Genomic DNA, 109,874 nt, shown 5'->3' on the forward strand with positions numbered 1-109,874 from the left:
GAGGGTAGGAAAATACTGATATGTGCACGTGGACGTGAATCCATAGTTATATGACTGGACAGATTAAGAATTGTTTTCAGGAGCATGAAGAAATCGTTAAATTTACATCCAAAAAGACAAATCAACAGATGAAAAGGCCATGACTACTTCACAAACTGATGTGAGAGTGCATTGCACCATGGTAACACAGGCTCATTTTAAATGACCAAATAATTACTACCAAGTTCAAATAATATATTTTCCTTAGCACAGTCAAACCTTATGTTTAAAGACTACTGACGGGCTATTAAATTCTTCATTTAAAATACATGATTAATTATTTAAAACAAATTGGTTTGGTTTAGGGAAAGTCAGGCATCAAATACAATAGTTGTCACTTTTTTCAAAAACTGTGGATAACATATATGGCACTGACATGAAATAGAAAATACCTTATTGAAAAGTTTAAGGTTTCAGTTGATGCTGTGGTATAGTGGCTAAAGGGCTTGTTTGTGTGGCTCTCCAGAGTGGTGTTGCTCTCTTAATTGCTCTCTAAGGGGAATGAAGTTAATGACCTGTTGACCTCTCATAACATAATTGCTGTTATTCCTTGGGAAGAGCAACACTAGAATCCTCTGAAGAGCTCATTAATAAAGTTAAACTCTTATCCAACATTGGTCTCAACAGGTAAAAAGTTACTGTTTGTGTTTTGACAGCTATCCCATGAGGCCAACAGACCTTGACCACTGGATCATAATTAGCTGGCTCTAACCATTTTCCCTGAGGCCTACTGTTTTCCAGCAAGGGACCCAATGGAGGTCATGCTGGAAATTTGTAATTATGGCACTTGTATTTCATCATTGTGACTGTAAGTTCCTAAACTTTAATTTCACAAAGATGTCACATACACACAAGCACACACATCTTTGACACATTTACTATGTACTTTCATTTCACAGAAGAACAATAGTTTGCGGTCAGGTGATTTACTTTCAGAATAAAAATATTACTTGTTAAATTATTTGACCTAAATAAATTATCTCATAATTGCCAGTTAAAATATAAAACTTGGGTTAAATGCCCGCACATTCAAGGTGTGTACACTGTGTGTACAGACTGTAAGCAATCACTTCCAGTACATAGGGTTAAAGCTGAAAACTGGTTCAAAAAGCACTCCACTGAAAAATGAAAATGAAACAGGTGCAGATTGAAATGAATACTACAAGTCTGACCCCTTATCACTGATTTCTGTTACCTGCTGAAAATAAAGCTCAGGCTGGACTGAGGTCAGCATATATTCATTTTTTTACATCATGCTGCCGTTGTGTTAGCATGTGTTAGGATGCCTGGGTCGTTGACCCAGGGTTATGAGTTTATATATTATTTATCATTTCTATGCTTTGGTTTCTTTGTTAGAGTTATTTCTTATGGTTTGACTCTGTGTAATCCTTAGTTGCTGTCTCCCCTGTCCGCTATATCCCCGTGTCCAGTCAGTGTCTGTGTCTGCCCTGGTCCCACGTCTCTGGTCCCTCTGTTGTAGTGCCTGCATGTGAGTCTGTGTCTTTTGTTCAGTCTGTGTTATGTGTTTCCTGTTTTACTTTGAAGGTCTCTGTCTTATCTCAGTGTGTTCATTTTACGCTCCCTTGTCTCGTCAGTTGTGATTTCCCCCAGCTGTGCTCTCCTTCTGTGTCTCATTCCCCTCGTTACTTCCCAGTGTATTTAAACCCTGTGTTTCTCTGAGTCAGTGTCATGTCGTCCCTCATGCTGTGTGGATCTCCCTGTGAGTTTTGTTTATGAGTTTCCAGTTTAATTTAGTTTGCTTTTTATGACTTTCCCCTGCCAGAAAATAAAGCTGAGGTTTTTTTGTGTTTAAACCTCATGCCTGAGTGCCTGCATTTTGGGTCCAACTCCTGCCTGCCACACAGCGACTCATGACAGCATGTTGTCTTTGCAGATACTTAGTAAAGTGCAAATTGACCAAAATAACTACTGACTACATAAAAATCAATCCACATACGACTCTTAGGCCTATCTCTAGTGACCCCGAGGGACTTTGACAAAAAAAAAACAACTAGAAGAATGTGAATACTCTTCTTCTACTGGAACAAGAAGGCATAAGAGATGAGAACAGGCTGCTGTTGAAATGCTACTACGCAAGTAACCCCAGTGCAAAGGGTTACATGAAGAGGATGTAGAACCTATGAAATCTTCAATACCCAAAGGAGCACTACAGACAATCCCTAAGCTGACCATCACTGAACCCAACCAGCTGATCTACAGCATGAGAAGACTAGATCAAGGTGGCACAGAGGGAAGTTAGCCAATTATCAGAGTTGCAGAAAGCTGTGATGAAAAAGGTGCCTAAGAAGTACAGAAAGCTGCCCAACTGTGAGAGACAGAATGTGAAAAAAAATCCATGAATTCACATGGTAGGATTTATAAAGAATTTATTCGTAAATCAGGGTGGAAAATAAGTATTTGGTCACCTCAAACAAGGAAAATCTCTGGCTCTCACAGACCTGTAACGTCTTCTGTAAGAAGCTTTTCTGTCCCCCACTCGTTACCTGTATGAATGGCACCTGTTTGAACTCATCATCTGTATAAAAGACACCTGTCCACAGCCTCAAACAGTCAGACTCCAAACTCGCCAAAGAGCTTTCGAAGGACACCAGGAAAAGTATTGTAGACCTGCACCAGACTGGGAAGAGTGAATCTACAATAGGCAAGCAGCTTGGTGTGAAAAAAATCAACTGTGGGAGCAATCATCAGAAAATGGAAGACATACAAGACCACTGATAATCTCCCTCGATCTGGGGCTCCACGCAAGATCTCATCCCGTGGGGTCAAAATGATCATGAGAACGGTGAGCAAAGATCCCAGAACCACACGGGGGGGACCTGGTGAATGACCTGCAGAGAGCTGGGACCAAAGTAACAAAGGTCACCATCAGTAACACACTACAACGGCAGGGAATCAAATCCCGCAGTGCCAGACGTGTTCCGCTGCTGAAGCCAGTGCATGTCCAGGCCCGTCTGAAGTTTGCCAGAGAGCACATGGATGATACAGCAGAGGATTGGGAGAATGTCATGTGGTCAGATGAAACCAAAGTAGAACTTTTTGGTATAAACTCAACTCGTCGTGTTTGGAGGAAGAAGAATACTGAGTTGCATCCCAAGAACACCATACCTACTGTGAAGCATGGGGGTGGAAACATCATGCTATGGGGCTGTTTTTCTGCCAAGGGGACAGGACGACTGATCCGTGTTAAGGACAGAATGAATGGGGCCATGTATCGTGAGATTTTGAGCCAAAACCTCCTTCCATCAGTGAGAACTTTGAAGATGAAACGAGGCTGGGTCTTCCAACATGACAATGATCCAAAACACACCGCCCGGGCAACAAAGGAGTGGCTCTGTAAGAAGCATTTGAAAGTCCTGGAGTGGCCTAGCCAGTCTCCAGACCTCAACCCCATAGAAAATCTGTGGCGGGAGTTGAAAGTCCGTGTTGCTCGGCGACAGCCCCAAAACATCACTGCTCTCGAGAAGATCTGCATGGAGGAATGGGCCAAAATACCAGCTACTGTGTGTGCAAACCTGGTAAAGACCTATAGTAAACGTTTGACCTCTGTTATTGCCAACAAAGGTTATGTTACAAAGTATTGAGTTGTATTTTTGTTATTGACCAAATACTTATTTTCCACCCTGATTTACGAATAAATTCTTTACAAATCCTACCATGTGGATTCATGGATTTTTTTTTTTTTTTCACATTCTGTCTCTCACAGTTGAAGTGTACCTCTGGTGCAAATTACTGACCTCTGTCATCATTTTAGGTGGGGGAACTTGCACAATCGGTGGCTGACTAAATACTTTTTTGCCCCACTGTACGTGCTGTTCGGCGTCCTGCATTTGAGTCCTGTCACATTTTGAAGCGGCCTCGGCCGTGACAGGGGCTGCATTTCAGTCAGTGGTGATGGGGCTCTTGCCCATTCCCTCTTGGAATTAGGAATCTAGAAAAGTATCAGAGGATTTTGATCCCAAATACACAGTCAATGTAGTAAAAGCATACATGGATAGAAAAACAAACAAACAATGAAATCAGTCATGGACTGGGCCTAATAATTATTGAAGTGTTGTGGGATCATCTTCACAGAAAACAGAACAAAAGACAGCTAACATCCAAAGAAGAGCTTTGAATGTCTATCAAGAAGCCTGGAGAAGTATTCCTGCTACTACTTTGAATACTTTAAAAAATACTTAGCTCAGACTGTGTTGAAGAATAAATGTGATCATAAAACAGAGCTCGTTAGAATTTTCTGAACAAAATCTAAAGAAATGAGGGGGTTACTCTAGACTAGTACTGCAACTGGTCCTTAATCATTTGTCATAGGAACACTTTTCAAACAACAATGCGACAACTTTGTTTAAAAATGAATGTATCTAATTTATCAAACTGTTGTTTGGTTTCCTTGTGCAATAAGGTTACAGTAATAATAAAATGACACAAAAATTTTTTTCTAAAAGAGACTTTTTTCTCAATAAATGTTCATTTTCTTTCTTAGAGAAAATCGTTAAGTTGGACCCTGCAAAAATATTGTGGACTAAAAACATGATGAGCTTGTTTTTTATTTCATCATGGTAGAAAAGATAGATATAGAAATATAGAATTCCTAAAATATATTAAATTCAAACATTTGAACTGTCAGCAAATCACACGGCAGCAATGTAGAAGGAGGAGTCTTCTCCAACATCCTGCCTTAAATTTTGTAGCTTTCTAAAGCAAGTGCACTTACAGTAAAGGTGCCAATATTATAGTTAATGATGTTTTTACATATCAAGATAGCAAAATGAATACGTCTAGTATAGTTGTGTTTTCTCTGACTGGTTTCAGTGCAACTGTGAACTACAGAGTCACACTTTTCTCTCTCACTTTGCTGTGTTATTTTCTCATTTTGATGGTAAACATATCTCTTATTTTAACTATAATATCAGATCAAAACCTACATGAACCCATGTATATATTTTTGTGTTCCTTGTGTATTAATGGACTTTATGGGACTGCTGGGTTTTTTCCCAGATTTGCCTTTGATCTGTTGTCTGACACACATCTAATCTCATATGTTGGATGCCTTTTGCAAGTGTTTGTTATATATTCAAATGCAAAGGTTGACTACTCTACTTTAGTCCTAATGGCTTATGACAGATATTTGGCCATATGTAGACCACTGGAGTATCACTCTGTAATGTCTGTACGAAGGACTGTGGTGTTAGTCACTCTGTCCTGGCTTGTTCCTCTCTGCTTTGAGACTCTCGTCATAAGCTTAACGTCAACACTTAAATTATGTGGCTCCAACATAAACAAGCTTTACTGTGAGAACTGGTCAATTGTCAAACTTGCTTGTGGTTCAACAAAAGTGAATGACATTGTCGGGCTGATTTTCATCACCTTTTATTGTTGTCATGTTGTCTGCATTGCATGTTCATATGTGCAGCTTGTTAATGTAGCTTTAAAATCTCGAGCAGGTAGGAAAAAGTTCACACAGACTTGTGCGCCACATTTATTTTGTCTGCTGAATGTCACGACTGCTTTGCTTTTTGATCTCATGTTCTCGAGGTATGGATCAGCATCTCTGCCACAGCATTTAAAGAACTTCATGGCCATTGAATTCCTCATCATCCCTCCTATTTTAAATCCAGTTTGTTACGGTTGGGTCCTGACTAAAATTCGAAGGCGAATGATATTTTTGTGTAGGCTAGCATATCAAAGATTCGGTGTAAAAAGCCAATAGTATTAAAAGATTGACACTGATATTCAGATAAAAAAGGAAAGTATGATACATGTTACTAGTATGATAACATTTAACGATGGATGAATGATTGATTTGATTAATGGCCACATAATGTCTCATGTTTCCATTTCATTATAATTAGAGTTCTAAAAGTTCAGTATGGAGTTATGTGATGTAAAAGTATCAAATGTAAATTTATGTAAAGCCATGTCTTATTTTTAGCTATGATTTGAGCATTGTGATGAGAGACAGATGCTTAATTTCTTGGATTCTGGTGAATTCTTAAGCACTACTTTATTATGTGTCAATGTAAAGTACAATATGCACATAATTATTCTTATTTTTATCTAAAAGTAAAGCAATTATTCTCAACTTTTCTCATTTAATATAATTCCTGCAGAGTCAGAACACATACACACATTCTGTTTGGACACGAAAGGTGTGACAAGTTGATTCCGTTTGATATCGGGGGGAGGATAACCTGCCTAAATGTGCATGTGTCATCTATTCATGAATTCATTTATTAAATGCTGGACATTAGCTCACATGTGCATCAGCAACATTTGTTCAAAAGATATCTGTCTGTGTACAAAGAATCAAGCACATCTCAGCTACCGTACTTTCTCAGCTACAGTCACACTGTAAAAAACTGTGGCTGGAGACAGTGACACAACCAAAACAATGTACAAATAGTTTGTAATGTCTCCACTTTTTAAGTGGTCGGCTTGAACAGTCGTAACAATAGGGACCAGGTCCGAAACCAATACCGGTCAGTTTCCGTCTTTAAAGCACTTTGATGAATAAAGGCGGTGATAAAATGAGGATTAAACAGCAAAAACAGAGAGTCTGCTATTGGTTTCACATTTAACATATCAAGATGGCATTTGTGATAAAGATATATGTTGCCTTTCTTGAAAATCCGTTGCTAACTGCATCAGATATGTAGTACTATAGGGCCGGACTCACAATGTTGGACAACACAGAATTCACACATCACACAACTCTTTTGGACACAACAGGGTCAAATCTAAACAAGGACCATTTATAATTTGTAGATTTATAACCAAACAGATGCAAATAGTTTATTTTAGCTTTCTACTGACAACAGCATGAATCTGTCACTGAAAGGGCATGGGTAATGTAGTCACAAAAAAGGCAGATTACAGTACTTTTGCTTTTTCTCAGTCTCTCTGAATCTCAGGTGGAGGTTTGCAGGAGAAAAATTGCCGAGTAATAATCAAGCTCCCTCGTGCTCCTGAAAACGGCTCATGTGCTCCTTCTGCTAATGTTGCTTTTCTCTCTGCCTTGAAGTCACCTTGGTAGTTATCTGAAGACTTCCTAACATGTTCAGTACCTTAAGAATCTCCTGGATTCATGGAACATTCCTAACATTGCAACCTCCCCACTGCTGCCTTCATGTAAAATTTGGATGCAGCTTCTGGGTCTGAATAGTTAAGTGCTTTAAATCGGCATTATTTTTAATAATGGCCACCAGGAGGTGATACCTGTGGTTGCAAAAAGACATTTACATGCATGTGGGGAAAAAAGCTCCTCAGACTTGACTCTAAACACTTCCCTGCTTAGCTTAGAGTCTTAGTCATTGATTTTTGGGTCATGTTGAATAAAATTAAATAAACTTTGTATATCCCCTGTTTCAGAAAGAAGGGATATTTGGGCTATTCTCAGTCAGAGTCAGGCCTGTTCCTATCTTATCACATCTGGTTTCAAAACCAAGGTAGTGATTGGACTGGTGATGGGGGAAATGTTAATCCCAAGGCTTTAAAATGGGACTGACGAATGGTAAATGTTAGCTGTATCCATCTTTTATTCTGCTTGTTGACACTGGTATTTTAAAATTTTAAAATTTTAAAATTTCTTCATAACTAAAAAATGTTTTCATGTAGCCATTTTGTCACATCTCATTAGTGCTTTCTAAGTAAATTGCAGCCAGTTTTAGTTAGAGATGGCACGATACCACTTTTTTATGTCCGATACCGATATCATGAATTTGGATATCTGCCGATACCGATATGAATCCGATATAGTGTTTTTTAATCAACAAAACTGTTTTTTTTAAATATCTTGCTGCATTTTGTATAAGTTCATACTCAAGTTTAAAACAACAACTACACTAAAGCTATTCTGTTATACCTGTATGCAAAAAAAAAAAAAATTTCATAGTTCAGCAATACTGATCAATCTAATAAACTTAAACCTACACCATCCTCCCTATTCTGGTATTTTAAAGAGTACTTAGCGTAAATATTAAGCAACCTAACTAATAGGGTTCCAACTCCCAGCAACAACAAAAATAAATAAATAAAAAATAGGGAACCACCCCTCACACTCCACCTCATGATGCTTAATCAACGTAATCAACCTTAATTTGATGCAGTGTGAAAAAAAAAGCACAGAAATCAATTATTTTTCAAGAAATATTAAATAGATTCAACATCTTTCTTCAACAAAATTGCAGACTGCACAGATGGTACCTTCCCAAAGGAAAAAGTACTATAGCTTACTAGGGTATATATATTAGACTTAATAGTCACTATATACAGTAATTGACTTCTATTCATTTTACATCAAATTAAAACTTTGGGTGTAAGATTCGGATAATTATTTATTAAAAGCTAGACATTTTAAATGAGAATAAGAAAGAAAAGTATGTCTTTGTGCCCCCTTTTCCCTGTTCATGACCTATCGGCCCCCCTGGCTAAACTTTGCTAGATCCACCCCTGCACAGTTACCAGCCGTCAGCTACGTAGAAAAAGATCCTCGAGTAGAAAGTAATAATAAATAAATTCTAACAGCTGATCAAGCTTAAACGTGCTGCTGTTGTTCAGCCGCTGGTTTCCTCTTTCTGGTGCAAAGTGGGCCAAAAACAAACCAGAGAGACGGACTCGCGACAGAAAAGCCGATCAGCTGATCATTAAGCAGTTTCATGATTGAAGTAGCAGCCAGAAGAGGCAGTCGCTCCATATATCGTTTGGTAAGCTTAACGCAGGAATGCTTTACAAACATTCAGAGATGGACTTACACACTCGCTTTACTTCTCTCGGGGATAACTTTGTCGGAGATGAAATGCCGGGTTGCTAGCGAAGCTCCACATGCTATCCAGACCACCGACACGTCCCGCATGCCACAGCCGCTCTATCACGTGATGCATACTGCTCCGACGTGCTAACGTTCTGAGGTGAGTTACGGCGTGTTGCAAGTTTTGTGAGGTGCTTTCGTGATATTTAATGGATCGGATTACATTTTTTATTTTTCTCCGATATCCGATCCAGTAATTTAGGTCAGTATCGGACCGATACCGATACGTAATATCGGATCGGTCCATCTCTAGTTTTAGTACAGTGGGAGTGAACGCTGGTCTGTAGGTAGGCCCTAGTGTGGCGGTAGCTGGTGAAATGAAACTGTACTCCTAAGGTTGTCTATTTAATGTTTTTTCTCTTTGCTGGTCTCAACGTTTCGCTCATATAATACACAAAACCTATTTAAAAGATTAATTTGTTATATTGTATTCAGTGGTAACGACTAGGTTATGTATTTGAGGCCATTATTCTTTGACAATGGGACTGTGTGTGCAGTCTAAGTCCATTGCAACTAACATGGTGGTAAGTAGACAAGTAGAGGCTGCCCACCTAGTCAGAAGTTGTTTTTTGTGTTGATTTCGCAATAACTCAATAAAATCCTAAATATCTACATTTTTGTTGCTCTTTAGTTTCTTTATCAGGGAAACCTCACCTGTCCTTTCTTTGATTTTTGGCCCAGTTTATTCTGTACTAGAGAAAGGTTACATGAGACTGGGATGCATTTTTTTCATTCCTCCATTAAGGAGATATTTCTCCATTAAATACTATTACCTCTCTCTTGCTTCCTCAAAGGAAAACACTTTAAGGTCTTGTAATTAGTCAGTGACAAACATTTGTCTATTTCAGTGTTACTGGCTGTTTACAAGCTGAGAATATTTTCATTTATGAAATAAACTCTAGTAAACATTATTTTTGACTGTTATTTTCAGTAGAGATGATTCTTGTACACACTGTCCTGAGGTTTATTTCAATAAAAATAAATTTACAAATAAGAAAATATTTTTATTTGTTCCTTGGTGTTAATATTACTGGACTTGTAGCAGAGAGTTTGGCCCACAGCTACATCAGCCTGGAGACTGCTGCTCCCTAAGCATCACACACACTTAATGTCCTGGGGATAAAAGAGTGCCCTGGACTAATGGTCATTAGTCCAGTAATCATCATGTTTACTTGATAATCTTTTATTATATTATTATTGTCTGTTAGTAATAGCATGCTAATCCCGTTTGCAGGGAGTTGTCTCAAAAGAAAGGTCTCCAGAGAAGTTTTTTTTCTTTCAACAAAAACACACAACTCAGTCATGCATGATGTTTGCTTTACTTTTATTACATACTTGCATTACATACCATTTTAATAGTACAATCATTTAAAATAATTCACCAAAACAAAGAATATTGTAACCATAAATATACATTAATTAGTGTGAAAATGTATCTTTCAACATATTCATAAACGCTTATAAGCTCTGAATTGATACATTAAAAATATACAGGAGTGAGCACTGTTTTGTGGAGGCCACAAATCGACCAGATGGAGTTTGCCATTTTGCAAAATAACATTTTATGTATATGGCTAAAAACCGGCCGCATATGTAGTAGACTAAAGATGGAGCAGATGTCATAGGTTCCTGAGGTGTGATTTTATTTCATGCTTGCACCTTCAGACCTAAGATGTGGAGGATCATACCTATGTTTGAGAAGGGTTCCCTTTCACCAAAGTAGCAAAAACATGCAGGAAACATGCCACACTACAGTCATCTTAATAAAATGTCATCTTCGTCTTCTTTACCTCATTCGTCATCTCATGAATGGAATCAGGGCTCTGACACACAAAAATGTGAATAAATGTGCTACTTTATTTCTGATATTGTCATTATTATTGATTCTTAGCCAATTAAACATGCGACCCTTCAGAATTCTGGCAACAAGCCAGATAAACAAAAATAACTGGGCTTTACTTGAGTGAGCAAAAGGTGTCCCACAGGGTTCTATTTTGGGATCTGCTTTATTTTCTGTTTTATACATGATTTGAGTAAAAGCTTTCTAGAAAAAATAAATCTTTATGCTGATGACACTGTCATATAAACATTTGCACCTTCTGTAGAGCAAGCAGTGAATGCATTTCACTTATTACAATCCATTTTTCTGCATTTAAAATTGGTTTTAAATGTTCATAAAACAGAATTTATCGTGTTCTCGAAAGCTCACCCACGGATGTTTGATGATCTTAGCGTTGGTACAGATGTTGGCAAAACCATTGAAATGGTACATGCCTACAAATATTTGGGTATAAAGTTTGATGACAAGTTTCTCTCTAATGTACACATTGCTAGTCTTATTATGAAAATTAAAGGGAAAAATGTTTTTTACTTTAGAAATAAATCTTTTTACCCTTTTGCCTGTAATTGATTATGGTGACACACTGTATGTTTCCTCTTCAGTTCTAAGTAGTCTATAATGCATCACTATGTTTTATCATAAAGTCTCTGTCATGGTCCCTGTGCCTGCCCAGCCGGCCTCACAAGTGTAGCCTTGTGAGGCCGGCTGGGCAGGCACAGGGACCATGACAGTCTCTGACTTACCACTGCGTTCTTTATAATTTGGTGGGTTAGCCATCACTGACCATTCGAAGAAAACAGCACTGGTATTTTTCTTCATAAAGCTGTTTTAGGTAATCTTACAGTCTCCCTGTCCCACTACCAAAAGTTACCAGCTATACTCTTCGAAAGGGTTGCTTCCTGATGTACCTAGAGTTCTGACAGATATGTCAAACATTCTATGCACCTTAGACAAGGAATATAGAGAAAAATCTAAATTTACTTTAATTATTATGCTTTAAAAAATGTAAAAGCATAATAAGGAATAAAGTGAAGGAGACTTATTGATGTTTACTTTAAGAAGCCACTCTGTGTTCTAATGTTTTACATCAGCAGGCCCAACCCCGTACCGGTCCATGAGTTTGGTACTGTGTCGCAAGAGTTCAGGCTCGAGTGTGTTAGGATGCCTGGGTCGTTGACCCAGGGTTTTGAGTTTATATATTATCTATCATTTCTATGCTTTGGTTTCTTTGTTAGAGTTATGTTTTGTCTCTGTGTAATCCTTAGTTGCTGTCTCCCCTGTCCGCTATATCCCCGTGTCCAGTCAGTGTCTGTGTCTGCCCTGGTCCCACGTCTCTGTTCCCTCTGTTGTAGTGCCTGCATGTGAGTCTGTGTCTTTTGTTCAGTCTGTGTTATGTGTTTCCCGTTTTACTTTGAAAGTCCATGTCTGATGTTAATGTATCTGATTTTGCTTCCCCTTGTCTCGTTAGGCCTGATTTGCCCCAGCTGTGTTTCCCTCCTGTTACCCTTGCTCCCTCTGTGTATTTAAGCCCTGTGTTTCCTTGTGTCTGTGTTGCAATCTACCTATATCGTCACCTATTTTTGATGAGCCAGTTTTCAGTGAGCCTGCTCCTTTGCCTTCCTGTGCTCCTCCACCCAGGGAAGCTGCAGTCCAGCCATCTCCTGCACCTGTATCAGTTCCTCGGGTGAGGGGGGCTAGGGCCCAGTTTGTCCCTGCTCCGGTTTCCAGGTCAGCTGACCCTCCGCTCCTGCTGGAGGGTCCTGCAGCGCCGTCGCCTGCAGCGCCACCACCTGCGGCTCCCACGCCATCGCCTGCAGCGCCACCCTCGTCTGGTCCAGCCTCCGAGTCTGCGCCCTCGTCTGGTCTAGCCTCCGAGTCTGCGCCCTCGTCTGGTCCAGCCTCCGAGTCTTCAGCTTCGTCTGGTCCAACCTCCGTGTCTTCGCCTTCGGCGTCGCCTGGCCCAGCTTCCGTGTCTACGCCTTTGGCGTCGCCTGGTCCTGCCTCACTCCGTCTAGCTTCGTCTGCGCCTGAGGTCTCTATGCCGTCTGGTCCTGCACGTCCTGTCCGGCCACTTTCCAGGCCGATGACACAGGAAACACCAGTGTGAATTTCATAGTTTTCAGGGTTTTTAAATCTGTTTTTAGTGTTATTTTTTCTATCGTTTTTATCATTAACTCGGTGTCCCTGGGTCTTTTCCCATGTGTTATGAATAAATCTTCTCGTTTTGGTACCTGTACTGGTTTTATTTTGTTGTATTTATCCGTGACACCTTAAAGGCCAGTCCGTGAAAATAACGTTGTGGATAAACTTGTCTGCTGGGAATAAAAAAAAGTTGGGGACCGCTGTTTTATATTGTTTTTTGTTTTGTTTTTTAAAACTGTTTGTTGTGGTTTTATACTTATACTTGTAGTATTTTTTAGATGTTTTGTATGGCTGCTAACTTGACCACGTCTGGCTTATAAAAGAGAAGTTGGGCAATAAAGTCTCATGATCAGTACTATTCCAAGTAATCCAAGTGTTTGGAGTGGAACTGGGGTGAGCTTAGTGCAGGCTTTTTGATAACAAAATTTGCTAGCACCACAGTGCTTTTTATTTAAACCAGGAGTCATTTTACATTATTGACCACATACAACATAATTCCATCTTAAGTGAGCAGAATCAGTTCTTATTTCTCAATAACCTATAAAAACCACAAAATTGTTCCTCTTTTATAAAGCTATAAAACATAAATTACACATTTACACAAACTACACTAGGACTTCCTCTTAACACATTTAAGCAGCTTGTCTGCTCCCTTTTTCATAAGGGAGATAAGAAAAGGTGTCCTGCCCACAGTTGTAGGTCCACATATTTGATTTAGCAGATGTTTATGCTGGATGTCTTTTCTGATGAAAACTCTACACAACAGAACCACTAAACAAAGGGCCCAAATCATTTTGCATATTATTGCATTTTTTTAATTTACAATTTGGACTGGATCCCAACTTTATTTTTAAACACAGTATAGATTATACCATTCAAAAGATTCTGCAGAAAACCAACCAATCCATCCATCCATTTTCTGCTGCTTAACCTGTTAAAGCTGTACTGTGTTGTGTTGATTTTATGAATTTAGAATGCATGATTTAAAAAAAAGTCAGATATATCTGTTAAAGAAGAATGCCATTTTCTATTGCCATTATTGTCATTGGCCCTCAAGTACACTCCCACTTTATTGCTCCTCCTCTGTGCTGCAGCTATAAATGTTAGCAGATTCTTTGGTCTCATTCAGTTGGGATGAAAGGAGCTAATTTCTGAGCTTTGGTCTTGTAAAGTATAAAACTACTCTTTGTTCTTTGCTTACTGATGCGCGCATTGTGTAACAGGTATAACAGCTGTTGAGAAGGAACATATCATAATGAGGTAGCATGCATGTCTAAAACAGATTTGAACAGAATAATAGAAACTTTGCTAAACCATCGGGATTGGGTACTCTTATTCATATCGAAAAGAATCAGAATCAAAATACTTTCATAATCCCTAAGGAAATTGGACCATTCATATCATTATTACTGATCAAACTTGTTCACTGTGCAAATTATGCAGAAAATGGGAAACTCAAGTGAGACTGTATCATTTGTGCTGGCTGCTTATGGAAATGTTGGAGCTTTAAAATACATGTATTTTAGTATAATATTGTTCTGGTATGTCTCTATATGTGTGGCCAACACAGTCCTTATTGTGGTCATACATGTGGACAGAAGACTGCATGAGCCAATGTATATACTGCTTAGCAATTTATGTATGAACGAAATAAATGGCAGCACATCGATGTATCCTCTTTTGCTCTCACAGATGTTTTCAGACAGCCATGAAGTGACTGTGCCGTGGTGTTTTCTCCAGATGTGTTGTATGTACACAACTGCTTCTGCTGAGTTTTGCAGTTTAGCAGCAATGGCCTATGACAGATATATCTCAATCTGTCATCCATTACGCTATAATGTGATTATGAACACAGAGAGAGTGTTTATTCTAATTCTACTTGTATGGGTTTATTCTTTTCTTATTTTTATATTCTCATTTTCATTCATCTTCAGTTTGACGTTCTGTGGAAATGTTGTTAATAATGTGTATTGTGACCACAAATTAATAATTCGACTTTCATGTTCAGTTTCAGTCCACAGCTTTATATCTGACATATTCTTTCTGTTACTGAGTATTTTCATACCATTCAGTCTCATTTCAGTCTCTTACATGAAGATTTTGGCAGTTTGTCGAAAAACATCCACAGAAAACAAGCAGAAAGCCGTGACTACTTGCACCCCTCAGATCGTCTCTGTGTCAAACCTGTTTGTCGGGTGTATTTTTCACGCTATCGATTCCAGTGTTTTAGCTGCTCATGTGCCAGGTGAAGTCCGTATAATTTTATCTATATATCTCCTTATTTGTCAACCAATGCTCACCCCAACCTCAATGTCTTTGTTTAAAAAGAGACTGTTTTAGAGCATCTGTGGTGGAATAGCATTCATCAAACATATTATGGTTTGTACACATGAAGAAAATAAAATCTGATTATGTCATGTATTTACCTTTATAAAAGGCCCATTTCATTAATTCAGTTCATTTTGTTTTGTTTTGTAAAAGCTACTGTGCAACCTCTAATTTCCACTGAATTCCTGACATAATCTGCAATGGTTGATGTTACCCTCAGACAGGAAACCAAAATTTTGTTTATTACATTGTCCTTAGAATAGTTTTAGGTGCTTCTCTGCTTCAACAAAAATTATTCAAGCAATCATATAGTTATCAGGAAGTTTCAGCAGTAAATGCTGAGTTGCTCATTTGAATCAGTGAATCTGTGTTGACCCCATGCTCTACCATAAAATTATACCAACTTACAGGAAATGAGTACAAGAATTTCTTACTGGAGGAAAGAATGTGATTGTACTGTTTGGGTCATCCCCTCAGAAATGTAACCAGAGAGAAGAAGATCAAATCAGGAATAAAATAACTACATCATTTTAAACTCACTCATCAAATAGGAATTAAGAAGTGTTAATCTGAGTATTGTTAAATCTGAGTATTAATGAGTGAGACATTTAGTGGATTCATTTGTATCTGATTGCTGATGGGGTCTGTATACAGAAATCATTACACTGGTTCAGTTAATCAGAATCAGAACACTTTCTTAATCCCAGGAGAATTTATGCGGTCACAGTTGCTCCAAGACAATACGAACAGTAACTAACTAAACTAAATGAAATGATACGATATAATACAAGTTACAAAATAACAAAGTCACAAAATAGCTCAATAAATACAAATAGCTCTAATTATAAATATCCTGGTATAGTAGACAAAACTACATATATGTGGCGGACACTGAGTTGCCCCTATTACTATATTGACTTTGCAATTTTCTCTGTAAACGATGTGATATTAAGGGTGTGCGACTATCGTAGTGTGTAGTGTGTTGCAGATCAGTTTGAGTCTGTTATATCTGCAACCCTCAACCTTCTGCCCCATCATGCAACAGCATAGAGAATTGTTCTGAAATATTCAGTGTAAACATAAGTGTACTTCCATGTCTGTGCTTCCTTGCCCTCCCTAACACTAAGGCAAAGAATGGCTCCACCTGGGGAGAGCAATTGGCACAAATCCATAGTCTCCTTCTCTCTGGATATTCTTTTTATAATGAAACGAGTAAAAATGAAATGAAAGCAGGGAAGCTGCTGCTGTGTGTGGATGAACAGCAACCCTGAGTATAAATAAAAGATGCTGAAATGCAGAAAAATGTCATCAGGTCTGCCATGGTCATTTACAAATACCAATTAGTGTCTCCGATAGGACATGAATTGTCTGGCATTTTGGCTAAACTAAACTCCTACTGGGAGAGTTCATTGCTGAAATTGGCACAATCAGTGACAGCTTCTTGGGGTACGATTATGAAGAAAAGTCTGGCTGATTTGAACCCGAGGGGTATTCTGTTCTTGGACTCCTTTGCAAACTACAGCTTGTCTATAACAAACATAATGCTTAAAAATAAGGGTATTCATAGATGAGCATGGCACCAGGACACATTAGGCCATAGGTTGATGATCAATTTTGTAATAGTTTCACCAAATTTGCAGCTGGATGTTCTACACTCTGGAGAACAACATGATACAAGATAATTAACAAGACCGACGAGTGTCAACCACCTCCTCTACATGGATGACATCAAGCTGTATGGCAGGAATTATCCATACCACTAGGATCAACATGAACGATATCAGAATGTTGTTTCGACTTGGAAAGTGTAGTTGATTTTTTTTATATGAAAAGTTGAGAATGTGGAAATTCAAATCCAATTTTGGACCACTTAAGAAACATTTGAATTTCCCTTGAGAAGAATAAAAAGGTTATTATGCTCTACAATTCTGAAAACCTGTGGAATTTATGGTAGTTAAAACAAACAAAAAACTCTGCCAAAGAGGAAGAATGCCATTGTCTCTAACTCTGTCTGGACCTCAAATTTAGCCGCGCCCACCTCATTCTCCTCCTCAGTGCTGCAGCCATAAATACTAGCAAAAGAGGTTGTCTTGTTTAGTTGGGAGAAGAAGCTGAACTTATTGTTATGTATTCTTAGCATGTGAAGAATCTCTGGAATTGAATCTTGTAAAAGTATAAACCTGTTTGCTTTTTGTTTTGTGATTCCTGATGTTTGATTATTATTAGTTTGTCTTGTTCATTGTGTGACATTATGCAGAAAATAGGAAACTCAAGTGAGAGTGTATCATTTGTGCTGGCTGCTTATGGAAATGTTGGAGCTTTCAAATACCCATATTTTATCATAATATTGTTTTGGTATGTCTCTATATGTGTGGCCAACACAGTCCTTATTGTGGTTATACATGTGGACAGAAGACTGCATGAGCCAATGTATATTCTGCTCAGCAACTTATGTGTGAACGAAATAAATGCCAGCACATCACTGTATCCTCTTTTGCTCTCACAGATGTTTTCAGACAGTCATGAAGTGACCTTGCCGTGGTGTTTTCTCCAGATGTGTTGTATGTACATAAGTGCTCCTGCTGAGTTTTGCAGTTTAGCAGCCATGGCCTATGACAGATATATCTCAATCTGTCATCCATTACGTTATAATGTTATTATGAACACAGAGAAAGTGTTTATGTTAATTCTGGTTGTGTGGATGTATTCATTTCTTAGTTTTATATTCTCATTTTCATTCATCTTCAGGTTGATGTTTTGTGGAAATATTGTAAACAATGTGTATTGTGACCACAAATTAATAATTCGACTTTCATGTTCAGTTTCAGTCCACAGCTTTATATCTGACATATTCTTTGTGTTATTGAGTATTTTCATACCATTCAGTCTCATTTCAGTTTCTTACATGAAGATTTTGGCAGTTTGTCGAAAAACATCCACAGAAAACAAGCAGAAAGCCGTGACTACTTGCACCCCTCAGATCGTCTCTGTGTCAAACCTGTTTGTCGGGTGTATTTTTCACTCTACTGATTTCAGCCTTTTAGCTGCTCATGTGCCAGGTGAAGTCAATATCATTTTATCTATATATCTCCTCATTTGCCAGCCAATGCTCACCCCATTTATGTATGGATTTAATTTGCCAAAGATAAGGCAATCACGTACAATGCTTCTGTTTAAGAGAAAATCAATATCTTTGTTCAGCAAGAGAGTGCTTTAGAGCATCTGTGCTCTGTTGCAGAATAAAAGTCAGCAATCTTCTTCTGTTTTGTAGACATAAAGAAAGTGTCATGTCATGTATTTAGGTTTATAAAATGCTCATTAATCCTTTTTTTAAAAAAATGTATATATTTTAATTTGTTTTGCAAAAGCTACTCTGGAACCTCATATTTTCTTTTGTCTCCTGAGCTCTAAGTGAAAGGTTAATGGTAATAGCTCAGGAAAAAAATATTAAATATTTGAGTATGATGACAATGATCGTTTTAAAATAAAAATGCAGTTTGAATAAACCTTCAGGTTCATGGCAGCTTAATCATCTATTGCAGGGTGTTGCCCTCAGACAGGGAACAACATCACTGTCCCTAGAATTGTTGTTGTATGTTTTTAGGTGCTTCTCTGCTACAGCAAAACTTTAAGTGATCATAACTAATTATGATCAGACAGGTGAAAGGTGATGATCAAGGTGACTAGATCATTTAAATAAGGCAGTTAAAGGTCATATATATTTGACACATTTGGGTAAGCAATAGTATGTGTATATAAATGATGATGACTGTACATGTGTGGGTCTGGGTGTCAGGAAGTCGGAGAGGACTTTATGAAGGGAGAAGTAAGGCACAAGGACAAAATGGTTCTTTAAATCTTAAATGACAGAAATGTAACGAGAGAAAAGGTTAAATCAGAAAGAAAAGAATTACAATATTTTAATCTCCCTTACCAGATGGTAAATAAAAAGCCTTTATAACTGATTTAACTATTGCTGAATTTGACTATTAATGACTGAGGCATTTACTTGACTATCTGATTTATGGTGGTGGCTACATATACATCAATCATTACACTGGGTCAGTTAAACATAGCTCTTTCGCGGAGCAGGTTGACCTACTGTGATTGGACCTACCTGCGGAGGGCAATTGGCACAAACATAACAATCTCCTGCTCTCTGGATTTTCTTTTTCTGATGAAATCCTATAAAATTTCACACCGAATTAAACAACAGTTAGTGCGTCTGAAAGCACAGGAATTGTCTGCCAATTTGGCTAAACTAAAATAAAATAAAATTCAAAGGATGGCCGGAGGGCAGAGGGACCCTGTACTGTTTTGCCCTCCAACTTCTTCTTCTTCAACTTAATGTATATTGTAGGTGTAGCTCGGATGGGGATTTGGGAGTAGATACTCGTAATTCCCATGGACGTAAACGCCACAGTAACATAAGGTGTTCACAGTTAATATTATGTGATGTAACTGTACCCTGAATGTAATTTGCCTTGTAATATGTCACAAGGTAAATATAGGTAATTAGCGCAATGAAACTGTTATGTTAATCATAAAGTATTATTTTATGGTATGTAACTCTGAAGAGAGTTAAAGTATTGTTCAGAGTTTTAACCCTTTAGAGCCGATCGGAGCGGGAACGCTCTGTTATGCGTAACTATTTTTAAATCCCGGTAGCACTGCAACCACGTAAGCTAGCGCAAAAATTTTTTTTGCATATGAAACCGGAGGAGTTGTACTTACATATTGTGCCATCAGCTTGTCCTAGGTCACGGTTTCCTTCCACATAAAGCTTTGCAAAAACTGCATAAAAAGCGCTTGCAGGAACAAAAACATAATATTCCAGAAACACGCTTTACCGGTCCGATCAGCTGTTCAAAACACTTCCTACGTTGGAATAGACGTCAGCGCGAACTTTTGCATTTCCGCCATTACCTGGCCGAAACCGGAAGTGACGTCATTTTCGCGGAAATGTAGTCTTTTTTGCGATCAGGGCCTCAGGGCCTATACTGCTCTTTTTAAAAGTTATCTTTGACTTTATGACTTTCTGTGTCGTTTCTGGGATGCTTAGGACTCATATTGCACTGCTGGAAATAGTTTATTTTGATGCATATGCTGCCTTTTTGCAAATTTGCAGTATAATATTTATTTTCGTTTTTCCTGCAGTGTATAAAAATTGGTGTATTTCAAAAATAAAACTATGAAGACACTCAAAATAAATTTCCTGTGGTGGGAAACTATTTTGTGCAACTTTTTTGTATTTACAGTTTTGAGGGATAAGCCTCTTAAATTTCTCTAACTACAAATATATGTTAAAAAATCAAAAACGATTTTCAATTTTTTTGTAGTTTATTGCACTTTTTTGCAATTTATGTAATTACTATGCACTTAATGAATACATATTATTAAAATCTGGGCTATAATGGTTGTATTGATGTATAGCAACTTGAAATGCTCCCAAAAATGGCTCCACAGCAAGCATGTAAAAATATAATATAAGCTCTGGCGGACTTGGTTCTATGGTAGGTCTTAAAGGGTTAATTTTCTGGAGGCCCGTGAAGGTAGCAAAAAACGGGACCTGTGTATCTGTTGTAATGGAGGAAGAGAGGAGAACGGCATGGAGAGATGCACGAGGTTAGCTGAACCAAAGTGAGAGACTCAGCTAGTTTTACTGAGGTTACCTAGCACAAAAGAGTGTATGACTAGAAAGCTAACCGTGTGAGAGCTTCGCAACAGAGTGTGGGTGAAGTGACTTTTTGTTTCAACGGTCGCACCACCGTGTAAAACTGTGTTTCCAGCTACGACTGCCGAGGCTAAAGGCTAGCCCGGACTGCTTGGCTGCGCCACGGAGGCAGCCGCTATGGACTGTCGGAGAGCTGGACAGTGACTGGCTAACGCGCTGTAGCAGAGACAGCAACCGGTCCGCAGGGAGAGCAGAGAGTGGATTTAGTTTGGGACTGGTGAACAGAAACCTACCGAGCAACTGAACTGTAAGTTGGACTTTCGTGCTCTTACTGGGGAGAAGAGGATTTTTCTCCATCGTTCGCCGTGAGCAGCAAACAGGCCTGCAACAAGTGTGAATGTGAGTGTGTGTGGGGCCCATGTGTGAATATTGTGTATTTAGTGGATTTATGTAGCATATTTTTGAGTGTATATTGGTGAGTCACTTACCAAGAGGTGATAACATAATTTGTGTTGTTTAACATAATTTCAAAGGTATGTCTGTGAAGGTTCTCAGTCATCCAGGTCATTGTAGTCAAAGGAGCTTGCAAAGAAAGGCGTCTGGACTTCTTTAAGTTACTTGAAGACGTTTCACCTCTCATCCGAGTAGCTTCTTCAGTTCTTTTTTTTTTTTTTTTTTTCCTTTCTTAAATGACATCAGAAACAGCAGTATGCGACATTACGTGATGGCAGAGCTTCAGTTCATCCTTTGTCATTTTTTTTTTTTTTTTTTTTTTAATAAATAGGACAGGGGGAATGAATGAGAGAGAGAGGGGGAGAGAAAGAAAGAAAACCAAAGGGGAGAAGAGACGGTGAGAAGGGGGGGGGGAAGAGAGAGGAAAAAAAAAAAAAACTCCTGGGTCACCTGTATGGAGAAAAAAAACAAACAAACAAACAAAAACAAACAGAGGAGACAGCAAACAACAAAGAGCAACATAATAATAGAGAAAACAAAGCACCATCACAATAAACTAGCTAGTCATAGATATCAGTATTTACTAAGTAATAAACGATATTGTGCAGCACGCAAGATAGACAGCGCACAGTGTGCTTTGAGGCAGCAGCCAAGAAAGCTTTAGTCCGCGTCTGTGAATACCCATGTGTGCATACCTGTGTGGATCAGCATGCTTGCATTCCAAAGGTTTCTCCATGTAATGATCTGCTAGGGAGTGTGGGGGGGGCCACAGCCCCGTCCTCCAGGGTGTGAAGCGGGTATGGAGGAGATCAAAACTCCAGACATCCAGAGGCCCCCAGAACACAAGAGACCATGGAAGACCAACAGAGGGGCAGCCGCGCCACTGTCCCAGTAAGAGCTGAGGAGAGTCCCAGATGAGGGCTCGCCCAGCAGCCGCGGAGCAGAAGTCAGGGGGAGTTGCAGTGACGCGCCCGTGAGCTCCGCCGGCCCCCAGCTGCGCCTGAGTGACCGAGCCCTAGGCCGAGAGGCCGGGGGCACCCCACCTCCAAAGGGGCCCGAGCGAGCCCCAGGCCCCAGGCCCCGACAAGCGGCCGCCAAGGAGTGAGCCGGTGTGCACCCGGACGCCCACCCCCAGACGCAAAGAACCACCAACACACCGACACCTGAGGGAGTCCGCCACCGGCAGGGGAAGTGGTGGTGGGTGGAGATAGGCCTCCAAACCTTGGAGGGCCTGAGGTGTCCCCAGAGAGGTGGCGTCTGATACCCAACCTGACATATAGACACAGACATACAGGCACACACAGACACAAACATCCATTCCCACCCTCATGCTCTCATATGCACTCACTCCACACTCAACCAACGTGGAGACAGACATAAAGAGACGCTGTACACACAATCACACTCCCCAAGCGTACTCTACAAACCGGGTCTAGGTACCCTTGCCCCTGGAGGGGGGAATTGCACCCAGACCCAGGTGGTGTTACCCTTTTCCCTGCGGTGGGGAGAGGCAGACCACCCCGACTCCGCAGCAGCAGGGAGGCCCCACACCCCAGACCGCAGTCGGACGGCCAACTCCTCCTACTAGCCCTCCCGCTCCAGCAGGCCGCAGAGAATGGGGGTGGGAGAAGACTCCAAACCTCCCTCCACCCGCTCATTGTAGTGTTGATGCATATGTGTTCTAAGGTGCAATTAAAACCCAGGAGGGCATGGAGCTACCTGCCAAGGAGCAGCAGGTAAGCGCATAGTCCCTCCTGCTAACCCTCAATGACTAAGTGTATTTAAAATTGAGAGGTGGGCAACGACGTCAGGGGTGAGGTATACACCCTGATGGTGATTTGGACTCCGTGATTGTGCCCACCCCCAAGATCCTATATGTATGTGTAATGAGAGTGTGAATAATGTGAATGTCTAAGTTGTGGGATAAAATTGAGGCAGAGGCAGCCAGAAGGGGACAGGGGGGGGGTAGCCTCCTCTGCACCCTGGTGACATACCCCCACTCCAAGGCCCTGCATGTGTGGGTGGTTGTGGAGGAGCGGGAAGAGGGAGGCAGCTGGAGATGGGGAGGGAAGGAAGGGAGGGGCAGGTAACCCCTCCCTGGGGCCAGCTCCCCCGCTGACCCCAGTAGGCACTCCCACCCTCCGCGACCCGCCAGGGAAGGGGGGCCCAGGCCCATCAGACCGGGGCCCAGTGCAGTAGCGCCCCCCGGCTCCACAGAGCCCTGGACAGTCCACCCAACCCCACCACAGAGAAAACTGCACCCACCCCACCAACCACACATCTTCCAGACTACATAAGACGGTAAACGCCCAGGCTGAGATCTTCCTCCACCTCTCCTGTATCTCCCCCTCCTGCAGAGAGTTCCTGAGAGAAGAAAGCTCCTGCAAGATGTGACCATCCCCCCCACCAGTTGAAGAGCCCCCCAGGCGGCTCGATGCACCGGCGGCACCCTGCTCCAGGGCCGGGCCCCCATGCACCCACCCGCCCACAACCCCGGCAACACACCAACCAGGACCCGAGCCCCCGAGGCCCGGCCCGGGCCCCAGCCCAGAGACGGAGCGCCCCCAAAACCTCACGCCCATCCCGGACCCACCCAGGGGCAGCCAGGTTGCCAGGTCAGTAACCCACGTCCGTCAGCACAGACCCTCCCCTAGCCCCGCTGCACGCAGCCGCGAGGAAACAGTCACCTGAGAGCCAACAGAGCCCTCAACCGGACGTGACCGCTACCCCGGGTTGAGCCCCCCAAGGAAGATGCCTCCGGGGAACCCCCCGACGCCCTAAGCCTGTCCCTACCCCCTCACCAATCACAACAGTGAAGGCGGGACCAAACTATGACCCCCCACCCCCACTAGGTGATGGAGCTGATAAAAGGGGCCCAGAGCAATTGATCTAATGTGGTGGCAGAGGCTGTGTCAAGACTAATGTAATCTAATAGATAATTTCTATATTGGTTAGAATTAAGATTATTTTTATTTTTCCAGTTCATGAGGACTGTTTTCTTGGCTATGCATAGGGCAGTGAAGATCATATGGGCTATATTCTTTTCTGAAGTGACATTATCTAAGCTGCCCAACAAACACACTAAGGGGGAGGTTGGAATGTTACATTTCAGACATTTTGATAAGTCTTCGCATATCTCGCGCCAAAACTTTTGCACTGGTGGACAGAACCAAAGAGCGTGGATGTAATTGTCTGGTGTATTGCCTTGACAGTGTGAGCAGTTGTTGGAAGATGTAAAGCCCATCTTGAACATCCGATGACCTGTATAGTGCACTCTATGAAGTATTTTGTATTGTATTAATTGCAGACTGGGATTTTTAATTAATTTAAAAGTTTTTAAGCAAATCTGAGACCAGAAGTTTTGGTCTAGGTTGACTGATAAATCTGCTTCCCACTTTGCAGTAGGAAGGGATATTGATTCATCTAATTTAGAAAGTGTTCTGTATATTTTAGATAATAATTTGGGGGATTTAAGAGTAAGAAAATGTGCCGCACTTAGTGGTGTTTGTAATTCAACTTGACTGAGGTTAAATTTCTTTTTTACTATGGATTTAATTTGTTGATATTCTAAAAACCTTGTCTTGTTGATCCCATATTGTTCAACTAGTCTGTCAAATGGAATAAATTCTGTTCCCTCTAATATATGTTCTAAGTATTTAATTCCTTTACAACTCCATTCTGGGAAATTAATCATATTATTGTTTTGTAATATGTCAGGGTTATTCCAGATAGGTGTACGTTTGCATGGGATTAATGAAGACTCCGTTATTTTTAGAAACTCCCACCATGCTGTTAGAGAAAAGCTGATGTTGATACTTTTAAAGCATTCATGTCTTTTGATGTTTGAGCTAATAAATGGTAGGTCTGAAATCTCTAGATCCTTGCATAGTGCCTGTTCAACATCTAGCCAGGGCTCAACTAAGAAGGTATGTTTTAACCATTCTGAGATGAATTGAAGCCTGTTGGCTAAGAAGTATTGGTGAAAATTAGGCAGATCTAATCCTCCTCTATCCTTGGTTCTTTGTAGCGTTTTTAAGCTAATACGCGGGGGTTTATCTTTCCAAAGGAATTTGGAAATATATGAATCCAGAGATCTGAACCAATCTTGTGATGGTTTGTTAGGGATCATCAAAAATAAGTAATTTATTTTTGGCAAGATCATCATTTTTATAGTGGCGACCCTTCCCATGAGTGATATGGGTAAAGATTTCCATCTAGTCAGATCGCCTTCTACTTTCTTTAGAAGTGGGATGTGGTTTAGTTTAGTTAAGTCTGAAAGCTTAGGAGAGATATTAATACCTAAATATTTAATATTTCCGGATTGCAGTGGGGCAGAGGAAGAATTATGGAAGGAGCAGTTAATGGGGAGAACTGTAGATTTTGGCCAGTTAATTGAATAATCTGAAACTCTTGAAAACCAGTTTATTAAAGTAATTACCTCAGAGAGGTTGGTTTGTGTGTTTTGCAGAAAAAGCAACACATCATCCGCATAGAGACTGATTTTATGTTCTATGTTCTTACATTTTATGCCCTTAATTGTTGTAGCCTGTCTAAATGCTGCTGCTAGAGGTTCGATAAAAATTGCAAAAAGTGAGGGGGAGAGTGGGCATCCCTGTCTGGTGCCCCTCAGGAGACAGAAGCTGGAGGATGTCTGGTCATTTGTTCTGATACGAGCCGTTGGGGAATTGTATAATATTCTTATCCAGTTTATGAAAGAGTTTCCAAAACCAAATTTGTGTAAAGTTGCGAATAAAAATTTCCAATTAACTCTGTCAAATGCTTTTTCTGCATCTAGAGATAATATTATGGCTTCGATGTTTTTATCGTATGAGTAGTCTATTAAATTAAGTAATCTACGAGTGTTTGTTGAGGAGTGCCGACCTTTTATGAAACCAGTTTGGTCAGGATGAATTAAGAGGGGGGTCATTTTCTCTAATCTCTTTGAGAGAGCTTTGCAGATTATTTTAAGGTCTACATTTAAAAGAGAAATTGGACGATAGCTTGAGGGAAATAAAGGATCTTTGCCTGGTTTTAGCAGGAGACTAATGTTGGCAGAATTCATATTTGGTGGTAGTCTGCCCTTTTCCTCGATTTCCTGCAACATGCTGTGGAATACTGGTGCCAAAATTGTCCAGAATTCTTTGTAGAATTCTGCAGGGAAGCCGTCTGGACCTGGAGCCTTATTATTGGGCATACTTATCAGAGCTATAAACCTAGTGGGAGTAACCCCCCACAGAGGGACAAAAGTACCCCCTGATGATCCTCTAATCGCCTGAGACAAGGTGTGAAACTGGGTGTGGGCCCCATGCTGTACAGTGCAGCGAGGAATGCCCAGACCTCTACATTGGAGAGACCAAACAGCCACTTCACAAGCGCATGGCACAACATAGAAGAGCCACCTCCACAGGACAAGACTCAGCTGTCCATCTGCATCTTGAGGATAAAGGACACTCTTTCGAGGATACCAATGTTCACATTTTGGACAGAGAGGACAGATGGTTTGAAAGAGTGAAAGAATGTCCACTATGTCCACTGTGAGCGACCATCTTTGAACAGAGGCAGGGGTTTACGACACCAACTCTCTGCCATCTATAATCCAGTTTTGAGATCCCTTCCCAGACGCCTTAACGCCCACTCACATCCTGGGCCATCTGATCTCAGGAATTCGCATGATAAGGTGGGGCCAGGTTTCACAATGAACTCACCCGAAACTCTGGCTGATTGGGGCCCACACCCAGTTTCACACCTTGTCTCAGGCGATTAGAGGATCATCAGGGGGTCCTTTTGTCCCTCTGTGGGGGGTTACTCCCACTAGGTTTATATCTGGGACTCTCCACCATTTGACCTTAGAACTGAAGAAGCTTCTCGGATGAGAGGTGAAACGTCTTCAAGTAACTTAAAGAAGTCCAGACGCCTTTCTTTGCAAGCTCCTTTGACAATAATTTTAAAGGGAAATATTTCATTTACACAGCATGTTTCATTTGTTTATGGAGCTGGATATCATTTGAGTTGAGTTAAGAAAAGGGTGTTTTATACATTACTTTTCCTGCCCTTACATTCAGTAAACTGTTGGTTTGTGTTAAAGAGTTGTCTGGGGTTGATTCTTTTACTACTGGTTAAGTCTAACTTGCAGGCAAAGGTTTACTGATAGTTTCCCTGATTCCTGTCTATACCAGAACCATTTGTTGGTATCTAGGCTGTAACGAACCTAACACCCCACCTAGGGGGTCCAAACTGAGGTAAGTGGATTTAGACTCAGTATCACGGGTGGGGAGCTACATATATTTAAAATAAATATAGTTGACCAAAGCGCTTTACACATTCAGCCAACAATAAAGCAATGTTAAGGAACAATAGAAACAATCAAATACACTAAAATAAAATATCGATAATCGATACACGGCCACAGCAACCCGTCCTTTTTCCCCCACACAGAAGAAGCCCGCAGCAATGGGGGAGGAAGACGGTCTGACTGTTCCTGCTGCCAGCCATTCCTGGATGTAGTTCGCCATGGATTCTCTCGGGATGGGACAGGTTATACAGTCTACTAGAGGGCAGTGGGGCTCCCGGAAGTAAGTCAAGGGCGCAATCGTATGGTCGGTGAGCGAGCCTTATCTTTATTAAACACTTGCTGTAAATCATGATACTCTAGAGCAGACCTTTCCAAAGTGTGGGGCCCGCCCCATTGCTGGGGGGACGCGGTATGAAAAGGGGGGAAAAAAACCCCCCAAAAAAACGCTTGGACACTGCTAGCACGGGGCGGCCACAGAAACGCAAAGCAGGAGATGAAGCATAGCTGAATATGTTTCCAAACCAACTTCATTCTAAGCCAAGGCTAGAAAATATGGTGAAACATATCTTCCCTTTGGTTTCACCTGCACAAGTGCCAAGGTAGGTCTCCTCAGCAGAATTGGATTTCCCTGCGTCGGGAGCACGCGCTGGGATGTTCAAATCACGGGGTCCGTGGAAACTGTGCACAGGAGAAAGTGGGGTTACACAGAGATCACAGCTAGTTCACAGAGCTTAAAGATACAAGGCTGAGGATCACTGATGTGTCTAGCACAATCATCCAGCGATGAGGCTGTCTGCGTCCCGGTCTTAAGAGTCCAACCCATAATTAGAGTCTGATGAGATGCAGGTGTGTGTGTGCCAAGGGCGGGAGCCTGCAGTGAGCTCCGCCCTGGTCGGGAGGAGAGAGGAGAATGTACACAAAAACACATGTGGCCTTGTGGAGCCGGCTGGGTAGACACGGGGACCATGACACTTTACTGGCGCGGTTTGATGAGTAATGAAAGCAAACACTTAATTATTCAAAGTAGATGCGGTGATGGGTGGTTCAAGCGGTGTAAGCGATAACTCTTACTTTCCTGACAGTTTCTCATCCATTAGATTCTGTTCAGCTACAGAGTCCACCAGCACGCAGCATGTAAAAGTCTTGTTGTTGGTCACCAGGGATACGGGTGGGCAGCACGGGTGGGCCGGGCAAGCAGCAATGCGGTGACCAGGCTTCCCACAGTATAAGCAGTCCCCAGCCCGAAAACGGCATTCCCTTTCTTCCGGTGAGAGCCGGGAGCGACCGATTTGTATATGTTCTGGCAGGGGAGGCGATGGAGAACGAGTGCTTGCAGCCGCGGGTTGAGCCGATGAAACGTGAAACTCCGGCCATAATACGGGCCTCGATGGCTTGAGCCGCCGCTCGGCATCCCTCTCCCGCAGGCGTCTATCAATCCTGCGGGCGAGGGATGCCAGCTCCTCAAAGGTTTTTGTTTCCTCGTGGAATGCAAGCTGGTCTCTCATCTGATCGTTCAGCAAGAGTAAAAAAATTCTGCGGAGGGCCAAATCGGGCCAACCCACGGCAACCTCCATGGTCCGAACCTCTACTATATACTCAGCTACACTGCCCCGCCCCTGACCGAATGCCAATAATTTCTGTGCCGCATCATCCTCAGAGATCAGAGGAGAGAAGGTCGCCTTGAACTCCTCCAGAAAGTCATTGTAATGGCAAAGATGAATTGGATGAGAAGTTAAATAAGCCTCAGCCCATGGTAATGCCTGTCCCCGCAGCAGCCCAACAAAATGGGAAATCTTAGCAGCATCTGTGGGGAAGGCATTCGCCGCACAGCTAAAAAATAGGGAGCATTGCAAAAGAACCCCCCACACAGGTCCAGCTCCCCGTGGAAGGGTTCCAGCAGCGGAGAAGATATGCCGCGGTACGTAGGTTCGGGTTGTTTGGCACGCAGTTCTTCCTGAGTGTGTATTGGTCCTGGAGTGACTGGAGCAGCTGATCATGCCGACCAAGTATAGCGCCCTGCTTGTTAATAGTGGAGCGTATTGGATCTGCTGGGTCCATCCTGGCCAGTCTGTACTGTCAAAAACCATACAGTGGGGCAAAAAAGTATTTAGTCAGCCACCGATTGTGCAAGTTCCCCCACCTAAAATGATGACAGAGGTCAGTAATTTGCACCAGAGGTACACTTCAACTGTGAGAGACAGAATGTGAAAAAAAAAAAATCCATGAATCCACATGGTAGGATTTGTAAAGAATTTATTCGTAAATCAGGGTGGCAAATAAGTATTTGGTCAATAACAAAAATACAACTCAATACTTTGTAACATAACCTTTGTTGGCAATAACAGAGGTCAAACGTTTACTATAGGTCTTTACCAGGTTTGCACACACAGTAGCTGGTATTTTGGCCCATTCCTCCATGCAGATCTTCTCGAGAGCAGTGATGTTTTGGGGCTGTCGCCAAGCAACACGGACTTTCAACTCCCGCCACAGATTTTCTATGGGGTTGAGGTCTGGAGACTGGCTAGGCCACTCCAGGACTTTCAAATGCTTCTTACGGAGCCACTCCTTTGTTGCCCGGGCGGTGTGTTTTGGATCATTGTCATGTTGGAAGACCCAGCCTCGTTTCATCTTCAAAGTTCTCACTGATGGAAGGAGGTTTTGGCTCAAAATCTCACGATACATGGCCCCATTCATTCTGTCCTTAACACGGATCAGTCGTCCTGTCCCCTTGGCAGAAAAACAGCCCCATAGCATGATGTTTCCACCCCCATGCTTCACAGTAGGTATGGTGTTCTTGGGATGCAACTCAGTATTCTTCTTCCTCCAAACACGATGAGTTGAGTTTATACCAAAAAGTTCTACTTTGGTTTCATCTGACCACATGACATTCTCCCAATCCTCTGCTGTATCATCCATGTGCTCTCTGGCAAACTTCAGACGGGCCTGGACATGCACTGGCTTCAGCAGCGGAACACGTCTGGCACTGCGGGATTTGATTCCCTGCCGTTGTAGTGTGTTACTGATGGTGACCTTTGTTACTTTGGTCCCAGCTCTCTGCAGGTCATTCACCAGGTCCCCCCGTGTGGTTCTGGGATCTTTGCTCACCGTTCTCATGATCATTTTGACCCCACGGGGTGAGATCTTGCGTGGAGCCCCAGATCGAGGGAGATTATCAGTGGTCTTGTATGTCTTCCATTTTCTGATGATTGCTCCCACAGTTGATTTTTTCACACCAAGCTGCTTGCCTATTGTAGATTCACTCTTCCCAGTCTGGTGCAGGTCTACAATACTTTTCCTGGTGTCCTTCGAAAGCTCTTTGGTCTTGGCCATGGCGGAGTTTGGAGTCTGACTGTTTGAGGCTGTGGACAGGTGTCTTTTAAATCAAATCAAATCAAATCAAATCACTTTTATTGTCACGTCACATGTGCAGGTACATTGGTACAGCACATGTGAGTGAAATTCTTGTGTGCGAGCTTCACAAGCAACAGAGTTGTGCAAAATACAATAATGTAAACAAGCAAAATACAAGAATGGCTACATCTGAAACTAATAAATATATGTACAATATATAATAGTATATGCATTTCTGGATGTGTATACTAAATATTTTTCTACGTGTGTGTGTGTGTGTGTGTGTGTGTGTGTGTGTGTGTACACATATTTTACAAATTAAATAGAGTAAACAATAAATAAAATATATAAAAATATACAGAGTTGAGACATGTGCAAAACAGTGGCATTACTGTACAGTATGGAGTGCATAATGTTAAAGTTCCAGTAGTGAAGGTGAGGTGTCTATGACGTGTTCAGCAGTCTGATGGCCTGGTGGAAGAAGCTGTCTCTCAGTCTGCTGGTACGGGACCGGATGCTGCTGAACCTCCTTCCTGATGGAAGTAGTCTGAACAGTTTATGGCTGGGGTGACTGGAGTCCTTGATGATCCTCCCCGCTTTCCTCAGGCACCGCTTCCTGTAGATGTCTTGGAGGGAAGGAAGCTCACCTCCAATTATCCTTTCAGAGCACCGCACTACTCGCTGGAGAGCTTTGCAGTTGTAGGTGGTGCTGTTGCCATACCAGGTGGTGATGCATCCAGTGAGGATGCTCTCAATGGCACAGTGATAGAAGGTCCTGAGGATGCGGGGGCTCATGCCGAATCTTTTCAGTCTCCTGAGAAAGAAGAGGCGCTGCTGCGCCTTCTTCACTGTTTTGTTTGTGTGTACTGACCACGTAAGATCCTCAGCCAGATGTACACCAAGGAACCGGAAGCTGCTCACTCTCTCCACAGCAGCGCCGTTGATGGTGATGGGGGTGTGTACTTCTCTGCACCTCCGGAAGTCCACTATCAACTCCTTTGTCTTTGCGACGTTGAGGGTGAGATGGTTGTCTTGACACCAGTGGGTCAGGGCGCTGACCTCCTCCCTGTAAGCCGTCTCATCACCATTGGTGATAAGACCCACCAGTGTAGTGTCGTCCGCAAACTTCACAATGATGTTGGAGTTGTTAGTGGCTGTGCAGTCGTAGGTGTAGAGTGAATATAGGAGAGGGCTCAGTACACACCCCTGTGGAGCACCAGTGTTCAGTGTGATGGGGGATGAGGTGATGCTGCCCAGTCTGACCACTTGGCGTCTGTCAGACAGGAAGCTAAGGATCCAGCTGCAGAGGGAGCTACTCAGTCCTAGATTTTATGCAGATGATGAGTTCAAACAGGTGCCATTCATACAGGTAACGAGTGGGGGACAGAAAAGCTTCTTACAGAAGACGTTACAGGTCTGTGAGAGCCAGAGATTTTCCTTGTTTGAGGTGACCAAATACTTATTTTCCACCCTAATTTACGAATAAATTCTTTACAAATCCTACCATGTGGATTCATGGATTTTTTTTTCACATTCTGTCTCTCACAGTTGAAGTGTACCTCTGGTGCAAATTACTGACCTCTGTCATCATTTTAAGTGGGGGAACTTGCACAATCGGCCCCATTCATTCTGTCCTTAACACGGATCAGTCGTCCTGTCCCCTTGGCAGAAAAACAGCCCCATAGCATGATGTTTCCACCCCCATGCTTCACAGTAGGTATGGTGTTCGTGGGATGCAACTCAGTATTCTTCGTCCTCCAAACACGACGAGTTGAGTTTATACCAAAAAGTTCTACTTTGGTTTCATCTGACCACATGACATTCTCCCAATCCTCTGCTGTATCATCCATGTGCTCTCTGGCAAACTTCAGACGGGCCTGGACATGCACTGGCTTCAGCAGCGGAACACGTCTGGCACTGCGGGATTTGATTCCCTGCCGTTGTAGTGTGTTACTGATGGTGACCTTTGTTACTTTGGTGCCAGGTCTCTGCAGGTCACCAGGTCCCCCCGTGTGGTTCTGGGATCTTTGCTCACTGTTCTCATGATCATTTTGACCCCACGGGATGAGATCTTGCGTGGAGCCCCAGATCGTGGGAGATTATCAGTGGTCTTGTATGTCTTCCATTTTCTGATGATTGCTCCCACAGTTGATTTTTTTCACACCAAGCTGCTTGCCTATTGTAGATTCACTCTTCCCAGTCTGGTGCAGGTCTACAATACTTTTCCTGGTGTCCTTCGAAAGCTCTTTGGTCTTGGCCATGGCGGAGTTTGGAGTCTGACTGTTTGAGGCTGTGGACAGGTGTCTTTTATACAGATGATGAGTTCAAACAGGTGCCATTCATACAGGTAACGAGTGGGAGACAGAAAAGCTTCTTACAGAAGACGTTACAGGTCTGTGAGAGCCAGAGATTTTCCATGTTTGAGGTGACCAAATACTTATTTTCCACCCTAATTTCCGAATAAATTCTTTACAAATCCTACCATGTGAATTCATGGATTTTTTTTTTTTCACATTCTGTCTCTCACAGTTGAAGTGTACCTCTGGTGCAAATTACTGACCTCTGTCATCATTTTAAGTGGGGGAACATGAACAATCGGTGGCTGACTAAATACTTTTTTGCCCCACTGTAGTTCTAGCACGCAAGCTGGACCCAGAAGCAAACACAATATGCCGGGATGCATGCTGAATAACTTTATTTCTCAAACTAACGGTGACCCGGAACGATCAAAGGAAAACATCCAGTGTTAATATTAGAACCAAGGGACCGAGAGATAACAACTCGGGAACGCCGTGATTGGGACCGTGGGAGGATGCAAAAGAGAAGGGAAGAGAGTTACTGGGGAGCAGGGAGATAACAGCATACAACGGGGTAGAGCTATTTATCTTACAATCAGGGCTGGGCCGTGGGAACCGGAGGGGTGAGGGTCCGCGGGAGAGGGCTCCAGGAAGGCGGAGGAGATGATGACCGGTGGCTAATCTGAACTCCAGGCGAGCAGGAGGACGGGCAGGTGTAGGCTCAAACACGCCGAACAATAACCTTGGCACACAGTAGAAGGATTAACATAGTTCAAAAGAAACCTGAGATTCCACATCCACCTTCATGTGAGGGCCAAGTTGAATGGTGACTAACGGACTGGCGTGAAGCAGCCGGCCGTGCGGGGTTAAATGGTCCTCCTGATGATTGCCTGGAATGGGATGCAGGTGTGGAGACAACAGCCACACCCGTAGGCGTGGGCATCCCATCCGCTCCTCAGGCACCAGGCCGTGGACCATGACACTCTTACTGTATTGACTTTGCAATTTTCTCTGAAAACGATGTGATATTTGCAAACTACAGCTTGTCTATAACAAACATAATGCTTAAAAATAAGGGTATTCATAGATGAGCATGGCACCAGGACACATTAGGCCATAGGTTGATGATCGATTTTGTAATAGTTTCACCAAATTTGCAGCTGGATGTTCTACACTCTGGAGAACAAGATGATAAAAGATAATTAACAAGACCGACGACGGAATGGAGCAAGTGGCAACCACCTCCTCTACATGGATGACATCAAGCTGTATGGCAGGAATTATCCATACCACTAGGATCAACATGAACGATATCAGAATGTTGTTTCGACTTGGAAAGTGTAGTTGATTTTTTTTATATGAAAAGTTGAGAATGTGGAAATTCAAATCCAATTTTGGACCACTTAAGAAACATTTGAATTTCCCTTGAGAAGAATAAAAAGGTTATTATCCTCTACAATTCTGAAAACCTGTGGAATTTATGGTAGTTAAAACAAACAAAAAACTCTGCCAAAGAGGAAGAATGCCATTGTCTCTAACTCTGTCTGGACCTCAAATTTAGCCGCGCCCACCTCATTCTCCTCCTCAGTGCTGCAGCCATAAATACTAGCAAAAGAGGTTGTCTTGTTTAGTTGGGAGATGAAGCTGAACTTATTGTTATGTATTCTTAGCATGTGAAGAATCTCTGGAATTGAATCTTGTAAAAGTATAAACCTGTTTGCTTTTTGTTTTGTGATTCCTGATGTTTGATTATTATTAGTTTGTCTTGTTCATTGTGTGACATTATGCAGAAAATAGGAAACTCAAGTGAGAGTGTATCATTTGTGCTGGCTGCTTATGGAAATGTTGGAGCTTTCAAATACCCATATTTTATCATAATATTGTTTTGGTATGTCTCTATATGTGTGGCCAACACAGTCCTTATTGTGGTTATACATGTGGACAGAAGACTGCATGAGCCAATGTATATTCTGCTCAGCAACTTATGTGTGAACGAAATAAACGCCAGCACAGCACTTTATCCTCTTTTGCTCTCACAGATGTTCTCAGATAGCCATGAAGTGACCCTGCCGTGGTGTTTTCTGCAGATGTGTTGTATGTACATAAGTGGGCCTGCTGAGTTTTGCAGTTTAACAGCTATGGCATATGACAGATATATTGCAATCTGCCATCCATTTAGCTATAATGTTATTATGAACACAGAAAGAGTGGGTATGTTGATTCTGCTTGTGTGGATTTTTTCATTTGTTAGTTTTTTACTCTCATTTTCATTCATCTTTGGTTTAAGGTTTTGTGGAAATATTATTGATAATGTATATTGTGACCACCAATTAATAATTAGACTTTCATGTTCAGTTCCAATCCAAAGCTCTATATCTATGATATTCTTTACGTTATTGAGTATTTTCATGCCATTCAATCTTATTTCAATTTCTTACCTGAAGATTTTACGAGTTTGCCGTAAAACATCCACAGAAAACAAGCAGAAAGCCGTGACTACTTGCACCCCTCAGATCGTCTCTGTGTCAAACCTATTTGTCGGGTGCATTTTTCACTCTATTGATTTCAGCCTTCTAGCTCCTCAGATACCAGATGAAGTCCGTATAATTTTGCCTATGTATCTCCTCATTTGTCAACCAATGCTCACCCCATTTATGTATGGATTTAATTTGCCAAAGATAAGGCAAGCCTGTAAGATGCTTCTGTTTAAGAGAAAATAAATCTTTGTTCAGTAAGAGACTCTCTCTATCGACAGCATCTCTGCCGTGTAGGAAAGTAACATTCAGCAATCTTCCTATAATTTGGAGATAAGCTGATTTTATTTTCTTAATGTATTTGAATTTACAAAAGACCTATGATATTCAAATTATTTTCTTTATTTTGCTAAAGCTACTTTGCAACATCTAATTTCCTCTAAACTCCAGGGCTCCAGAGTCTCAGCTTTCAGTGCTAATAGTATTAGTCTGGCAAGCAAAGCAATTTATTAAATATACAAAGTTATATCTACATTATTTTCAAGCTGGAAACCACAGTTGACCTAACCTGTCAACTGATTCGCAATTGGTGGCATGTACAATCTCGTGGCAAAGCAAGATTCTTGGGCTCATGTCATATCCATTTCAGTCAGTTAAAATCTAAAATTTTTATCTTTGAGACATTAGTTAATTTAATCAGACTGACCTAAGATACAATGACTTTCCCCTCAAAGAAGATTTTCCCACAGTCATCAACACCATCAGAAAAATGGCAGTTAGGCTCTTTGATACATATTTAATCACTACACTGGTGAGGAGGAGAGAGGCCAGGAAACTACATTTACAATTTACATCACATACCACCTCTTACCTGATTCAGGGTTATAAGAAATAATTTTATTTAATTTTATTCTTTTTTATTTATTTTTTTGCTGTTGTTTAATATTTCATTTGTCCATTCTGAACTAACAACTGAACCGGAACAATTTAGAAATGTACAATGAAATTCGATAAACTACCTAGAAATAAAACTTAGTTAGCACACTTATTCATCAAAACATACACTTGCGTAAACAGTAAAAAAAACTGTCAGATTAGTTCTTTCAAAAATAAAGCACTTATATAAGAAAATTGTGTAAGAAGTTGTCATGGTCCTGGGTCGGTGACCCAGCGCTTTTAGTTTGTTATCATTTTCATGATGATGATTGTTTTAGTTCTGTGTTATATTCGGTCTGCCTCTGAGTCTGCGTCTGGATCTGTCTGTCTATGGTGTCACCCCATCTGTTTGTGAAGCTGTCTGTTTAGATCTGTGTCTTGTTTGGTTCCCCATGTCTGAGTTTCCTGTTTTATTGTGAAGGTCTCTGTCTGATGTGAGTGTGTTCAGTTTACATTTCCCCTGTCCCGTCAGTTCTGATTTCTCCCAGCTGTGTTGCCCTCCTGTCCCTCATCCCCTGATTACTGGTGTGTATTTAAGCCCTGTGTGTTCTCCTGCCTGTTGTCGGCTCGTCTGCATTCATCCGTCTACCTCTGCGTTCTATGGTGTTCCTGTCTCTGCGGCTCTCTGCCCCGCACCCCTTTTGTATGGTCTCAGGTTTGTCACTTAGTTTCTCCCAGTTTAGGTTTCCGTTTGTAAAGTACTCATACCTCGTTGCCTGTTTTTGTCACCACCACCTTTGTAAATAAAACATCACTCGTATCATCAGTTTGCTGCATCTTGGGTCCTCCTTTTCCTCCACACCACACGGCTCCCTCCGCCAGCCGTGACAGAAGTACTTTGTAATATATCTTGCACTGAAACCTTTGTCTAATAAAAAAGACTTTTAAAAGAAAGAAAATTGTGCAGAAAAAGAAACACTAAGTTGTCTTGCACTAGATTTGTTATTAATGTATAGAATGTCTGAGTTCAGAGGAGAGTTCAGTGTGAATCTGGGATAAAAGCACTTTTCTTCTACATCATGTAGTGGTTGCTTCAATGGACCTTTAACATTTGTTGGCATTCATACAGCTGATGGGCAAGGTGAGGTGGGTCCTTTAGCATGTAGCATACTTTCTGCAGACCGTGGTCATAAGGTCAACACAGATGTAGCAAACTTGTCCACTTAAACTACGAGTTTCCTTCTTTGACAGTAACTTGTTAGATTTATTCTGAAACCAGAGTAAAACGCTAAACATCAAAATTGGTCAAATGAAATTACAAATATTAGACTTTGATATTTTTGTGTAGGCTGGCATATGAAATATTACAAACCATTCATCTTTGAATTTTAGTCAGGATCAAACCATAACAAACTGGATTCAAAATAGGAGGGATGATGAGGAATTTAATGGCCATGAAGTTCTTTAAATGCTGTGGTAGAGATGCTGAGCCAAACCTCGAGTACATGAGATCAAAAAGCAAAGCAGTCGAGATATTAAGAAGACAAAATAAATGTGACACAAAAGTCTGTGTGAACTTTTTCCTGCTTGCTATGAACATGCAATGCATTCACTTTTGTTGAACCACAAGCAAGTTTGACAATTGACAAGTTCACACAGTAAAGCTTGTTTATGTTGGATACAAATAATTTAAGTGATGCTAAGCTTATAATGAGAATCTCAAAGCAGAGAGGAAGGACAGGACAGAGTGACTAACACAGCAGTCCTTTGTACAAAGATTAGAGAGTGATACTCCAGTGGTCTACATATGGTCACATATCTTTCATAAGACATTAGGAGTAAAATAGTCTGCTTTTGTGTTTAAATATAAAACAAAATCTAGAAAAAGGCATCACACATATGAGATTAGATGATTGTCAAAAGCAAATCTGGGGGGGAACCCAGCAGTCGCATAGAGTTAATACACCAAGAACACAAAAATATATACATGGGTTCATGTAGGGTTTGACCTTATAGTTAAAATAAGAGTGTTTACCATCAAAATGAAATAATAACACAATAATGTGAGAGAGAAAAGTTTGACTCTGTAGTTCACTGATGTACTGAAACCAGTCAGAGAAAACACAATTATACTAGACGTATTCATTTTGTTATCTTGATATGTAAAAACATCATTAACTATAATATTGGCACCTTTACTGTAAGTTCACTTGTTTTAGAGAGATGCAAAATTTAAGGCAGGATGTTGGAGAAAACTCCTCCTTCTACAGGGTGGGCCATTTATATGGATACACCGTAATAAAATGGGAATGGTTGGTGATATTAAAGTCCTGTTTGTGGCACATTAGTATATGTGAGGGGGCAAACTCCTCAAGATGGGTGGCGACCACCCATCTTGAGGGCATCCGCCAGTTTTACATAAATGTGGAAAAAGAGGCTTTTTTTAAGAAAGCTTTCTAACAAGATTTTTGTTCTTTTTAAAAGATGAGAGAATGTAGGATTTGTGGTTTGTTTTTTTGTATCTTTAATCACTAATGTTTTATTATCGGCTCCGTCTCTGATTATAAGAAGTCGGACATCTTGGATACAACTTTTGTTTTTTCAATAGGAAGAGGGCAAAACTTGCTACAGTGTAGCACTCGCCGCATGTCACTGGAGAGTGGCATTAGTCGAACATCCCTTCGGCGGATATTAGCTACTCACAAATGGCACCCTTACAAACTCCAGCTACTGCAGCATCTCAACGAGGATGACCCAGATCGGCGCACAGAATTTGCAGAATGGGCAAAACAAAAATTGGAGCAGGACCCTCAGTTCACACAGAAGATTTTGTTCAGTGATGAGGCAAACTTTTATGTGAATGGTGAATTTAACAAACAAAACCACCGCTATTGGTCTGACACTAACCCACATTGGATGGATCCCTTCAAGACTGTTGGAACAACAAAAGCGATGGTTTGGTGTGGTATATGGTGTACAACGATAGTGGGTCCATTCTTCATCAATGGAAACCTCAAGGCCACTGGATATTTGAAATTGCTACATGATGATGTGTTTCCTTCTTTATGCACTGAAGCTGGCACGTTCCCTGAGTTTTTCCAGCAAGATGGTGGACCACCACATTATGGGTGAAAGGTCCGAGCATTCCTAGATGAACAGTTTCCTGGAAAGTGGATTGGTCGTCATGGGCCAGTTGAATGGCCCCCAAGGTCTCCCGATCTGACCCCCTTAGACTTTTATCTTTGGGGTCATCTGAAGGCAATTGTCCACGGTGTGAAGATACGAGATGTGCACCACCTGAAACTATGGATACTGCATGCCTGTGCTGGCATTTCTCCTGGAGTGTTGGTATCAGTGTGTGAAGAGTGGGAGAAGAGGGTTGCATTGACAATCCAACACAATGGGCAACACATTGAACACATTTTATAAGTGGTGAGAAACTTGTAAATAACTCATGAAAGAATAAAGTTAGGTTGAAACCAAGCACACCGTTGTTTTTCTTGTGACATTACCAATACGTTTGATGTGTCACATGGCCCTCTTCCTATTGAAAAAAAAACCAAATTTGTATCCAAGATGGCCGACTTCTAAATGGCCACCATGGTCACCACCCATCTTGAGGAGTTTGCCCCCTCAGATATACTAATGTGCCACAAACAGGACTTTAATACCACCAACCATTCCCATTTTATTACGGTGTATCCATATAACTGGCCCACCCTGTACAGGGAGTGCAGAATTATTAGGCAAGTTGTATTTTTGAGGAATAATTTTATTATTGAACAACAACCATGTATTCAATTAACCCAAAAAACTCATTAATATCAAAGCTGAATGTTTTTGAAAGTAGTTTTTAGTTTGTTTTTAGTTTTAGCTATTTTAGGGGGATATCTGTGTGTGCAGGTGACTATTACTGTGCATAATTATTAGGCAACTTAACAAAAAACAAATATATACCCATTTCAATTATTTATTTTTACCAGTGAAACCAATATAACATCTCCACATTCACAAATATACATTTCTGACATTCAAAAACAAAACAAAAACAAATCAGTGACCAATATAGCCACCTTTCTTTGCAAGGACACTCAAAAGCCTGCCATCCATGGATTCTGTCAGTGTTTTGATCTGTTCACCATCAACATTGCGTGCAGCAGCAACCACAGCCTCCCAGACACTGTTCAGAAAGGTGTACTGTTTTCCCTCCTTGTAAATCTCACATTTGATGATGGACCACAAGTTCTCAATGGGGTTCAGATCAGGTGAACAAGGAGGCCATGTCATTAGTTTTTCTTCTTTTATACCCTTTCTGTGGAGTACTGTGGAGGACGCGTGTGATGGAGCATTGTCCTGCATGAAAATCATGTTTTTCTTGAAGGATGCAGACTTCTTCCTGTACCACTGCTTGAAGAAGGTGTCTTCCAGAAACTGGCAGTAGGACTGGGAGTTGAGCTTGACTCCATCCTCAACCTGAAAAGGCCCCACAAGCTCATCTTTGATGATACCAGCCCAAACCAGTACTCCACCTCCACCTTGCTGGCGTCTGAGTCGGACTGGAGCTCTCTGCCCTTTACCAATCCAGCCATGGGCCCATCCATCTGGCCCATCAAGACTCACTCTCATTTCATCAGTCCATAAAACCTTAGAAAAACCAGTCTTCAGATATTTCTTGGCCCAGTCTTGACGTTTCAGCTTGTGTGTCTTGTTCAGTGGTGGTCGTCTTTCAGCCTTTCTTACCTTGGCCATGTCTCTGAGTATTGCACACCTTGTGCTTTTGGGCACTCCAGTGATGTTGCAGCTCTGAAATTTGGCCAAACTGGTGGCAAGTGGCATCTTGGCAGCTGCACGCTTGACTTTTCTCAGTTCATGGGCAGTTATTTTGCGCCTTGGTTTTTCCACACGCTTCTTGCGACGCTGTTGACTATTTTGAATGAAAGGCTTGATTGTTCGATGATCACGCTTTAGAAGCTTTGCAATTTTGAGACTGCTGCATCCCTCTGCAAGATATCTCACTATTTTTGACTTTTCTGAGCCTGTCAAGTCCTTCTTTTGCCAAAGGAAAGGACGTTGCCTAATAATTATGCACACCTGATATAGGGTGTTGATGTCATTAGACCACACCCCTTCTCATTACAGAGATGCACATCACCTAATATGCTTAATTGGTAGTAGGCTTTCGAGCCTATACAAGTAAGCCTATACAAGTAAGACAACATGCATGAAGAGGATGATGTGGACAAAATACTAATTTGCCTAATAATTCTGCACTCCCTGTATATTGCTGCCATGTCACTAGCTGACAGTTCAAAGGTTTTAAAATTCATACAGTTTAGGAATTCTATATTTCTATTTCTTTATTTTCTACCACAGTCAAAGGAAAGCAATCTTATCCTGTCTTTAGCCTACAAAACTTTTGAAGGAGCAAATTAATGTTTCTCTCTGAGAAAGAAAATTAACAACATTTATCGAGAATAAAAAGTCTCTTTTTTAAAAAAATGGGAAAAGTGTGCCATTTTAATAATTGTTCATTAAGGGATGGATTCTTACATGAGGAAATCAGACAACAGTTTGATAAATATATTACATTAATTTTATAAAAAGAATTTGCATTTTTGTTTAAAAAATGTCCCTTTGAAAAATTATTTCAAATGATAAAATGCTTTTACTACTTTAGCAATGTATTTGGGATCCTTGTTTTACTGAAAAATGAAGATGTTGCCAAACATTCCCTGTGCAACCTCCCCACTGATGCCCCACAGACTTTATGTAAACGTTTGACAGCTTCTGGGTCTGAAAGTGAAGTGCCTTAAACCTGTATTCTTTTAAATGGCCCCTGGAGGATGACGTCAAGGTCAAGTTCGTGCCCATCAAGTTTCAACATTGTAGCAACATTTACCCGTAATGAAACTCTTAGACTCGTGTTCCCCAACCCTGCATGAACATATAGTTTACAGGTATTTTTAAAAACAACAACAACAACAACAACAACAACAACAACAACAACAATAATAATAATAATAATAATAATAATAATAATAATAATAATAATACTTATAATAGTATTAAAATGTAATAAAATAATAAAAGTGTTAAAATGTTAAGAGAATTTAAAACAAATAGTTTAGTATTTACAGTTTGTGTAAAACTGTGCAGTGAGGATTTAAGTGGTTTGAAGTGACAGTGTGTAGAGTCCAGCAGTTGTAGTGAGTGTGTGATGGTGTGTGCAGAATGTCAGCAAGCCTGATGGCTTGTGTGTAGAAACTGTCTCTATGTCTGCTAGTGTTTCTGAATGCTCCTGAACTGACTGCCGGATGGCAGGAGTGTGAAAAGTCTGGGGCTGGGGTGGCTGGGATCAGAGAGAATCTGTTGCATCTTCCTCATGCATTGCTGTCTATAGAGATCCTGCATGGCTGGCCGTTCAGTCCTGGCGATCCACTGAGCTGATCTCACCACCCTCTGCAGAGCTTTGCGGTCCAGAGCGTTACAGCTGCCATACCAGGTGGTGATGCAGCTAGTCAGAATACTTTCAATGGTGCAACAGTAGACGTTTGAGTATTCTGGAGTTCATTCTGAGTCTTCTCAGGCGCCGTAGAAAACATCTTGCTTTTGTGATAACACCTCGCTGATGTTGATGCCTAGGAATCTGAAGCAGCTGACTCTCTCCATCTCTCCTCCTCTCTCCATGTCTGTGGTTCCAAAAAGACAGCTGGTAAAACTAAAATGTAGTGCTAAGGTTGCCCATTTGATGTTTTGCTCTATGCTGGCCTCTCTCTCATATAATAATAATAATAATAATAATAATAATAATAATAATAATAATATTAATGGATTACATTTATATAGCGCTTTTCAAGACCCTCAAAGCACTTTACAATTCCACTATTCATTCACGCTCACATTCACACACTGGTGGAGGCCAGCTACAGTTGTAGCCACAGCTGCCCTGGGGCAGACTGACAGAAGACTGGCGAGGCTGCCATATCGCGCCATCGCCAGTCAGAACTTTTTTTGTGTTGATTTGCATTAACTCAAAAAACTTTTTATAGTAACTATATTTTATGATGCTCTTTAGTTTTGTAGTTGTTTTATCAATGAATTATCAATCATTTCTTTGCTTTTTGGTCTACTTTATTCTGTAAAAGTTACATAAGATTGGGGAACTTTTTTCATTAAATATCTCCGGTAAGGAGATATTTCTCCATTATAGACTATTATCTCTCACTTGGGTCCTCACATGTAAGCATCTTAAGGTTTTCTAATTAGTCAGTGACAAATATTTGTCTATTTCAATGTTACTGGCTGTTTACAAGGTGGGAATAATTTCATTTATGAAATAAGCTCTAGTATACATAGTTTTGACTGTTATTTTCAGTAAAGATGAGTGTTGTACACATTGACCTGAGGTTTATTTGAATACAAATATATTTAAAAATAACAAATGCCCACAGAAAATATTTTTCTTTGTTCCTTAGTGCCTGATGTTAGTGGACTTCGAGCAGAGAGTTTAGCCCACAGTTACATCAGCCTGGAGACTGCTGCTCCCTGAGCATCACAAACACAATTAATGTCCTGGGGATAAAGGAGTGCCCTGGACTAATGACCCTGAGGCCTAATCATCATGTTTACTTGATAATCTTTTAGTATATTTTTATCTTCTGTTAGAAATAACATGCTAATCACATGTGCATGGAGTTGTTGTGAAAGAAAGGTCTCCAGAAAGATTGTTTGTTTTATTTCAACATATACACACAAATCAGTCATGCATGATGTTTACATCTTTAACTGAAGTCAGGGCTCTGACAGACAAAAATTTACATAAATGTGGTCATTTAATTCTTGATATTATCATTGTTATTAATACTCAGGGGATTAAACATGCAACATTTCAGATTGGACATGCAACCTCTAATTTCCTCTGACCGTGGTTCAGGGGGTTGGGAAGCTCATCTGTAACCGGAAGGTTGCCGGTTTGATCCCCAGCTCCCTCTGTCCTGGTCGTTGTGCCCCTGGGCAAGACACTTTACCCTACCGCCTACTGGTATTGGCCAGAGAGGCTAATGGCGCAAAATGGCAGCCTCTCTTCTGTCAGTCTGCCCCAGGGCAGCTGTGGCCACAACTGTCGTTTGCCTGCACCAGTGTGTGAATGTGAGAGTGAATGAACAGTGGAATTGTACAGCGCTTTGGGTGCCTAGAAAAGTGCTATATAAATGCAATCCATTATTATTATTACTCGTTACTTCAGTAATGAGTAATCTAACTAATTACTATTTCTATTGTTACAACGCTGTTACCTTTACTAACAAGAGACCTGCAGGTATCAGGCTTGGGATGTTCTCCTTTATAGTGGACAGAAATTATTTTTTGGAGTGGCACAAATCATTTGTGTGGCATCTTATTTAATGAAGAACACCTGATTGTTATGTAAATAGTTTGAAATGATTATAAAAAAAAAAAGGTAGAAGGTAAATGGCTGCAAATAACTTTGTTTGCAAAAATTGTGCATAGGATTTTAAAATTTACAGTTTATATTTACATTTAAAGTTATGAAATATGATTCATTAAACATGTTTGTAGTTGTTAGAGTAAAAAGTATATTTAGATCAGTTGTGCTAATACAGTATGTCAAACTGAAAACATAAATGGAATTTATGTTTTCGCGAGGTTGTGCTGAAAAGAATGATACCAAACAAGGGAAAGTAAATAGTTTTTAAAGGCGAAATGTAGAGGGAAAATCAAAAGTAGTCATTGGTGGTTCAGGCCGAGCTGGATCGGATAGCGGTGTAGAGGTGGCAGAGGCTGGACCAGGCGAGGATGGTGCTGGACCAGACGGCGGCGTGGCAGCTGTGGATGGTGACACTGCAGGTGACTGTGTGAAAGCTGCAGGCGATGGAGCAGGTGTTGGCACTGAAGGCAAGGGTGTTGTAGCAGTTGCCGGAAGAACTGCAGGCGACGATGAGGAAACCGTAGGTGATGGAGCAGTTGGTGGCACTGCAGGCAACGCTGATGGCTGGACGGGCTCCTCGGACCCTCCAGCAAAAGCAGGCTGGTGAACAAGCCCCTCGGACCCTCCAGCATAGGCAGACACAGGGCCAGCAGCCATGAGGGCTCTGGCAGACACAAAACAGAACCAGCGGGTTTAGGGGACCCCTGGCAGGGACAGAACAGTACCAACAGGTGCGCAGGTCTCTGGCGGGGACAAAACAGAATCAGCAGGTGCGCAGGGAGCTCTGGCAGGTTTGATGCTGACTGGAGCTGAGTAGCACATTGGTTTGGCTCAGGCAGCGACAGCAGGGTGCAGTCCTCTGCTGGCTGAAACAGTTTTCCAACACACCCAACAGAGGATGAAGGTGGATGAGTGAACTCACTAGAGCTCTCAGCGAGTGCTGACGGCTGAGACTGCTCAGTTGAGTTCCCAGGTGAAGCTGCTAGCGTCTTAACCTCTAGGGGTCCAGAGTTGGCTGGTGGCTGACACCCAGCCCTGGAGGAAGTAACTGTCTCTATGAAGGCCAGCTTTAGAGAACCAGCAGATGTTATTGTATAGAGTGTTCCCTGCTTAGGATGAGATGGTGAGGATGGTGGCTGAATCAATGAGTGGGCTGACAGCTGAGCTAGCCGCAACTGAACAGGGGACTGAGGCAGCAGCAGCTGAACAGGGGACTGAGCCACCGGCAATTGAAGTAATGGTTGAGGTGAAAATGGTGGTGGAGTTAGCGACTGAGCTACAGGTAGCGGGGCTGAAGACTGAGATACAGAGAGCAGAGCTAAGGGCTGACCTACAGGGAGCAGAGAGGATTGTGGTGGAGGTGTAACAGGAGGTGGAGTGGCTGACTGGATGGGTGACAACACTGGAGGCCGAACTGGTGGTAGCTGAGCAGGTGAGACTGCAGACTGAGCTAGTGGCAGCTGAACAGGAGGTTTGGGAGACTGAGCTGAGGGTAGCTGAGCCGGGGATTGATTAGGTGATAAATCAATCCCATGTCTTTTGCTGTACAAAACACAACCCCAATAAGTAATCAGTCCTACAGTTCAAATCAGAAATATTGTCCGTCCTACTCACCACAGCCAGCCGCTCTGAAATCCCGGGATCCGACTGTGGCGAGGGGCGTCTTCCTGTTCGAAAGCTGGGGCGACGGGCCCGGCAGAATATCCTCCGTCGGGCCAAGTAGCAAAACATTAGTTGCTAGACGAGAAGTGGGGGCGGGGAAACAAGGTGAAGCTTGTCCAGAAAGAAACCCTGTGCGAGCGGGTGAAGTAAGTAAGTAAGTAAGTAAAGTTTATTTATTAAGTGCTTTTCACAGACAGGCAGTCACAAACCACTGTACACAAATATTAAAATAAACAATACAATCAATAGACATTATACACCATGTAAAAGGTTAAATGTATGATGCAAAAAAATATAAATAAAGTAGATCAACAAAAGGCTTGTTTGAACAGAAAAGTTTTTAACTTCTTTTTAAAAGAATCAAGAAAACTTAATTGTAGTAGTAAACTGTTCCACAGCCTTGGTGCAACAGGCTGAAAGTGTCATGATCCTTGGTCTTTTGACACAGCGTTTTGTGTTTTCTATTGTTGTGTTGTATTGTGGTTCTGGTTTTCTATTTCTTTAGGTTTTGTTCTTCCTCAGTTTAGTGTTTAGTCTTTTCTGCCTGTGTATTCCTGTGTCAAGTCCGCGTTTCTTAGTCTGTGTTTTTGCATGTGTGAGTTTGTTTTATTTTGTAGGTCTGTGTCCCTCGTCAGTGTTTCTAGGTTCACTCCCCTTGTCTCGTTATGTCCAATTACTCCCAGCCGTGCCTCCCTCCTTTTTCCCATTCCCTGATTGCCCTGTGTGTATTTAAGCCCTGTGTTTTCTTGTGTGCGTTGCTGGTTCGTCTGGGTATCTCCCTCCGTCATCGCTGGTTGTCTTTCTATGTCTCCCTGCGTCTCTAAGTTTCAGGTTTGTTTTCTATGCTTAGTTTTTCCCAGTTTAGGTTTTACTCAGTTCTGTTTTTCCGCCACCCTCACCTTTGTTTGTACATTACTCTCCTTAAATAAACCTAGATCCCACCAGCAAGTGCCTGCATCTTGGGCCCTTCATTAAGCGTGACAGAAAGGCTCTGTCCCCTTTTGTCTTCAGTCGTGTACGGGGAACAACCAACAGACTCTGAGTCTGTGAGCGGAGATGACGAGCATTAGTGTATTTTATGAGAAGCTTTGATAAATAATCTGGGGCCTGGCCATTTAGTGCTCTGTATGTTAAAACAAGAATTTTAAAGTGAATTCTAAACTCTATTGGGAGCCAATGTAAAGACTATAAGATGGGAGTAATGTGAGCACGTTTGGTAGAACGAGTTAGTAGTCTGGCTGCTGCATTTTGTATTGCCTGGAGGCGAGAGAGAGAGATTTATCCAAGTGTGGTAGCACGAGGTGGGAATAAAATAAATACTCTTCACAGTTTGAGAGACAACGACACCCTGGGAATTTCACCCAGAAAATACTAGAAGTAACACTAATCATCAGAAAGGCGCTTAGGTTTGTTTATATTCAGTGCAGAGATGAGGTTCAATGATAAAACAGTTTAACAATTTATTTATAATTATTTAAAACAGCATATAAAAGCACAATCATAAATATAAATATACAAACATTCTAAAAAAAGAACATTCAGAGCCGAGGCTTACCAGTGGAGGGGCCGGGATACCATGCACCAACTCAAAAAAAGAAAAGAAAACCCACCCATACACCATTGCAGCAGACTATCACCCACTCACACTAATAAACTAAAAAAAAGACAGGTGTGTAACACTCAAAAGATCCCGCCACCAAGGCACCCCCAGTCTCCTACACGTCAGGCCCTCCGCATCTGAATAAAAGAAAAAAAGAAAATTATAATATATTACAACAAAACTAATATGCAGCACTTGGGGATAACCCAACTGCAGGACCACACTGGTGATCCGCAGCTAGAAAAAGGGCCTCCCACCAGTGGCGTAACAAAAACCCAAACTACAAATCAAAACAACTGAAAAACAAACATACAACCTAAATAAAACTTTGGACGGAATCGCCGTATTGCTCCAACTTGCCGTCTGCCCGACTATAAGTTAATCATCCAGTCAATCAATGTGCACGCCAGCCGACTCCCGTAGCCGGCATGCATGTGGCCGCTGTCCACGCCGACGTCCAGTAAGGCTACTGGTCCCTCACTAAGGCCCACACTTCCAAGTAAACAGCGTCACGAATCATGAACGGAGTGGCTCATAGGAGGCTTCTACAGCTATGACCAGCCGCGATGAAGGCTTCAGAAGGGTAATCCGCAAATGATCTCTGTAACACCAAGGGAAGTCAGGTGACCAAAAAGGAGATTACAGGTAAGCGATTCAGGAATGCTCAAATGGCCACTATTTATACTAGTGCCCCCCTAATGCACCAGGCCGAAAGTGGGTTGAACCAAGACATAATATTCATCCTGCCACACAAGCTAGTGAACAGGGAATTACAGTAATCTAAGCGTGATGATACAAATGCATGAATGAGTTTTACCAGTTCAGCTGAAGACACCTTATGTCGCAGTTTAGAGATGTTTCTTAAATGATAGAAACAGGAATGAGACAAAGATTTTACATGAGAGTCAACGCCCAGAGAAGAGTCAAATATTACTCCAAGATTTCGATTATTTGACTTGACAGAAGGACAGAAAGTGGCAAGAACCTGACTAATTTTAAAATGTAGCTCAGGAGGAGCTATGATCATGGTCTCGGTCTTGTTAGTATTTAGAACGAGGTAGTTGCTTGAAAGCCAATCAGAAACTTGAGTTAAGCACTGGACTAAGGTGGACAGCCTATCCAGCTGATGAGGCTTAAAGGACATATGCAGCTGAATGTCATCAGCATAAAAATGATAGGTCGCATATAAAAAGAAAATAATAATGGACCTAAAACTTAACCCTGTGGAACCCCACAGGTCTGTGCAGCAATGTCAGAGGTGAACCTGTCAGTCCTAACAGAAAAGGGCCTATCTGATAAATAGGAAGAAAACCAGTCTAGGGCAGAGCCAGATATACGAGCCAAAACCTTAAGCCTGTTAAGTAGCATTTTGTGGTCAATGGTATCAAAGGCTGCGCTAAGATCAAGCAAAATGATCCCAGAACAATACCCTGCATCAGATGCCATTAATAGATCATTATAGACTTTTAAGAGAGCGGTCTCTGTAGAGTGCTGCTTTTGAAAGCCAGACTGACAAGCAGTGTTGGGTAAGTTACTTTAAAATAGTAACTTAGTTACATTACTAGTTCTCTCAAAAGTAACTCAGTTACTCCAAGTTACTCGTTACTCTTTCAAAGTAACTAGTTACTAGGGAAAGTAACTTTGGTTTTACTCAGAATTCTCTTGTTAATGTGTTGCTTCCATAACTTTGCCAGTCTTCTAGCTTGTTTACTTGCCACAAGTGCACTGTGCCACCTACCAATAGACAGGAAAAGATAATGTGCATATTTCCACGAGAGAAATCCCACGCCTGGACCGTCATTGACCGCCGCCATGATTCTAGCCTACGTCACAGTGTCATGTGCGCCTTTTACATCCAACACAAAAACTGCAGTCGTGGTGCTTTCGATTGTACTCAGAACTCGGAAATTCTGCCTTCTGAATAGGAAGATGTTGGTAACACCAGACTGCAGATGAGCTGCATACAGGGCTGGACTGGGACAGAAAATTGGCCCGGACATTTTGACTAGAGACCGGCCCACCATTATAGGAAAAATTATAAAGCCTTTGAATGAAAACAAACGCTGTTGTGACAGTGACGTACACTGTTTTGATCTATCAATCGTTTGTTGTAAGATTCAGATAATTATTTTTTAAAAGCTAGACATTTTAAATGAGAATAAGATAGAAAAGTATTTCTTTGTGCCCCCCTCTCCCTGTTAATGCCCTACCTGGCCCCCCTGGCAAAACTTTGCTAGACCCGCCCCTGCACAGTTACCAGCTGTCAGCTACCTAAAAAAGGATCCTGGTGTTATTTGTCTCTCAGAAACAGTTCATAACTTCCCTTCAACTCATTCATGTTAACTAAAAGGTAAACCTGTTTCTCCATCACCTGTTCAGCTCTGATGATTCAGTAAGGACATCTCCTGGTTTCATCTTCATGTTTCCCTCTCACCAGATAACCAAACCATATCATGACCAGCAGCTTTTTTGCAGCTATGGCTCCAGCAAACATCAGCTGATACTAGAAATTAATATTAAATAAATTCTAACAACAGCTGATCAAGCTTAAACGTGCTGCTGTTGTTTAGCGCGACATCAGCTGGTTTCCTCTTTCGGTGCAAAGTGGGCGATAAACAAACAAGAGAGCCGATCAGCTGATCACTGATCAGTTTTCATGATTGAAGTAGAAACGGGAGAGGGAGGGGGAGAGGATGAGAGAAGCAGAGACAGAATAACTCCAGCTTTGTGCCTTTTTCATTGTAGCTGAATTACGGGACAAACTCTGTTCCTTTTCACCTCAATAAGAAACGCGTAATATTTTCTCTGAATACCAGACAACTCTAATAACTTATGAACAAAATAAAGTTCAACATCATTAACTTCATAGCACCCACCCAGCTGACAGAAAAAGTCAGCATAACGAAAATAAACTCCACCTAAACTTCGTTTATATCTGACCCAGAGAGACTGCAGGTCATAACTTCTTACCTGAAGTTCAGTACACACTTGGACCGGCGGCCGCCTCGGGTCTCTTTTCCTTCTGCGTCCCCTTTCTCCAGCCCGAGAACGTGTTGCTTTCTCTCATCCACCTGCTAATGTTATTGAATCTGTGGAAGCTCCGCGATAGCCACCACACGAAGTAACGAGTAACGACCCTATCTAAATCCCAGTAACGACTAACGCGTTCCTGATTTTGGCATAATAACTAGTTACCGTGCTCGTTACCACAATAATAACGTAGTTACTGTAACGCGTTACTTAATAACGCGTTAGTCCCAACACTGCTGACAAGGGTCAAAAATGTGTAATTTACATAATAGGGACCTGAACTGATTTTCAACAATTTTTTCTAGTAATATACTTAAAAAATGGCCATTTTGAAACAGGTCAATAATTACTAGTGGAGCTAGGATCAAGATTCTGTTTCTTTTAATAGAATAATAGAAGTGAGCTGAATAACCAGAGGAGACCCAATACTAAGCGCTGTAGCCGATTAGCTATGGCTTGGCGAAATTCTTCCCCCTCGTGCTCCAGCCATAAGTTGATTAATCTATCCACCGAGTAAATGATATCCTCCCAGAGATTCTCGGGCGGGTCGAATGCTCCTGGGTCCATTGTGGCTGGTTCATACTGTCACATCCGCAGTGGCAGACAAGTGGAGGTTGGAAGTAGGATCCAAGATGCATGAGATGGTGATAGAACAAACAACAAAGGAGGTAAACTGAACAAACTCACATAAGACAAGGACCTTCAGAATAAAACAGGAAACTAAAAGACACAGGACCAGACAAGACACACGAGCAGACACAGTGACACCATGTACAGACAGAGGGAACATAGGCAGGCATAAAACAAAACTCTTAACACATAGCAAACCTAAACAAAAGACATAGCAGAATATTTTGTAGGTCTGTGTCCCTCTGTGTCCATGCGTCTCTAAGTTTCAGGTTTGTTCTGAGTCGTCATATATATCTATATCTATCTATCGATCTATCGATATATCTATATATATATATCGATATATCTATATATATCTCTCTCTGATCCATCTCATTGACTGTATGATATTAAGCAGAAAATAGGAAAGTCAAGTTAGATTTTTTTTCATTTGTGCTGGCTGCTTGGAAAATGTTGCAGCTTTAAAATACATGTATTTTGTAATAATATTGTTCTGGTACCTCTTGATATGTGTGGCCAACACAGTCCTTATTGTGGTCATACATGTGGACAGAAGACTGCATGAGCCAATGTATATACTGCTCAGCAATTTATGCGAGAATGAAATAAATGGCAGCACATCACTGTATCCTTTTCTGCTCTCACAGATGTTTTCAGACAGTCATGAAGTGACCCTGCCATGGTGTTTTCTGCAGATGTGTTGTTTATACACAGGTGCACCTGCTGAGTTTAACAGCCATGGCCAATGACAGATATGTCTCAATCTGTCATCCATTACACTATAATGTCATTATGAAGACAGAGATCATTCTGCTTGTGTGGGTTTTTTCATTTCTTATTTTCATACTCTCATTTTCATTCATCTTTAGTTTGAAGTTTTGTGGAAATATTGTTGATAATGTGTATTGTGACCACAAATTAATATATAAACTTTCATGTTCAGCTTCAGTCCAAGGCTTTATATCTATCATATTCTTTGTCATAATTTCATACCTTTCAGTCTCTTATGTGAAGATTTTGAGAGTTTGTCGAAAAACAATTCAAGAAAACAAGCAGAAAGCTGTGACTACTTGCACCCATCAGATCGTCTCTGTGTCAAACCTGTTTGTTGGGTGTATTTGTTACTCTATTGACTTCAGGTTTTTAGTTTCTCTGGTACCAGATGAAGTCCGTACAATCTTGGCTATATACCTCCTCATTTGTCAACCAATGCTCACCCCATTTATGTATGGATTTAATTTGCCAAAGATAAGGCAATCATGTAAAAGTTTTCTGTTTCTGAGAAAATAAATGTCTTTGTTCAGTAAAATACAGTCTCTGTTGTCTGGTGCAGAAACATAAAGCAACTGATTTCAGTGTCTACACACACACACTTAACACCTGATGTTCGGCCCCGGGCTGCTTTACTAATTGTGACATGAAATTATTTCATTGGTCAGTGTACATTACCTTTGGAACACCAGATGTGATATGAAAGTGGTAAGAGATTTCATCACTAAGTTTTAATTGAGGACAATGGAAATGTTGCAAGATAGTAAGTAGCACATTACATTCAGCATGCAATTATTCTCAGCTTTGCTCTTTGGCAATGGACAACATGGCAGCAATGCCACTATGTGACATGCTCAACACAAGCTCTCTAAATTTTGAGGGGACCACTAAATCAGGAGCACTGTCTACTTGTACCCCTTTAACTACACAGGCCCACTTCCTCAACAGCATACTAGGGTGTCCTGGTGCCACATGCACCCTATGGACAAATTGTCATGACCCTGTGCCTTCTCGGCTGACTCTGTATGGCTACAAGTGTTTTTGTTGTGCTGCATCTCTCTCTCTCCCCTGCACTGCGCTCTACCGGGGCGGAGTCATGACGGCTCCAGCCCCTGGCTCGAACACCTGCAAGCAATCATATCACTCACTTCTTAAGGCGGCTGCTGAGAGTGCTTCCTCGCTGGATTATTGTGTAACACTCGTCAGTGTCATCACTTATCTGAGCCTTTTTCTGAGTTTCTGTCGTGCCACTACTTACCTGCCTTTCCTCTCTGTGCCAGGATTCTCGCCAGCCTGAGGACCGCCGTTGGTGAGCTAAAGCCGGAGTCCGAGCTACCTGAGCTTCAGTGGATTTTGTACATAGCCCTCTTCTTCCCGTGCCTGTGCTTCCCAGAGACCCTCTTCCTGTGCCCCCTCACCTGTATATATTCGCACCTGGTGTCTGTGTGTGTAAATAAAACGTGAACTTTAGTGACGGTCTGACTCCGAGTCCCTCCTGAGCCTGACACAAATGGTGGTTTGCACAGAAGTCCATGAGCAGAACACAGTTCAGGTTCAGGTCGGGCAGGCTGTTTCTCCCATTCACACCCTTCCAAGTCACACTGTCTTTGCCAATATGAACATTGAAATCTCCCAGTTGGACAACAGATTCACCAGGTGAAGCACACACAAGGACCCCACCCAGGGACTCAAAGAAGGCCAGGTACTCTGTGTCAAGGAACAGGTTGTCCCCGACCTGAATGACAGTTCAAAGGCACACGGAACAAACCCAGCTATCCTTAGCTGCCACCCGGCATGCAGAACAACTGATACCTATGGTGCATCGTGGTATTGGGCCTACAGGAGGGTGATCCCATGTCCTTCTTCGGGCTGCACCTGGTGAAAGAGCTAAGGCTAAGGCACCTTCCCCAGGCCTGGTTCCAGTGAGGGGCCCTGGTAACTCTATCCTGGCCAGGTTAAACTGTTCTCTTGATGTTGTGCTCATAGGGGTTCCCCGCCCAACAACATAGCTCCTGAGATCCCTGGGACACACAAACCTCTCCACCACGATAAGATAGTGATTAACAGAGGGGGCTACTGTTATCTTTTGATAAGTGTTTTTCTACTACATGTTGACAACATTTTGACTCGCTTTAGCAATTTACAATTTCAACATTTATCATAATTTTTTGACAATGTCATAAATGGTTGTTTTTTTTTAAACACACGGCAATAACTTGAAAATGACAAAGTAAATTGAGACTTTGATGAAATATACACTGTAAGCACAGGTGTACTGTGCTGATTGTCAGTTTTGCTCTCCCCGACTATGGCAAAGAATGACTCTACTTTGAGAAGGTACAAATCTCTGGATTTTATTTTTCTAATGAAATCATGCAAAATTATACACCTGGGTTGGGAAAAATAAGTGTATTTGATAGCTCCAGAACTGTCCAGCATTTTTACCTAAACTAAACTCAAACATGTTTTAAAGACAACTGGAATGAAGAGTGGCACAGATGTATAGTGAGGGTGCACTGGGAGTGTCTGGTAAAGGCCCCAACCTTTGAGATCTTCAATTTGACTTTGATGGTGTCAGGATCTCAACTTAAATGATATGGTTTTGTTGGCTTGTATATTTGACAGTTGAGTTCAGTGGGTCATAGTATAACGTAAAATTAGACTGCTGGACTGTTCAAAAAATTTTATGGTGAAATTTTAAATTTTCCTTAAGAACAAGAAAAAGGTATCTTGATTTCTTTGATGTAATAATTTTACAATGTATATTATTTAACACAAAAAAAAGTGAGAAATAACTTTCAAAAGAAAAGAATGCCATTAATTGGATCTCCCCCTCCAACTCCTCCTCCTCTGTGTTGCAGCTATAAATATTAGCAGAAGCTTATTTTTGTCTTGTTCAACCTGGAAGGAAGCAGCTGAGTTTATTGTTATGTGTTCTTAATATGTAAGAATCTGTGTAATTGAATCTTAAATCGTTTAAAGTATAAAACTACTTGCTGTTTGTTTTTGATTGCTAATGTGGACATTGTACAACAGGTGCAACAGCTGCTGAGAAGGATCGTGCCTTAATCAGGTAACACGTGTGAGTAAAACAGCATTTGAACATCATAGCAGAAACGTTTCTCAGCTATATTGATGTCTGGTATTTCTTTCCATATATCTAATGAATATAACATATAATTATTACTGATCTATCTTATTCACACTGTCATATTATGGAGAAAATGGGAAACTCAAGTGAGACTGTATCATTTGTGCTGGCTGCTTATGGAAATGTGGGAGAGTTAAAACACCTTTATTTCATTATAATACTGATATGGTATTTCTCAATATGTGTGGCCAACACAGTTCTTATTGTGGTCATACGTGTGGACAGAAGACTGCATGAGCCAATGTATATACTACTTTGTAATTTATGTTTGAGTGAAATAAATGGCAGCACATCACTGTATCCTCTTTTGCTCTCACAGATGTTTTCAGACAGCCACGAGGTGACTGTGCCGTGGTGTTTTCTGCAGATGTTTTGTTTGTACACAAGTGCTTCTGTTGAGATTTGTAGTTTAGCAGCCATGGCCTATGACAGATATATCTCAATCTGTAATCCATTCACCTATAATGTTATTATGAACACAGACAGAATTTTTTTGATGATTCTGCTTGTGTGGGTGTATTCATTTCTTAGTGTTATTTTCTCATATTCATTCATCTTCAGTTTGAAGTTTTGTGGAAATATTATTCACAGCGTGTATTGTGACCACCAATTAATAATTAGACTTTCATGTGCAGTTCCAATCCAAAGCTTTATTTCTGACATATCCTTTGCCATTGTGAGTGCTTTCATACCCTTCAGTCTCATTTCATTTTCTTACCTGAGGATTTTGAGAGTTTGTCAAAAAACATCAAAAGAAAACAAGCAGAAAGCTGTGACTACTTGCACTCCTCAGATCATCTCTGTGTCAAACCTGTGTGTCGGGTGCATTTGTTACTTTATTGACTTCAGGTTTTTAGTTTCTCGGGTACCAGATGAAGTTCGTATAATTTTGCCTATGTATGTCCTCATTTTTCAACCTATGCTCACCCCATTTATGTATGGATTTAATTTGCCAAAGATAAGGCAATCATATCAAAGGTTTCTGTTTGAGAGAAAATAAATGTCTTTGTTTAAAATGAGGCTCTTTCAGAGCATCTTTGCTCTGTAGGAGAATAACATTCAGCAGATATATTTGAATTTTAAAAAACATGCAATACTTTAAAGTAAAATTGCAAAAGCTACTTTGCAACATGTAATTCTAAACAAAGCAATTTATTAAACACTCCAAAATTGTGTCTTTTTTTAAATTTATTTTAACTACCAGGCTCAGGTCACAGTGTAACCCTCTATAGTATTGTATTGCTCTTAATCAGGAAACAAAATGCTCCAAAGGCCAAAGATGTGATATTCAACACCTTTTCATGAAGTTCCACATAGAATACAGGAACACATAGGCCTACAATCACAATACAATTCAAAGTACGCATCAAGCCGAGAACGCGAAAAAGTCCCAGATGTGTTCTCACTCCGCCCGTTTTATCGAGCATGCATCGGTGGTGACTTGTGTGGACTAGGTACAGCTAAATATCCCAGAATGCATTTCGTCCAAAACTCAAACGCGGCAATGGCGGACGAGTGGGGCTAAAAACTTTTAAATATTACTCTTTCTGGTTCACAAAATAAACTTTTAAGTTCTTTTCAAGCGAGAATGTAGCTGTGTAAACTTCAAATACCTGCTCGATTTATCAAGATATTATATATTACCAAACGCGCTCCAACGTTTTCGGAGACGTCTGTGACCTGCCAGCTCCATAGCAGACAGCGAGGTCGAGGATCTTTCTGCTTCTTAATTCAGATAAAACTGAGGTTATTTTACTCGGCCCTGAAAAGCCTAGAAATATGGTATCTAACCAGATTCTTACTCTGGATGGCATTGCCTTGGCCTCCAGTAATGCTGTGAGGAATCTTGGAGTCATTTTTGACAAAGACATGTCCTTCAATGCACATATTAAACAAATATGTAAGACTGCTTTCTTCCATTTGCGCAACATCTCTAAAATTAGAAATATCCTGTCTCAGAGTGATGCTGAAAAACTAGTTCATGCATTTATTACTTCCAGGCTGGACCACTGTAATTCATTATTATCAGGATGTCCTAAAAACAACATCCTGGGACTAGAAAGAGAGAGCATATTTCTCCTGTTTTGGCTTCCCTTCATTGGCTCCATTTGTTAAATCCAGAATTGAATTCAAAATCCTGCTCCTCACATACAAGGTCTTAAACAATCAGGCCCCATCTTATCTTAATGACCTTGTAGTACCATATCACCCTATTAGAGCACTTCGCTCTCGCTCTGCTGGCCTACTTGTTGTTCCTAGAGTATTTAAAAGTAGAATGGGAGGGAGAGCCTTCAGTTTTCAGGCCCCTCTTCTGTAAAACCAGCTTCCAGTTTGGACTCGGGAGACAGACACTATCTCTACTTTCAAGATTAGGCTTAAAACTTTCCTTTTTGCTAAAGCATATAAAATGGTAAATGGCCTGCATTTGTATAGCGCTTTTCTAGTCCATAGGACCCCAAAGCGCTTCACACTACATTCAGTCATTCACCCATTCACATACTGGCGATAGCAAGCTACATTGTAGCCACAGCCGCCCTGGGGCGCACTGACAGAGGCGAGGCTGCCGGACACTGGCGCCACCGGGCCCTCTGACCACCACCAGTAGGCAAACATGGGGTTAGTATCTTGCCCAAGGATATTTGGCATGCTAGGATGCTAGGATGCAGCCTGGGATCGAACCACCGACCTTCTGATTAGTGGCTGACCTGCTCTGCCACCTGAGCTACAGCCACCCCAATATATATAATTAGGGCTGGACCAGGTGACCCTGAATCCTCCCTTAGTTATGCTGCAATAGACGTAGGCTGCCGGGTTATTCCCATGATGCATTGAGTTTTTCCTTTCCAGTCACCTTTCTCACTCAGTATGTGTTTTCAGACCTCTCTGCATTGAATCATATCTGTTATTAACCTCTGTCTCTCTTCCACAGCATGTCTTTTATCCTGTCTTCCTTCTCTCACCCCAACCGGTTGCAACAGATGGCCGCCCCTCCCTGAGCCTGATTCTGCCGGAGGTTTCTTCCTGTTAAAAGGGAGTTTTCCTTCCCACTGTCGCCAAAGTGTTTGCTCATAGGGGGTCATATGATTGTTGGGTTGATGGTAGCATAAACACTCTGCTGTCTCACCAGCAAGTCCTGCCAAAAAGTTCTCCAGCACAATGGCATCCAGCAACCGATCCTCCTCTCTCATCAGACCAAGCTCCAGCCACCTAGCTGTAGCATCCCAGAGCTGACAGTTATACTTGCCTTCATCCAGCTAACCAGGAACAAACGGCAGTGTACCTCCAGAGAGGCCCAGCCAGTCTAGGATCGCTGTACTTAACATTATTAATATATATATATATATATATATATATATATATATATATATATATATATATATATATATATATATATATATATATATATATATATATATATATATATATTTATTATAAAGATTTTAGAACAATGAAATGTCCCAAGTACGGCTGGGCTATATCACACCGTTCACGGTAATACTGGTGTAATTTAGGGGAACGATAGGAAAATGAAATATCGTGATAGAATATGGGTAAAACGCGCATGCGCAGTGCCTATGTTTACATACGCACATGGCGGCGACGCAGAATAAGAAGAGCGAAAGTGGAACGTTAAATGAAACAGATGAACCAGAATTGGTTTGTAAAAATGCTGCAACTTCAGTGGTGTGCAACTGGCGCTCGAAAATCTGCCAAATGTTTTAGTACGACTTTGCTAAGCTACGAAGCCACATCGCTTGATGGATTGTCGGAGCATTACGGCTATATTAGGCAGGCGCCTTGCAGAGTGAGGAGCCAATTTCCACTGGAAATGCCTTTTGGTTAAACTGTCAGCAAGGAATTTGCAATCGCACTGTTACATTTTTATATAACTTTAATGGACATTAAAAACAGCTGCTTGTTTAAGTGAAAATACATTGATGGGGTTTTTTGCACTAATAAAGTTGTGGAGTTGTAAAGTATTTTGTGTAGTGTCAATTATATCGTCAGTTATATCATCAGTTATATTGTTATCGCAAATTTTCAAATGTATATCGTGATAAATATTTTTGGTCATATCACCCTGCTCTAGTCCCAAGTACTGATTAACGAAAGGGAATACTGATACCTTCGGTTAAAATGTTTTTTGAATACATGTTGACAACATTTCAGCTCACCTTTGCATTATTACAATTTGAACAGTTCTCATAATTTTTTTGACAATGTCATAAAACAGAAGCACACAGCAACACCTTAATCAAAAATGACAAAGTAAATTGAAACTTTGATCAAATATCCACTCTAAGCAAAAATGTACTTTGATGATAGTCATGTTTTGCTCTTCCTGACTAGGGCAAAAAATGGCCTTGGCAAGGTACAAATCCACAATCGCCTTATCTCTGGATTTTCTTTTTCCAATTAAATCCTACAAAATTATACACCTGGCTTGGCACAAATCAATGTATTTGATAGCACCGGAATTGTCCAGCATTTTGACTAAACTAAAATCAAAGATGTTCAAAAGATGACTGGAGTGCAGAGGGGCACAGATGTATAGTGAGGGTGCACTATGAGTGTCTGGCAAAGGCCCCAACCTGTGAGATCTTCAATTCCCAAAACTAGCAAGGAAGGAAGGTAGTCTCATTTTTCCTCCTGGAAGAGGCTGGGAAGATCAAATCTGAATTGACTATGTTTCTCACCTCCATTGTTCAGGCAGCTGCACACATTTGTAGTTTCAAGGTAGCTGTTGCCTGTTGACACAGAAATACACAAACCAGAGGTGGACATGAGGTGTCAGTCCCATTGCTACTAGCCATTTGATGCACTTAGCACTAGCCACAACAACACTGATCGCAAGATGTGTGACTTGTTCCTGGTGGGACTTCACCAGGCCTCCACATTTTTATTGTTTATGTTCATTGTTTTTATGGATAGAATTTCTTGGCAGATTCAAATGCAGGATGCTTCAACTTTGGTGGTGTCAGGATCTCAACTTAAATGATATGGTTTTGTTGGCTTGTATATTTGATAGTTGAGTTCATTTGGTCATAGTACAACATAAATGACAACTGGATTTGAATGTGTAAGCTTAAGTTAAGTTTTGGACTACTTAACCCTCTGGGGTCGACGGACACGCCAGTGCGTCAAAATCAGGTGACAAATTTACGACGACACAGCAAAAAGATGCAGCGACCCAGAGTCTCCATTTCAACTTGGGTCGCAAGTGTGGACTTCGAGCTATACACCAGTTTTTAAACTGCGTTGATAGGCCACGTAAAAACAGAGTTATGATAAAAAATACATGCCATGTGTTTTTTCTGAATAAAACAGTGGTGTTAACAGCGGGAAGAAACGGTAAAAACAGCATTTTCTACAGATACTGCTAGCAAACACTCTCTGCTTGCGAGTGAAAAAAAAAAAGATGAATGTCATAGTTGCTCCAAAAAAGGTACCAAAGGCAGATTCCAGTGTAAAATCTGTCTCCACACGGAAAACAGGAATGATACACCTCCTGCTGTCAGACCTTCAGGGTTTAGGCCTCTGTTGTCATCCTACAATGTAAAGAAACTATATTTTGGAGTGGCACAAATCGTTTGTGTGCCTTCCTATTTGATGCAGAACACCTGATTGTTCTGTAAGTAGCTTTGAATGGTTATATAAAAAACGCCTGAGGCCTTGGCTGCATTTTTAGGTAAATAGTACCATATAACTTTGTTGTGTACAAAAAACTGTGCATAATTTGTAGACATGTACAATTTCTATTTGCATTTAAAAACATTGATGGAGAAATTTTAATTTCTCTTAAGACTAAGAAAAATGTATCTTGTTCCTCTACAATACTAAAGACTTGTAATATCTGATGTGTTGATGTAATAATGTTACAGTGTATCTTATTTAAAACAAACAAAAAAGTCAGACACGACTGTCAATAGAAAAGAATGCCACCGTTTGGCCCTCCTGCTCCTCCTCCTCTGCGTTGCAGCTATAAATATTAGCAGAAGCTTATTTTTGTCTTGTTCAACCTGGAGGGAAGCAGCTGATTTTAATGTTATGAGTTCTTAATATCTAAGAATCTGTGTAATTGAATCTTAAACTGTTTGTTTTTGATTGCTAATGTGGACATTGTACAACAGGTGCAACAGCTGCTGAGAAGGATCGTGCCTTAATCAGGTAACATGTGTGTGTAAAACAGCATTTGAACGGTATCATAGTAGAAACGTTGCTCAGCTATATTGATGTGTGGTATTTCTTTCTAATGAATATAATATATCATTATTACTGATCTATCTTATCCACTGTAACATATTATGGAGAAAATGGAAAACTCAAGTGAGATTGTTTCATTTGTGCTGGCTGCTTATGGAAATATTGGAGAGTTGAAATACCTTTATTTCATTATAATACTGGTCTGGTACCTCTCTATATGTGTGGCAAACACAGTCCTTATTGTGGTCATACGTGTGGACAGAAGACTGCATGAGCCAATGTATATACTACTTTGTAATTTATGTGTGAACGAAATAAATGCCAGCACATTATCCTCTTTTGCTCTCACAGATGTTTTCAGACAGCCACGAGGTGACTCTGCCGTGGTGTTTTCTGCAGATGTGTTGTTTGTACACAAGTGCACCTGCTGAATTTTGCAGTTTAGCAGCCATGGCCTATGACAGATATATCTCAATCTGTCATCCATTACGCTATAATGTCATTATGAACACAGAGAGAGTGTTTTTGTTGATTCTGCTGGTGTGGCTGTATTCATTTCTTAGTTTTATTTTCTCATTTTCATTCATCTTCAGTTTGAAGTTTTGTGGAAATATTATTCACAATGCGTATTGTGACCACCAATTAATAATTAGACTTTCATGTGCAGTTCCAATCCAAAGCTTTATTTCTAACATATCCTTTGCCATTGTGAGTGCTTTCATACCCTTCAGTCTCATTTCATTTTCTTACCTGAGGATTTTGAGAGTTTGTCGAAAAACATCAAAAGAAAACAAGCAGAAAGCTGTGACTACTTGCACCCCTCAGATCATCTCTGTGTCAAATCTGTTTGTCGGGTGTATTTTTTACTTTATTGACTTCAAGTTTTTAGTATCTCAGGTACCAGATGAAGTTCGTATAATTTTGCCTATGTATTTCCTCATTTTTCAACCTATGCTCACCCCATTTATGTATGGATTTAAGTTGCCAAAGATAAGGCAATCATATCAAAGGTTTCTGTTTGAAAGAAAATAAATATCTTTGTTCAGAATGAGATTATCCTAGAGCATCTTTGCTCTGTAGGAGAATAAAGGAATTTGCTGCATTTCTAACTGAAGTCACGATAAAATATGACTCCTTTCTTATTGTCGGGGATTTTAATATTCATGTGTGCTGTCCAGAAAAGCCCATGATTAAAGAATTTTTTAATCTTACTGATTCTTTTAATTTAGTTCGATGTGTGTCTGCACCTACGCAACATTGTGGTCACAGTCTCGATCTGGTTTTAGCGCAGTGATTGCCTGTTTTTAATCTGAAAGTCTCTGACCCTTTTTTCTCTGATCATATGCCGGTTCTGTTTGACATTTCTTTATCTAGAAATGAATTCAGGAGGCATGTCCTTGCTAAGACAACTCGTTTGTTAAATTCTTTCACTGCAGCTCGGTTCTCCACCTACTATAATCAGTTCTCCATTCCTGACACACTCCAATACGTAGAGGAACTACGGTTTCATACCAGTTGTCAGACTGCCTTGGATATTGTTGCCCCTCTAAAAATTAGGCATCCTAAGACTAAGTTTGAACCCTGGTTGAATGATGAAACTCGTTCTGCGAAGCGTGAATGTCGTAGGGCTGAGCGGAGATGGAAAAAAAGATAACTTACAGGTCCCTTCACAAAATTTAAGAGAGCGCTGGGCCTTATATCAGCTTACAATAAAAGAAGCAAAGCGGAAATACTTTGCAAACATTATTATGGTGAATTATCAGAAACCACATATATTGTTTAAGTTAACTGAGACTATTTTAAGCCCTCCCTCTGCTCTTAGTTTTGAGCCTTCACATGAAATGTGTGAAAAGTTTCTGCACTTCTTTATGAACAAGGTAGCCTCGGCTAGGGCGTGGATTATTTTGCCCACATCTGACCCCTCTGATCTTCCAATTTGCTCAGCTGTCTTTCAACAGTTTGAGTCGGTTACTCTTGCTCAGCTACAGGAGGTGGGGGATCATTTAAAGCCTGTAGGCTCACCTTATGATGCTACCCCTCCCCGTTTTCTGAAAGAAGTTTTTTCTACCATAGGTCCAACTATTTTAACCATTTTAAATAGCAGCCTTACCTCAGGTGTGGTTCCAAAGAATTTCAAAGATGCAATTGTGCAACCACTTCTTAAGAAACCTGGGCTAGATACAGGCTAAACTTTCTTTGCTTTGACAATTCTAAAACTGAAGTAATGGTGTTTAAACCTGCCTCCACTGCTGTTCCGTGTGTTGATTTGCAATCCCTGAAATCATTCTGTAAAACAGAGATTGTTAATCTGGGTTTTAAAATGGATCCTGAGCTTAAGCTTGAAAGCCAGTTCAGGTCGGTTGTAAGGTCTAGTTTCTTTCATCTCAGGCAGCTGGCCAAAATTAAGCACTTTCTTGCGAGACAGCAATTTGAAACAGTAATCCATGCTTTTGTAACCATTCAGCAGGATTACTGTGATTCTCTTTATTTTGGGGTGAGTCGATCTTCTGTTTTTTGACTGCAGCTAGTTCAGTTTCAGTTTGACTGCATGCCTTTTAACTGGGACTCGTAGATGCGAGCATATCACCCCAGTTTTATATTCACTTAATTGGCTGCCCGTGCATTTTAGGATCCATTTTAAGCTGCTTTTATTTGTTTTTAAATGTTTGTCCAATGCTGCCCCTCTGTACCTCTCTGAGCTTCTTCATCCATGCATACCTTCCCGATCCCTCAGGTCGGAAGACCAGCTCCACCTGAGTGTGCCTAGTGTGCATTATAAATAATAATAATCTTTATAAATAAAGATGCTATGCTATGCTTATAACATTCAGCAATCATATTATGGTTCAGAGATATATTTGAAATTCCAAAAGACCCATGCAACTCTTTCTTTTTAAAATAATTTGGCAAAAGCTACTTTGCAACATGTAATATTCTCTGAACTGTAAACAAAGAAACGTATTAAATACTTTAAATATGTGTCTTTAAATGAATTTATTTAAAATTAACTATCAGGCTCTTGTCACCAGTGTTGGTCAAGTTACTTGAAAGTAATCTTGTTACATTACTGATTACTTATTTTCAAAAGTAATTAATTACTTAGTTACTTAGTTACTTTTTAAAAACACAATTTACAACCTGAATAGGTGATAAAGCGATAGATCTTTCAGCCCAATTCTACTTTTTCTGCATAATCAATCATACAAAATGTAATCAAATGGAAAAGTCTCTTTTTAAAATTTATTTTTATTAGTTTTAATCTTTTAACTTTATGCATCAAGCAAAAATTAAATTATATGCAACATTCTCTGACTGGAGGAAATTTGTTTAATATTTAACCCTATTTTCTGCACATTCCAGCACATAAAATAAAATTATTATTTTTTGCTTAGACTCAGTTTTTCAAATAAATGCAAGTGAAACACAGCAGAAAATAAATAAAATCAAAGACTCAGCAGTCCTGTTGCTCTATTTTCATCTGTATAGCAGGCGGATGTTTGCCCTGGTGCAGATGTGCCCTATGAAATAGCATAAAGGGTGGCACTGGCCACAACAGACTCGCAAAGAATCCTGAGCATTGTCTGACAAATGTTGAAAGACCTCAGTCGCCTTAGAAAGTAGACATGCATTCCTAGAAGGGTCATTTAGAAGGGATTCAAGTGGAGAAGGGTTCCACTTTGGTGGTTCAAGGTTCAAGGTTCTTTATTTGTCACATGCATAGTTATACAAGTATAACACACAGTGAAATGTAGCCTTACATGCTCCTCGACATGTGCAAAAATTTGGGGGGGGGGTGTAGAGGAAGAACATTATATATATATATAGTATATACACTGGGTGAATGTGCAGTAGTAGCAGCAAGCAGGTGAATTCTGTACATTAATATGAATAGACATCTGACTATTTTACAGGATCAACAATATAAACATATTTAAAATTAAAGGAATTTGGAATGTACATTGTGCCTTGGTTTAGAGTGTCTGGAAGAGAGTCCTGTCTCAGTCAATTATAGATGATGTGAGAGGGCGGGTGTGTGTGTTTAGGACACAGATGGCTTGGGGATAGAAGCTCCTCTTGAGTCTCTCTGTCCTTGCCCGGATGATGCGGAACCTTCTACCAGATTGCAGAAGTTGGAACAGTTTGTTGCCTGGATGGGACGGGTCCTTCAGTATCTGCGCTGCTCTAGTCCGGCATCTCCTGGTGTAGGTGTCCTGAAGCGGGGGGAGAGCAATCCTGCAGCAGCGTTCTGCTGTACGGATCACTCTCTGGCGAGCTTTTTGGTCCTTCACACAGCTGTTCCCAAACCACGATGTCATGTTCTGTGTGAGGATGCTCTCCACAGCGCCTGTATAGAAAATCCTGAGGATCTTTGGAGAGACTCTGAACTTCCTCAGTTGTCGTAGGTGATACAGGCGCTGCCTAGCCTTTTTGGTCTGGACCTGAATGTGGGCAGCCCATGTCAGGTCTGAGGAGATGTGGACACCAAGATACTTGAAGGACTGCACCCTCTCCACTGGAGCTCCATTGATGATAATGGGCTTGTAGTCTCTGTGCTGACCCCTTCTGAAGTCCACCACCAGCTCCTTGGTCTTGCAGACGTTCAGCTGGAGGTGGTTGTCCTGGCACCACAATGCCAGATTCTTCACTTCATCCATGTAGGCCGCCTCATCGTTGTTGGAGATGGCACCCAACACCACTGTGTCGTCAGCAAACTTCACAATGGTGTTGGAGCCATGGGTGGCCACACAGTCTGAAGTATAGAGGGAGTAGAGCAGTGGCGAGAGGACACATACCTGAGGTGCTCCTGTGTTGATGGTGATGCTGTTGGAGAAGCACCTGCCCACCCTCACCACCTGAGTTCTGCCAGTGAGGAAGTCCAACACCCATGCACACAGACGGCTGTTAAGTCCCAGATCCCTGAGCTTTGTGAACAGTCTGCAGGGCACTATTGTGTTAAACGCTGAACTGTAATCAACAAACAGCATTCGCACATAGTTACCCTGTTTCTTGTCCACGTGGCTGAGAGTGGTGTGTAGGACGTGGGCGATGGCATCCTCTGTGGATCTGTTGGATCTGTAGGCGAACTGCAGCGGATCTGTGGTGTCTGGGATGGAGGAGGAGATGATGTTCTTCAGCAGCCTCTCAAACACCTTCATTACTACCGAGGTCAGTGCAACTGGCCGGTAATCGTTCAGGGATGAGGGTTTGCTGTTCTTGGGCACAGGGATGATGGTGGATCTTTTGAAGCATGTGGGGACCACAGACTTCGCCAGGGACTCGTTGAAGATGTAAGTGAAAACACCTGCTAGCTGGTCAGCACAGCAGCGCAGCAGACGGCCGGTGATGCCATCTGGCCCCGCCGCTTTCCTTGTGTTCACTCTCCTCAGTGCCGCTCGGACGTCATGCTCCGCGATGCTGGTCACCGGTCTCTCGCTGATGACGTCACTATCCTCGGTAGTCAGGCGGTAGATAGCATTAGCCGCCTGGCTAACCTCGGTGTCAGGATCTCAACTTAAATGATATGGTTTTGTTGGCTCTATTACTACTTTGGGGGAAATCAGCTGTTAGTTCGTATCCCAACCATAGGGCCTTTGTTTGCAGTGGACCAAGACGACTTGGAAGGGAAACACCAGCTGAATAGTGTGATCTCTTAGCAGAGATCAAAAGGGGGATTGTGAGAAAGTATTTGAGCAGGTGGCATGTTTCAGTTCCCTTATGATGTGCAGAGATAAGGAGTAGGTTGTAAAGAAGAACAGAAAAGCAGGAAACTACAGAGGAACAGTTGGGGAGTGTACCCTTCTATGTGAATGTTTGGGGGTGTGTCCTTGGGTGTGGTTGATAAGGAAACAACATGTATTCTTTTTATGACTTGTTTTGCTGACTGTAGCGAGCATGAGGGTGGGCTCACCTGTAGCCCCTGTGACTGAGCATGTAAGCTAAAGGTTGCAAGATGCTTGTGTTACTACTAGATAACTATAGGGGCAGTCCCTTAAGGAAGCGCCCAGAGCCTTTATAATGAACAGACTGAGGAGTTGCTGCTCAGATCCACTGCTGTGGCTGCATGTAGTGTGATCTCTCAATGCGCATTGGTAATAAAGCTTTGATGAAAGGATACTTCAGCCTCATCTGACTCTTCTTCTCCAGCTGCATTATTAAAGGATCGGTGAGGTCGAGAATTGAACCTCAGCAACCTCCTCCTCCTCTGTGTTGCAGCTATAAATATTAGCAGAAGCTTATTTTTGTCTTGTTCAACCTGGAGGGAAGCAGCTGAGTTTATTGTTATGAGTTCTTAATATGTAAGAATCTGTGTAATTGAATCTTAAATCTTTTAAAGTATAAAACTACTTGCTGTTTGTTTTTGATTGCTAATGTGGACATTGTACAACAGGTGCAACAGCTGCTGAGAAGGAATGTGCCATAATCAGGTAACGTGTGTGTAAAACAGCATTTGAATGATATCATAGAAACTTTGCTCAGCTATATTGATGTCTGGTATTTCTTTCTAATGAATATAATATATCATTATTACTGATCTATCTTATCCACTGTAACATATTATAGAGAAAATGGGAAACTCAAGTGAGATTGTTTCATTTGTGCTGTCTGCTTATGGAAATATTGGAGAGTTGAAATACCTTTATTTCATAATAATACTCGTCTGGTACCTCTCTATATGTGTGGCAAACACAGTCCTTATTGTGGTCATACGTGTGGACAGAAGGCTGCATGAGCCAATGTATATACTGCTCAGCAACTTATGTGTGAATGAAATAAATGCCAGCACATCACTGTATCCTCTTTTGCTCTCACAGATGTTTTCAGACAGCCACGAGGTGACTGTGCCGTGGTGTTTTCTGCAGATGTGTTGTTTGTACACAAGTGCACCTGCTGAGCTTTGCAGTTTAGCAGCCATGGCTTATGACAGATATATCTCAATCTGTCATCCATTACGCTATAATGTTATTATGAAGACAGAGAGAGTGTTTATGATGATTCTGCTTGTGTGGGTGTATTCATTTCTTAGTGTTATTTTCTCATTTTCATTCATCTTCAGTTTGAAGTTTTGTGGAAATATTATTCACAGCGTGTATTGTGACCACCAATTAATAATTAGACTTTCATGTCCAGTTTCAATCCAAAGCTTTATTTCTGATATATCCTTCGCAATTCTGAGTGTTTTCATACCCTTCAGTCTCATTTTAGTCTCTTACATGAAGATTTTGGGAGTTTGTCGAAAAACATCGAAAGAAAACAAGCAGAAAGCTGTGACTACTTGCACTCCTCAGATCATCTCTGTGTCAAACCTTTTTTTTGGGTGCATTTGTTACTTTATTGACTTCAGGTTTGTAGTTTCTAAGTTACCAGATGAAGTTCGTATAATTTTGCCTATGTATGTCCTCATTTTTCAACCTATGCTCACCCCATTTATGTATGGATTTAATTTACCAAAGATAAGGCACTCATATCAAAGGTTTCTTTTTGAGAGAAAATAAATGTCTTCGTTCAAAATGAGGCTCTTTCAGAGCATCTTTGCTCTGTTGGAGAATAACATTCAGCATTCATATTATGGGTCAGAGACATATTTGAATTCACACCAATGCAATTCTTTATTTTAAAATTATTTTGCAAAAGCTACTTTGCGACATGTAATATTCCCTGGATACTAAACAAAACAATTTATTAAATACTCTAAAATTGTGCCTTTTTATGAATTTATTTAAAATAAAGTACATATATATGCAGAAAGATCATGCTCATGAACTTATACCAACGTACAGCAAATGCACACAAGATCTTTTCACTGGATGCAATGTTACTCCAATGGCCAAACAACAGAGATGGAATATCCAACCCCTTTTCATGAAGTTCCACATAGAACACAGGAACAAATAGGCCTACAATCACAAATGCAGACTAACTCATGCATAAACACACAAACAAACAAACCCCAGTTATTATTATTACTATTATTATTATTGTAACAAGAAAATCAAAGAATTGGTTTTCTTTGCCTAGTGCCAGTTCCACACCTACAATAATGCGGCAGCTACAGGTGACTGTAGTTCCAAAGTGCTTGCTGCCCGTAATAATGGTAATCCCTGAATGAGATAGTGGGCACTAAATTTCAGTATATGTTTAGATTAGTTCAGGTAGGACAAGCATAGTGCAGTTATAAAATCAGCTAAAGCAAAAACTGAGGTGTGGGAGGCCATGGAATAAGATGTAGGGCCTACTGGGTGCAATTTTTGCAAAATTTAAGTTCACTCAGGAGAAGAAAACAGTCCTCTACTCAGACAGAGAATAGTGCTGGTCGGGTGCCACTTACTTTAATTTAAGATACTAAGATAATAACACACTCTATGAGGGCAAATCGCTCCACTGTGTCACTCAATTCTGGCTGTCCGGACAGGATTTGACCAACCTGCAGACAGCAAACAAACAGTGGGCCGACTGTTCAGCAAACACTTCCTTTTTTAATCTCCACGAGTGGCTCTCACACAGAAAGTACTGAACTGGACAATAGCATTGTCCCCAAAAGAAAAGTATGTCAAAAAATATGTCTTGTCATATATGCTTCATTTAAGGTGTTACCTGTTCTGTGAATTAATACTGGTAGGGGATAATGATGGTAATTCCTTCCTTTGCCATTTTTACTAGGAAATGTGAGATTGTGTCGAGCTGACACAATAGCATGAGCTGTTTATAGCACGACAGACACCAACCAGCAACCACCTTACAGCCACAGATGGAAGCTGCAGCCTCAACAATGGAGGTGTGGAATATTACATTGAGCCCAGTTGGACCAAAAGTCTTCTTCCATGGTCTCACAAAACCCCTTCCACTCCTACATTTTTGATTTAGAACTTTTGTTAGAACTGGACACTGCTTGGTTTGCCAGAAACATTCTGCTGCCTCAGAAGTCTAACAGACTCAATTCAGTATACACTATCTGGTTTGGAGATTACCACCACTACAGGCAGAAACTACCTTGCAGCCACAATTTTGTGCAGCTACTTGAACATTGCATGTGTAGAATATGGTCCACTTTGAGTCAATGTCCTCAGCTTTCCTTGGAAAACTGTTGAAGTTCTGCTGCAGGTGGGAGTCAAAGATGTCACAGGCTGGTGCTTCTGCCAGGTGTTCCCAGCGCAACCTCACTATGTTTAGGTCCACCAGGTCTTTCCAGCATCCTCTCTGTCACTTTATCCTAATCACTACCAGGTGGTGATCAGCTGACAGTTCAGGTCCTCTCTTCATCCTAGAGTACAGAACAGCAAGTAAATTTGAGCTGCATGAAGGGAGTAAAACAAGCATTTTCTCGGTTAAAACTGTCTTAGCTTAGCCCCTCTATCTTACAGGTGTCGGGGTGCTCGGCCTTTTGTTACACACAAAACAAAATAAAGACGAGAAGTAACAAGGGCAAAACTAAACTAAGACCTAAACTGGAGAAAACTACAATTGACTGTGACAACTATGAAGATGATGTGGAGCAGGAACACAAGTGAAGCTATGAAGTATAAACATGAACCAGAAACATGAACATGCCCTGAACCGAAAGACGACTTGACGAGGAATTTTACTTTTATTTGTTTAATTGTTTACTAAATGATTGAGGTGTAAAATAAACTGCAGTGGAGTTTGAAAACAAAATATGGTTGTGTGTGGTTGGAGGATGTGTTTGTGCTGGGGGAGGTGCAAAGGGGGGCCTAGCAAAAAAAGTTTAACCACTGACATAGAATAACCTAAACTAAACTCAAGGCAACCTGATAATACTACAAGAACTACAAGAACCTTTCAATATACCTAAGAAATCACAAATATAACAATAAACTCAAAATGCGGGGTCACAGACCAATCCACTGACATAGTGTTTCTGTGCTCAGTCTCCCTTTTGTGTTTCCATGTTGCTCTTCTTGTGTTTCATCTCATCTCCCCATTTGTCTCCCTGTTTATCCCTGCTCCTGTGTCTTGCCCGTGAGTCCTGCGGTGTCATGTTCATTTGTATTAGCTGTGTTCCCTGTGTATTTCCACTTCCCTTTTCACCCTTGTGTGTATTTATGTGGTCTTTTGTCATTCATTCTTTGTCAGGTCATCTGAATTTGGGTCCTCCTCTTCTCTCCTCACGATTTTCCATGGCAGATTGTGACAACATGATAACATGCAGTGCTGACATTCCCGGGACTGGAGCAAATTCTCTTATGATAAACTACCCAACATGTGTACCTTTGGTCTCAAAATTTGTTCTTTGGGTTGGACCTTCCTCCCAGTTTTTTTTATTTAGGACCACCACTGCAGCGGCATCCAGTTGAACAGCAACTCAAAGAGACAACAGAATGAGGCCACCTAGCGCAGTGCAGACATTACATGTCATGTACTGGTCATTAATGCATCCCAGAGCTGGCAGTTACTTGCCTTCATCCAGCTAACCAGGAAACAATGGCAGCGCTCCTCCAGAGAGGCCCAGTCAGTTTGGATCACCTTACTTAACATTATTAATGATAAAGCTTTATAAAGATTTTAGAACAATGAAATGTCTCTTTGGCTCTTGGAGGAGGCGGACGCATCTTTCACCCTCTCCCTCCCTCCTCTTCCCTGCTTCTGCTTCAATGTCTTTGTCTAGTCTCGTCTAACTCTAACCCTCAGAGAGTTTCTCAGTCTTGTTCTCTAAAACCTAAAGAATTATGGATTTGATCAACTGGTCCCGTAACGGAATTGACACCTTCCTGGGCTTGGGAGAGCCCGACTGTCTACTGACTACTCAATGGTCGGTTGTGTCGTGCATCTGGCAACACTTTCAATGGAAGACATTGAATAATATCTACCAATTCTGAACCACGGTAACAGAGTTCTGGCTGATTGGAGCTGGCTTGGACCTGGCTTATCGAAGAACAAGTAGCGGTTACAGTTGTTCAAAATCTCATAAGGCTGGCCGACATGATAGACGATTGGCAGGGCTGTGAGTTCTCAGACTGTGTTTTGAATGCAATATGGATAAGATCTTGGAGAAGCTCATGGCTCTGCAATATGGATAACATCTTGGAAAAGAACAACGGGAATTGAGAGAATTGGTGACCAGTGATGGACATTAGACCAACTGTAAAAATTGGATGCAGTTGTTCGCACTAAACACAAACATTCACCATCTTCACTCATGTGGCTATCCCACTGGCGCAAGCTGCCAAGGTCGAAGCTGACTGGACCAACAAACTTCTCCATGATAACAGGATTGTTGTCAGAACTCTTTGTCCCTCCTTCAAGGCCGCCTGGGTCCACTGGAGGCTGTTTACCTTCGCTTAACCAGGCCTGGTGACACTTTCTCTCAGCTGAACACAGGATACACACACACACACGCACACTGATACTGATACCCCCTCACTATAACCATAGCTGGACTGGCCATTGGGCATACCGGGCATTTGACCAGTGGGCCAATGGTGATTTTTCGTTTTTATGGGCCGATGGTTTCTTTTTTTCTTTTTTTCATAACGGTATAAACACTGAAAGGTGGTGGATTGGCCAGAAGCTGGGAGATGTGTAAAAATAACTTAATTGTTTGGTGGTGGCTATTGCGGAGCTTCCACAGATTCAGTAACATTAGCAAGTGTTGGAGGCGAGATGACGGAAAGGTGAGGCAGGAGGAGGAGAGACCCGAGGTGGCCGCCGGTCTGAGTATCAGGGGAACTGAACTTCAGGTGAGAACTTATGACCTGCAGTCTATCTGGGTCAGATATAAACCAAGTTTAGGTGGAGTTTATTTTCGTTATGCTGACTTTTTACAGTCAGTTACAATAACTCGTACTGCGTACTAGCTAGCACGACGGAGTTGCTATACAGCTGGGTGGGTGCTATGATGTTACTGATAGTGAACTTTATTTTATCTATAAGGTTAGTTATTAGAGTTGCCAACCTTCCTGTAAAAAACGGAATCGTCTCGTATCCAGAGAAAGTATTACGTGTTTCATGTTGAGCTGAAAAGGAACACAGTTTGTCCCGTACTTCAGCTACAATGAAAAAGACACAAAGCTGGACTTATTCTGTGTCTTTATGCTGCACAGCTGTTTCTTATTCTCTCATTCTATCCTCCTCTCTCACCTGTTGTTATTTCAATCATGAAACTGATTAATGATCAGCTGATCGGCTTTTCTCTCTTGTTTGTTTATCGCCCACTTCGTGCCAGAAAGAAGAAACCAGTGGATGTCGCGCTAAACAACAGCAGCACGTTTAAGCTTGATCAGCTGTTGTTAGAATTTAATAAAAAATAAATAAATTAAAAAAAAAAAAAAGAATTTAATTAATATAAATTTCTAGTATCAGCTCATGTTTGCTGGAGCCACAGCTGTAAAAGCTGCTGGTCATGATATCGGTTTGGATATGTGGTGAGAGGGAAACATGAAGAGGAAACCAGGAGATGTCCTTACTGAATCATTAGAGCTGAACAGGTGATGGAGAAACAGGTTTACCTTTTAGGTGACATGAATGAGTTGAAGGGAAGATATGAACTGTTTCTGAGAGACAAATAACACCAGGATACGAGCTGACAGCTCGTAACAGTGCAGGGGCGGGTGTAGCAAAGTTTTGCCAGGGGCCAGGGAAAGGGGGGCACAAAGAAATACTTTCTTATTCTCATTTAAAATGTCTCGCTTTTAATAAATAATTATCTGATTCTTACAGCAAACATTACATCATCTGATGTAAAATGTATAGAAATCAATTATTGTACATAGTGATTTTTTTCAGGGTCCCATCATAATTTCTTCAGAAGTAGCTAAGTATATGATGCCAGTATTTACCCACATTTTCTAGATTCTGTACCAGTACTGTGTGTAAAATGCCATCAAAGAGTCAATTAAGTTTTATTCTTTCTTACCTGTGCAGAGAATAGGCTTCTCTGTCTTAATTTCAGGTTTCCACCATGTGTTGTAGATAGTTCAGGAGGTTAACTCGACCAAGCAGTCTTTGGGTTTTGGCTAAATACTGTTTAGAATACCAGAATAGGGAGGATGGTGTAGGTTTAAGTTTATTAGATTGATACATATATACCAACAAGACTGTGTCCATCACTGTAACAACAATTTTTGTTTTCATTCAAAGGCTTTATGGTTTTTCCTATAATACCTGGTGCGCCAGTCTCTAGTCAAAATGCCCGGGCCGATTTTTTGTCCCAGTCCAGCTCTGACTATAACCCACCCTCCCTCCAATCCAACGCCTCCTCCCGTGCTTACTTCCCATCCGATGTGGACAGCGGATCAGCTGGAGGCGCAATCGAAGATTGCAGCGATCCCAGATCCAGCTGTACACACTAGAATATTCTCGCATGTTGCTTGTCTGTGTTTTATTGTGTTATGGTGTGGTGATATCTTTGCATTTCTGGATTATCCTTTTGTGTTACACATTTCAATGTTTTTTCCCTAGCTTACCTAGCCTGACCTGTCTCCCCAATGTGACGTTTGTGTATTGTATGTACGGTCGGCAAGGTCTGTCATCTCGGTTGTGGGCAACTGCAACCGAAAAATAAAAATGTCATTTCATCATATCATCGGGGAAGATCAGGGATGTATAGCAGCTTCAATCTTAAATCAGACAAGGATGGGACAACATTCCTCTCCCAAAAATCCAGCAGTTAGTCTCATCAGCCAAGATGTTTACAGACTGTTGTTAAAAGAAAAAGGGATGCTACACGATGGTAAAAATGGACTTGTCCCAACTTATTGCGGCCATCACATTAAAAATGATTGTTTTTCCTAAAAGGCTATGTTGTGAGTAAAATATGGGTTTGTGAGATTTGCAAATGATTGCATTCTCTTTTTAATAATAATAATGGATACTTTATTGATCCCCATGGGGAAATTACTTGTTTTTCTCTGCATTTGACCCATTCACTCAGTGAAGCAGTGGGCAGCCCACTAAGCAGGCGCCCAGGGAGCAGTGTGTAGGGACGGTACCTTGCTCAGGGGTACCTCAGGGTAGCCGTTAAGTGGATTCGAACCGCCGACCTTCCGATCATGGGGCGACCACTTTACCTACTGAGCTATCCCTGCCCCCTTTTATTTACATTTTGCACTGTGTTCGAACTTCAGAAATGTTGCTTTTAATTTTTTCTATGAACATGAAATTCATTTATGTATGATATTTCACCACTCCAGACCTAAATGTCTGTAGATTCAAATTCCATTTTGAAACACATAACAAACATTTAGAGAAACATGTAGGGACATTAGACTTTCCCTTAAAAACAACACAAATGTTATCTTCCTCTACAGTTCTGAAAAGCTTTGATATTATATTTTTTATAAAGCAGCTTACTTAAAACAAATGTCAGAAACAGACAAAGACAAAACAAAGGAATGTATGCCATTGCCTCCAACCTTGACCCACCCACTTCATTTCTTCTCCTCTTTGCCGTTGCTATAAATGTTAGGCTTTTGTCTCTTTGAGCTGGGAGGGAGAGTAATGACTAAAATGTTGTGTTATAATGTCATTTGTTCTTCAGTTCAAATTAATTTCTCAGCTCAAATCTTGAACCTTATATAAAACAGTTTATGTTTATTATTTCACTGCTTATGTAAACATTTTGTCACGGGTGTCACACCTGTTGAGAATGAATGTGTCATAATGGCATAACAATTATTTGTAAAATAGCATTTAAACAATATAATAGACTTCTCTTGGGCATCTGATACCCATATCTATATCTTAAAGAACCACTGATAACATTATTATTGATTTTGTTCACTGTCTCATATTAAGCAGAAAATGAAAAACTCCAGTGAGATTGTTTCATTTGTGCTGTCTGCTTATGGAAATGTTGGGGATTTAAAATACCTGTATTTAACCATAATATTGTTTTGGTATGTCTCTATATGTGTGGCCAACATAGTTCTTATTGTGGTCATACATGTGGACAGAAGGCTGCATGAGCCAATGTATATACTGCTCAGCAATTTATGTGTGAATGAAATAAATGCCAGCACATCACTGTATCCTCTTTTGCTCTCACAGATGTATTCAGACAGTCATGAGGTGACCCTGCCATGGTGTTATCTGCAGATGTGTTGTTTGTACACAAGTGCACCTGCTGAGTTTTGGAGTTTAGCAGCCATGGCCTATGACAGATATATTTCAATCTGTCATCCATTACGTTATAATGTCATTATGAACACAGAGAGAGTGCTTAAGATCATTCTGCTTGTGTGGGTTTTTTCATTTCTTATTTTTATACTCTCATTTTCTTTCATCTTCAGTTTGCAGTTTTGTGGAAATATTGTTGACAATGTGTATTGTGAGCACCAATTAATAATTAGACTTTCATGTTCAGTTTCAGTCCAAAGCTCTATATCTATCATATTCTTTGTCATAATGAGTATTTTCATACCATTCAGTCTCATTTCAGTCTCTTATGTGAAAATTTTGACAGTCTGTCGAAAAACATCCACAGAAAACAAGCAGAAAGCCATGACGACATGCACCCCTCAGATCGTCTCTGTGTCCAACCTGTTTGTTGGCTGTATTTTTCACTCTATTAACTTCAGGCTTTTAATAAGTCAGGTACCAGATGAAGTCAATATCATTTTACCTATGTATATGCTCATTTGTCAACCAATGCTCACCCCTTTTATGTATGGATTTAATTTGCCAAAGATAAGGCAATCATGTAAAAGGTTTCTGTTTAAGAGAAAGTAAATGTCTTTGTTCAGCAAAAGACAGTCTTGAAGCCTCTCTGCTGTCTGGTGAAGAAACATTAGGCAACGGGCGTATGGTTTGTAGACATGAAGAAAATAAAATCTGGTAAGTCATATATTTTAATTTCTAAAATGCTGATGTCATTGAAAGTTGTATTGCTTTTTTTTTTTAAAGTAACCCTATAACATGTAATTTCCTCTTTTCTCCTGAGATAATCAGCTTTCAGTGAAAGGCTAATGTTATTATTCTGACACACAAATCAATGTATTAAACACACTTGTATGAATAAAATGGTTGGTTTTTTTCAATAATTTAGTTAAAAGTTATAAGTTTAGTAGTTTAGAATAAACCATCAGGCTCATTCAACAACCTAACCCTCAAAAGCATGACGTTTCCCTCAGGCACTAAAACAGATTTTTGTTCATTACACTGTCATCAAAAGGATTTGTGTTTCTCTCCCAAGTGTTTCTCTGCTACAACAAACTTGATTAGTGATCATCAAGTTATTAGGCAGGTGAAAGGTGATGATCAAGGTGGCTAGATCATTTAAATAAGGCATATTAGAACAAGGTTTAGAGTTCATAAGAGAAACTCCATTCATTTTAGGAGCACTGAATAGTGGCATATATCAGCATTCATATCACCTAACATATATTTATACCAATTTACATGAGATAATCGTGAGCTTTTATTAAAGAGTGTCATTGTACAGTTTGAGTCTTCTCCTCAATAAGACGAATGAATGTAATGAGAGAGAAAGTGAGTAAGATTAGATCCCTCAAACAGGTTTGAAGAACAGTTAGGGATCAGGAGTCAGTTCAAGGTCTTACATATTTGACACAATTGGGTAAGCAATAGTGTGTGGATAAAAATGATGATCCATACACATGTGCAGGTCTGTGTGTGTCGGGAGCTGGGAGAAGACTTAATGAAGAGAGATGTAAGGCACCAGGATGCAACAATACTTCAAAGTTAAATGACAGAAATGTAACCAGAGAAAAGGTTCAGGTTCAATCGGGAAGAAAGTAATTAATCTCCCTTACCACATAGTAAATAAGAAGTCTTTTATATTTGATTTGACTAGTGCTGAATTCAAATGTTAATGGCTGAGGCATTTACTTGAGTCATTTTCTGTCTGATTGCCGGTGATGCCTGAACATAGCTACATGGCTGTTTGAGCTCTGCTGTCTTCCTAGAGCTACTGTTACTGTCGCTTAAATAGCTTTCTTACATAATTTCCTTAGGGATTAATAAAGTATTCTGATTCTGATTCTAAATATACGTTGACAACATTTAGGCTAGCTTTAGCATCATCAGAATTGCAACACTTATCATAACTCGGTGAACTAAACAGAATCTTACCTCTGATAAAATATTTACTGTAAACATGAGTGACTGCCATTCTTTGCCGTTCCTTGGTTTTGCACTGATTATTATATCTGATAGTCCAGTAATTGTCTAGCATTTTGACTAAATTAAACTCAAAGATTTTCAAGGCATGGCTGTAGGGCAGCAGGGGAGAGTATTGTTTTGCCCTCCTGGTGAGCAATTCCCTGTAGCTCTGACATCACATGAGAATTATGAATTGTCCTACTTGGAGACTTCAGAGCTCTCATTGGCAACAACAGGTAAAACTGGAGAGGTGTGATTAGGAGGAATGGCCTGCCTGACCCAAACTTTAGTGGTGTCCTATTGTTGGACTTCTTTGCAAATCACAACTTTTCCATAACGAAGTTCGCAGTTGAGGTGCTGTTGACATTAGTTGAGGATATCGCAAGGCGCTGGATGAAATACTTCAAGGATCTCTATAATTCCACTACCACACCTTCCATTGCGGAACCTGAGTCTGGAGATGAGGGTGGCAGCTCACCTATCACTAGTGGTTAGGTCACTGAGGTAGTTAATTAATATCTGGTATAGTCCCCTGATGAGATTCGCCCCTTAGTTCCTTAAGGTCCTGGATGTTGTTGGGCTTTCTTGGTTGACACGCCTCTGCTGCATTCCATGTAGATCTGGGGTAGTGCTTCTGGATTGGCAGATTGGAGCTGTGATTCTGATCTTTAAGAAGACAGACTGGAGGGTGTGTTCTAAATATAGATGGATCACACCTAAACTAATGGTACGTCAGGCAGTAATGCCTAGCCGAAAGTCCCAGGTATTTTCCTAGTGACCACTGTGAAAGGGGCAAGACTGGAGGATAGCCAGGAAAGACTGGATGTGTGAGTCTAGTCCTCTAACCCACTAGTCCTATAAAGACCTGGGCTGACCTGGACAAGAAATGGTAATAAGGCACTCCAAGAGCACATGGGTTAAGGGACTGTGAATACACCAGAATAAAAGCAACTGCAAGTAAAGGGGCCAGCAGTACCACTGCACTACATTAGAATGTCAGATAAGTGAAACTCATAGCCTGGTTTTAAACCACAGCATAAGAGGATCGACCCCTATGAAAAGACCATTGAGGGAACAGTTCACCCTGCCCGGGATAGGGTTACCAGGGCTCTGCCCTGGAACCAGGCCGGGGAGGGTTCCCGAGGGCGAGCGTCTGGTGGCCGGGACTTAGTCCATGGGGCCTGGCCAGGCACAGCCCAAAAAAGGGACATGGGCCCATCTTCCTGCAGGCCCACCACCCGCAGGAGGCACCGTAGGGGTCGGGTGCAATGTGAGCCGGGCGGCGGCCAGGAGCGGAGGTCCTGGCGGACCGATCCCAGGCTACCAAGACTGGCAACTGGGACATGGAATGTCACCTCTCTGGTGGAGAAGGAGCCTGAGCTGGTGCGTGAGGTTGTGAGGTACCGGCTAGTTATAGTCGGGCTCACCTCAAAGCATGGCCTGGGCTCTGGAAGCAGTCTCCTGGAGAGGGGCTGGACTCTGTCTCAGTCCGGAGTTGCACCTGGTGAGAGGCGTTGGGCTGGGGTGGGTATCTGGGTATCCCCTCTGCTTGCTGCTGGTATGTTGGGGTTTCTCCCAGTGGATGAGAGGGTTTGTTCCCTTCACCTTCAGGTCAGGGAACGGGTCCTGACCGTCATCTGTGCTTATGCACCGAGCTGCAGTTCAGAGTACCCAGCCTTCTTGGAGTCGCTGGGTGGGGCACTGGAGGGTGGTCCTCCTGGGGACTCTGTTGTCCTACTGGGGGACTTCAATGCTCATGTGAGCAACAACAGTGAGACCTGGAAGGGCGTGATTGGGAGAATCCCAATCCCGAATCTGAACCCGGGCGGTGTTTTGCTATTGGACTTCTGTGCAAACCACAGTTTGGCCATAACAAACATCATGTTCGAACATAAGAGTGTCCATAAGTGCACGTGGCACCAGGACACTCGAGGTCACAGGTCGATGATCGATTTTGTAATCGTATCACCAGACCTGAGGCCATATGTTTTGGACACTCGGGTAAAGAGAGGGGCTGAGCTGTCAACTGATCACCACCTGGTGGTGAGTTGAATCAGGTGGTAAGGGAGGACGTTGGACAGACCTGGCACGCCCAAAGGTACAGTGAGGGTGTGCTGGGAACGTCTAGCAGAGGCCTCGGACCTCGAGATCTTCAACTCACACCTCCAGCAGAGCTTCAACAGCATTCCGAGGGAGACTGGGGACATTGAGTAGTAGTAGGTGCCTGTTGTGGTGGTAATCCCCGAACCAAATGGTGGACACCAGAGGTGAGGGGAGCCACCAAGCTGAAGAAGGAGTCCTACCGGGCTTGGTTAGCCTGTGGGACTCCGGAGGCAGCTACTGCCACGGTCACCGGGTCAATCCCCAAGCTCTCTGTCCTGGTCGTTGTGTCCTTGGGCAAGACACTTTACCCTACCGCCTACTGGTGTTGGCCAGAGGGGCCGATGGCGCGATATGGCAGCCTCGCTTCTGTCAGTCTGCCCCAGGGCAGCTGTGGCTACAACTGTAGCTTGCCTCCACCAGTGTGTGAATGTGTGAGTGAATGAATAGTGGCATTGTAAAGCGCTTTGGGTGCCTTGAAAAGCGCTATATAAATCCAATCCATTATTATTATCATTACTGATAGGCCAAGCGGAATGCAGCGTGGGTGGTGACCGGGGTGGTGGTCCCCATCTTTAAAAAAGGGGACCGGAGGGTGTGTCCCAAATACAGGGGAATCACACTCCCTAGCCTCCCTGGGAAAGTCTATGCCAGGGTGCTGGGGAGGAGAGTCCGTCTGTTAGTCAAACCTTGGATACAGGAGGAATAATGTGGTTTTCGTCCTGATCGTGGAACACTGGACCAGCTCTTTATTCTCTCGAGGATACTTGAGGGTGCATGGGAGTTTGCCCAACCAGTCTACATTTGTTTTGTGGACTTGGAGAAGGCATTCGACCGTTTCCCTTGGTGGGTCCTGTGGGGGGTTTTCCGGGAGTATGGGGTGTCTGGCCCATTGCTACGGGCCATTCAGTCCTTACATGACTGTTGCAAGAGCTTGGTCCGCATAGCCGGAATTAAGTCGGACTTGTTCCTGGTGGGTGACAGGCCTGCCAATGCTGCCCTTTATTACCGATTCTGTTCATAATTTTTATGGACAGAATTTCTAGGCGTAGCCAAGTGGCAGAAGGCTTTCGCTTCAGTGGTCTTAGGATCTCATCTCTGCTTTTTGCAGATGATGTGGTCCAGTTGGCTTCATCAAATGTTGGCCTCCAGCTCGCCTTGGAACGGTTCGCAGCCGAGTGTGAAGCGGCGGGAATGAGAATCAGCACCTCCAAATCTGAGGCCATGGTCCTCAGCCGGAAAAGGGTGGAGTGCCCACTCTGGGTCAGGGACGAGACCCTGACCCAAGTGAAGGAGGTAAAGTATCTCAGGGTCTTGTTCACGAGTGATGGGAGAAGGGAGCGAGAGATCAACAGATGATTGGTGCGGCAGCTGCAGCGATGCAGACGCTGTACCGGTCTGTTGTGGTGAAGAGAGAGCTGAGTGTAAAAGCGAAGCTCTCAATTTACCGGTCGATCTATGCCCCTACCCTCACCTATGGTCACAAGCTGTGGGTAGTGACCGAAAGAACAAGATCGCGAATACAAACGGCAGAAATGGGCTTCCACCAAAGGGTGGCTGGCCTCTCCCTTAGAGATAGGGTGAGAAGTTCGGCCATTTGGGAGGGGTTCAGCGTAGAGTCGCTGCTCCGCCACATCAAAAGGAGCCAGTTGAGGTGGTTCAGGCATCTGACAATGATGCCTCCTGGGCGCCTCACAGGCGAGGTTTTCCGGGCATGTCCCACCGGGAGGAGGCCCCGGGACAGACCCAGGACACGCTGTAGAGATATCTCTCAGCTGGCCTGGGAACGCCTTGGTGTTCCCCCCGGATAAGCTGGAGGAGGAGGCTGGGGAGAGGGAGGTCTGGGCATCTCTGCTTGGGCTGCTGCCCAACCCGGACCCGGATAAGCGGAAGAAGATGGATGGATGGTGTCACGTCCGGTGTGGCAGACGTGTGGAGTTGTAGAAAGGACCCAAAAGGCGGCAGCTCTGGTGCAGGTGAGTATTTATTTACAGGAGTGGGTACAAACAGCAATGGTGGGTGAACATGAAACTGGAAAACCTAAACTGGGTAAAACTAACAAAACAAACCAGAAACAAAGTTGCAGGGAGGTCCGGGGAAATACATATGGAGAGATGCAGGGAGACCAAGGGGAAACAACACAGACGAACCAGCAACGACTAAGACAGAAGACAAGACTTAAAAACACTCAGAGAACACAGGGAGATCACACACAGGTGGGGGACACAGCTGGGAGTGATAAACGTGACGAGACTCGGGAGGCAAACTGAAAACACTCACATAAGAAGCAGACCTACAAAATAAAACAGGAAAGACATACACGCAATGACACAACACACAAACTTCACACAGACTGGGGAACACATAGGAACATGTAGAGCTGGGCGATATAAGATTTTTTCATATCACGATATGTTTTTTTCATTTCAGGCGATAACGATATCTATCACGATATAAGCCAAATAACTATATTTGTAAGATTTAAATGTGCCGTTGCTCACAAGTAAAATGTGAAATAATAAGCAGCTTGTTTTTATTTAAATATTTATTTCCCATAATAAGTTCAACAGGGTAGATGTACTTAACCCTTTACAGCCGATCGGAGCGGGCACGCTCTGTTTTGCGTAACTATTTTTAAATCCCGGTAGCACTGCAACCACGTAAGCTAGCGCAAAAATTTTTTTTGCATATGAAACCGGAGGAGTTGTACTTACATCTTATGCCATCAGCTTGTCCTAGGTCACGGTTTCCTTCCACATAAAGCTTTGTAAAAACTGCATAAAAAGCGCTTGCAGGAACAAAAACATAATATTCCAGAAACACGCTTTACCGATCCAATCAGCTGGTCATAACACTTCCTACGTTGGAATAGACATCAGCGCGAACTTTTGCATTTCCGCCATTACTTGCCCGAAACCGGAAGTGACGTCATTTTTGCGGAAATGTAGTCTTTTTTACTATCAGGGCCTCAGGGCCTATACTCATCTTTTTAAAAGTTATCTTTGACTTTATGACTTTCTGTGTCGTTTCTGGGATGCTTAGGACTCATATTGCACTGCTGGAAATAGTTTATTTTGATGCATATGCTGCTTTTTTGCAAATTTGCAGTATAATATTTATTTTCGTTTTTCCTGCAGTGTATAGAAATTGGTGTATTTCAAAAATAAAACTATGAAGACACTCAAAATAAATTTCCTGTGGTGGGAAACTATTTTGTGCAACTTTTTTGTATTTACAGTTTTGAGGGATAAGCCTCTTAAATTTCTCTAACTACAAATATATGTTAAAAAATCAAAAACGATTTTCAATTTTTTTGTAGTTTATTGCACTTTTTTGCAATTTATGTAATTACTATGCACTTAATGAATACATATTATTAAAATCTGGGCTATAATGGTTGTATTGATGTATAGCAACTTGAAATGCTCCCAAAAATGGCTCCACAGCATGTAAAAATATGATATAAGCTCTGGCGGACTTGGTTCTATGGTAGGTCTTAAAGGGTTAAGGAACATGAGACTTTTTCAGATAAATAAAGGCAAATATGGCAAACTACACAAAAGGCAGCCGCTGAAGCATTTAAGTTTCAAAATAGAACAAACAAAACAGACTACTAAATTGTCAATTCCACTTAGAAACAAAATATTAATTCTAAAAATAAATCTTAGTTTGTTTTACAGAAGATCAGACAAAATTGACTAACTTTTGTCAATATCAAATAAAATGAGAACTAAAAGGAAATTCTCACTCTCTCCTTGTTGTATAGCTTAGCTTTTCAAACAGTTACTTTAGTCTGATAAAAGCCGAATGACGAATTAGCACTTCCAGTCAGAGATTGAGCATGCACCGCTTTATTGTATTTCCAGACTTGCTTTCGGCACGCGCTACTCTGTTTTTGTCAGACTTGAAATAGCTGAAATACCTTCACACTACGGAACTTCTGTGGCTCTTCCATTCGACAATCTCTCCGGCGTTGGAACCATCATCTGTTTTCTCTTCGGTAACCTTCGGTCACGCTCGGTTGATCTTTCTCTAGTCGGCGCACTCATTTCCTCCATTACCGGGCGGCACAGCGGCTGGTTGCTTCCCAAACAAATACACATGTGCGGCACGTAACAAGTCACGTGACGTGACGCTGCGGCTGTGATTGGTTCAGCTCTGCGCTACTTAATTTGGATTGGCTGTTGTTCTTCTTTTTTTTTTTAAGAGGACAAGAGAGACGAGGCCTATCGCAATAGTTTAACTTTTCTATCGAGGAAAAGTTATTTCGCAATACATATCGTTATCGTTCTATCGCCCAGCTCTAGGAACATGAAAACAAAACCCAGAATAATAACTACTAAAACATAAACACGGAGTCACAAACTCCGGATCATGACAGATGGATGGATAAGAGGATCCAGTATTGCTGATGGCAGGCAGTCTGCGCCTCTGAAGGTAGCATCATAGTAAACACACTGTGGTGTGATAGAGACACGGCGGGTTCAGAGATCATTATTTTGAGCCATTTTATTTACTGTGGCTGCAGCTACCAAACTGCCAGCCGCACATTCATCACACCACAATGCTTCTCAACCCCTGCTTCCCCTTGTTTTTAAACACAGCAGCCATGATTGCGGATGCCATGCAGGTGCGTCCACCCAACCAGCTTCCAACCCAGCGACAGGACCACACCTCCGGTGGTGGCGGCAATGCTGGTCTGGAGGCTGGCCATGCCTCCAGCGGTGGCGGTGATGCTGGTCCGGAGGCCGGCCACCTGGCGAGCAGGTACGACCCTGCAGGCCCTGCTCAAGGGCGGCTGGGCCGTCAGCCGTCGCTCCAGAACAGCTCGCGCTTCGAACTCAGACCCATATTGAGCAGGCTCCACTTGGACGGGGACCTCCGTCTCCCCACATGGTTCCTCCACCACTCCTGGCTCGAGCGGACCCTTGTGCACCTCCTTCATCTCCTGCTGGAGCAGCTCCTCCACCTCCAGCAGGCAAGGACCCTCTCACACCTCATCTACCTTTGGCTGGAGCAGCTCCTCCACCGTTCCCGACTGGAGCAGCACCTCACCCAGCTGTCCCCCCTCCTCCAGCTACCGTGTTGCCCCACGCGGCTCCTCCGTCACTTCCCCACAGTCAGGATACACCGGTGGGGGTGGCGGCAGCGTTGTTGATCAGGCTTGGAGCAGCATTGTCAGGTTCGCCATTCTCTCCAGGTGACGCTCGGTCTGGTCCCGCAGCTCTTCCCAATGACGGCGCGCCTCCGCCGCCTGCTCGCGCTGGGTGGCCACCAGTTCGGCCACCATCTCAGCCAGCTTCCCCCTTTCCTGGCTCTGGCATGGACACACTGTGCCGCGTCCTGGGTTTCGACACCACTGTGGTGTGGTAGAGACACGGCAGGTCCAGAGATCCTTCTTTTGAGCCATTTTATTTACCACGGCTGCAGCTCACAAGCTGCCAGCTGCACATTCATCACACCACAACACTTCTCAACCCCTGCTTCCCCATGTTTTGAGTAGAAGCCAGGCCTTTAACTTCTATGGAAGGAGTTTTAAAAAAGAGTCTGTTCAGGCTATAGAGTGTAGAGCAAATTTGAATATGCCGAAAGCAGGAGAAAGGAGAAAGAGAGGTGTACTTTCCAGTATGCAAGACAGCTCCTAAGTGTTAAGTACGGTTTATTTAATAAGCCCTTTTCATAGACAAGCAGTCACACAGCACTATACACAAAGGCTAAAATAAACAAAGCATTAGGCACCAAAATAGTATATATAGACAATACAAAAGGTTAAATGTAAATGAAAGTTTTAAGATTTAAAAAAAAAATCAACAGAAGACTTGTTTAAAGAGAATCATTCAACCAAACGTAGTTGTGGTGGTAGACTGTTCAGCTGATGAGATAGGATTGTAGAGAAAATTTTGAATTTCCTTTAACATTCACACAAGTTATTTAAGTTATCTTCTCTGCAGTTTTGAACACTTGTAGTAACTAATGAAAACCATGTTTTGATGTTAGAATTTTATAAGAATTTTTTTAAACTAAAAGAACATCATAAATGTTGGACAAATGAAAGAATGCCATTCTCCCTGACCTTGGTCCTGAAGTTAAGACCCACCCATTCCATTTAGTCTTTTCTGCACTGCAGCTATAAATGTTAGCTTTTTCCTCATTCAGCTGGAGGGAGTATAATGAGTACAATGTCACGTATTCTTCAGTTCAAATGAATCTCTAGCCTAGAATCTTGAACTTTGTAAAGTATAAAATTGTTCTTTGATTGCTTTGAGTGCACATTTTATCACAGGTATCACATCTGCTGACAAGGAATATGTTATACTGACACAACATTTATTTTCAAATCAGTATTTAATTGATATAATAGAAACTTTGCTCAGCCACTGGGATCTCGTACTCTAATATCTAAAAGTACTATTGATCATTTTTTACATATATATCTTGTTCACTATCTTATGTTCAGCAGAAAATGGGAAATTCAAGTGAGATTGAAGTTGTGTCATTTGTGCTGGCTGCTTATGCAAATATTGGAGCTTTAAAATATATGTATTTTGTCATAATGTTGTTCTGGTACCTCTCTATATGTGTTGCCAACACAGTTGTTATTGTGGTCATACAAGTGGACAGAAGGCTACATGAGCCAATGTATATACTGCTTTGCAGTTTATGTGTGAATGAAATAAACAGCAGCACATCACTGTATCCTCTTCTGCTCTTACAGATGTTTTCAGACAGCCATGAGGTGACCGTGCCGTGGTGTTTTCTGCAGATGTGTTTTATGTACATAAGTGCACCTGCTGAGTTTTGGGGTTTAGCAGCCATGGCATATGACAGATATATCTCAATTTGCCATCCATTATGCTATAATGTCATTATGAATACAAAGAGAGTGTTTTTATTGATTCTGCTTGTGTGGATTTTTTCACTTGTTAGTTTTATACTCTCATTTTCTTTCATCTTTGGTTTGAAGTTTTGCAGAAATATTGTTGAAAATGTTTATTGTGACCACCAATTAATGATAAGACTTTCATGTTCAGTTTCAACCCAGAGCTATATATCTGAAATATTCTTTGCCATTGTGAGTATTTTCATCCCATTCACTCTCATTTCAGTCTCTTACTTTAAGATTTTGGCAGTTTGTCGAAAAACATCAATAGAAAACAAGCAGAAAGCCGTGACTACTTGCACTCCTCAGATTGTCTCTGTGTCCAACCTGTTTGTTGGCTGCATTTTTCACTCTATTGACTTTAGGTTTTTAATAGCTCGGGTACCGGACGAGGTCCGTATAATTTTACCTATGTATGTCCTCATTTGTCAACCAATGCTCACCCCGTTCCTGTATGGATTTAATTTGCCAAAGATAAGGCACTCATTTAAAAGGCTACTTTTTAAAAGAAAATAAATCACTTTCTTTAGCAAGAGACTGTTTTAGAGAACCTCTACTCTGTGGGAGAGTGATATTTAGCAATGATCTCATAGACATATTTTATTCATTTATTGATACATACAGCAAAAGCTCTTTACAGACTCAAATTTCCTCTTAACTCCTTTGGTGAAATGTTAATGGCACTATTCTTGCAAACAAAACATTTATGGGTATGCAAACAATGGGTTTGTTAAAATGAGAATTTATTTTGAAAATTTAGAAAAGGTAATCATGTAAAGGACTTCTGTTTACCAGAAAATACATCTCCTTGTTCAATATCTTTCCTGTGTGGTAGAATAACATTCAGCAATTATCTTATTGTTTGTGGACATGGCATGAAGAAAATAAAGCCTGCTGACTTCATATATTTGCATTAACATGATCTATTGTTTCATTTAGATTTTTTTTTTTTAAATCAACTTTTAACATGTAATATCCTCTTTTCTAGTGAGATTATCTATTTTTTCAGTGAAAGCAAATGTTATTACTCTTGCAAACAAAATATTATATTAAACACATATGAGTATAAATAGATGTTTTAAAATATTGTCCTCTATGGAATTCCGATGTCATTGCTGTATATCATGGTGGTGTGGATCAGTGAATCGATGTCTCGTTCACTTTTGGCACACAGCTTGATGTCATCCACTTGATGTCAACTCTGCTTCCTTGTCCCAACTCTGGTTAGCTGCTGACAGTCATTGTTTGGACATCACTCAGGTAGCCAGCAATTTAAGGAGAACATACAACTAAACATGTTGCTCCTGCTCCGATTGGGGGGGCACAAAATGCTGGAATCCAACATTGTTTTGCAAAGTTACACATCGATTCAATATTAATTTAGGTGATATCCAACTGCTGTAACCAGGTGTCATTACTACTGTAGTGAATTATAATTTTACGTTGGCTACACTACCTTCATCTGCACTGTCTGGCTAGCTATGGGTTTTCGAGAGTGTGAAGCCCGTGATCCTGGCCTGAGGGGCCGCAAACAGGCTATGTTTATTACAAATATTGTTAATACTAAAGGAGGCTGAGGAGTAACAAAACATCTGAGACAAATGAGCAGAAAGGTGCAGGAGGGACAGGTGAGGAGGCCATACTGCTAGCAAGTTGGCTACAAACTATGCTAAGCTAGCAAATCCCTAAAGCCACAGTAAATGAATACTGTGAAAATAACAGAGCATGTGCTTTCGATGAAGCACGTAATATTACACCATGAAATTACAGGCTATCTATTAGTTTTTAATTAAATTGGCTACACAAAAAACACCACTGTGTATTGTAACAGGAACAGGAAGTGATACTCTATGACAGAGAGCCAACAAACTTGACAGCACCGCCCAAAAGTCCTTATGGAAATGTTGGGGAGTTAAAATACCTGTATTTTGTAATAATATTGTTTTGGTACCTTTCTATATGTGTGGCCAACACAGTCCTTATTTTGGTCATACGTGTGGACAGACAGCTACATGAGCCAATGTATATACTGCTTTGTAATTTATGTGTGAATGAGATAAACATCAGCACATCACTGTATCCTCTTTTGCTCTCACAGATGTTTTCAGACAGGCATGAAGTGACCGTGCCGTGGTGTTTTCTGCAGATGTGTTTTATGTACACAAGTGCACCTGCTGAGTTTTGTAGTTTAGCAGCCATGTCTTATGACAGATATATCTCAATCTGTCATCCATTACGCTATAATGTCATTATGAACACAGAAAGAGTGTTTTTCATGATTCTGCTTGTGTGGATATATTCATTCCTGAGTGTAATACTATCATTCTCATTCGTCTTCAGTTTGAAGTTTTGTGGAAATAATATTGAAAATGTGTATTGTGACCACCAATTACTAATTCGACTTTCATGTTCACTTTCATTCCACAGCTTTATATCTGACATATTCTTTGTCTTTGTGAGTATTTTCATACCATTCAATCTTATTTCAGTCTCTTATGTGAAGATTTTGGCAATTTGTCGAAAAACATCCAGAGAAAACAAGCAGAAAGCTGTGACTACTTGCACCCCTCAGCTCGTCTCAGTGTCAAACCTGTTTGTCGGATGCATCTTTCAGTCTATTGATTCCAGCGTTATTGTTGCTCAGTTACCACATGAAGTCAATATCATTTTATCTATATATCTTTTCATTTGTCAGCCGATGCTGACCCCGTTTTTGTATGGATTTAATTTGCCAAAGATAAGGCAATCATGTAAAAGGTTTGTTTTTAAAAAGAAATAAATCACTTTGTTCACCAAAAAGGCTCTTTTAGAGCAGCGGTCCCCAACCCCCGGGCCACGGACCAGTACCGGTCCATGAGTCATTTGGTACTGGGCCGAGAGAGTTGAGGCTCAGGTGTGAAATGTATGGTTTTCAGGGTTTTTATCGGTTTTCAGCGTTATTTTGTTATCGTTTTTATCGTTAACTCGGTTTTCCTGCGTCTTTTCACGTGTGTTATGAATAAATCTTCTTTTTTTCGGTACCGGTACTAGTTTTATTTTGTTGTATTTATCCGCGACACCTTAAAGGCCGGTCCGTGGCGCAAAAAAGGTTGGAGACCGCTGTTTTAGAGCATCTCTGCTCTGTGGGAAAGTAATATTCACCAATCATCTGAAAGATTTAAAATGTAAAGAAAATAAAATCTGCTCACATCATATCATGTCATTTACGCAGTTTATATTGTAATTATTGCATTTTTAAAATTTGTTTTGCAGTAGCAGCATTTCAACATCTATTTTCTTTGTTACTCCTACACTCTAAAAAGTAATTCAGAGGCTTAGTAAATATCACTATAAATATAAGTTAGATGAGCCTGATAAAATCTATGAATATCCTTTTAGTAATTATTTGAGTTTGATAAGTTGAAATAAATGTCTAAAATGTTAACGTATGTGTTTGTGTTAAATTAAGGTATTCATTTACATTTATCTCAGACAAAAAAATTCAGTATGCAGTTCACAGAATACCTTTTTTGCATGAACTTAATATTTTTGTTTAAAATTGAATCAAAATATTTGACAAATAGGTATCTATACTCATCAGTATCCTGTACTAAAATCATTAATTATTCAAATCAATATTATTTATTGTCAGCAACTACAACTGAAAAGTTTAAGTAAAACACAATAATATAGAGTAATTGAGTACCATGAGCCTTTTACATTGTTCTGTTCATTTTGTTTTTTAAATACTCTGAGCTTTTGTGTTTGCTGTCCTGGTTTGCCATTTATCCTTCAAGTATGTAAGGCTTTGAGCTAAAAGGGGAAAGGCTCTTGTCTTTTTAGTGCTTGTTTATTTCGAGTTATTGCCATGTTTATGAAAATTAAACTTTCATTTGGAAAAATGTTTAACATGTGGTAATTTTCATACATGTATTACGAAACACACAACTACATATTAGTTTGTTTGGTTTTTAGACTACCAGTGGCTCAAAACAGTCTCGGTCACCTACTGCCTACTGGTGGTGGTCAGAGGGCCTGGTGGCGCCAGTGTTCGGCAGCCTCTGTCAGTACGCCCCAGGGTGGCTGTGGCTGCAATGTAGCTTGCCATCACCAGTGTGTGAATGACTGAATGATTCACACACACATTCAGGATGACTGAAAGTAGTGTAAAGCGCTTTTCAGTCCATAGGGACTAAGCAAAGGGCTATACAAATACAGGCCATTTACCATATTTAATATTAAGTACAATTTTGATTACATTCAGTTTACAATATTAAGTAAATGGAACAAAATTTTGAATTAACCGACCATCTATATTTCAGTTACATTGACCAAGAATGTCAGTGTTCTTTACTCAATTTTTTCATGTTTGTGTAACAACTACAATTACTCATTTCAACTTAATATGTTTAAGCTTTAGTTATTCAATTGATCAAGTATATTGAACAGATTTTTAAGTGTAAAAGTGTTGCCTCAAAAATTTTAAGTAAATGTCAGTTTTAGTTTTTAGGGTGTAGGATGATCAGCTTTCAGCAGAATGCTAAGAGTATTATTCTGCACTGACAAAACAATGCATGACACTAAAGGTATTGATGGATTAATGGATTGTATAAATCAACCCAGTGCGCTCATTTCACAGCTTAACCCTCTATTCCATTACCAAGAGGCAGTAAACCATATTTCTGGTTATCATACTGTCCTTAAAGTTATATATTTTTTAAGAGATTTTAATACATGGTTATATGAAAATAATTAGAAATAATTTAAATATGAGGATACATAAATGAATTTATGAAGATGTATATGCATTTTTGAAAACAGCTATCTATGCATCTACCTACCTGTCTTTCCACACACACACACACACACACACACACACACACACACACACACACACACACACACACACACACACACATAATTCCAAATCTTTGGATTCATGTGGTCCAATCACTTCCATGGCCGCAGGTGTATAAAATCAAGCACATAGGCATGCAGTCTGCTTCTAGAAACATTTGTGAAAGAATGGGTCACTCTTGGGAGCTGAATTCCAGCATAGTACCTTGATAGGATGTGCAAAAGGTCCAGTTGTGACATTTTGTCGCTACTAAATATTCTAAAATTAGCTGTTAATGATATCATAACAAAGCAGAAACAGTTGGAACCCAATATAGTAAGAATGGGATGTCACTCAAGTTCATATATGTGTGAAGGCAGACAAGCAAATATTTTTGGAAACATTGTGGATATAGATATACTATATAGGTAGACCGCAGGGTGTGGTCCAACTCTAGGAGGAATTACACTTGGCATCACTGAAAAGGTCTTTGCCAGAATACTGGTGATAAGAGGCTGTCTGTTAGTTTAACCTTATATTCAGGACAAACAATGTCAGTTTCTTTCTGGTCCTAAAATACTGTTTTCCTCTCAATGATAAAATACTGTTTTCCTCTCAATGATATTTGATCAGTGTAGTTTGGAGTTGACATAGCCAACATTTTTTTGCTGAATTTTTGTGGCATTTGAATAACTCCCTCTGGGGATCTTCTGGGCTCTGTAGGATGTTGGACTTCATCTTGGGTGAACTCGTCACTGATTTTTTTTTTTTTTTCCAGAATTTTAAACAGTATTTCTAGTGCCAGTCAAATGGTAGAAGGCTTCCACTTTGGTGGTCTCAGGATTTCATCTCTTCTTATTGCAGATGATGATGTTGTTTTTGTTGACTTCCAGCTCCAGTGTTAGTGGTACTCTGCCCAGCATAAACTGGAAGGAATGCATGAGAGCCTCTTAGGCTGTGGTTCACAGGTGGGAATAGGTGACGTACCTGGTCTCCGTTATGTATGAGACGCTATCCCAAGTGAATGAGTTTACTTGTCTTGGGGTTTTGTTCATGGTGGTGCAGCGGGTTCAGAGGCAGTGCCACGGGAGGCTGGCCAGTGGAGCTGGAGATTATTATCAGGTCATATCTGTGCGATTTGAGCAGCACGCTGGGATCTAGAGGGGAAGAGTAGCTGAGAGAGAACAGTAGTGTGTAACAAAACACAAACAAAAACGCTGAGTATGCCAATTGGTAACAGCCTGTAAAGGCAACAGTGAGAATGAAGAACTGTCCACTAAAACACTCGGCTTGGCAATAAAGCACAAGCGTGTGTTACAGCCCCCTTCTTAAAATCAACAGTCATCACCTTGATCTCACTGGTGTTTATATTCAAATGTGTGCCACACCACTTTCAAAAATCATGCCTTTCAGGTCCATGATTCTGTTTACCATCCGGAAGCAGACTTAGGACAAATGTATCATGTCCAGCATTTAAATTTATTTATGTATTTGTTTCTACAATCATTAGAAACAAATGCAAATGCACAGAGCAGATGGGGCTCACAGTAAATGAAAGGCAGTGGAGGAAAAAAAAAAACGCAGCCCTGAGGAAAGCGAGCTGGGCCTATACAGCCCATATTATGCTCTGACAAATTCACATTTTCAGTTCAGTTTTTCTATTTACTTATTTTTATATCTTTATTTATATAGCACAAAATCACCACTACGGCCACCTCAAAGGGGCACTATATTGTAAGACAAAGACAATAATACAAAGAAAACCCAACAACAATGGTGATAAGGGTGGAAAAACTCCCTTTTAACAGAAAGAAACCTCTGGCAGAACCAGGCTCAAGAAAGGGTAGCCATCTGCCATGACCAGTTGGAAGTGAGTAAAGGGAGACAGAACAAAAGACACACAATGGAAGAGCACCAAAGATGAATAATAATTAATGATTAAGTGGTGTATAAACAGAGAGTAAAAAAAAAGCCCAGTGTGTCATGGGAAGCCCCCAGGAGACTAGCTCTATTGCAGTGAGAGGTTTCAAGGTAAACTGATTCAGCCCTTTATTTAAGCCTTATCAAAAAGGACAGATTTAAGCCTAATCATAAAAGAAGAGAGGGTGTCTGGCAGGAGCCTGTGGAAACAGAGGCAGCTTACGGGGACGGCTGTCCATAGAGGTCGCGATCGGAACCATGGGAGCTTTGCAACAAAGGGAGAAGCAATTACTGACAGGTAAAGGAGCAGGTGAGTAGGTGCTGTTGGCTTACATGCAGGACAGACTGGGAAGCTTCAGGGAGGGTTTCTGTGGGAGAAACAATTCTCTGAGTTGCCAAGAGTGTCTTGGAGGACAGGCAGGCAAAGCGACAGGTTGACGATTTCCCTAGTGAGCAGATTACCGAGGTGGAACAAGGAAGCCAGCGCTGGAGAGCATACAACAGGTGGTGAGTCCAAGTAAAGTAAGGGATTACTATTGCAAAAATGGTAATTAGATTACTTTCCCGTAGGAACGCTGCCTCACTGCGATACTAAAACCGTGATTTTTTTTGCGAGAATGTCTCATGACAGTGACGTAAGCGAGTGCGACGTTCGTGACAACAGCTGTGTGCAGATCAACAATGGCTAATATGTCTGTGAAGGTTCTCAGTCATCCAGGTCATTGTAGTCAAAGGAGCTTGCAAAGAAAAGCGTCTGGACTTCTTTAAGTTACTTGAAGACGTTTCACCTCTCATCCGAGAAGCTTCTTCAGTTCTAAGGTCAAATGGTGGAGAGTCCCAGATATAAACCTAGTGGGAGTATCCCCCCACAGAGGGACAAAAGGACCCCCTGATGATCCTCTAATCGCCTGAGACAAGGTGTGAAACTAGGTGTGGGTCCCAATCAGCCAGAGTTTCGGGTGAGTTCATTGTGAAACCTGGCCCCACCTTATCATGCGAATTCCTGAGATCAGATATCCCAGGATGTGAGTGGGCGTTAAGGCGTCTGGGAAGGGATCTCAAAACTGGATTATAGATGGCAGAGAGTTGGTGTCGTAAACCCCCGCCTCTGTTCAAAGATGGTCGCTCACAGTGGACATAGATGGCTTCTTTCACTCCTCTTTCAAACCATCTGTCCTCTCTGTCCAAAATGTGAACATTGGCATCCTCGAAAGAGTGTCCTTTATCCTCAAGATGCAGATGGACAGCTGAGTCTTGTCCTGTGGAGATGGTTCTTCTGTGTTGTGCCATGCGCTTGTGAAGTGGCTGTTTGGTCTCTCCAATGTAGAGGTCTGGGCACTCCTCGCTGCACTGTACAGCATACACCACATTGTTAAGTCTGTGTTTTGGCGTTTTGTCTTTCGGATGAACCAGTTTTTGTCTGAGCGTGTTAACACGCTCAGACAAAAACTGGCAGGAGCCTGTTTTTGTCGCTTCTCGGTGAAACGTCTTGAAGTAACTTAAAGAAGTCCAGACGCTTTTCTTTGCAAGCTCCTTTGACAATGGCTAATATATCGAGTGCAGAAGAGAGAGTATGAGCGTGGGAAGAAAACTTCTTTTTACAGCGGAAAAAAATCCCTAAACTTCCAAGCAGGCTCCGAGTGCGCTACGACGTAATGTGAAATTCACAGAGAAACTCGCGGATTCTTCAACTGACCGCTGCGGCACACCTGCACCAGGGCAAACCTCTGCCTACCCCACTCCTGCTTTACAGGTGAAAATAGAGCAACAGGACCGCTAGTCTTTGATTTTATTTATTTTCTGCTGTGTTTTACTTGCATCTATTTGAAAGAGTGAGTGTAAACACAAAAAAATATTTTATTTTATGTGCTGGAATGTGCAGAAAATAGGTTTAAATGTTAAACAAATTTCTTCCAGTCAGAGAATGTTGCATATAATTAAATATTTGCTTGATGCACAAAGTTAAAAGATTAAAATTAATAAAACAAGTTTTTAAAAGAGACTTTTCCATTTGATTACATTTTGTATGATGGATTATGCAGAAAAAGTAGAATTGGGCTGAAAGATCTATCGCTTTATCACCTATTCAGGTTGTAAATTGTGTTTTTAAAAACTAACTAAGTAACTAAGTAATTAATTACTTTTGAAAATAAGTAATCAGTAAAGTAACAGGATTATTTTTGGGGGGAAGTAATCAGTAATTAGTTACTGATTACTTTTTTCAAGTAACTTGACCAACACTGGTGGAGACCTGTACAGTTAAACACAAATAAAGGGCGAGGGAAGAGTGGAGCGTAGATGAGGCCTAGTTACCACAGTAGGTGGAAGAATGAACTGGCAATGAGTAGCAGGCAGCACTGGCTTATATAGTCCTCCTGTAACTGACAGCAGATGGGGCTCAGGTGCCATGCAGGCAGCTCCACCCAGGAGAATACCCAGTAAAACAATCCTTTTTTGTTTTTTAAGGCCATTAAGAGTTTGGGTTTGTTTTTTTTCTTTTGCTTTTAATCAAACATTTTCAATATCATTATTGATTTTACTGATTCTTTTCTCAGTAGTTTACCCATGACTGCAACGGTCATGTGTAGCCATGAGAACTCAAAAGCAGAATGCCCCCAGAAAGAAATCACGAATTAGATCAAATATAAATTCCAAAGTAAAAACAAACAAATCCTTTACAGGAATCCAGGCAAAATTAGGAATACATTGAGAAGGTAGACAGACAGTATGACATAATTTAATTGGAAGTGTATAACTAATCCATTAAATGGACTATGTGTATAAATAGTTCATTATATTGACTATTTATACACATAGGGTTCAAGAAAGTGAAGACAGCCAGAGGAATGAGACACGGGTGAAAACAATCAAACCAATCACAGGGGAGTAAGTAAAACTAAATTTTTTTTTTTTTTTTTTTGCAAGGAGCCATCCTAATGACAAATACAATACCCCTCAGCTGCTCCCACGAACAATGACAAAACTGTTGAATTTTTTTTTTTCTGCATCCATTTTTACATAAGACAAATTGAACAATATGCCGTTTTCTTTTTGAAGAACATAAAACAATATCAAACATACACTCCCACCTCATAATTATAGGAGTACCAGTGGGTGTACAAAAAGAAAAAAGAATGGGTCTAAAAAAAACTGTTGAAATTGATCCTGCCAAAAATGAATTCTTCATAAAATCAATCTGAAATTCAAATTACTACGTTTAATGTTTTATTACTATGTTTGATATTTTACCCAAATAAATTTAAATTCAGTTCTGAAACCTTTAACAAACGTTTTGTGGGGAAATTTGAATTTCACAAAGGTTATCTTACTCTACAGTTCTGAAAAGTTGTGGTACCTGATGAAATGTGTATCTTGATTTTTATTATTTTTTGATGCAGAATTCTTAAACAAAACTGTCAGAAATGTTTGTCAAAGAAAAGAATTTCATTAACTCTAACCTAATCCTCAAGTTCAGCCCCACCCCACTTCATTTCTCCTCCTTTTTGCAGCAGCTATAAGTATTAACACATGCTTTTGTATCATTTAGCTTGGAGGGAAGCAGTTGAGTATAATGTTATGTGTTTACATCTGATGAAAAATTAGGTTTTAAAGTTGTATAAAACTGGTTGCTGTTTGTTCTTTGATCACTAATGTGCTCATTTATTAACAGGTGACTGAGACAAAAATATGTGATAATGAGGTAACATCCATCTGTAAAACAGTTTTTAAAGAATAGAATTAAAGGAAACCTGAAATACTCTACAAGGATCATTCTTAACATTATTACTGAACTATAATTTTTACCATGGGATATTGTAAAATTGTTTGTTAATTGCTGATGTGCACATTCTATTAGAAGTGACACACATTCTAAGAAGACATGTGTCATAATGATGTAACAATTATTTGTAATACGGTATTTAAACAGTATAACAGAGAATTTGCTCAGCTGGTTTTCGTTCTTATATATTAAAAGACTATTGATAAAAATATTATCAATAAAGGATCATCCATAACATTATTATTAAATTGTCTTGTTCACTGTGGGATATTGTGTAGAAAATGGAAAACTCCAGTGAGATAGTGTCATTTGTGCTGGCTGCTTATGAAAATGTTGGGGAGTTAAAGTACCTGTATTTTGTAATAATGTTGTTCTGGTACCTCTCTATATGTGTAGCCAACACAGTCCTTATTGTGGTCATACGTGTAGACAAAAGGCTCCATGAACCAATGTATATACTGCTTTGTAACTTATGTGTGAACGAGATAAACGTCAGCACATCGCTGTATCCTCTTTTGCTCTTACAGATGTTTTCAGACAGCCATGAAGTGACATTGCCGTGGTGTTTTCTGCACATGTCTTGCATGTACATAAGTGGGCCTGCTGAGTTTTGCAGTTTAGCAGCCATGGCCTATGACAGATATATCTCAATCTGTCATCCATTACGCTATAATGTCATTATGAACACAGAGAGAGTGTTTTTCATGATTCTCTTCGTGTGGATATATTCATTCCTTAGTGTAATACTATCATTCTCATTTATCTTCAATTTGAAGTTTTGTGGAACTATTATTGAAAATGTGTATTGTAACCACAGATTAATACTTAGACTTTCATGTTTCGTTTCAGTCCATAGCTTTTTATCTGATATATTCTTTCTCTTTGTGAGCATTTTCATACCATTCACTCTCATTTCAGTGTCTTATGTGAAGATTTTGGCAGTTTGTCGAAAAACATCCACAGAAAACAAGCAGAAAGCCGTGACTACTTGTGTCCCTCAGATCGTCTCTGTGTCAAACCTGTTTGTTGGCTCAGTTTTTCAGTCTATTGATTCCAGCGTTATAGTTGCTCGTGTACAAATCCGTATAATTTTATCTATTTATCTTTTCATCTGTCAACCAATGCTGACTCCATTTCTCTATGGATTTAATTTGCCCAAGATAAGGCAATCATGTAAAAAGCTTTTGTTTAAGAAAAAACAATAGCTTTGTTCACCAAGAGACTTTTCTAGGGAATCGTTGCTCTGTGGGAGAGTAACTATCCACAATCATCTTATAGTCTGTAAACATAAAGAAAAGAAAATCTGTTGATGTCATATATTTCTATTTACAGTAGGCCTTTGTCATTTGGTGCATCTCATGTTTCCACACTTTACTGGGCTGAGTGTTATGCTTGCAAGCAAAATACTGTATTAAATGCATGGGTGTTAATACAATGATTTTTTCCTCATTTCAATTTATTTGTAATAAATTTATTTAGACCAATTTCCCAGTTTAACCCTCTACGCCCTTGACAAGTAAGGTAAGAAGCATTTTTCCATTGCAAAGCTTGGAGGTTTTCATTTCACAATAGCTTTTGATCCTCTTTACAAATAATCTCTAAGTTTACGAATGTTGAAAAAAATTTATAAGGTTAAAAGCTTGATATAGACATAACAATATGTAAGCAGTATCCCCATAAGGCACACAACAACTTTAACACGAACACTGCGCTTGTGTGTCGGGCGTGGGTTGTGGATTTGGGATCTAATCACATCAGCTCAACAGTGACACAAAAATATGTCAAAATGATGTTAAAATGACCTGGTCAGCAACAAAAGCGAAGCCACAGTTACACAAAGGCATAAGATGTATGTCCGCAAGTATTAACTAAACATTTCTATATGCTACAACATGGACATAATGGTAAATGTGCTTATGTGAAATTGGCCTTTCAGTCACTTTACCACTGTAGTTTGTTAACTAGAAAATTTGTCTATGCTTGTTAGCTAACGAGCGCTCTTGCCTTTAGCAACCTCAATCAGAGGCTAATATTAATATTTTTCAGCATTAGTCAAAAAGGTCTGAGGTTAAAACGAAGATTAAAAGTAAAGGTATCTGTAAAAGACAAGTTGTTATTATAAAACTAATTAGAGTCCCAAATTATTCTTTTCTGTCTATACCTTAGTACAGTGGTTCTCAAACTTTTCACAGTAAGTACCACCTCATAAATGATATGGCTCTTGAAGTACCACCCTTGTGACCGACATTAAAGTACAGTAGTATAGGCCTATTAAACACCACATACAGTTTACACAGACAATTTTATTTCTTATATGATTGTTATTTACTGTACTGCATTAAAACATTCACAGCAGGTTAGATATCCAATCTTTAAGCGATGACCTGTTGAAACCTGCTTCCGGGTCCAAACTACTCGGCATTTATTAAGGCCGTTGTGTTTTTAACATGTTTTAATGCTTTGTATTTTGTTCTATTTAATCTGAACAAGCCCCTAAAAAGGTCAGTGATCGCTGTCGGCCTCTCGGTTTTTATCATCACTATTCATTTTAAAGCTCGGTTTTTAAAACCTGACAATGTAACTACAGCCCAGCCCATGCAGCAGTATATTAATGACTAACCTTATACTGCAGTTGTTCTCCTGACTGAAGTTTGGCCCGTTAACAGCATCCTGCCATGTGATTACATTTGTCCCTAACCATCGGTAACCCTCATTGAGTGGAAAAAAGTTAGCGTCCATCCTCCAGCGTCACAGTGTTTATATTATGCTAACCATAGCTGTGTAGCTAGCCACCACACAGCAACAAATGCCACTGCTGTTTAGTTTTCTGTCTTCATTTTTGTCTGAAGTGATAGCAGAGTTGTACGTTTTTATTTTTGCTGTGGCAGTTAAGCTGCAGGATTTTTGGCATCACGACCCTCCTTTGTGCACATCGAAGCTCAGTTTGCTCTTCGTGGCGTTTCAGATGACGAAACAAAATACCATCATGTGGTGGCCTTGTTGGATCCGTTGTCCACTCACCATGTGATGACTCTCCTCCGGGATCCCCCCACCCAAAGGAAATGCACCGCTCTCAAGAAACTCCTCTCTCTCTCAGGTCTGGGTGATGGTACCGCTCGCGAGGTCATTGAGAGCACGCTGTCCTTGCTAGGAACACATGATGGCAGATTCCTCTTCCCCTGACAGTTGCCGGTGCGAGCTGGCCTTGCCAACTCCCCGCTGTTGGACGCGAAGAATTAACACTCACTTGCAGAAGAAGCGGATCGCATTCTCCTGGCTACCAGGAGCTTCAGCATCCAGGCGATAGTTCCCGATCATCAACGGCATCTCCCGCGCCCCCACCGTTTCTCCCGGGGGCCTCCAATTCATCCATGGTGGCTGGGATCGCAGCACGGCGGCACCATGTAAAAGGGCTGTGTTTTTACCATCAGCGTGACAGCGCCGTGCCACCTTTGCAGGGAAACGAGCCCGCCAGTTGCTCCATAGCGGCCGTGGCCGCTGGCGATAAGGAGAGGCTACTCTTTATAGAGGACTCACGCTTTTCTCTTTTACTCCGGCTCCCAGAAGAGCCTCAGGATCTCTCATGTTGTCTTTGCATACCTCCACAATGGTATATTATTTAATCTTTTAAAAAAATTGGAGATTTCCTGCGTACCACCAGAGAGAGCCCAAGTACCACTAGTGGTACGTGTACCACAGTTTGGGAAACACTAGTCTAATGTGAACATCATATGAGTTTGTGAGATCTGCAAATCATTGCACTCTATTTTTATTTACATTTTACAGTGTCCAAAGAGGGCTGAAATTTATTCTGCCAACAATTCTGCTGTGTTCAACAGTTTGCCACTCCAAAACTGACTATCATTAAATTCAAATTCAGTTCTGAAACGGTTAAGAAATGTTGTAATTTCTGAATCAAGCATACATAAATAAACCAAAAAAAGTCAGACATGTTTGTCAAAGGAGAGAATTTCATTGTCCCTAACCTAAAGCTCAAGTTCAGCCCCACTCCACTTCATGTCTCCTCCTTTATGCTGCAGCTATAAATATTTACAGATCGTCTCGTTCAGCTGAGAGGAAAGCAGCTGAGTAAAATGTTATGTGTAATATATTAACATCTAATGAAAGTCTGAATATTGTATAAAAGTGCTTGCTGTTTGTTCCTTGATTAATCTGCTCATTTATTAACAGGTGGCTGAGAAAGAATATGTCACAATCAGGTAACATGTATTTGTAAAACAGTATTTAAAGAACCGAAATTTCTTTAATCTGGTCAAATACTCTTTTTCATATCGAAAAGGATCATCCATAACATTATTATTGAATTGTCTTTTTCACTGTGGGATATTGTGTAGAAAATGGAAAACTCCAGTGAGATAGTGTCATTTGTGCTGGCTGCTTATGGAAATGTTGGGGAGTTAAAGTACCTGTACTTTGTAATAATATTGTTCTGGTACCTCTCTATATGTGTGGCCAACACAGTCCTTATTGTGGTCATACGTGTGGACATACAGCTGCATGAACCAATGTATATACTGCTTTGTAACTTATGTGTGAACCAGATAAATGTCAGCACATCGCTATATCCTCTTTTGCTCTCACAGATGTTTTCAGACAGCCATGAAGTGACATTGCCGTGGTGTTTTCTGCACATGTCTTGCATGTACATAAGTGGGCCTGCTGAGTTTTGCAGTTTAGCAGCCATGGCCTATGACAGATATATCTCAATCTGTCATCCATTACGCTATAATGTCATTATGAACACAGAGAGAGTGTTTTTCATGATTCTCTTCGTGTGGATATATTCATTCCTTAGTGTAATACTATCATTCTCATTTATCTTTAGTTTGAAGTTTTGTGGAACTATTATTGAAAATGTGTATTGTAACCACAGATTAATACTTAGACTTTCATGTTTCATTTCAGTCCATAACTTTTTATCTGATATATTCTTTCTCTTTGTAAGCTTTTTCATACCATTCACTCTCATTTCAGTGTCTTATGTGAAGATTTTGGCAGTTTGTCGAAAAACATCCACAGAAAACAAGCAGAAAGCCGTGACTACTTGTGTCCCTCAGATCGTCTCTTCGTCAAACCTGTTTGTTGGCTCAATTTTTCAGTGTATCGATTCCAGTGTTATAGTTGCTCGTCTACCAGTCCGTATAATTTTATCTATTTATCTTTTCATCTGTCAACCAATGCTGACTCCATTTCTCTATGGATTTAATTTGCCTAAGATAAGGCAATCATGTAAAAAGCTTTTGTTTAAGAAAAAACAATAGCTTTGTTCACCAAGAGACTTTTCTAGGGAATCGCTGCTCTGTGGGAGAGTAACTATCCACAATCATCTTATAGTCTGTAAACATAAAGAAAAGAAAATCTGTTGATGTGATATTTATTTACAATAGACCAGTGTCATTTGGTGCATGTGATGGGGGGGGGGGGGGGGGGGGGTTCTCTTTTGGGGAGGGGTGACACTTTCCACTTTGCTCCTGGGATGTGTGTGATGCTCTCAAACAAAACAATGTATTAAACATATGGGTATGAATACAGTGATTTTTTTCTTAAGAAGAATTTATTTAGAATAAACCATCAGACTAATTTCACAGCTTAACCCTCTGTTCTATACGGTTACCCTTGACAATTAAGATAATGAACATTTTTCTTTTGCAGGGTTTTTTCATTTGGGAATAGCTTTTGATCCTCTTTACAAATAATCTCTAAGGTTATGAATGCTGAATAACTACATAAAAATATTTCTGCTTATTGTAAGCTTGATATAGACATATGTCTTATGGGGACACAGTTTATACTGTATATGATCTTTCATATCTTGAGTCTGAAAGTGCAGGCACCAATTTAAATGATGCAAACAACTTCTCCTCCTCCTTCGGCATGCTACATATGTCACTGGCAGGGCTGGACTGGGACAAAAAAATGGCCCAGTGACCACCTCCACAAACCGCAAACTCACTCTTATGTAGTTTTTAAGAATTATAAGTTTTCAGAATGCATTTGTTTGCTGGAAGGTGTACTTAGACATTACTGCATCTATATTTATGAGTACAGTGTCCTTTTTCTCTGGAAAAAAAAAATCAAAAATTACTGACTGTACCTTTAAAATAAAACATGTCAACAAACTGCATGTATAATTCTACTGACTACTCATAGATGCATTCAGCAGCTGTGGCCACTAGAGGTCAGTACTACACCTGGCATTGGAAACCTGAGTACTGGGATAGAGGTAGTTCCTCTGAGATGCCTGCTGGATAGTTTGAGAACGGCTCCTCAGGAGGTAAATCAAACCGTACTCACAACATTTGCAGTACTGTGGCATTTTTAATATACAAGAGTCGACCATTTATTTTCTGCTTAATGGCATCACAGTGTTGCCTGTACATCTCTGTTAGTGTTTGTAAAGTTATGCCCATGCAAGAAAAGTATTTTCACTGTCAGGCCTAAGTGTCTACATGATAAGTGAATGTAATAAAAGCTGAGCTGGCTGCTGGGCAGTTTAAGGATTGCTGAAATAGGGAGTAAATCACTGCATCGCATAGGACAGTGTTTGTTCTTGTTGAATTTTTAATATACAGGGTGGGCCATTTATATGGATACACCATAATAAAATGGGAATGTTTGGTGATATTAAAGTCCTGTTTCTACCACATTAGTATATGTGACGGGGCAAACTCCTCAAGATGGGTGGTGACCATGGTGGCTATTTAGAAGTCGGCCGTCTTAGATACAACTTTTGTTTTTCCAATAGGAAGAGGGCCATGTGACACATCAAACTTATTGGTAATGTCACAAGAAAAACAATGGTGTGCTTGGTTTCAATGTAACTTTATTCTTTCTTGAGTTATTTACAAGTTTCTCTTTGTCCACAGCCATTGACATGTCGAAGAGGTTTTTCTTGCTTGGTTTCAACTTAACTTTAAACAGGACTTTAATATCACCAACCATTCCCATTTTATTATGGTGTATCCATATAAATGGCCCACCCTGTATACTATTACAAGTCTGGATCTTTAAAGTCCTGTTTAATAGCTTCACATATTAACTGTTTATGTTTGATAATGTTCTGAAAGTAAGAACCATGCACTAAAGGCCTCTTTCAGGAATTTTATGATTTATTTTAAAAAAAAAACAACACAGCATAATTCTAATAATTTCTTTCTAATTTTTTTTTCTTGTTTGTTTGTTTGTTTGTTTGTTTGTTTGTTTGTTTGTTTGTTTTTGTTTTTAATTCTGTGGTAGCTGGGATACAAACACCAAAATCACCATTTGCCATTTCACCACACAAGGGAAGTTTTGTGTTTCTGCAGCAATATAAAGAGTAAAAATAGTTCCAAAAGATAATTTTTAGTGGCTGAATTTTATGTTTAATTCATTTCTGACTCCAGTGTGAAGTCCAGTGTGCCGGCTCAAATCTGAGTATCAAGCATGAATTTTGTTTGGTATTTGTCTAACAATATAAGTTTTAGCTATAAACAAGTTTTTAATAGATTTCTAAAAATATTTGTCTCTTTTTGCTTTTATAACAGGTGGTCTGATAAATATGTTGAGAACTGTACCTTACTTTATTGCATCTTCAGTCACTTTCAAACAGACCAGCAAACAGTTCTGCTGCATCAAGTTTAGATGCATTTTTTCATATGAAGGGCATTTTTCTCTCGATGTTGATACTTGCATTCCCAGTGTTTGTTTAGTCTGCAGATCATTATGTTAGCATCAGCCATGTTATGTTAGCTTTTCCCATTATATGACACTCCTGGGCTGAGACTACTGATGCAGTGAATGAATGACCTGATGCAGTATATAATATATGCTTTCCACAAACCCTAAGACCCAACGCTTAGCCTTCTCATTTGAGAACCACTGACTAATATAATGCTTTCTGTCCCTGAAAGGGTTTCGAGATGACTGGGAGACATGATTCCCATTACAACCTTACTGATATCAGCAGATATCTCTCCCCGTCTTGCCTGAGAATGAACCATTGTGTCCTTCTGTTTGTCTGCATGAAGAGTAAACACAAATTAATACAGATTGTTTAGAAATTCAGGATGTAAGAATATTTATATTTGGTCAGAAAGTTCTGTTGTTCTGTTTGAGAGTCTGGACTGTTGCCATGCACATACAAACAATTCATGCACCAAGTTCAACCAAAATTGAGTGTAAGCACACTCAATTAGAATAACTTTCTCTTGTATGATTAAAGCAGCTAACTCTACCTCAGTGCTGTATTTAGGATATTTTTTTTAATTATCATTAATCTTTGTAACTTTTGTTGCCCACTAGTTCACCAGATTCCTCATGTATATGTTTCCTAATCTACATAAACTAATGCCCATACAGCTAACTTTATTGTGGCACTTTAGTATTTAAGTTAGTGAAGGCATGCCTTGGCTGGGGTGATCAAAAATGACTTAAAAATATCCACATAAAGTGTGAAAACCTTCTACTTGTGCTGCTGACATTTGTTTAACAATACACGTGACTCACAGTTTGACAAAACAACCCAAACTCAAGCCCAACTTTGACTGATTTCCAGGGTCAAAGACTGTAAGAGCTACTACATGCCCTTATTTGGTAAAATATGTTGTCATAACATGTTATGAACATTGACTGATTTAAGTATATTATTGTGTCATGCATACACAATACGGCCAGTCTGAAAAGGCTTACAGCAACATAAAACCAGAGCCAGACTAGCACCATAACTTACAAATACTGAACAAATAATCCAACCTGAGATCTTTCCCAAGCTTCAGAAACAAAGGCCGCTGACTTATAAACACCAAAATTATTAAACAAACATTTCATTCAGTACATCAAAATATTTCTGGGGACTTTAACAGACACCTCGCGGATTATATATGTTCTTTTCTCATTATAATAACAACAAGACAGAATAAAATGTAATTTGTTTGTTCACTTAAAGACCTTTGACTTATGGATCGCTTTGAAGTCACAGATTGTAGTGCTGTACTTTTATTTTACACTAAATAAACTTTCTGTTTGTAGATGTGAGATATTGAATATATTTTACATCACCATTTTGGGGAAGTGTTTGCCTCGAGGCCTGTGCAGCAGTAAATCCTGCTTCTCCAGTGTGGGGTAGCCATAGTTAAGAGTTAAACACTACAATACAGTGACTGCAAATGCTATAAAAAAGGGGTTTCATTATTCCAACAACAGTGGCCAAGTCCTGTAAGAAAAAAAACTATGGAAAAAGTCATGATAGGAATTCTTCTGATGCAAACAAACTTCACTAGGTTTGAGTCACTGAAAGTGAAAATGACAAAATTGTTAGTTGGCTCTATTTTTCATGATATGCTATTAGGTCAGTTCTAATACCACAAGTTTTTAATTTAAACCAGAAATGAATAAAATACATTTTGACTCTTTTAGCAGCAAGAAATGTGCAATGCAAAGATCCTGGTACCCTACAGTGTTAAATATTTTAACAGGTTTGGTTGTGGCCAGAACTCTTTTAGGAATTCTTACATGTAAATTCTTTAAGTAGTCTTTAATAATAGTTCTCCAGGCTACTTGAAGAACTCAAAGTTCTTAGTAAAAAGATTTAAAGAAACCATATTGAGTAGTATATTAAACAAAAGGGCACTGAGATAGCTGTACCACACAATTTTTATTTTTTTCAATGCGATGCCCTATGACATCACATAAGCCATAACAAGCTTATGTCATCATATTGTAATAAAAACAGGCTGAAGTCAGCATGTTATAATAAAAACATCACGAAACATCAGTTTTACTATAGTCCTTGCCTTCTGGAGAGTTGCGCTCTTTAAATGTTCTTTTCCATCAGTTTTGGCATGAAGCTGAAATGCAGCCCCAAACTGTGACAGAGCATCCACCGTCTTTAATAAGATGGCCGCAGACACTCACTGTCATCCCTCTTTACTGAACTCCTCTGCACATACAGAGTGATAAACCCAAATTTGAAATTTTGGGTTCAAATCATCACTCCATAACTACCATCGCTGCTTATTTTCAGTCCAGCTCTTGTGTAATGTACCACATTTCAGTCCTTTCTCCCTGCTTCTGTTTCTAAAGAGTGGCTTCTTGACAACCATCTTTTCACAGAGACCATTTAATGAGCCTTTAGAAAACAGTAGCTGAACCAGCTTTGGCATTATATTTGTATATTCAACTAAAGAGGTGGAAACAAATGATGTGCTTTTATGACAGGATCCTAGTAACAAAGTGTCTGACGATACAATTAAATGTCGATTCTCTGGCAAGTTTTCTTGTTATGGGTAAACACATCACTGCTTCGACCCTTGAGTTAGGCGTCTTTTTTGAGTGATTCATTGTTTTAAATGGCTAAACAAACTGAAAGAACATTGCTCTGAAAAATGAGTGAAAACACAGACAATGTCCAAAGAAAAACTTCACAAAACCTGGAGAACTAAAACCACCCAAATGCACTTTAAAAAATGACACAAAAAAACCAGTCTGGCTTGTTGGAAGAAAAATGAAGAAATGAGCAATGGCTTAAGACTTTTGCAAATGTGGTAAAATTCTGATAAATAACTGATAAAACTCAACATCCCACCTATACTGATATCTGTCTCTAAATGAAAGACCTCTTTATAGACTATTTTTCTGATTCTAAAATTGTTACATGATGACAAAAGGTGAACTATCACTAAAAACCATTAAATAAATTACAAAATTTAAGCTCACAATGTGTGATTAAAATCTATCTAATATGTTTACATAGCTGTAACATGTAAAAAGAAAAAAAGAAAATATATTGGAAGAAGTTGCTAATCAGCTTCTTTAAGGGTCCAATTTGGATTCATCACATCAGAATAAGAAATAACAAATTTTATCTCCAAAGCAGAGACACATAAAGCAGATGTCATGAAAACACGACACAGTCACTTGAAGGTTAACACTATAGACACAATTTGTAGTTTAGGACAAGTATGCAGGATTTTGATGGTTGAATACACACAGAAGCATGACTTCCACAAATAATTAAAGATTGAGTCTTTTTTTAACCACACTTTACAGACATCTGTGCATTTTCCTTTTATTTTTGGGCCTTCTTTAACAAACTGATTCGGCTCTCCTGCCACAAGGGCAGCTATAGGAAATCTTTGATACCAGACAATGTCTCCATTTATAACTTTTATTACCTATTTATTTCAGGTTGAAAGCCATCATTAATTTCATAAAGGTTCTAGT

The 109,874-nt window shown here is 40.7% G+C and overlaps 10 protein-coding genes and 2 pseudogenes across 12 annotated transcripts; 11 read left to right on the plus strand and 1 right to left on the minus strand.

The window, feature by feature from the left end:
• Positions 1-4,825: 4,825 nt before the first annotated feature.
• On the plus strand, positions 4,826-12,734 carry LOC308409923 (olfactory receptor 6N1-like; the record flags this gene model as incomplete). The annotated part of the gene is made up of 2 exons (XM_080902920.1): positions 4,826-5,726; positions 12,460-12,734. The coding sequence occupies 2 exons, from the start codon at positions 4,826-4,828 to the stop codon at positions 12,732-12,734; spliced, it is 1,176 nt and encodes a 391-aa protein (XP_080759046.1).
• Positions 12,735-14,291: 1,557 nt separating this feature from the next.
• Positions 14,292-18,390, plus strand: LOC308409924 (olfactory receptor 10A3-like; the record flags this gene model as incomplete). The annotated part of the gene is made up of 2 exons (XM_080902921.1): positions 14,292-15,090; positions 18,233-18,390. 2 exons carry the CDS (start codon positions 14,292-14,294, stop codon positions 18,388-18,390), a joined length of 957 nt encoding a protein of 318 aa, XP_080759047.1.
• A 16,634-nt stretch (positions 18,391-35,024) lies between these two features.
• On the plus strand, positions 35,025-35,960 carry LOC308409387 (olfactory receptor 4D1-like; the record flags this gene model as incomplete). The annotated part of the gene is made up of 1 exon (XM_080902089.1): positions 35,025-35,960. One exon carries the CDS (start codon positions 35,025-35,027, stop codon positions 35,958-35,960), a length of 936 nt encoding a protein of 311 aa, XP_080758215.1.
• Positions 35,961-37,965: 2,005 nt separating this feature from the next.
• LOC308409925 (olfactory receptor 52D1-like) lies at positions 37,966-38,423 on the minus strand (annotated as a pseudogene). Its single transcript has 2 exons — positions 38,343-38,423; positions 37,966-38,308 (listed from the first exon to the last, which is right to left on the minus strand). The product of its transcript is annotated as an olfactory receptor 52D1-like (transcript).
• A 14,005-nt stretch (positions 38,424-52,428) lies between these two features.
• LOC308409926 (olfactory receptor 4E1-like) lies at positions 52,429-53,248 on the plus strand (annotated as a pseudogene). Its single transcript has one exon. The product of its transcript is annotated as an olfactory receptor 4E1-like (transcript).
• A 2,696-nt stretch (positions 53,249-55,944) lies between these two features.
• Positions 55,945-56,880, plus strand: LOC308410048 (olfactory receptor 11A1-like; the record flags this gene model as incomplete). The annotated part of the gene is made up of 1 exon (XM_080903137.1): positions 55,945-56,880. One exon carries the CDS (start codon positions 55,945-55,947, stop codon positions 56,878-56,880), a length of 936 nt encoding a protein of 311 aa, XP_080759263.1.
• A 5,314-nt stretch (positions 56,881-62,194) lies between these two features.
• Positions 62,195-63,370, plus strand: LOC308409928 (olfactory receptor 10A6-like; the record flags this gene model as incomplete). The annotated part of the gene is given in 3 exon segments (XM_080902923.1): positions 62,195-62,418; positions 62,420-62,981; positions 63,314-63,370. Coding segments are annotated over 3 exon segments (843 nt in total).
• A 5,280-nt stretch (positions 63,371-68,650) lies between these two features.
• LOC308409929 (olfactory receptor 10A6-like) lies at positions 68,651-77,765 on the plus strand (the record flags this gene model as incomplete). Its single annotated transcript, XM_080902924.1, has 2 exons — positions 68,651-68,792; positions 76,963-77,765. 2 exons carry the CDS (start codon positions 68,651-68,653, stop codon positions 77,763-77,765), a joined length of 945 nt encoding a protein of 314 aa, XP_080759050.1.
• A 9,955-nt stretch (positions 77,766-87,720) lies between these two features.
• LOC308410596 (olfactory receptor 8G17-like) lies at positions 87,721-88,653 on the plus strand (the record flags this gene model as incomplete). Its single annotated transcript, XM_080904019.1, has 1 exon — positions 87,721-88,653. The coding sequence occupies one exon, from the start codon at positions 87,721-87,723 to the stop codon at positions 88,651-88,653; it is 933 nt and encodes a 310-aa protein (XP_080760145.1).
• Positions 88,654-89,738: 1,085 nt separating this feature from the next.
• Positions 89,739-90,916, plus strand: LOC308409930 (olfactory receptor 8I2-like; the record flags this gene model as incomplete). The annotated part of the gene is made up of 2 exons (XM_080902925.1): positions 89,739-89,765; positions 89,969-90,916. The coding sequence occupies 2 exons, from the start codon at positions 89,739-89,741 to the stop codon at positions 90,914-90,916; spliced, it is 975 nt and encodes a 324-aa protein (XP_080759051.1).
• An 8,019-nt stretch (positions 90,917-98,935) lies between these two features.
• LOC308410197 (olfactory receptor 10A6-like) lies at positions 98,936-99,859 on the plus strand (the record flags this gene model as incomplete). Its single annotated transcript, XM_080903368.1, has 1 exon — positions 98,936-99,859. The coding sequence occupies one exon, from the start codon at positions 98,936-98,938 to the stop codon at positions 99,857-99,859; it is 924 nt and encodes a 307-aa protein (XP_080759494.1).
• A 3,153-nt stretch (positions 99,860-103,012) lies between these two features.
• On the plus strand, positions 103,013-103,936 carry LOC308410594 (olfactory receptor 10A6-like; the record flags this gene model as incomplete). The annotated part of the gene is made up of 1 exon (XM_080904017.1): positions 103,013-103,936. One exon carries the CDS (start codon positions 103,013-103,015, stop codon positions 103,934-103,936), a length of 924 nt encoding a protein of 307 aa, XP_080760143.1.
• Between the last annotated feature and the right edge of the window lie 5,938 nt (positions 103,937-109,874).

The sequence above is a fragment of the Rhamphochromis sp. 'chilingali' genome (genome assembly GCF_963969265.1).
Source record: "Rhamphochromis sp. 'chilingali' genome assembly, chromosome: 14".
NCBI lineage: Eukaryota > Metazoa > Chordata > Actinopteri > Cichliformes > Cichlidae > Rhamphochromis > Rhamphochromis sp. 'chilingali'.